At 40.2% G+C, this 113,802-nt stretch overlaps 11 protein-coding genes and 3 non-coding genes across 21 annotated transcripts in view; 2 read left to right on the plus strand and 12 right to left on the minus strand.

Annotated features, from left to right (window-relative positions):
* Positions 1-2,118: 2,118 nt before the first annotated feature.
* Positions 2,119-21,684, minus strand: tspan18b (tetraspanin 18b). The gene is made up of 8 exons (XM_061277307.1): positions 21,580-21,684; positions 13,179-13,251; positions 12,920-13,114; positions 12,273-12,347; positions 11,997-12,095; positions 11,676-11,852; positions 4,036-4,119; positions 2,119-3,394 (listed from the first exon to the last, which is right to left on the minus strand). The coding sequence occupies exons 2-8, from the start codon at positions 13,239-13,241 to the stop codon at positions 3,347-3,349; spliced, it is 741 nt and encodes a 246-aa protein (XP_061133291.1). The 5' UTR covers positions 13,242-13,251; positions 21,580-21,684; the 3' UTR covers positions 2,119-3,346.
* Positions 21,685-22,579: 895 nt separating this feature from the next.
* LOC133152880 (CD82 antigen-like) lies at positions 22,580-42,350 on the minus strand. Of its 2 annotated transcripts, none has more exons than XM_061276828.1 (9): positions 42,120-42,350; positions 32,510-32,582; positions 30,629-30,701; positions 26,103-26,224; positions 25,842-25,916; positions 24,490-24,588; positions 24,087-24,260; positions 23,933-24,016; positions 22,580-23,815 (listed from the first exon to the last, which is right to left on the minus strand). In XM_061276828.1, the coding sequence occupies exons 2-9, from the start codon at positions 32,570-32,572 to the stop codon at positions 23,738-23,740; spliced, it is 768 nt and encodes a 255-aa protein (XP_061132812.1). In that variant the 5' UTR covers positions 32,573-32,582; positions 42,120-42,350; the 3' UTR covers positions 22,580-23,737. The 2 variants fall into 2 exon arrangements, with proteins under 2 accessions (XP_061132812.1, XP_061132813.1); XM_061276829.1 differs by lacking the exon at positions 42,120-42,350 and adding an exon at positions 40,830-40,891.
* Positions 42,351-44,539: 2,189 nt separating this feature from the next.
* ccnb2 (cyclin B2) lies at positions 44,540-47,299 on the minus strand. Its single transcript, XM_061276419.1, has 8 exons — positions 47,132-47,299; positions 46,918-47,031; positions 45,922-46,182; positions 45,682-45,840; positions 45,381-45,617; positions 45,125-45,265; positions 44,904-45,014; positions 44,540-44,829 (listed from the first exon to the last, which is right to left on the minus strand). The coding sequence occupies exons 1-8, from the start codon at positions 47,156-47,158 to the stop codon at positions 44,722-44,724; spliced, it is 1,158 nt and encodes a 385-aa protein (XP_061132403.1). The 5' UTR covers positions 47,159-47,299; the 3' UTR covers positions 44,540-44,721.
* A 1,146-nt stretch (positions 47,300-48,445) lies between these two features.
* Positions 48,446-63,424, minus strand: kmt5b (lysine methyltransferase 5B). Of its 6 annotated transcripts, none has more exons than XM_061276062.1 (10): positions 63,301-63,424; positions 55,989-56,246; positions 55,763-55,910; positions 55,414-55,579; positions 55,219-55,328; positions 54,956-55,122; positions 54,378-54,397; positions 54,136-54,272; positions 53,646-53,845; positions 48,446-53,459 (listed from the first exon to the last, which is right to left on the minus strand). In XM_061276062.1, the coding sequence occupies exons 2-10, from the start codon at positions 56,155-56,157 to the stop codon at positions 52,006-52,008; spliced, it is 2,571 nt and encodes an 856-aa protein (XP_061132046.1). In that variant the 5' UTR covers positions 56,158-56,246; positions 63,301-63,424; the 3' UTR covers positions 48,446-52,005. The 6 variants fall into 6 exon arrangements, with proteins under 6 accessions (XP_061132046.1, XP_061132044.1, XP_061132043.1 ...); XM_061276060.1 differs by lacking the exon at positions 63,301-63,424 and adding an exon at positions 58,344-58,493; XM_061276059.1 differs by lacking the exon at positions 63,301-63,424 and adding an exon at positions 57,915-58,321.
* Positions 62,946-65,966, plus strand: pole3 (polymerase (DNA directed), epsilon 3 (p17 subunit)). The gene is made up of 4 exons (XM_061276063.1): positions 62,946-63,267; positions 64,235-64,320; positions 64,713-64,831; positions 64,972-65,966. The coding sequence occupies exons 1-4, from the start codon at positions 63,202-63,204 to the stop codon at positions 65,145-65,147; spliced, it is 447 nt and encodes a 148-aa protein (XP_061132047.1). The 5' UTR covers positions 62,946-63,201; the 3' UTR covers positions 65,148-65,966.
* A 1,085-nt stretch (positions 65,967-67,051) lies between these two features.
* LOC133153344 (small nucleolar RNA SNORA65) lies at positions 67,052-67,179 on the minus strand. The gene has a single exon (XR_009714316.1). It is a non-coding gene; the product is annotated as a small nucleolar RNA SNORA65 (small nucleolar RNA).
* A 2,892-nt stretch (positions 67,180-70,071) lies between these two features.
* On the minus strand, positions 70,072-74,704 carry LOC133152771 (galectin-9-like). Its single transcript, XM_061276668.1, has 8 exons — positions 74,544-74,704; positions 73,858-73,946; positions 73,541-73,748; positions 73,339-73,458; positions 73,119-73,265; positions 72,825-72,913; positions 71,195-71,351; positions 70,072-70,861 (listed from the first exon to the last, which is right to left on the minus strand). Exons 1-8 carry the CDS (start codon positions 74,574-74,576, stop codon positions 70,715-70,717), a joined length of 990 nt encoding a protein of 329 aa, XP_061132652.1. The 5' UTR covers positions 74,577-74,704; the 3' UTR covers positions 70,072-70,714.
* Positions 74,705-75,337: 633 nt separating this feature from the next.
* rpl12 (ribosomal protein L12) lies at positions 75,338-77,595 on the minus strand. 2 transcript variants are annotated; one of them, XM_061276669.1, is made up of 6 exons: positions 77,435-77,595; positions 76,756-76,829; positions 76,358-76,456; positions 76,163-76,244; positions 75,783-75,869; positions 75,338-75,475 (listed from the first exon to the last, which is right to left on the minus strand). In XM_061276669.1, exons 1-6 carry the CDS (start codon positions 77,469-77,471, stop codon positions 75,357-75,359), a joined length of 498 nt encoding a protein of 165 aa, XP_061132653.1. In that variant the 5' UTR covers positions 77,472-77,595; the 3' UTR covers positions 75,338-75,356. The 2 variants fall into 2 exon arrangements, with proteins under 2 accessions (XP_061132653.1, XP_061132654.1); XM_061276670.1 differs by having other exon boundaries at positions 77,337-77,478.
* LOC133153345 (small nucleolar RNA SNORA65) lies at positions 75,576-75,703 on the minus strand. The gene has a single exon (XR_009714317.1). It is a non-coding gene; the product is annotated as a small nucleolar RNA SNORA65 (small nucleolar RNA).
* Positions 76,588-76,715, minus strand: LOC133153343 (small nucleolar RNA SNORA65). The gene has a single exon (XR_009714315.1). It is a non-coding gene; the product is annotated as a small nucleolar RNA SNORA65 (small nucleolar RNA).
* An 11,933-nt stretch (positions 77,596-89,528) lies between the features above and the next one.
* Positions 89,529-92,431, plus strand: kcng4b (potassium voltage-gated channel, subfamily G, member 4b). Its single transcript, XM_061277024.1, has 3 exons — positions 89,529-89,796; positions 90,204-91,041; positions 91,170-92,431. The coding sequence occupies exons 2-3, from the start codon at positions 90,283-90,285 to the stop codon at positions 91,986-91,988; spliced, it is 1,578 nt and encodes a 525-aa protein (XP_061133008.1). The 5' UTR covers positions 89,529-89,796; positions 90,204-90,282; the 3' UTR covers positions 91,989-92,431.
* Positions 92,432-97,252: 4,821 nt separating this feature from the next.
* Positions 97,253-98,524, minus strand: LOC133153259 (C-C motif chemokine 7-like). The gene is made up of 3 exons (XM_061277429.1): positions 98,364-98,524; positions 98,161-98,287; positions 97,253-97,695 (listed from the first exon to the last, which is right to left on the minus strand). The coding sequence occupies exons 1-3, from the start codon at positions 98,413-98,415 to the stop codon at positions 97,539-97,541; spliced, it is 336 nt and encodes a 111-aa protein (XP_061133413.1). The 5' UTR covers positions 98,416-98,524; the 3' UTR covers positions 97,253-97,538.
* Positions 98,525-103,564: 5,040 nt separating this feature from the next.
* On the minus strand, positions 103,565-106,499 carry gabarapl2 (GABA(A) receptor-associated protein like 2). The gene is made up of 4 exons (XM_061277202.1): positions 106,287-106,499; positions 105,094-105,149; positions 104,833-105,005; positions 103,565-104,071 (listed from the first exon to the last, which is right to left on the minus strand). Exons 1-4 carry the CDS (start codon positions 106,318-106,320, stop codon positions 103,981-103,983), a joined length of 354 nt encoding a protein of 117 aa, XP_061133186.1. The 5' UTR covers positions 106,321-106,499; the 3' UTR covers positions 103,565-103,980.
* Positions 106,500-110,505: 4,006 nt separating this feature from the next.
* Positions 110,506-113,802, minus strand: part of nqo1 (NAD(P)H dehydrogenase, quinone 1) — a 4,385-nt gene continuing 1,088 nt past the window's right edge. Inside the window, exons 2-6 of the mRNA XM_061276961.1 lie at positions 113,239-113,406; positions 111,992-112,122; positions 111,583-111,696; positions 111,152-111,253; positions 110,506-110,994 (exon numbers count right to left, since the gene is read on the minus strand). Coding sequence (XP_061132945.1) covers positions 110,626-110,994; positions 111,152-111,253; positions 111,583-111,696; positions 111,992-112,122; positions 113,239-113,406 — 884 coding nt within the window. The 3' untranslated portion in view covers positions 110,506-110,625. The remainder of the gene's footprint in view (positions 110,995-111,151; positions 111,254-111,582; positions 111,697-111,991; positions 112,123-113,238; positions 113,407-113,802) is intronic.

Raw genomic sequence — 113,802 nt, forward strand, 5'->3', positions numbered from 1 at the left:
TCCATGACCAGACAAGTACAAACAAGGGTTGTTTTCTGTAAAAAGAGACCGACAAATATAAGCGAACCGATTTAACCACAAGAGGTTTGGAAATAAAAATGAGGACACATCATCCGACAGGCTAAAACCCTTTATTTGCAAATGTCACACAAGGACAGAGGCAGTGTGATTTATTTTGAAATTTGCTGCAAAATTGCACCACCTACAACTCTATAGGGCCACTTACCAATACCAATTATTTTGACATAAAATAATTATTTTATAATTTATATATACGAACCAATTTCTGTCAATTTATCCCAACCAGGTATAGTAGCAGACAAAATATTGAAATGCTCTTCGATTGGATGACTGAAGGTACATAATTACCCTGGATATCCACTTTTTTGTGAATTGTTTTCCTAACTGGTGTGCCATAATTTTTTTTTCCAATGTGGAATATGTGCCTTGTTGGCTCAATAGAGATTGAGAGATACTGAACTAGTAGATGACAACCAAACAAACGATGAGAAGAAGAATGAGGCTCCAGTTTGGACCTGAAATGAAATATGCACATTTAGTCTGAATGAAAGTAATATGCAGGATGAGCTTAGTTCTAAGATACAATTGTATTCCTTTATAAATGACGCATTCTACAACAGGGGTGCCCAAACTATGGCCCGGGGTGCAGCTTGAGGCCCACAAGCAGGTTTTTTTTTTCACAAAAACTAACATTTGACACGGCTCATGTTATTTTGCCGCATAATATGTTTTACTTTTTACATTGGGCAGGTAGCAAGGCAATAGAAGACAAGAAGTTTATTCTCATCTCTCACTTCCTTGTTTTCTACCAATCACACATCATTTGGTAAGACGTGTCGCCATACTGACCCCTACTGGTACTAGTGCCAATACTTAAAGGTGAAGAATGTGAACGTGGTCTTTATATCCAATGATGTTTTGTATGCAGCCTTTGGAAGCAAAGGCAAAGGTTTGGTCACCCCTGGTCGAAATGAAGTCTTCGGGTATCTGCTTACTTGAGCGGCTCAACCCTCTCTGAGGTGGAGAAGTGATGGGCTCTAATGAGAAACAGTGGTCCGTTAATCATAAATGTCACTCCTGCCTTGATGTAGAACACACTCCAGACCAACTCACTTGTCACCATGGTCAGCTCAATGATGTGGTCTGAGAACTCGTGAGGTTTACTGACAGAACACACGTGACTTCCAATATCCTTTGTTTTCACTCGCTGGATGGTGAGTACGATGCCACCGTCGGTGTCGGTGATGGAGTAGCCAACCATGCAGTTTTGAAAGGTCTTATGCTTGATGTAGTGACACAGCAGCTCATTGTGAGGACTCCTCCACTGTACAGACAGCTGAGAGGCGAGGGTGTTTTCATGGTAATGGCCACACAACAGTGTAATGGGCTGTCCTGGTTCACAAAACACTTTGGCAAAACTACCTGTAGACAGAAAATAACGTGGACCATGTTTCAAATTGCAATGTTTGGATGTAACTTACGGTGAGCTTTGTTGTTTTTATTAAATGGCAAGAAAATACAATTTGACCTTATCTCATCAACCAAATCTCAATAAATTAATTAGTGAAACTCACAATTTATATCACATTTATCGATTTGCTGTGTGTGATGACTTTTTCCAAATTCCATAGCCAATTGGAATCAGCTCAACAGCCAACGAAAGTATATTGAGAAAATATAAACACAAAACAAAGAGCAGTTAGTGCAATTTGTGTCCCAGAACTTACCTTCACCCATCAAGAGTAAGCGTGTGAAAACATAGAAGAGTGCACCCTTCCAAGTCAGTTGAAAAGACGTTTTCCACATTTGGTAAAGGCTAATAGAATCAAACAACTAGAGCACAAAGTTAATGGGACTAGCTACTGTATATCCATCTATCACTTTTGTTTTTACTGTGTAGGATCAGTTTACAAGCTTCATGCAAGCAAATCAAGCTTGAAAAACACTCACAGAAACATGACTGAAACTCAAAATCAATGTGGCTGTTGAACTCCCAGTTTCCCTCATCACTGTGCATGTATTTAAAACATTAAGTTGAATGCAGTCCATTTTGTGTTATAATTCCCCTTTGGACATGTAAGAAATGAACTAAAGAAACCGCTCTAACACATCACTTTAATGCTGCATTAATTTACAGTTTAAACATGCATAGAAAATGGACAAATGTGATTAGAGCTCCTTGGAAAGTACAATACTTAACTCAAGACACCCTGTAGAAAGATACACAGGCTTTACTGTACGAGCGCACACCAGCATCATCAGGATAATTAAAATCTTTATCAGAATTAAACCAAAAAACATTTAATACCTGAAGGTCCTGACACAAACTCCAACTCATTTACAAACCTCCATAAACAATTTATTTCTGTCCTATACCTGACCCGGATTCATCAAGTGAATTATTATCTTATTATGAAATAAAATATATAATAATAAAAGATATAATAATAAAATAATACATAAAATCAAAATATATAATAAAAAATATGATGATAAAAGTAATAAAAAAAATACAAATATTATTAAATTATTTCTCCATTGTTCGCAAAAACATGCTTTTGATCTGAGTAGGTGTGAAATATCAACAAAAATGAAAAGTTTTAATTAGATGCGGTTTCAATGTGCAGCAATAGAACGGCAGAGACAGTGAACCACCTACATTGCCTGTCATCCCTCAAAAACTTTATCACAGAACATTCTTGTAAGCCATATACTGTTAAGTGTGTTGTGCTAAAAACACCACCAGTGGTAAACTGAGGTCCATCAGCCAGTCTGTGTGGGTTTGTAGCCAGGCAAAACGTCCTCCTGGACCTTTGTCATTTCACTGATTTGAATCACATCTGCAATTTACATAACGTTCCAAAGTTGAGTTTGTACTTAAACTCAGAGGCATAAAATTTAAGCATTACTTTACAGTAAAATGTGCAGACAGTTACCCACTACTTCCTGTGCTCTAAGCCTCTACTTGTCAACTACAAAATGACGTCACAAAATTGCTCAGACACACGGAAAATCACTGGATAAACACATGTCAAATTTTACTGTATGTTGCTGAACACACGCCTGACTTGTGTGCAGGCAGCATGGGATCGATTCCCGTTCAGTGGCGGTGTGCATGTAGGTGTGAGTGTGTGGCCTCTGATTGGCCGGCGAACAGTTCAGTCTGCCTTTCGCTCGATGTCAGCTAGCATAGGCTCCGGCACTCCCCGTGACCCTGAACGGGGTACGCAGTTTTGAAAATGAATGAATGGATATTTTACAATTGTTTCTTCCTTCATCAGCCTGTGGCCTTGTCGTGTTTGCTGTGCATTTGGGTCTCTGTGCACTACCGGATGCCGCAATATAAACACAATGCAAACAGCATGGCGAAGAGCTGTAGGGAGAAGGACAAAAACAGAGAGCTCAGTCTTGCGAAAAGGACTGACATTTTGCCACAAACACATGTACCGTATTTTCCGGACTATAAGGCGCACATTCAATGAATGGCCTATTTTGAAACTTTTTCCTTATGTAAGGCGCACCAGACTATAAAGCGCACCATTAATGCATCATGTCAGATTTTTAATCCAAATTAAATCATTCTCCATTTCATCTTTTTTATTTCAACTTCAGACGCAACAAATTACTTTATAATCACAAAATAATGATCCATAGTCTTTTTGATTCATGATTCATAGTCTTCAGCGGGCCACTTATAATTGATTTCATGACACAATGCTTCGGGCTAGTTTAAATTTAGGAATTTGGTCCATATATAAGGCGCACTGTCGGCTTTTGAGAAAATGTTAGGTTTTTAGGTGCGCCTTATAGTCCGGAAAATACGGTAATCTCACTGAACCTGAATTTCCACAACAAACAGCTGACGAGATGACGCTGCTAAATGCATCAGATTTAGAATATGCTTTGTGGACTCACCTGTCATTGTCTGTGAACAACTGTACCTGTCTATTGTCTGTCTAAATTTTGAAAAGCGAGGAGTGACCCACCCCATATTGTTATGGAAAGAACACATACCTCGATCGTCAACACCACAATGGCGAATGCTCCTGCTGTGTAAAGGTATGTCTCAAAGGAATCCATCATTGCAGAGTAACAGCCCTGAAATAACAACAACAATAATAATAATGATGATGACAGTGAGTAAAAATGAAAAATGATGCTTAACTATAACAATATGATACTTATTCATAAATTGATTTTTATATTACTAATGATTATAATATCAATAATTTTATTAATGATCTAAATGTATAATGCATCATTTCCTTGCATCACTCCTTAAAGAATTATAGTGACACATTTGTGGCTCAGCATTTGCAAATTCACATTTTCTTTTGGTGGTGGTGGTGGTCATACACTGCAACTTTTGTCACATTTCTAGTTATATACAGTGGCTAACTAACCCTATCAATGAGACTCCTTTGGCTTGTTTGTAATAATTTAACAACTGAATATGGTCATGCTTGATGCATGGTGTTGATTTTGCTCTTTATATCTGTGATATTTCACAAAACATTAAATAATCCATTAATCCAAACAGAATATTTGTGTTCTATAACCTGAAAGAGTTTTCTGCCACCTGGTCGGATCTTTAGACATTTGTGTAAAGGAGGATTTGGCGCCCAATGTTGGGGAGGATAATACGCTAGATCTGGGGGTATATAGTGTACAAGATGGTGTATCGGTCAGAATACAGGAGGCAGCAAAGGACGTTTGGACACAGGGAATGGCCAAAAGGTAGATGGAGGGATGGACAGGTTTATTGAGTAGCAGGATTGAAGGTCATAATAGAATTGCGGATTGATAGAATTGCGGAATGATTGCGGAGTCTTTTGGTCATGAACTCGGCTTTTTTTTACTTGCTTCAACTATAACTAGAAAACTTCTACCCCACCATACCGCGAACTGCTCTCTTCCGGAGTGCCCTGCTCATGCGCAGAGAACGCCGCGTCACCCCATGGAATCACGTGACATGCGGAGCGGGAACACAAGGCAGAGCCGCTGCCAACACAGACATGCACATAGAACAACACAACATGCAAACGATGTTACAGCCTTCTGTACAGCCGCCCCCAAATGTGCAGGGCACATTTGTTTCAAACAAAGGCTCATCAGTCTTTAGGGGAGTCTTGAGTCACTTCCGCTGGGAGGGCTGGTAGCACCACCAGTCGAGCTACTGGTCGGGTGTACTGCCGCCCTTTAATGTCGACATCAGCTGACCTTATGTGGCCATCGTCACTGCGATGAATCTTCGTCACATGACCAATAGGCCACATGGCACGGGGTAACTGTGGCTCGGTGATCATGACCACTGACTTCTCCAGGAGGTCGGGGGGGGAGGCTTGCCATTTCTGTCTTGTTTGCAATCCCGGTAGGTAATCCCTGATGAATCTTGACCAAAACTGGTCGGCAAGGACTTGGGAGTGCCGCCAGCGCCTTCGGCTCAGGATTTCGCTCTTCGGGTAGACGATCTGGGGGAGTGATCCATCAGGCCGCCCCAGTAGGAGGCTATTGGGGGTCACGGGGTCGACGTCAGACAGGTCAGCAGACACATAGCCCAAAGGTTTTGAGTTGAGAATGGCCTCCACTTCCAACAGGACGGTGGAGAGGACGTCCTCATGGATAGGCTCAGTACCTAGACAGGTGCGGAGTGCAGACTTGACTGCTCGTACTTCTCTCTCCCATACTCCACCAAAGTGAGGGGCTGCTGGGGGGTTGAAGTTGAATTTGATTTTACGTGGAGCGAGTTGACTTTGTAGGGTTGGACACATACTTGTGAAGGCTTCCCGAAGCTCCTTCTCTCCTCCCTTGAAATTGGTCCCGTGGTCTGACCACAGTTCCGAGGGAGTTCCTCTTCTGGCAATGAATCGCCTCAAAGCCATCAGGAAAGCATCAGTGTCCATATTTCGTATGAGGTCCAGATGTACCGCTCTGGTGGTCAAGCACTTGAAGATGAGACCCCAGCGTTTCTCATGGCGTCGTCCAACCTTTACTAACATGGGACCGAAACAGTCCATGCCAGTGGCGTGGAAGGCAGGTTTATGCAACTGGAGGCGTGCGGTTGGGAGGTCAGCCATTTTAGGTATGGAAGGCGTGGCCCGCCAGCGCTGACAATCTACACAGGAACGTTGATAGCGACGAACTGCTTCACGGCCGTGAATGATCCAATAGGTCCTCCGCAACTCTGCAAAGACTCGCTCTGGCCCTGGGTGTTTAAGGTCCTGGTCATATTTCTTTATGAGCAGGCGGGTCACAGGGTGTGAGGCGTCGAGGACGATAGGGTGTGGGGTGACCTCGTTCTGGCCCTCTAGACGGCGTAACCGGCCTCCTACTCTGATTAGGTCGATGGAGGTGTCGATGACTGGCGCTAGAGTAAGAAGTCGGCTCGAAGTTTTAACAGGCTTCCCTGCAGACAGCTGAGCACAATCGTCTGGGAAGGATTGCTTCTGGGCTCGTTGAAGGATGAGTACTTCAGCTTGTCGGTATTCTTCAGCGGTAGGTGAGTAGATCGGAGGGGCCCGGCCATGAAGCTCCCTTGCAGTAGCGTCCATGAGTTCCTGCCAGGTGTTGCACGTCTTGTCTTGTAGAATGGCAATGTCAGGTGAGGTGACGGTGGACCCACAGAACGTACCTTTCCTTAGTTCAGCGGCATCATCAGGTGGAATACCGTGTGGCATTTCTGGCCAGGTGGTTGGACCCTGTAGAAGGAAGGCGGGTCCTTGTGACCATCGATTGGGCTCCAACAGGGATATCAATGTCTTCCCTCTTGTCAGGTCGTCGGCAGGGTTGTTGTCTGAGTCTACGTAGCGCCAAACAAAGCCTTCCGTAAGCTCCTGTATCTCAGCTACTCTTGACCCTACAAACACCTTGTATCGACAGGATTGCGAGTGTAGCCAGGTGAGTACAGTGGTAGAGTCAGACCACAATACTGTGCTATGTACTGGGAGAGCAAGCTCTTTCTTAAGGGTGGAAGCCAACTGCGCTGCTACAAGAGCCGCACACAGCTCAAGGCGGGGTACAGAATGCACACGCTTAGGGGCTATGCGGGAGCGAGCCAGAACAAAGGATAAATGTACCTTACCCTGGTTGTCTTCGGTTCGGAGAAAGGCTACAGCCCCGTAGGCCTTTTCTGAGGCGTCAGCAAAGATGTGCACTTGCCGAGTGGTCCCTTCGCGGGGGCTATCAGCAGGCGCATACGAACGTGGCATGGTAATGTCCGGCAGATGCTTGAGCTCCGCCTCCCAACAGGACCAAGCCTGTAGCAGGTCAGGAGGGAGGTTAGGATCGTCCCAACCTCGCTGCTTGTCCCACAGCTGTCTTAGGATGAGCTTGGCGCGAATGGAGAATGGCAGCAGGTATCCCAATGGATCGTACTGTGAGGCTAGGACTCTATAAATGTTCCTCAAGGTTGGTACCTCGTAAGGGACTAACCGCTGCTTGTAGCCTAGGGAGTCTGCCTGCCAGTTCCAGCTGAGGCCCAGGGTCGACTCAAACGGGTTGGACTTATCTTGGGCTAGCCACAGGTCTAGACTGGTGGATCTGAGCTCTGAAGGTAGGTGGCTGAGAACATTTGGGTCATTGCAAGCCCACTGTCGCAATTCGAAGCCGCCCGAGGCGAGGAGTTTCCTGAGCCGGTCCACCCGACCCTTTGCTTCGCTGGGTGTAGCCACACTCTGCAGGTAGTTGTCGACATAGAAACAGTGCTCCACGGAGAACCTCATGTCATCGTTTGACTTACTGGGATCCTTGACATGGCTTTGCAGGGCGTATGTCGCACAACATGGGCTACAGGTGGTCCCAAAGGGGAGGACCTGCCATTCAAAGATCTTGGGTGGTTGTTCTACCTCTAGGTCTCGCCATAAGAATCTCTGAAGGGGGCGATCCTCAGGGAGGAGACGGACCTGGTGGAACATCCCTTTAATGTCCCCACTAACTGCAATGGGACCTTCTCGGAACCTCAATAGGACCGCTAGCAGTGAGGCACCTAGAGTGGGGCCTGGTAGGAGGAACTGATTAAGGGACTGGCCCAAAAATTGATGAGAACAGTTAAAGACGAGGCGGTTCTTCCCGTTATGGCTCACGAGGTGATGGGGGATAAACCAGCTCTCCGTTGATGAGGTGTCCTCGCTAACTTCCTGCACTGCGCCTGACTCGATGAGTTTCCGCATCTCTGCTTGGTATGCTTGTCCCTGCTCCGGGTTCTTAAGGAGGCGTCTTTCAGTGCTGCGCAGCAGGGCCATAACTGATTCTTTAGGTGCTTGCAATAGGGGCATAGCCGCATGGCGTAACAGGGGAGTAGCGTATCTAAAGATGCCACTCACCTCGGTACGTCCTGTCTTCGTCTCCAGCAGGGCTATGGCTTGCTGATCCTGCTTGGATCGTGTCACTTCCCTCTCTGGCCTGTAGGGGACTGTATCCACTTGCCAGAGTCTCTCCACATGCCTGTAGAGATCATCCATGGGTGGTGGAACAGAGGTGAACAGGCATTGAGCTGGGTGAGCCGGCCGCCCCGTCGACTGACACGGGCCCTGCAAGGTCCACCCCAGTCTAGTGCGGACAGCTGCTGGGCTACCATGAGGACCAAGCCTGACAGGCTCGATGGGAGTTACGAGGTGGGGCTGGTCGGAACCTATGAGAAGCAAGGGCTTTACTTCTCGGAAGGTAGGAATAGGGATTCCGCGCAGGTGCTTGAACTTCCTCTGTAGGTGGCTAACTGGGTAGCTATGTGGGGCTAGATTAAGATGGCTGGCTGTAAAGGCATCAGTGATCTTAAACATAATATTAGGGTTGGTGGGAGAGGAGACCCGGAATGACACTGTATGGCCATGCAAGACTTGGATGTCCGAGCGCACTGTGCGCAGTGGGAGGTCTTCGGGAGCGCCGTTAAGGGCTAGGGACTTAGCAGCGGTGGGGAGCAGCATAGTCCTCTCAGACCCATCATCCAGTATAGCGTAGGTGTCTAACTTCTGACTACCATAGTGCACGTGTACTCGCACCACCTTCAACATGACTCGGTTCCCCACATGTGGTCGGTCAAGGTAGAAGGACTCGGAGGCACAGGTAGTCAGGCAGCTTTCAGCCTTTGGAGGTGAGTCATCCTTAACTTTCTCAGGTCTTATGTTAATCTCGTGGAGAGCGAGAAGGTGCTTGCCTTGACAAAGGTTACAGGGTTTCTTGAGATCGCACTGAGCGGCGAAGTGTCGGCGGGCACAGCGCCAACACCGCTTGTGCTCTTGGATCCACCTCTTCAGCTCGTCTTTGGTGAGCTGGGCTACACCACTACACTGGCTGAGGTAGTGGTCTGTACTCTCACAATAGGCACAGTATACCTTGGACTTGTCTTTCCCTTTGACAGGTTTCTCTTTAACTAGTTTCACTGAGGGCTCCTGGCTACTATGCAGGACTGCTGTTTGCTTAGCCACAGGACGAATGTTCCATTTAGTGCTCTGCTTCTCCTTGGAGCTCCGGCTACTGGTAGGATCGTCAAAGTCCTGACACCATGACTCGTGGCGAAGCCACTCTGACAGGTCCCGCAAGGTGGATGTGGCTCCAGATCGAGTGGGCTGGGAACGGCGGAAATCGGCTCGCTGTTCAGGCGGAAGCTTACTCAGTAGGCGAGCTACGTGAGAGCCACAACTTAGTTCAACTTCTCCTTCGTGGCCCAAGGTCTGGAGGAGACCCACCAGTGATTGTATTTGAAGGGCAAATTTCTGGAACGCCATTGGATCACCCCGCCTGACCTCTGGGCCGTCCAGGACGCTGGATATCTTCTTTAGGGCAAGCTGATGAGGTTGACCATATTTGTCATAGAGAGCTGTCATGGTGTCCGTGTAGGGTGTTGGGGAGTTTAGATAGGCGTCAGATATCAGTTTGGCCTCTTCTAACTTAAGATGGTCTACTAATACCTGATACTTGAAGAGTTCTGTAGCATTGGAGGGGAGGAGGTTCTCTAATGCTATACGTAGCCGGGCGAACTCACTAGGGTCCGGGAAAGTGAACTTGGGAATGGTCGGTTGGGGTCCTCTGTACACTGGCTCTGGGTATGGAGGTTGCATGTAAGGGGTGGTTCTGTGAGAGTGTGGCACTTGAAGATGTGGTTGACCAGTTGGGGATGCTCCTAGAGGTAAGGGTAAGTTACATGGCGGTACAGGAGGAACGTGGGAGGACTCACGGCTAGAAGGAATGAACTGTGGATGACGGAATTGGGCTGGTTGTGGCTGAGGCCTGTAGTGTAGAGGCTTGGTCTCCGGTGGAGTCGGGTAAGGAGGTAGCTGATGAGCTCCCAGATTCAAGGCACTGAGGTTGGCGTTTAGGGCTTCCTCGGGTTCAGGCCATGGCGGAGGATCAGGCCAATCCTCCTCTTCCTCTGACTCAGTGAATCTCGAGCTGTTGCTCGTGGTGACGGCCCCATCAGGTGGTTTGGGACTGGAACATGCTGGTAGAGGGATGTTCACTTGACTCATGCCTATTCTTAGAGAGTGGGCCACGTCAATCAGCTGCTGAAGGTCACTACGGGCTTTATTTAGCTCCTTCAGTCCGGCATGGATGGCTTCGTGAGTCTCACGCAGAACCGCATTCCCATCTTGTACGGTGTGGCGGTTCGGGTGGTACTGGTCCTGGTTTGGCTGTTGTTGGTATGACTGGACAGGTGCAGATAAGGTTCTATCATCCGCATTCCTCCTCCGGGTGAAGCTTGAGGCTAGCTGAGGGGCTCTATACTGAGCAGCATCCTCGAAGCTCTCCGGGTGAAATTGAGGTGCACGCAAGGAGATCGTCTGGACTAGTCCCTGCTGTGGGTATGACGGTCTGCCTGTTGGGGTCGGTGTAAACGAGTCCCAACGTGGTTGGCCGCTGTGCTCATATCCCACGTAGTCCACCTCGAAGTCCTGCATCCAAGCTGGGGGGTGCGTCCGACGTTTTGGCCTCACATCCAGGTGTCTTTCTTGATCTTGCTCCATCCTGAACACTATATCCGGCTCGAAGGACCACAATGTAAAGGAGGATTTGGCGCCCAATGTTGGGGAGGATAATACGCTAGATCTGGGGGTATATAGTGTACAAGATGGTGTATCGGTCAGAATACAGGAGGCAGCAAAGGACGTTTGGACACAGGGAATGGCCAAAAGGTAGATGGAGGGATGGACAGGTTTATTGAGTAGCAGGATTGAAGGTCATAATAGAATTGCGGATTGATAGAATTGCGGAATGATTGCGGAGTCTTTTGGTCATGAACTCGGCTTTTTTTTACTTGCTTCAACTATAACTAGAAAACTTCTACCCCACCATACCGCGAACTGCTCTCTTCCGGAGTGCCCTGCTCATGCGCAGAGAACGCCGCGTCACCCCATGGAATCACGTGACATGCGGAGCGGGAACACAAGGCAGAGCCGCTGCCAACACAGACATGCACATAGAACAACACAACATGCAAACGATGTTACAGCCTTCTGTACAATTTGCAAAGTCCGTGTCAATTACTCGCGGTACAAAATCAAGCTACACTTTTCGTGATTTTGCAACTTTGCTGTAATTATATAGTACTGTATAATTAGGAAATAATTGACTGCAGCAGAATGATACACCAAATAGTGGCTAAGCAAAGACATTCATTTATCTAGTATTTTACTGTTTATTTCATTGTTACATACGCTGACCTTGTTGTTCTGAAAGGCAGGGTTTCCACTAACACACTGCAACATGCTGATATACTCCATGTGTCCTTGGTAGCTGCTCTCCTGGCAACAGGCATCAGGCGTCATCTTATTGGGGTTGACGAACCTGAATAGACTCACTTCAAAGTCCTCAGGGCCGCTTACTCCACAACAGTCAAACTATACGTACATCAAGACATACAGGGGGAAGGATGAGCGTCAGAGTACAATACAAAACAATACAATGCATCTTTATTTATATAGCGCTGTCATACGTAATTAAGAATACAAAAAGGAGAGAGGCGATTTAAAAAAATGCTTTACTGTGGTCATGATGGCATTCCATGTAGAGGTGAAGACATCAGTGGTGTTATAACCTTGATAATGGTGCTTTAGCTCCCGAGTGAAATACTCTCTGGTTAACTGGACAAACAGACAAAGTAACAGGTATGGATTGTCAACCACCAAAACCAAAAAAAAAAAAAAAATCATGTTGGCCTTTTAACCTAAATACACTTCTAATATGTGCATTTAAACTGCGTATAATGTGGAGTTACAGTGTCTGCATAAAAGTGAATAGAAGTTATCACTACTACTTACATGCTCCCTGAAGAAGAAGGCCAGTATGGCAGCTGCCAGCTCAGCCAGGAAGATGATAAGGATGAACATGAAGAACTAGTCAGGGGGGGAAATGTCACTGAGTGTTATGCTGGTTTTGTTTGCTTCATTAGCAGATACATTTCAACAAATATTTCATGCAGACAGAAAATGCTGATAGTTTCATTCCCGGGAGACTGAAAAAAACCTTCAGAGGTCCTTGAGATGGCACTATTGTATCATCCCCAAATGGTCTTATGTAATTTTTATTTTTGAGTGAGTGAGAGGAGGGATACATTTTTGTTTCTGCAAATGGCCAACATTTTGGGACATTTTAAACTCGACTTTACATTGGTAGAATTAACTGGGAGAAATATCGAGACATGAAGATGAGAAGCAGACAGAAGAAACAGAAGTGCTTCAACAAGAGTTGCCATAAATAGCCGTGACACCGTGACATAACTGACGTCATAGGAGGCAACAATAAGGGGCAGGCTTTTGTGTTGAAGGAATGAGGAGAGAAGCAGTTTGTCAACCATTAGTTTAAAATATCAGTCATGTTTAGGCAACAACCCCTTTTAAAATACTATCCCCAAATGGAGTCTCACTCATGATTGCAGCTAAAGTGCATAAAACAAAGTATGACTCACAAAAAGTAAGAGACATTTGTTCTCGCGTATGGCTCCACAGCAGCCCAGGAAGCCCAGCAGGAACAACATTGCTCCGATGGTCAAGATGACGTAGGCGCCCGTGAACAGAAGGGGCTTGGCCGCCACAATTTCTCTGAAGCCCATCGGGTCCACCAGAACCCAAACACCAAGAGCCAGCATGAAGGAGCCTCCTAACTGGGAGGGGCAGACAGTATTAAAATGTATATCGCCTTTCTTTTAATAATCTCGGCGGACTTACAAAGATGAGGAAATTGAAGATGAACATCAGGTACTTCATGCAGCTGAGGCAGTCACCCTCCATTGCTGAGCAACTATGCACATACAAGCGCATTGATAGAAAATAGCCCAATTAGTTGAAAATGACATAATACCTGAAATTACTTAAGTCAAAGTCAACACACGAAAAATACAAAACAGAAAAAATATCAACTTAGAGCTATTTCAAGGACTGCAAAATATTTTCGTTTCTGTTATAAATGTGTTGTGATGAAATCATAACTATTTCTGTCATGAAACTGAAAATGCAAGATTTACTGGTCTTTAGTCAATTTGAATGATTCTAATACACAATGTACATTGAGCTATTATACAGTTTAACCTTGGACTATGAATTGAATTTATTCCGCAAACCGAAACCTTTGTGAACTGAGGTCATGGTTCCCATTAAAGTGATTGGAATCTGTTCCAGCCGCCGAATAACGTTTTATTTTATTTTTCAATTAATGTGTGGTTAAAAATAGATAATGTGCAATACACTAATAGGTGAAAACACAATTCATGATTTTCAAGTACAGTAATGTTTATGTTCACAGTGGTTATGGCTAGCTCTGAATGGCCACCACTTGCGACAATGCAGCGCTTTTGTGTTGCAAAAAAAAAAAAAAAATACCCCGGAAGATAGCCGAAGCACAAAGACGGATATTTACGACGCGCATGAAATATCGTAGCTGATTTAATCCGAACCTCAGATCATCAGTAGCTCTCTTTTAACCTGGCTAGATCACAATGTTGTTGTTTTTTTAAACAGCAGTGATCTAGCCAGGTTGAAAGAGAGCCACTGAAGGAATGGGCTTTGAGCATATCTGTTTTTGTAGCAAGGCAGGACTTTTTCTATTTCAACCCCATTCCTTCACCACCTTCATAACACTGGAAAGACTCATCACCCTCACGACACCATTAATCTCGTTTTGTAGTCCACCTCTCCTGGCAATACGTGTGGCTGAAGGGAGCTGACTGAGTAAGAGGGCTGACAAGAACACGTGGAGATAAAAACCTAATGAGCAGACAAGACATGAAACAAAACTAAATATATTCAACATACTATTAATGCCCACAAAGACCATAACACACTCATGCGATCTTCATTTCATGCATTTTATACTGCTAATCTCAGACAGAGCAAATGAAGAGCTCTCCGTTCTATTGGCACAAATTTAATCCTCAGCCTGACTTCATTGTAATGCACATTATTTAAATGGGTAGAATGAATGGGTTGCAATTATAAATAGGTCTCACGTATTTCTCTTAGTGAATTTTAGGACATACACTTGAGAAACAAACAAGACAAAACAGAGATGCTGAGGTGAGATTGTCAAATGTGTCTGCTGAGTCGGTAGAGCAAGCTCTGAGCAATAAAAATTTTCTCTGGGCTCCACTGTACAGTGTAACACATAAACAAGTCCACCCAAGCAGACCTGTTAGAAATTTTCTTTCAGAATCAATATTTCTTTATGGCTTACATTTCCACAATTGGTCAAAAGAATGCCCTCATATCTCGTTAAAGGACGACAAAGTCACTGAAGCTGTTCAGCCGCTTTTTTCCCCCAAGCAGTCAGACGATGCACATTCATTCAAGAGGTGCTATCAGGCAACAACTCCAGCAATTATTCAATACAAAACTCTAAGGTGCAAGGTGACATTTTTCATTTTGATAAACGAAACAAAGTCAAAAACATTTTTGCTTAAAGATGCTGAATTTGCTGATTTTAAAAAATCTAAAATGATTACGTTTTTGAAGTTATGAGCGTGGTGCAGATGGTTTCTTTTAGAATTTTCTGCATGGATGACAGACGACTTCCACTGCTCACTTGATGTGACGAGACAGGCAAATGCACGATGACACAGTGGCAGCAACAGTTGTTGTCACTTGTGAAGATGGTAGTGTGTCCCTGTGGGATCATATCACACATGGAGCGACATTGGCTGCACGTTGATGTGAGTTGGGGCACTCAGTGGGGGTGTGAAATGGACCAACTGTGCATGAAAGGTCCCTGATGGTGTTTACCAGTTGGAAATGACATAAAGCCAGCCACCTGGCTCATTGAAGTCAGTGACACAGTTTGAGTGGAATCAATTTATTTCTCGGGGCTCATGTGAGACAATGTGAAACTTCTTTTTAATGCGAAAGTCGACATTTGTTATCATAACAAACCGTGTAGTCAAAAGGTCTAAAACATTTTTAGCAAATCTCACAGTTACTGGCTATATGTTGTGTCTACAAGCTTAACATCCTCTTTGTTCATCTTGAACACGTATTGAGGCAAATTACATATGCATAGACCAAAGAAATGTAGTTCTCTTTCAAAATAAGAAATTAAAGGTGATAATTACGTTCAGATTTGTTCTCAAATTCCTACTTTTGTTTTAACCTTTAAACCTACACATGCACATGCAGCCAACGACACTATCTTCTTGATTGATTTCGCATTACAACTAAAGGCATTATTTAGTCCTCTAGGTCCCTTTGTTGTAGCAGGCACGATGTCTGGTATTCTGACTTTGTTACCTGTTAAAAAAGTAAAATAGAAACTGCAGAATTTGGGTTATGTGCTCCCTCTCTTACGAGCTCCAGTTAGGTGGCGATCTGCAACATTTATCTGGAGATGCTATTAATCACTTACCTAAAATACCACACACAGTTTTTCACTTTCACGGTTGCTTAGTGTTGAACTGTTAAGAATGTTCACATGAGGATGTTATAAGCCTCTTGCAAGAAAATACTGCCTATTCGTCAAACATTATATTAACTAGGTCAGACATTGTATTTTACTTTAAAAATAAAATCATTCTCATGTCAAATTCACTCACTCACTCACTCACTCACTCACTCACTCACTCACTCACTCACTCACTCACTCACTCACTCCATAGATCAATCAATCAATCATGCAATCAATCAATCAATCAATCAATCAAATTTGATTTACAAAGCACTTTCATACAACAAAGCCTCTTGAAGCGCTTTACATAAAACCAATACAATGTATAATAAGAAAATATTATACAACCAATCTCCCACACACACATGCAAATTTAAAAACACAGAGGAATTAAGAACCCGAGAGAAATTCTGACAAAACGCCATCAAACACTCACCACTTCAAAGCGAGGAATCACTATAGAGAGATAACAAAGGTGAAAAAATAAAATAAATTAAGTAATTCAGTTTAAAACAAACATCCATTTGTCCATTTTCTGAACTGAGCTATCTTGACGCGCTTCACGGGCGTGCTGGAGCCTAACCTTGGGAAATAGGCAAGGTACACCCTGAACTGGTCCCCAGCCAATCACAGGGCACACATAGACGAACAACTATTTACGCTCACAATCCCACCTATGGACAATTTGGAGTGGTCAATCAAGAAGGTAAAAATAATAGTAAAGTAATAAAACCTGGAAACAAAATTATATAATTCCTGTAAAAGACAAAACAGTAAAAATAACTATTAATAAAATAAACATGTAGGTGCTGCGTGACTCATGGGTCATGATTCATGTTTTTGTATTAGTTTTCTAAGCTGTGATTCAAATCTGTAGAGCAATTTGTCATCATGACAAAGAATCAAACAAACAGGCAAAGAGTGCAGTGGAAAAAAAAGAGTAATGACAGCAAAAAAAAAAAAGAGAGTGAGCGCTTGACAACCACTCACAATACAATTATTCTGCTCAGAGGTCGTCAAACATAAGGGCAATGCTATGACAACAGCAACAATAGGAGCTGCTTTGCTAGAATGGTGAAAAAGAAAAACCTCCATGTAAGTTTACACATAAAAAATGTAGACAGGATTAATTTGTCGACACTTTTGGCAAAATGTAAATAATTATCCTACTTTACATGCCATGTTTATCTCAGTTGTGCTTTTTATTCTCAGAAAACAATTACCGTATTTTTCGCACCAAAAGGCGCACTGGATTATAAAGCGCACCCTCAATGAATTTTTTATTTTAGAAATTATTTCATATATAGGGCGCACCGGATTAAAAGGCGCATAAAATTAGGGTAATAAATCGCGGGTTTTGTCACGATACGATATAATATCGATATAAAGAACTACGATATGATATTTGCCGATATCTTAAAGCCTGCTGCGATTCATTCACGATATATCGCGATATAGTGCTCTACGATCGATTTTTTTTTTTTTTAATAAAAAATATAGAACAATATCCTGATTTATAACAATTCATACGCAAAATCAACAAGGTACTGCAAACTCTTTATTTAGGAAATTACAAGAGTATTGTAGTATACAAATTGCTTACTTTAACACTGAACTTTGATGTCGTGTTTTTTCTTTAAATGTGCGGCGAGATTTGTGCTCCCTGAATATTTGATCACCGCATGGCAGGATTTACAAACTGAACGTGTCTTGTCCGTTGAGCCATCTTTTCTTTGGAATCCAAAGTGCTTCCAAACGAATGACTTGAAGCCTAAAGGGGAGCAAATTTCCTCGTCTTTTTGGACACTAGCCATAGCACCAGCCCAGGAGCCGCGTACTAGTTGTCGACTCCCCTTTCACGTGCAGCAACGCCGCGCACTGCTCCCTGCTCCCGGAAAGAGGAAGCAAGCAACAATGAACTGGATTTCAAAATAAAGTCGCGTCTAATGTCCGAGGTCAAACACGGCGATATAAATCGATGTTTACCTTTAGCATCGATGCCAATAAATCGTAGAGCATTATATCGATTAATCGATGTGTATCGATGTATCGTTACACCCCTATTCACGATATATCGCGATATAGTGCTCTACGATCGATTTTTTTTTTTTAATAAAAAATATAGAACAATATCCTGATTTATAACAATTCATACGCAAAATCAACAAGGTACTGCAAACTCTTTATTTAGGAAATTACAAGAGTATTGTAGTATACAAATTGCTTACTTTAACACTGAACTTTGATGTCGTGTTTTTTCTTTAAATGTGCGGCGAGATTTGTGCTCCCTGAATATTTGATCACCGCATGGCAGGATTTACAAACTGAACGTGTCTTGTCCGTTGAGCCATCTTTTCTTTGGAATCCAAAGTGCTTCCAAACGAATGACTTGAAGCCTAAAGGGGAGCAAATTTCCTCGTCTTTTTGGACACTAGCCATAGCACCAGCCTAGGAGCCGCGTACTAGTTGTCGACTCCCCTTTCACGTGCCTGCTCTGCTCACAACCCAACGCCGCCGCGCACTGCTTCCGGAAAGAGGAAGCAAGCAACAATGAACTGGATTTCAAAATAAAGTCGCGTCTAATGTCCGAGGTCAAACACGGCGATATAAATCGATGTTTATCTTTAGCATCGATGCCAATAAATCGTAGAGCATTATATCGATTAATCGATGTGTATCGATGTATCGTTACACCCCTACGTAAAATAGAAGCTATACTGCAACAAACTGAGGTTGACTAGGGTTTTTTGGTGGACTGTAGTAATACTACCAGTATTACACGAAGCAGAAGCAACTTATGGAAGCTTGAGCCTTGACTTCTCTCATTTGATCTTGTCATCTGCTTTTGCCACTACCAGACACACTAACCAGTTAAACAGCACATTGTCTTTGATAATTTACAGTAACACAATCAAAACATTTGAAGGAAGACCACCCACACGAGGAAAGACCGACAGTGTTAGAGCATAGCTTGGTGAATGGGTCACAGGGGAGTGTGCAGGGCTGAACATCTGCCTTGTATTTCTTTTTACTGGGTCTTTCATGTTGTTAAATGTAGAAACTTGAAAGACTGCCTGGGCATTGACGTTTGATTCCCTCCATGTGTCAGTGAAGACTATACATACGTACACCAAATTATTATAATTGAAGAAGTTCTACCTTTTTGCCAAATTACATTTCAGAAACTATTGTGCATCACATTGTTTCACTTGACATGTAGAAAATAATGTGACATCATGAGCTATTGTGTCCCTTCTGATGTACACAAGGTATGTTGCAAAATCATTTGCAAATGATACAACTTTTTGCTCAAGTTAAGAGAAAACCACCTGCAACGTAAACACACAGCAAAATGTCAACAGGCTAAACTAAACACGTGAGAAGCAGTTGAAAACGATTTTTGGTGTTCGGTGTAGTGAAAAAGGGTGGCTTGAAAAATAATGAATACCGTATTGGCACGAATATAAGATGGTGTTTTTTGCATTGAAATAAGACTGAAAAAGTGGGGGTCGTCTTACATTTGGGGTCTAGACATTATACCCATTCACGATGCTAGATCGCGCCAAATATCTTTAAAGCGAATGCTGAACTTAACTCCCCAGGCCAAACCGAACCCCTGTCACGAAGAAGGAAAATAAAAATAGATGGTTGTATAAAGAATTTGATGGTTAATGCAGTTATTGCCATTTTGTTGTTTTATCACAGTGGGTTGGCTTATTTACACTTCAAAAACCAGAAGCCATTCATTTACAAATGTGATTGCACTTTAGTTTACATATCTAAATATTTAGATCTTAAGATGTGATAGAGAGTTTTTGCATGATTTGAATGAGGCAAAATAACGTGCTTTTTCTCTCGAATATATTGTTATAATCATTTGTTTCAGATGTACTGTAATTATTTTCTGTATAAAATTAAATTAGGTGTTCAAAAAGTCATTTTTTCAAACATGAGTCTTGAAAGAGTCTTATAATCAGGGTCGTCTTATATTCGGGCCAATACGGTACATAATAAATATATATCCAACGATCCATCCATTTCAATACCACTTGTCCCTACGAGGATCGCGGGCGTGCTGGAGCCTATCCCAGCAGTCATCGGGCAGTAGACCGAGGACACCCTGAATCGGTTGCCAGCCAATCGCAGAGCACACAGAGACAAACAACCATCCGCACTCGCACTTAGGAGCAATCTGGAGTGTTCAATCAGCCTACCAAGCATGTTTTTGGGATGTGGGAGGACATGGAAGTTCCCCGAGAAAACCCACACGGGCACGGGGGGAACATGCAAACTCCACACAGGGAGGGCCGGAGGGCTATAAGTGGGTGGTAACAATCCCAGTAATAATACCTTGCAGCAACACACTGAAAAAAAACATGAACTGGTTCATTACTTAGTTCATGGTTTTAAATTGACAAACTGTTGTAGTTTATTGTCAAATTTGTGATGTGAATTGAACTTTCAGTTATGGTCCTTCAAGCAGAAAATTAACATTCCCAACAAGATTGACTGAAGACTCTATTATCCATAGAGGTAGATGCAAATAGGAATCAAGGGTTACCAACCTTTTTGAAACTGAGAGATACCTCTTTAATTAATAATTAATGCTAAGGGATACCAGCTTGGTCCACACTTCTGAAATAACAAATCTTATCAAATGACATTTAATTACTATGTTATTACTTTGATTATTAGTAATGGGTGAATAATGTGAACAAACTATTCATTAATTGATGTTTTTGTTTATTGAGTGGGAATTGATCCTGAATCAGCTGCATACAACTCACACTAAAACATTAATGATCACCATAGGTTAATTAATGAACAATATTACATTAAAATTAAGTCTATTTTATTTATATAGCCCTTAATTACAAACATGTCTCAAGGGGCTTCACATCGCCACAGTTGATAATTATTCTGACAAAACACTAAGATCTGTGAGGAAACACATTTACTGGACAGTATTTTGTATTCTTATCCAAACTGATATTTTGTTCAATATACGACATTAATAAAACAATTTATTGTTGTTAATTGGTTTTTAACTATTATTAAGCACATTTCAGTCTTTCCTTCTGTACATGAGTTTTATTTGTTAGTGGCCAATGTTTGTTTTCTTCAATAAATGAAATTGAGTAATCCATATCCGTCAACAAAATGAACCACAATAAAATCTAATTGGTAACATTTTTCATTTGACTGTATATTGTTTTGTGACGCGATCTTCAACCAGTAGTATAACAAAGTGGATCTCAAGACAATGCCAGACTACAATAGTGGTGAAAAGGGGGTGGAAAAGTCATCTTGCCAATGTACATGTATACAGTATACATATATAATGTTTGTACAGTAGTAGTCTATAGAACAATGTGTTTGCGTCAAGTAAAATTAAAAATAAGTTGGAGAAAAAAATTATAAGACAATGAAAAGTTGAAATAAAAAAAATATATATATTAAAAACATTTTCTAATTAACATTTCCGTGCTTCAGGAATATAATTGGACGTACCTAATTAACAACAATTAATTAAATTATGAATTGACACATTTGGTTATACTGAGTAGTTACGTTGATTGTTTTGTTGAAATGAACATCAATTAACAGTCGTTTATTAAAGAGAATTAATGGTAAAATTAGAGTAAAACTCACCATCAGTAAAGTCACATATTAAAGCAGATTTAAGACGTTGTTACTTACCTAGTTTCTGTTATCCTTTCAATCTACACCGGTACAGTAACCCTATAGAATTCCGTTGTTGCTATCGTTGCAGAAGTTCGATCACTGCGGCTTCTCCTCGTTGTGGTCAGTCAGTTTTATTTTGAAGCAGTTTCCATCAAGCCGAAATGCCAAACTTCCGTCGATGCTTTTCAGAATAAAAGGAAATGGTGGCGCGTCTCACCCAAACACCAAAATGTAAATAAATAAATAAATAAATAAATAAATAAATAAATAAATAAATAAATAAATAAATAAATAAATAAATAAATAAATAAATAAATAAATAAATAAATAAATAAATAAATAAATAAATAAATAAATAAATAAACTAACCTGTGCTGTTCAGTATGTTATTTTTATTCAACCGCAATATCACTGTGTTGTAAGCTGTATGCAACGGAATTTTGTTTTGTATGCACCCTGTGCAGACAAAATGACAATAAAGTTTGTCTAAGTCTAAAGTCCTTACAATATTTGTACAAAATTCTTGTTGAAAATAAGCTTATTAGGTGTAAAAGCTCATCGTTATATAAATATACTGTAATTTTGCAACAGAAATTCCTCTGAAATTCAACATTTTTACCAACCGTTCTTAAAGCAAGAGCTACTTCTTGGGGACTGGTTAATGCAAAGGGCTACAAGTTTCATACACATTTCTGAAAGAACAAATTAGCCTTAAGTCATGTGAAACATTTATTACATCTATGTTAAAGAATTAATCATATTCATGACTTCTTACATTAAACGCATCCAAACATTATCAATTGGCATTCTTCCAAAACCATTGAAATTAATACAAAAAGAAAGGTTGAGCTTAGAGAAAATTGACTTGATTCTAATCTTTCGTTAGTAATTTATGATGCCACTGTGAGGTTGAAGTTCATATTTCAAACTAAGTTGAAAGACCACTATTGGGGGGGAAATGGGAGTACATACAATTGTTTTTATCAGAGTTCCGCGTACAGAAAAATGACAACAGTTGATATCAGGAGAATTCTTTATTCAAACACTCAATAAGCACAGAACAAAACAATAAACTTAGAAAACAACACCCCAAGATGGCAGCATGTCAAGTCGCAGGAAAACTGTCTATGGGTTATGTTGGAGATGTTACAGAGTATCGGGCTGTTCGGCTTCATCCAATTGTAATGACTTTATTGGCAAGGGAAACAGAATAGAATTAATGTTGTGAGTTCGAAATTACTAAACCATCTTCTTTCCCAGTCTGTCTACGATACATTGTTACAAAAAAGTCATACCTTTAAGAACACCATTAAAGGGTTAATGTAGGGTGTTTTTTATACTCGCTGTACAGAATGGACAACAAATTTATACATAAGAAAAGTACCAAATTTTCTCAGGTAAAAGTTGAAATTGGATTACAAAAGAATTATAGAATACAAAAACTTAAAATGTGTTTTAAAAAAACAAATCAATTTAGCCCACATGGCACTTTGTTTCTCAACATTTTAAAGTAAACAACCTTTATGTTCCTGCTCCCCCACATTGGAAATCGATTCCAAAAGTTTTTCTTTAACATTAAATTGCTTCTGTTATAGCCAATAAGTTATACAATAAGAGTAGGAAAACAGTTTTGAAAGTAGAATGAGCAACCAGCTTGCATTGATAAACATGGAAGTACTTTAGGGTCAGGTTTGCAGAAATAATAAATGAAATTATATACAAAGTCATGAAATCATATATTATGCTAGAATAACTATCTTTAAAAAAAAAAAAAAACTCACCAGAATTGGGGATATTTGACAGCTGTGTAAATTGGTCACAGCATCTCAAGGAAAAACTAAAACCTTAAGAATGTAAAAACTAATACAGGACCACGTCTTTCTGAAATTTCACCCCTCCTTCTTCACCCCACACCCACCCTCCCCAACTCCTGCAGGTTCCTCTAAACCAGTCAAAACATTTGCAACATCACTTTTGGATCAAAAGTTTCAAACCTTTTTAAAGTGCTTCGAGCAAGACTGGTCTGAGAAAAAAAAAAAACTACCTCAAAAGAGGTTATCAACTAAATGTAAAGCTAACACATAGGTTTACATTTGGACAAAACATTTAACCGAAAATTAAGTGGAAAAATGCCTTATTAGCTTCGGTTCAGGCCAAACTCAGTGTGGTGAACTTAGTACTTTGGCACTTTGGTGTAGTCCTCCCTGTGAATGTTCTTGCACAACCAGATGGCCAGAACCATCCCCAGCAGCTGTCAGAAACACAAAAAAGCTATTATTTGAAGAAATTGCTTGGCAATGCATCTTGACCAGAACTTCACTTGGAACTCCCGCTGAGAACTTGAATTGAATTTATGAGAGTTGTGTACCTCAATCAAAGCGATTGCGATGCAGATTCCCAGAACAACCCCGATGTTGGTGAGGAGCCAGCTCTCCACGTTGAGAGCACAACCCTGAAGAGTAGGCCAGAAGATGAAATTTCACTGCTCTCATTTCAGGCGAGAATTCCCAAAATTATGTTACCGTGTCGTATACGGGCCATTCTGGTGTCTGAGCCTCGCAGAAGCCGCTCTCTGAGACGTTTCCAGTTGCGAGGGAGATGTTGTAGCACGAGCAGGGAAACAGAAGTTGAGAACTGTTGATGATCACCATGTTTCCGCTCCAATCGCTTTGACCGGTCCAGCCGCAGCATTCCATCTGCGAGAGCGAGAATAAAATACAACTTGAAAACGCATTTTCGAGATTCTCTTTGTGACGCTCACGTACGCCCATTTCCCAAATCAGATATTTCACAACTATTGTCAAAACACCTTTTTTGATGAGTAGGTGTTTTTCACCTTGTGCCCACCACGAGTCCAACCAAAGGAGAATCATTTGAAAAATTCATCTGTCAAATTTGAGTGAGATGTGACTTTTAATGGCTTACATTTCTCTGAATGAAGTCCCACGCTTGCGCTGTGGTCGAGTAGTTGCCTGGATAGTTGTCCAAGACCTTGGATACAATCTTAGACATCTCTTCATTCAACTATGGGAAAACAGGTCACAGATGTCAGAGACAATTTGTTCTACATGACGCAACATGTCAAAAAAAAATTCCATATCGTCACCCCCCTAAAATAATGTTTTATAACTTTTTTTTTTTCTGTCCAGAAAACAGAACTAAACTCCAGTTCGACTACATTTAATAACTTCGATGCAAACAATACAAATATAAGAACAAAGTCATTAAATAAATGGCCAGCATTTCCCATTGTAGTAGTGTGAGAGCGACCCAAATGAGTCTGTAAAAATGTGTGTGTTGAATACACAACTGAAAGTTATATTATTGTGTTACAACAATTTGCAGACGCATTTATGTAACTTTCAATTGGAACACTCCCTAGCGCTTTATTTGGAAATACTATGCACTAGGGGGCGCTGCAAACCAATTTCTTTCTATTTCAATTAGGGTGGGTTGACCACTGAGTTTGATGTCAGTAGAACCTCTGACTGCGACCATCATTCGTTCCAGAAAACTGGTCGGAGTCCAATTCAATTTTTCCCATAAGAAATAAGGGAAAACGGATTAATCCGTTCTGACGGAGCAACAATGGACACTTTTGCGTAATACTGAGTGACTTTTGTGATGTCTAATACACTCGTTATTAAAAAGGTTGTGGACCGCTTTGCTGGGCAGAGGGATATGACGAGTGGTGTGTTGACCGCATGTCCCGCCCCCAGGCAAATAGTGCCGCACAATTGACACTAACAAGAGCTCAGAACGAGATCATGACAGACATTACTAGAGAAAGGAAGCTTTTTTACACAAACCCTCATTATGGGGGATAAAAGAAATGCACGTGATGCCGCTTTTGAGTTAAAGGCAGTCGATTTGGCTTTTTACGAAGGACATAGAGCTGCTGCATCTACTGTAGAGGTTTCTTCCGGTCACTAGAGAGCACTGAGCTATTGTTGGTGACGTCTTGTTGCGTCACCCTTTTCAGTATTTTTGTTCCGACTCATGTCTTCTCCGAAGCTTTGCGCTCTCGAGACGCAGTACCGAACTGTTGCTTCGGAGACGTGGAGACGCTGTTGGCTAGCCTCGACTCAGAAAGCTGTTCGCAGTCCGGTGTTTCGTTTGGTTTTGAGGGTTCAAAAGCTTTGAATTTCTGGTTTGAAATCCGATTTGTTCTAACCTGGGGACGTTCGTCTGTACTCCTTTGTTGCTAGGTTTTGCTTTCTATTCAGGACAATTGTTGTTTGTAGGGTGTGAAGACCACATAATAATATGCCGCTTACCACGTCCTTCTGGAAGTAGATGAGGGCGCCAGCTACAATCTCAGCAATGAGGATCAACAAGAGGCAGGTGAAGTACTGAATAGAAGGGAGGACAATCAATGGAAAATAACATCAAGCTTTTTACCATGAATGTCTTTTTTTTTTGCAGACACATTTTATCATGAACGTTAAGAGCTTCAAAGGTGTAATATTTTGGGTGTATTTTCTGCTCTGACTTATCACAACACTATGGGATTGTTCTAATTTTTCAAATTCACTCACTAGACCAAGCAGACAGCGGATCTCATAAATAGCTCCCAAGCAGCCGAGGAAGCCCAAAAGCATGGCGAAAGTGCCAACTCCAATTAGGATGTAGCACGCGGCCTTGACAGCTATGGAGTCATCTGCAAGGAAAGAACAAGTGCAGAGGTCAGAAGTTACCAATACAAAAGGAAAGTGAATCTGAAATTTAAACTGTTCTCCAAATCGATGAAGTCCTTGTTGATCGAAAGATATTGCCAACTTAGAGGCAGTATCATTGTGACAACAAATTTTAGTAACAATGCTAAAAGAAAATCACCACACTTTTTATCATTCGGGCAATGCAAAACCAACACGTTTCAGTGTAACATCAAGGGGGGGGGGGGGGGGGGGGCTGATGAATATACACCATGCGATGCCTTTCTGCTCAGACATTTATTTGTACATCAAAATTATCCCTGTATAATCTTAATTCCAATTTCCCCGCAAGGTGAAGTAAATAAATAAATCTTATTTATGATAAAAACATTAAGAACATGATCACTTTGACAATATCATTAATTCATATTTACTACAGAAAATATCACTTCATCCAGTAGAAAAAAATACTCTTTCGTCTCACAACCTGTGCTGTGTAGCAATTTGACTTGAAGTCCCTTCCACGTAAAGTGTAATAATATGATTTTTTTTGTGCCCGATAAAGGATTAAATTAAAATGGTATTAATCCATGCTGCGTAAAACATCACAAACTGCAATTCTAAAGTGTAATTTTAACAACAACTAAAAACTACATTAGGAAGTATTTAATCTACGGTGCTGACAAAATATATATATATATATGCCGATGCTTTTAACTGGACACAGATACACTGACGTTATTACTGCCATTCATCATCATCTGTGATCATCTGACTCTCTCAAAGTGTGCCATTGAGCAGCTTCTCAATTACATCCCGATACAAAGCGAATCAGTCTACCGTACTTAACCCCTTTGCTGGCTGCGCTTTTTTCCAAGATATGGCTGCATTGATGACCGCCGCTGAGAAAAGGGCGGACGGACTCGCCCTCGCCAGACCGGTGACGAGTGTGTGTGACTAAGGCAGTGAGCACACTAGGCTGATGTGATGCATGTTAATGCTGGACAGAGGAGAAAGGGCCCAGTGTCTGAGCGGAGGACACCTGCAGCGATGCCACTGACAAGAGACAAACGTCCTCATCTCCTCCAAGACAACCACTCTCTCTCTCTCTCTTCCCCCCCCACTGCATAGTGACACGTTTTCAGTGTGTATGCATCATCATCTTCAGTTCTTCTGTTTTGTTGCAGTCACTCGCTTTTTCCCACTCTCAGTTTGCTCCATTAACACTTGAGGAATAAAAACTTATTTTACATCTTGTCTTTCTCCGCTTCTCCTTTCTGACTAACTCGGTGATGTGCATTCTGGACAGAGCCCTACCAAACATCGTTATTTTTCTACTAGATATGTCATTTACAGAGGTCGGCATTCCATCCCCGTGACAATTGTCGAACGGACAGAAGCGATGACAGATGCCCTTTCTAGGTATAACAAAAGGATATTTATGACACGAAGGTAACCAAGACAGCTATCAAACAAGTTTGGCTCACCTAGTTCTTGACGGGATTATAACGCATGAAGTATTACGAGAATAGCGGACAATATTCTGGTACAGCAGTTATCACACGAGACATTGAACAGCTAGTAATTGCAAAATTGTGCTTTTGGAAAACAGTAAACTCCCAGAATTTGAGTTATTTGCACTCTATTTGCCATCTATGTGTTAGATTGTCACATCATATGAACTCTGAAGAAAAAGAAAGGTCACTTTTCTCCTGGCTCCTTTTGTTGCTCTCCTATCATAGGATGACAAAACAGACACTATATCTTTGTAGACAGTTGAGGCAAACGGAAAAGGCAACTTTTCTTCTTTTCATGTTGGTGTATATGTGTGAACTTAAAGAAAACGGGGAGGAACTTCTTTGCAGCCGCCAGATTGGTTGTATTTGGAACTTTTGAACTATTTGCATGCAAACCTTTTAAATGTTCATTCTCTTGTCCATAAAGGGGTCATATTTCCCCCCTGCAGTGGATTCTAAAAGGATTTTAATTATAATAATTTCATCCATGTCTGCCGTAAAATTGGCTTCCTTCTTCCAGACAGTCATTTAACAGAAAATATACCACTTTCAGCTCAACATCAAGTGAACCAACCTGTCTTCATACAGTATGTTTATTTTACACACTCCATTAAAGGCACACTTCAGTAAGAATCTCTAACCAATGAAATGTAACCGATTTAGAATGAAGGATGTAGTAATACAATATCACCAAATTTCATTGTTCTTTTGTCATGAAGAGAATACTGGGACACATGCAATCTGGGTCTGATTCTGATCTGGTTGAAATACCGCCGCAAAAAGTCGCACATTGTAGCCAGATGGCGCACACAAGAGCAGAAATCTTAACATCAAATCACAACGGGTTCAGGAAAAATGGTTCATTGAAGCCAATTTGAAAATGGAGAGTCAAATAGAGGAGCACCGCTTATTTTTAAAGGGACAGCCCTCAAACAAGAATGGAAAGAGTCTTTGTGTTGGACAATGCATTTCTTGTTTAAAACAACTGACACAAAAATGAAAATCTGCTCCACACATGTGTTTAATGGTTCGACAAGACGCTACAAGCCATAACAAAATATTCACCGTCCTGTGAGATTACTTCAGTTTTCATCAACCTTTTTCAAGGTCGGTGTGTATGGAAAAAAAAAAAAGTTTGTATCCTCATGTACAAAAGCTGAACCCTTTTTTTTTTCATTTGTCTTACAGATATTCAATGATACTTAAACATTCCAAGAGCCTGCGGCCAGACCTTGGCCTGTTTTCATTCTGTTAATACTGGCTCCATTTGTATTGGCCTACATTCTTTTATTTCAAACAACTCACTGGACCAGTGAAAACTATACAACGGAAAAACATATCTTTTTGTCCTCTGTTATTTGATACATTTTAAATGTTGTGCCTTCTGAATTCTACATTGATTTTGTCTGGCATTTCCAGTAATGTTTCGCTGTTAAGTTCAATAATAAAAATGCTGACTTTGGAACCTAACCACAAACACAAGAGTCCATTTTTGCTCTAGATCACACCACATAATCTTATGTTGGGAGGGAGTGTAGTTGAGAAACAAACAGTCTCAGCAATGGGTAGGAATACAAACTTTAAATTACAGAAACTCATTTATAAACTTTTTTGGCTTGCCACATATGTTTTTTATAGTTGGCATGATTTTTATTAAGTTTAAATTAGATTAATTTTACAGTTCATTTTGTTCAGAGAGCTAATTAGAACTTGGGCTGCGGGGTAAAGATAGTTTCCCTTTATAGGTTCCGTGACCACCATCAGGGGTGGGAATCAAACTTTGTTAAAATATTAGGAAAACATATGACTTTACTAACGTGGCTTTTCACATGCTGGTAATGTGTACGTCATTTTACTTGGGCAGTAGTCAACCGTTATCTCAAGATTAATTAAATCGGCTAAAGTGCATTATGTGCGCTCTACCAGCACCTTCCACAACATTAATGGGCCTCGAAATAAACTTGACAATTGCATTCGTGATGTCATGTTTCCCACGGCCTTCTTATTTTGGTCACAGCTCATATCCTACCTCCAAACATAAGGTTGCTTAGTGATTGGTCGTATAAAGGCTTGGGAAAAGATAGAGTGTCATGTTTTTGTAGCAAGGTTGCAGGCAAGGTTAAGTGGTCTCTCCTGTCAGTTGCAGAGTTCACAATTGTGATGTAAAAAACGGCAAGCGAATTTAATTCCTATGACTTTCAGACTTATATTTATTAATAAAAATACATCTGATTCATTAAATTATAATATTTCATTTTCTAATCAATTTTACAGCCTTTTTATATTCTTCTCGCAACCATAATAATGATTTAACCCAAAGTCATTTTCTTTCCCTGGACTTGACATCAGCGATTGCTCTACCAATACGAATTTGGTCGGACAAAAATGTATGGACCAACTCACCGACTCGCAGACGTCAGCCCTATATTTCACAATATCGTGTTTCATTTTATAAAATAACTGTAAAGACTAGCCACTCAAAGATGCCGTTAAGACGGCAATATCTCTCTTGACCAATGAGAATCGCTGTACTATCTGCAAACGCAAAGCAAGCACATACACACACAAAACAAAATGAAACTAAAAGACACGCCAGATAGGCCATGCAGTAAAGGTATAAAACAAAACACATTATTGCAAAACAATGTGCATATTACCAGCATCTGTGAAGCGCTGATAGTTAGGTGACAGATTTTCCAATGTTTGACTCAAACCCCTCTACTGGGTTATCAAATGATATGAGAAAGTGCACTAATATTACATATTACATATCACACACATATATTTTGAATGAACTAAAGAGAATATGGTAAATAACTCACTTTAAATAAAGAACTCGTTTATTTTCACTATGACTGAAGTGAAAATATTTATTTTGAATTTGGGACTTACTGAGCACAACTATGAAGCTCTGATTGTCCAGGAGGAGCCACAATCCAAAGCCCATGATGACGCCACCCAGAAGCTGAGAAGAAAAAAAAAACGTTAGTCAGACATAGTTACATGCTATAACTGTGGACATTGTTTTAGTCATATGCAATAAGAGCAAAATGTAGTTGCTATTGTAGATATTGTTCCATGGAAGGAAATGAGAAAGAATGACGCCAAAATCCGAAAACACAATAAATCGGCTTGATGGTTATCAAACGTTTTGTTAGCCTAGATAAATTCAGGTGACAGGCAGGACACACAAAACAAACAACATTTACACTTACATATACATCTTTAGACAATTTGGTCTTCAATTGAACCAACATGCATATTTTTGGAAATGTGAAGTGAAGCGTTTGCACAGAAACGAGATTCGAACCAGGCTTTTCCCAACCCTTTGTGGAAGATGTGCTCACCACTATACACCTATGCTGGAAATATATTTTATCCGGTGCTAGGTCAAGCCTGGGTAATCAATGTTTTCCCCCAAGTTAGGTGCAACATTTTCGCAGAAAAATCACCATTGTTTACATTCTATTCTCCATGTATGATCTTGGGATGGATGAGCAGATGAATCTGTGTTTTAATTCTTGGGCTGCGTAGCATATTAGCTACATACATAACACATTGCAGTGAAAACTAGTGATATCCCGCTGCGGCTTAAGGCCAAAGCCATTGCATATATAGGCAGAAGTTCCACCTTCCAGTTCATGATCATCCATTCACAAATCGCCATCGCATAATGTCTGAAAACCAAAGCATTTATTTAAAGTGAATGTTATTTAGTAAATGTACTAGCAGCTCGTTGATTAAGAGAATAAACGGCTAATCTTTATGTATCACTATAGCTCCCGCTAAATGTTATCACAAGGCAAAGTTCCACCTACGTACAATTCATTCAACCAATCACAGATGCCGCTGCGTTGAATGAATGTGGAAGCCAGTCTCGTGTTGACAGACACATTGAACTTTTGCCAAACACGTAAATAAAGCACTAAACAGTCAGAATGTCTCCTATACACGAGCAGAAAGACCTGTGCTGTTTCACTCGCGTTTTCTAACCAGGCTCGTTGTGCTATGTTGTTGCTGCTTTGATTTTTGACAGACAAATGTGAACGCACTCACTGATGATAGCATAAGCGAGGTCATAAAAAAAGATACAAAAACGATCAAATTAAAATGGTAGAAAATTGTAAAGTGGGGTTTCCTTAATTGGTTTGCCAAAATTAATCTCTAAAAAAAGATAAACATGCATGATAGGACCCTAACCCTAACCCACTATTGACTTTTCAGTGGTGTAGTCCTCTTCTCCCTTTCCCCACTCCACTGACACTTTTATTACGTGTTTATCGTGTGTTTTGACTTATTTTGATATTGCAATATATTTTATCAAAACAATGGTAAGATAATGGGGAGTATAACTTAATTTCTATCAGAGCTCACATCGCCTTGTTAATATGAGGATTTAGACCAGTGGTTCTTAACCAGGGGTGCGAGAATGCTTCCTCGGGGGTGTGAGAATACCCTGGGGGAAATTTACAATGGTCAGGTAACCGAAAAAAGTGAAAAATTCTGGAAATCAAGAAGTCATTGTGTTAATTGGCATTAGGAATAATGCTAATTAGGCCTTATAGCTTTAATTGGTAAAGTAAACCAATTATTATTATTATAATCATTTAGGGTTAGGGGTGCGAGAACTGGTTGGTGAATTGAATGGGGTGCGAACAAGGAAAAAGGTTAAGAACCACTGATTTAGACACATCATTGTTGACATAATTTGGCAATTGTTCTACATCTAAATCAACACATATTGTTAAGTTTGAATAATGATACTGTACTCACAAAGAAGATGAGGTTAAAGATGAACAGGAAGTACTTGGTCGCCGTCACACATCCTTTCCCCATGATGTTTTATCTGTAAAGGTGAGAGGGCATGAATGTAATTCCACAGGAAATGTGGCTGACATTGTTCGAGTGATAAATACTGATAAATACACACATGCACAATCACGCACGACTCGTATCATGTTATCTGTACAAGTAGTGTGAGCATTCAAGGAGAGGAAAGCTATTTAGCATATAAAGATGTATAAAAGGTATACACATGAATCAAAATGCTATTCATGGAAAATAGTTGCAAATTTATTAGGGGTGGACCTGCTTCACTTGGTTTAGACTTGCTTTGTGTTTCAACACGTCTGTACCAGTCTGCGAGATAGAAGTATGCAAACAACCAACACAGGCCACTAGACATAACATTGATTCTAATTTAAGTAACCTCAAATGGACTGATGAGTTCATTTGATCGCTTAGAGTCAACTCAGAGTAGCTAGTAATCAAATATTTTTTGCAATACTGTGTAGGCATTTTAAAAGCAAAATACTGTGGTTGCTGCACTTGCAGTAGACTACTGCGAGTGCAGCAACCACCAAGGACATTGGTTTAGTCTTTGTTTTGAGAGCATTTCGACAGAGTTGTCTAAATGTAGCACATTTGCTTCTTCTTACTGCTACTGCGTTTACAGAATGTGAAAACATTTTGCAACAACAAGAAAAATTGCAGAGGGGGATAGCAAAAATGTAATGCCCACCAACTGTCATTTTAATCCCATTCTAATGGGGCTCCAACAAGCCTGTCTGATCAGGACTGGGTGGCTCAAATCTATAGGATTAAATTTGCAAAACCAGTTTAAACTCAATCTGTGAGCACGGAAGGAGGCGTGTCCATATTGCTTACAACCAGTTTATTCTTCACTCATGGTGGTTGTGGATTAAAATGAGTATCCTTGTAAAAAGAATGAAATGTCACAGTGTAAATACATTTTTCAGTGCAAGAAAATCTGCAGCCTTAAATCTCAAACTTCATTTAATATATGTATATATATTAGGGGTGTAACGATTCATCGATACACATCGATTAATCGATATAATGCTCTACGATTTATTGGCATCGATGCTAAACGTAAACATCGATTTATATCGCCGTGTTTGACGTCGGACATTAGACGCGACTTTATTTGGAAATCCAGTTCATTGTTGCTTGATTCCTCTTTCCGGGAGCAGTGAGCGGCGTGTTGTGTTGTGAGCAGAGCAGGCACGTGAAAGGGGAGTCGACAACTAGTACGCGGCTCCTGGGCAGGTGCTATGGCTAGTGTCCAAAAAGACGAGGAAATTGGCTCCCCTTTAGGCTTCAAGTCATTCTTTGGAAGCACTTTGGATTCCAAAGAAAAGAGGACTCAACGAGTCAACGGACAAAACACGTACAGTTTGTAAATCCTGCCATGCGGTGACAAGATATTTAGGGACCACAAATCTCGATGCACATTTAAAGAAAAAACACGACATCAAAGTTCAGTGTTAAAATAAGCACTTTGTATACTAGAATACTCTTGTAATTTCCTAAATAAAGAGTTTGCAGTACCCTGTTGATTTTGCGTATGAATTGTTATAAATCAGGATATTGTTCTTTATTTTTTATTTAAAAAAAAATATATATGTATCGATCGTAGAGCACTATATCGTGATGTATCGTGAATGAATCACAGCAGGCTTTAAGATACCGGCAAATATCGTATCGTGCTTCTTTGTATCGATATGATATCGTATCGTGACAAAACCCGCGATTTACACCCCTAATATATATATATATATACGTATATACATATATATATATATATACATATACATATACATATACATATACATATACATATACATATACATATACATATACATATACATATATATATATATATATATATATATATATATATATATATATATATATATATATATATATATATATATATATATATATATATATATATATATATATATATCATATATATATATGTGTGTATATATATATGTGTGTATATATATATATATATATATATATATATATATATATATATATATATATATATATATATAGACACATTTATTCATCACTCTTACTATTGATTGTTTGAATTTTTGCCTTCTTGTTTTTATATTGTGTCGCGTGTATGTACATGTATGTCTATCGTGTTATGTGTCTCGTCACCGTGGGATAGAGAAAAACGTAATTTCGGTCTCTTTGTGTGTTGTGACATGTGGAGAGGTTGACAATAAAGCTGACTTTGACTTTGACTTTGACACAGATATTGCAATTTAGATTCAATTTGTGATTTTCTTGAAATGTTTCATGTTACAGTCCGCTAGTCACAATGTGCAGTAACATTAGTTAGAAACGTGGCAGAAAATGACATCACACAATTAAAAATGTTAAAATCTGAGACTGGACTTAACCGCTTCAAACAAAGCAGTTTAGTGATAGCTTGAAATTCATATCATGTTATTAATTGAGTCTTTTGGTAGTCCTGAGTGCAATTGTGAGTGTAAAAATCATAACGGAAGTATTGCTGATTGAGTTATTTAAATGTGGAAAGGTAAACAGAAATTGATCCTTAATGAAATCTCCCAATAATTAGGTAATATATAACTATGAATGTGCAATACCTTTAAATAAAAAAATAAAGGTAACGACCCAATGATTGTCACACACACAACTGGGTGTGGTGAATTTTGTCTCTGCATTTAACCCATGCCCGAAGGGAGCAGTGAGCAGCAGCGGTGCCTCACCTGGGAACCATTTAGTGATCTACACCCCAATTCCAACCCTTAATGCCGAGTGCCAAGCAGGGAGGCAATGGGTCCCATTTTTATAGTCTTTGGTATAACCCGGCTGGGGTTTGAACCCACAATCTTCCAGACTCAGGACAGACACTCTACCACTAGGCCACTGAACTTTTCTTCTATACAGTAAATTTCTGCCAGTTTACATTTTCAAATGTCAACTTTAAAAATGCCCCATCACTTGTGAGCTATTTGTGGAACAGGCTCGCAGGCTACTCATACAATCTGAGGGCTACCTGTTGCCCTCGAGCAGTCACCACATTGCTGATATAAAGTTTAAGATTTCCAACGGGAAAGTATTGATTTGTTCTCTGACAGCAAAACATCAACACCCACAGTCTGTTTTCCAAAACGTGTCACCACCACCATCACCTCTTACACTCTCTGTATCGTAATGGCCACTCGTCAATAAATCTATGAAAATCTGGGTGAAATATGGAGCCTCATATTCAGTTATCCTCCAGCAGTCAATGTGAGGGTCACGGACATGACCCAAATTCTCATCAGTGGAAATGGGTTACTGTTACGCTGCACCACTGTGCTACTTCTATTTTGACTGATGGTTATTGAAAGTAAAATTCCATGGGATGTAAATACAATCAGGTCAGGTCCATTTTGAATAGGTGAGGCAGATTCCACCTATACTCAATGTGCTTGCCTGATCAACATAACTGAACACGTCTGATGTCTAACGTGTGTTTGTGAGTGTGTGTGCGTGACAGTGCTGATTCACTCGAATGAAGACACGCCTGTGGGATTTCAGTATTTATAGTGCTGCTCTCAATCTGCAATACAATGTTAAATTCCTGGACTCTCCTTCCATTTGCACTCAAACTGTTCACAAGTGTTGGCCATAGGTGGGCATTGGCCTCCGTACCCGACTTTCCATCCCTGACCCACGCGGGCCCAGCCAGTCCCTCGTCGGCGACAGGCAATCGACGTTGAGAACATACTCCACTAAGAAGGAATATACATAGATCAACTAACTGCATGACCAAGCAGGCAAACAAGACTCTCAAAAAAACCCTAACCCTAGTTTGAAACCCTAGTTTGAAATCCTAATCATAGCTTTAAACCCATGTTTGAAACCCTAACACTAGCTTTGAACCCTACTTTGAAACCCTAACTCTAGTATGAAACCTTACTTTGAAACCCTAACCCTACATTTAAAACAGTGGTGTCAAACTTTTTTTTTCGCAGGCCGCATTGTAGTCATAGCTTCTTTCGGAGGGTCATTATGACTGTCAACCCAAATAAATGTATGAGCACCTCATATTATATACAGTAAAAGCTACAAAACAAACGGACAAAAAACTCATTTTCAAATCAGACGAGTAAAAACTGGTAAAAAAAAAAGAAGAAAAAAAAAGAAATTATTAAACGTGAAAACAATTTGCAATTCTAGTAATGACACACAAATTTGATGCACAATTTGTCTTTGCGGGCCACATAAAAGGATGTGGCGGGCCAAATCTGGCCCCGGGTCTTGACTTTGACACTTTTGCCTTAGTGGGATACAACAAAAATATGTTGACAGATGGCTCACTAAAATTACTTAGCCAGAGATGGAGAATTCTTATCAGCCAACTGCAACTGATGAACTAACTTAATTTGTGGGTCATTTTGGGTCGAAATGTTCCTCCGATCAAGCAGAGTGCATAAATTATGAATTGAATCCATCTGGTTCCTAGCAGTTTTCCACTTACTTGCTACAGTGAATTTTTGGTGGCTTCTTTATACAGAAATCTAGCGATACAAAAAAAATACTTTGTAACAGCATTGCAACGATATTCGTTGTCAGTTTATAAACAATAACAATGCTAAAATGTGTTGCTCATTTAACTGATGCCAAAGATTCACACACACCAATTGACTACAACATTAGTGAGAGCTAGTTTGGACGTCACCTTATTTAGCTTTATGAGCAGGTCAAAGGGGTCAAAAGATTTTTGCACCCCTTGTACAGGATCTTGGATTGTGTAAGCAAGTCCTCTAAAGTTACGTATTAAAATACAAGTATTAAGATTCAGCCCTTTATCTTCAGGTCTTTATTTTTCAATAGTGAGATATGGATGGAGGGGTAAGTCAAGAAGTTAAATTTCATACATTGCACATCATATCTATCTATTGTCTTGTTTCTTCAATCAGGAAAATTGCAGTGACTGTATTTACAAAACAAATGACATCCTATTAACTTCGAGCATTACTGTTTACATCCACTACGTTATGACAGAACACTAACACACAAGCCAGTCATACGAGTTGAACTAACATTAGTTGCGATTTTGAATTGTTGATGTTTTGTTGTGTTTAGTGCACTAAGGAAACAGTGACTCACACACCATTACAAGGAGCGGCTAAATATGTAATATTAAAGTAATACTGGAAGACATCCGCCTTTCTAATACATACATTACCTCTAATGATGTAGAAGCTCCATTTATACAGATATAGGTAATTTTACACCCGGATAATAAATATTAGAATTTAGTATTTTTCCTTAAAATTGTATGAAATTGATGGCAAGTTTCTCTCATTTTCCCCCCATTCAGAAACTTTTTTTTTTTTTTAATGGAAAACAATACAATGAATAAATAAAAGATTCTATATAGCCAGTGGAGCAATCTAGGGATGCACCGACATCACTTTTTTTAACTGAGTTTATAAGTACAAGCATTGACAATGAGTACTTGTTGATACAGGACAAATATTTGATAATGGGATTATATTTTCCAAATGTGATGAAAATGTATTGAATTTTAATCAATTATTGTTTCAAAAACAAACCTTTCTACACTGTCAAAAGAAAAAAAATGCATGATGCACTGACAAAAAGAATCCGTAAAACAGCAAGGCCGCAAAAGGTGAACTGCTATATAGCAGGAGAACACTCTACCGCATACCAACTAAAGCATTCCATTATAAATGATAATTCCCCAAGTAATTGGTTTTATAATAAAGTACAGAAATAAATAAACCCATTCACTTTATTTTACAAAGACTAGATTCACACGAGAGGCAAATACCACCCAGATTTTTTTTATGTCGCTCTGAAGTTCATACTATTGTATACAAATCAAGATATGAACATTCAAGATTTTAACACTGAAAAATCAGGATATCAGTTATGTAATATCACACCTTTGTTGCCCACCCTGTCACATTCTATATACCAGTCAGATTCGGGTAAGTATGTCCAATGCCAAAATTGCGCCAGCAAGTTTAACTAACAGTAGATGGACATACAAACCCAAATGTCCAGCTAGTTTACAGCATACTACATACATACATACATACACATAATTCATTATGTAGAGTAAACCGATTAGATACACATTTTCCTTGTGTGTAGCTCAGTTTTTTTCCTTTCTAAAGTTAAAGATAAATAACACTAGGTTAACCCAAACTGGGTGTACAGTCACATGTACACATTGAATTACTGTTATTTTACAAAGCACAGCCACCTACTGTAATTAAACAATGACAAATATGCAGTGGGGTGATTATTGTGCATCTCAGGCAGGCGGCCCTCTTCATATTAACCTGTAATTTATTTTCATAATGATGACTAATTTGCATGCTAATCCAACTAAATCTCACAATGCGTGTTGAAGTCCATTTCTGTCATCTGGTGTGACTTTACGTACAATGACTGTTTGAAAGCAAATTTGTTTTGCAACTTTCCACCATAAAAAAAATAATCAAATCTTAAGTTCTTGAGCTAACTGGTACTCACAAATCAATTGAGCAAAACTATCATAGTAAGATCAATACATTTTAATATACATGCAGAATTTGCAACTCGTCCCAGACGAGAACAAGGAAGTACAACGACAATGCTAAACAACCAGTCATGTCTTTTCCCCACCTGATGGCAACCCCCCCCCCCCCCCCCCCCCCCCCCCCCCCCCCCACACACACACACACACACACATTCAATAGTACAGTAAGTCTCCCTCCCACCCTGACTGGTCACCAGAACAAAGGCAGCTTTCACACACTTTTCTGTCTCTCAAGGAACAAAAGGGAGAATTTGAGACGCAGAGGCCTGCTTCATCATTTCATCTTCTGCTCTCGAGAAAACAACAGCAGATGGTTGAAAGACACAACTTTCCACTGTGAGACCTGACACCGCCTGATGGTCCATTTAGTCTTTTGGAAATTAACAAAGTGATCTGGCATATGTTCAAGATTTAAAGGAAGCATTTGCAACCATTGAAATGGATAGTCAACCCCCAAATTTTCTTTACAATAATATGTTATATGTGCCCCCACTAGTCTAAACAGGGCATAGAGATTTATTGCATTTGTGGACTATGAGTGAAGCAGCTAAATCCACCCGTTTTTGTCAATCTCAGGGGGCAGTCATTTTGCTGCGTGCTGTTGATGGAAAATTACATCACAACTGCCATGTTTCAAGTCAAAACCAAGGCTCCGCTTCAGAAAACTGGCGAGCCGTGATTGGATGTGACCTGAGACCTAGCAACTGTGAGGTCATTTTCAGTCGACAGCAAGTACCAAAATGGCCACCCCATGAGAAGGATGAAAATAGATTTTGCCTGTTTGATTCATATTCCACAAATGAAACATTAATCAGAACACCGTGTTTTGACTAGTTGGGCTGCACAGAACAAATTATAACAATGAAAATTTGGGGTTGACTTTCCCTTTTTAAAGCAACAGTGTGTACTATGAACAGTAATTGGAAGGCTTTATTTCCTTTTAAGCAAATACTTTTGATTCCCTTAATTTGTGTTGTAGTTGCATATTGTGTCACAATGGCAACGTGAAGGATGTTGAAATCCAGGAATAGGCAAAATGCTCAGAATGATTGTGCGCTTAGTGAACTTGACCTTTAAAGCCTGCAGTAAACCTCATGGGGGCTACCATTACTCAATTCGGGGACACCGTATGGAGAGCAGTTTAGGAAAATCATTTCACAGCGTGAACAGAGGGTTACCGTTTGAGACACACTTTTGAAAATGATTAGGAAATTATATATAATATTTAGAATATTATAAAATTATTATTTGACAAAATATTTCTGTCGATGATTTTCATTGATGAGAAGACATGGATCATACTAATACCTTTTCACGATAATTAGGAAACAGACATATCAATAGGAAACCACTTACTTTTGTAAAAAGGAATCCCCATTCAAATTGTTTGTAAGTATAAATAGATATTTCAAAGAATTTTGTGATGGAAAACACATTTGTATTTAATGTTTATCAGTAAACTTGGAAGACTTGCTAGGGCTTGTTTTTTTTATTTTTTTACCTTATGTGTCACTACTAACGTCCATTCCCTAAGTATTCAAATAATGAGTTGCTGTACCATTCAAACTGTAATTATTTAACTTGATTTGTTGACAAAACACCAGTAGTTGATACTATTTGACTTCATAAAACCGTTCATTCTCTACTATACTATAAATACAAATGACAGTTGACACCGACAACTGAAAAAAAGTCTCCGCTTACGTTTGTCTTGTTTGTTGAGGAGAAAAACTATGAGGAGCAGCTTGAGCTGCCTTAAAGTCACTAACAGCTTCAGGGCAATTCCACCGAACAGGGGAAACAGGTTACGGACTTGTGCAATGCCACAGTCAAGGCTCTTTTTCTTAGTGGCTAAGCAGAACAGTAGTTTGCAGACTATTGGGGTGAAATTTTACACTAGGAATTAGATTGAAGTTAAACTCATCGTTCTTGAGTGCAGCGGGTGCTTGGATACATCCAAAATCTAACTGGTAACAGATGTGAACTCTTGCAAAGCATAATCCAAACAACATCTCTGTTCGCAGGATATGGGAAGGTAATTAAGGTCACATTGGGGGGAAGGAAACCAGCCTCAGATTTTGTGGGAGAAAGTTGCTGTGGCTGAGAGGGTGCCATAGGAGGCCCAGGGGCTTGAAGGGGAAAATGTAGTCTTAATTGTGATGCCATCATTCCTGATGCTGACCCATTTTTCTATCTGTAGCCAGCTGCTCCTTATAATCACTCAGCTATTAAAGGGAGCAACAAATTTAGGACAAAAGGTTCTGCTCGTGTGACCACAATATTATCGTTGTTTTAGCAAATGTGTTCACTCAGTCACGGTCAGCCACACACCATTTCTCTCGTCTGGATTTCTGTGGAGGAATTGGGTGTCTGAAATAAATAATGGTGAAACATGTTACCGTTGTTAGTTTCAACTAACAGTTACGGAATGCAACCTCTTTGTTGAAAATATTTTGTTAAGATGGGCATTTGTTTTGCTTGTAAATGTCTCACTAAATTGTGGACAAGGTGTCAGGGACAGGGAAAGAGGAGAGCAGAGTTTCTCGACTCAGTCGTTTGTACCTTAACTTAATTTCTGTTACCAATTAAAGTGTTTTGTTTCGTGTTTAACGTTCATGATCCACTTTATGCTTCTGTGGTCATTTATGCGTTAACAACTCCGGTTTTTGCCATTCAGTTTACAAAATTCAAGTTGAAATGGCGAAAGAGGTCTTCTCAACACCGATGAGATGATGCGATAGACAGCGCTGAATACTGGTGTTTATTAATTTAGTCTACACGCGCCACATCACCATTCGTAAAGAAGACGCCATTAAGCGAAACACAGATAGTTTGAAGAAACTTTCAGTTTTAGGCGCTGACTAGATCAAATAACCTGTACAAATCAAATCGCCGTGCTTGTGGTAATTATTCGTTCGTTTAAAAGAGGGAAAAAATGACACTTTTCGATGTTCAAGACCCACACAAAGTCAACGAAGAGGTTTGATTACTTACTGATTGGGAAGAAGTGCAGAGAAAAGTTGCAGTAGTTAAGTGCGTGTGTCGCTGAGCACAATGTTCGGCTGGCTCCTGCCTGTTCTGAGCGAGCTGCTGGCTGGACTGTTTGACCTCCTCCACCACTACGACGGACGCCGACTACAATCTAACCGCAATCAGTCAGGGAGGCTCAAGATGGGTAGACAGCAGGGGAATCTCCTCCAGTGCCCCCCACCCCCCCATGTGGCAGATATGGGTATTAGCAAGTCGAACACCCTCCCTTAACCCCTAAATCCCCGCAATATCACCTCAAAATACGAGGCGGATTAAAAACACGTCTGTTGGCACAAAAACGCACACAGTATCTCCACTTTGGGAGCATTTGTGCTACGCTTCCAAATGTACAATTCGCCGCACTCATTTGATCAAAAAAGCGAAAATGTAATTATTGATTTCGACGTGTGTGCGTGTGTGTGTTCGTGCGTGTTTGCGCGTGTGTGCGCGTACGCGTGCGTGTGTGTTTTGTACATACTTTTCTGTCTGTCCCATTATATCAGGGGTGTCAAAGTCATTTTTTTCGCGGGCCGCATTGTTAGTCATTGCTTCTTTCGGAGGGCCATTATGACTGTCAACCCAAATAAATGTATAAGCACCTCATGTTATATACAGTAAAAGCTACAAAACAAACTGACAAATAACTCGTTTTCAAATCAGACGACTAAAAACTGGTCAAATATTTAAAAAAAATATATTATCAAAAGTGAAGACAATTTGCAATACTAGTAATGACACACGAATTTGATGCACAATTTGTCTTCGCGGGCCACATAAAATGATATGGCCGGCCATATCTGGCCCCCGGGCCTTGACTTTGACACCTGTGCATTATATTGTATGATCACCGTCCTACTTCAGCTCACACCATTCAATATTGACTGACCTGTCTGCATCTGTATCGAGGCGTGTGGTGGTAATTGTTGTGGTGAAGTCAGAGTCAGAACAGAACAATGGGCTCCCTCATGCCACATAAGTCAGTGACAGAAAAAAACATGAACCACAGTCACATTCTAAATGGTGTAATTCTGTAGCTTCCAATGTCACAAAGTTGAGATCACAGAGCTACAGTAAATCATTGTTTAGATTGTAACAGCACAAGTTAGACAACAAACAAAGCGAATAACAGTTTCTGCGCTGTGGTCCGGGCTTCATACGAGTTGTATAACAGATAAGGGATGCTCTAGATTAATGACCGAATGACTTGAGCTGGTAAAATGAGGGCTGAACTTAATGACCTCAGCTCCACTTTTTACTCACACTGCTAGATTCAATGCCAGTGTCATGAATTCATAGTTCAGATCCACAGGATGAACTGAGCTGTCATCTATGAATCATCTTTCAGCACAGAGAGAGTTCCGGTAAACAATTGAAAAAATGAATAAAAAAAAAAGATAAATTGACAATAGCTCAGATGAAATTACAGAATTGGACACAATGAAAAGAAAACTGTGGCACCAATTAGATTATGCGAAATCACACAATTATTAAGAAGAACAAGTATGAGACGTTTCTCTGTCAACACCCACATCTCCCGTCTTTCTACATGCTCCCCAATCTGGAGGAAATTTTGGGAAAATCCACCTGGTAGACAAATTATTGGGAATAACTCGGAACCTACCTGTAAATTTCTGGATTACTCTCTCAAATGATTTGTTGAATATTTGCTGATCTCCATTTGAGACACGACTCAGGTTGTACTAAAAATTGAGCAATTGCGCTCATGCATAGGCTCCTGCATCATGGCCACAATGGACGTTTACTGGTTGTTCAATATTGGTAAGATCAATCCATTTGTGGATGTTCCATGCCACAATTTTCCAAAAATAATCTTTGATGTCCCTTTGTTGGATAGATGAGTCTTTGCAAAAGAATTTGGTTTGCAAATTCCCATGATTAGATTTTTCTAGCTATTTCCGCTGGTCTTCAATGCCTGAGTTGTATAACAGTGGAATTTGTCATTTATATTTGATATGTAAATAAGCTTTGTTCTGATTGGATTACTTAGTAATTTAGTAGTAGTGGATTACTATTTGTCTCCTTCATTTGATATGCCAAGAAGTTTTCCTCTGACTGGTAGTTACTGATATGTGGATATCTTGCGGCAGCCATGTCTCTTCATTTTGTTGGCTCCATTGAAAATCAGTGAGTGGGCACCACATTTGTGGCCGGCCATACAGAGCACTGAGTTGGCCACAGGAACTGATTACCCCTGGAAAGTTGTGGGACAAGTGGGAAAAAAAACAACAGTTTGAACAGATTTCAATTGCACATCTGGCACAAATTCAAATGCCAAATATGAAATGCAATTTCTTTTATTTTCAAGTATGACTAAAAGGGACATTCGGGTAGATTGTGGAACACAAACGGAAAAGAACACAAAGTGCATAGAGAACAGGTCACTTTAATGTCAAAAGGACAGGGCAATGTTACATAATCATGCATCATCATCAAGACAACTCCCAAACAATGACTCAATTATTTAAAAAATCTGAGATAAAAAGGATTTGGATTCTTAAAATTAAGATAAAGTGCATGGGAAAGAAAAAAAAAAAAAGTTTGAAGTTCAAGGGGCATTGAGAGCAGCTGCCATGTTGCTGATTAGTGACAACTTGAGCTGCGGAATGAGGCTGATCTTCATCAACTTGCTGCTTGAATACTTGTTCCTGACAGCCTTTAAAGAGAAAAGCACTTTGTAAACTGCATTTCTTCTGTTGAGGTCATTGTGCTCACCAGCCACTGACTCACCTGGAACTTAGTTTTGCCGCCATTTACCTTCACAACATTTTTGGCCATGTGCTGCATGATGGGCTTCAGGTGGGCCTCATCATACGTCGAGTAGTGTTCTTGTGTGGGTGACTGACAAGAAGACAAAACTACTTTTGACAAACAATTCCATTCAAATCAAGTGAGCCTGACTCAGGCACTCTATTCTTATGAGCAATATTGCAGAGTACCATGAGGCTCACCCAAGGCAGTCCATTCAGCAGCAGCTGAGAGAGACACAGAGCCGCAGCAGCAATCTCAGATGGGCGATAATGCACCATTTCGTAATCAATGAGGGTCAGCTCCATCAGATACTTGGCCAGCATGTGCCTTTCCGTGTCACACTGGGTGGAGACGAATGCCCAAGGACACATCAAAGCATGTGGACACTACTTAATTAGCTGTTCTTACTGCAGTTTGGACAAGACTATTAAGCAAAGCAGTAAATTCAAATCTCACATTAGCCACTTTTGAAGCTCTCCTGAGGAAGTGTAGCGGAAGAGGACGACCGAGTTGAAAGTTGAGGGTCTTCAGAACTAGCTGCTCCATCTCCAAAATCTGAGCATTGGTGAACGCGCTGTCCGTGATGTAGGCAAAGTCTCCCACGAGCGGAGGATACGACTCCTCATACTTTGAGCCAACCAGCATTGCAGTCACACCGACAAGTTGCAGCTTTCGACGAGAAACTGGCTGGATCTGCAGGTAAACCATTTTTTTTTTTTCCTCATAAAAACAAAACGAATAAATTGATGGTACTTACCTGGAGAAACCGGTCGAGGATGGCAACAGAGAGATACAAGGTCTCCTGCAGCAACTGGAACCTGGAATGAACCTTGACCATCCAGTCGATGAGAAGTGCTCGCATGGAGTCAGTGATTTCGTAACCTAGCATGTAGTTAGAACGTATAGGCTGCTCTGCCTATGCAACAGAGAAACAAGAGAGTATATCATGCGTTTCATCTAGCAACAAGCTAGGTAGGCTGGGTGAGAATAAGAGTACCTCCAGGTGGTGCAGATATTTGTAGATGTCCTTCACGTATTCAGAGCACAGCTGGGGCATGTCAGCATCATTCTCGTCCACATCATCCACAGGGAGCAGCACGTTGGAGAAAGCCTGGCACAGTTGCACCTCCTCTTCATCTTTCATGAACACATCTTCTGATGCTTCTGAAAGCGGAAGAAGGGCATCTGTTGCTTTAACTTGAACCAACTCCACCGCTTTAGCTTGGTGAGCTCCACGTGCTTTGCGTTGTCCCCTTTTCTGTAGACAAAAGGTTTGAAATAAAGCAGTAGTGAGATGCAAGGTAATTACAAGAATAACTCAAATAGAAGGGGAAAAATACCCTGCATCGGACAGTCAATTGACTCAATTTCATAAGGACATCTGTAGGACCACCATTACTGTATTAAATGCTGTTCATAAGTACGACCTATGGGCCATTTGTTGAGACAAATCAAGACGATCCTATCTTTATATTTCTTCATGACACTGTACGTGGTACATTTATGTTTCTAATCTAAATGTGCATTTTATCTTTGTCGGTTTTCAACTATAAAACTAGAGTCCAACTACCATGGACAAATTAATCCTGTTTTTACATCGTACTTGGATCAAATGAATGATCTGATTTCTTGCCCTCTAGTGGTCTGTGGCGGTATTGCACATGGTCCACGAAATTGTAACTAGTGACGTTTATAAGAAAATAATTTATTTTTTGCAGTTGATTTATTTCCCAGCTAATTTTGTCAATCATTTAACCATCCAGATTCTGTCAAATGTAGTCAAGATTCTCAAAATAGACATACAGGTGCAAATAATCAGCGTGTATAAATCTATCCTTGTTCGGTGCAAAATAAAATATTCTGCCAAAGCAGTGGCCCCCCACTAGCCTCTCGGTTATAATGGTGGTCCCTTGGACAAAACCAGTTGAAAGCCCCTCGACGAGACTTAAAAGTGCAGTGGCCATTTCTTTTCTTTATTGATGCTCGACCTTACCTTTGTGTTGACTCCTGACGCGGACGCGTTGGTCACCTCGGTAAGAGCAACCCGTCTCGTAACAACTGCTAATGGTTTACTCATCTTTAAGGGGTTATCAGTCTTTGGAAGGGGCTGAAATACATTTAAAGACCGTTCAATTTAAACTACAACTAAAGTGCTTGCACGACAATCAAAGCATTTGCTGATCTTTTAAATATTTTGTTTTTCTTACCAGATTTTGTGCTTCCATTGACGACATGGCTACAGACAAGTTGCAACGCAAACCCTCAATTTAATCCGGCAAGTCTAAAAAATAAAATAATAGAAACCATACAGGCGACTCTCGTTGAAAGCTAACGTTGACAGAGGTGCAGCAGGTTTTAAATGTAGCTCCATCACATTTGATTGGATAGACGACATGAGTGCAACTCTTCTTATTGGTCGATGATATGGAGTCAAAGGTTAACTGACTACGAAAAGAAATAAGGGACCTTTGACACGAAACGCGCTGTAGCAATAGTTGTAATTCCATTTTGTACCTGGTTCTAAAAACATTAAAGCTGAAAGTGTGTTACCATTTCAATGTTTTCAACGTTTCTTATTTTTTATTTCGGATCCCTGGTAGTTTTTAAAAAAACATTATTATTATTCATTTATTTTATTCATTCATGTTTATCTTTTTTTTTTCCTTTTCCTTTTTGTCTCATTATTTTCTATCTGTAAATGTATTGTTGTAAATTTTATTCGTTAAAAAAAGTTTTTTTTTTATTTAAAAAAAAACGCTGTAAGAAAAAAGAACAAGTCTTGCGTTGACAAATATATTATTGGTAAAAGATCTGTTTACCTCAAATGGGCAACTCATCACCTATGACTGGTAAAGCACAGGAATTTAATTTTGTTCGAGTAAACACGGTGGTAAAAGTTATAATGTGTTTCTAAATACAGCTAAAGATATTACATAGCGTAACATCATTTTTTTCTAAGTCCACTGCATATTTGAAACTCTTTTTGATTTGATATTGTTATATACTGTTATATATTTTTTACTTGGTCTGTCAGCAATATGTCTATACTATATTTACCTGAATGTTGTGTTAATTTGTATTTTTTGGTTTATGATGCAATTTAACTGGAATGCATAATATTTTGTTTAGATGATTTTGTTTTGATGGCCTGAAAATATAGGCCATCCATCCATATATCCATCTACCTACCTATCTATCTGTATCCATCCATCCATCCATCCATCCATCCATCCATCCATCCATCCATCCATCCATCCATCCATCCATCCATCCATCCATGTATCCATCCATGTATCATCCATGCATCCATCCATGTATCATTTATGCATACATGTATCCATGTATCATCCATGTATCATCCATGTGTCCATGTATCATCCATGCGTCCGTCAGTCCATTCATGCGTCCGTCCGTCCATCCATCCATCCATCCATCCATCCATCCAATAGAGTTAGTGCTTTTTGAAAACCAAACTGTGACTCTTGTTTTGCAGTACTTATGCTCAAGCAAGGATCAAGAAATGAGTCACAAAGCAATTTTATATAGTTTTCAAGTATTCAAAACTGTTAAATAAGTACAAGGCGTGTTCACGTGATTTACATATTGGACAATAGATGCACTGCCCAGTTTTAATTCTCTTTACAGGTTTTCCACTAACCACGCAACACGCTAGATGTTCGCAAACTATTTACATTTTTTGTTTCCTCTTTGAATCAATAGGAAAAGTTGACAGCTGTCTATTGGACAAAGAGCACACAAATGGTACATCTGGAACAGTGTAGTAGGATGCAGACAATCTGACAAAGGGGACGGACAAAGCCCATTGGAAAACGATGATTAGCTGCTGGTGATATGAACAGTACATAACACAAAAAGTAGGTAAACATTTTTTTTTTTATAGTTGATCCCTCAAGCTATTGGGCTATTTAACTTCCAGTGGAGAAAAATAATAGACAGAAAGACTGACTAGTAAATGCAACAATTTCAAGAGGGAAGCTGAGCATTTTGAATTATTTCATCTTTAAATTTGGTCAAATTGCTTAAGGCACCTATTGATACTGGACTGAATATACTTTCAGAAATTGTGAGAATGACACAAATATTTGGAGTGAGTTGAAGTCTGACCTTAGACAGCCAAGAAATCAAAAGCAAGGAAAGCATAGCACTACAGGTAAAATGACAAGTTTGTTTGAGATAATGTGCTTTCTCAAACTGTGCTGATGAACAGCATTTCAAAATGACTCCAAGAAAAATAAAATTAAGGGTCTGCTCTTAAAAATATCAACTGTGATTATCCAACATAAGCCAGTCTTTCTGTAAATTACTTATTTTTAATGAGAGGTTTTAAAGTCAAGGTCACCTTTATGCATATACAAAACAACTTTCTTTGATTTGCCATGTTTTTATTACAGAGTGGCTCTAAAACAAAAGAAACATTGGCTCATTTAAATAGTCATGAACAACAAAACCATGTGCTTAGATTTGTTTTGATGAACTCGTTTCGATTTTACAAAAAAAAATGCTGATAGTAATGAAAGAAAAGTCCCAGGTTTAGAGACTGCAGTAATTAAAACATGGCATATTAATCAAAATGAAGTGAGCAATATTATAATGCTTCTGGACCAACAGCACCACACTGAACAGTCAGCATGGTTTCTTACATAGAAAAAAAATACAAACTATGACGGGGAGAAAAAGAAAAAAAAAAGGCTTAATAAAAACCTGCCTATAAGACAGAGTGGATAGTCACTGTACACTTTCTACAATATCGATGTCCATTATGAATATAACAAGTGCACTCACTGAAAGGAATAGTTGAACATAAAACAATTCTCTCAAATTTCAATTCTGCAACTAAGACTATTAAGAACAAGATGATCTTTCTGCATTTCAAATTGCACGGGGCGAGTGCAACTTTTGCCATGAAAGTAACCAAGTCCAACATTTGCTGCCGGTAAATTAACTACTACTAAATACAGAAATAATTTGAGGGGGAGCGTAGGGAGATATTTTTTTTTCCCCCCTGTCACGTGGGGTGCCTTCCAAACAAAAGACATAAGGAATGAGGAATTTCTAAGATAACCATCCCACTGCGCAAAAGAAATGTACGTTACAAACATTGATCTCAACCTTTCGCATGAGTAGCCGGCAGCCTTGTTCTAAGAATAGCTAACCAGTGACGGGGCATTGTGATTACCTTGGAATGTTGTCAGTTATTTGAAAATAGGAATAAAATGTTGCATAGTTTCCTCCATTACTAAAGTGTAGTTTGTAATTGTGAAAAATCATGAACATGTTTTCACACACATGAATACAATCCATCCATTTTCTGTATCACGCTAAGGTTGCAACCATAAAGGCCTTTTAGCAAGTTTGTTATTTGTTGCTGATGACCCGTGATCTAAACAAAAATATGTATGGATGTAGCTTCCAATCAAAAGGGTAGGATGTAAGTAGGACAGAAAGCCATCTGATATAAAATGATAACAGTTAAAGTAGCTACAGTGTCTTGAGAAAGCATTAAACCATCCCCCCCCTCTTGAACTTCTGCAACATTTAAGGCTTAATAATAATAAACGTAGGATGTGCAAAATTATCCACCCCCTATTTCTTTTGCAGCCCCAGTGGCTGATTTCTGACAGATCCAATGTTGACCAAATTGACTGATGATTAGATTAGATGTGTTATCTGGTTTTAATATAAATGTGTATCACAAGTAGCTACAAGGCCTTGGCCTTCCCTGGCAAACAATACAAAGCAGCTGTCCCGCATCGGGGATGCTGGAACGTTTAAAGATTTGGTGTCATGGTCTAGGGCTTCTTTTCTTCAGTAGGGACTGGAAGATGGATGAAACAAAATACAGGGCCATTTAAGAATAAAATCTGTTGGGGTCTGTAAAAAAACTTGAGAAGATGCAGGGTTTATCTTCTGACAAAGCAAAATCGCCAATGGAATGGTTCAAAACGAAACATATCCAGATGTTTAAATGACCAAGTCAAAGTCCAGACGTGAATCCAATTGTAAACAACTTTTTACAAATGCTATCCAGCTACCCGACCTGACCTGGAGATGTTTAGCACGTTTGAATGGGCAGAAATTTCCATCTCTCAATGTGCAAAAGTGACACACATACTTGTGTATGGGTTGTGGGGGAGATAATTTCAAATCCTTTTCACACATAAAAAATCAAATTTTATGTTTTGACACCTAAAATGTTGCAAAAGGTCAAATAAATCATAGGGGGCTAATACTATCGCAAGGCACCATACCTGGCGTTCTATGTGGTTTGGCTGACTTGACTTTGATGCAGTTTTAATTGTCCAGTTGATAGGTTGTGGTTTGGAAGGCTCAACCAACACGGCCATTTCATTACAACAGGCAATCAACAAAATGCAACACATGAATGATGTCTCAGTTGGCCTCATTCTCAAAATCCCAAGTGAGAACCACGACAATTGATTATAAAATTGTCTGTGAATGGTAAAACGGATACGTGTTGATGTAAACCAGTGGTGGAAGAAAAAAATAAAATAAAATCACATTAGGTACTGAATGCAATTGAAATTGAGTAGAGATTTGTTTTACGTTACCAGCCCCTTCTAGTAATGATCTAGGCCAGTATTCATAATGAATCCTGCCCTCAGAGTAGGTGAAATTTGTTCAGTCTTCTAAATGGACGCAACAGGTCCAAATTACTGCATCTTCACAAGCTCATTGATGTTGAACAAGTTTGCTTTACAGCATGCCATGATATTGGATGGTGTCTTATTTGATTGTAATAAGTGGCCTAAGAAATTTGTTAAGCACTGTGAGGGATTTTATCGAAACATTCAAAGATGGCTTTGGGGCGAGAGGGTGTATTTTGAGGAGCATACCCAATTAGATGCCAAAATAAAAGTTAGTTTTTATTATAAATTGGGGATTCTCTGGTGACACTTCTGAATCTTCATGAATACTGGCCCAGATGTAAATTTTTGGGAGATTTTTTATTTTTAAATTACTGTACTTATTTTACATCAACACAAGAGTTGATTAGCTTGTTTTCTTTATTTACAAGGAGAGGAGTGATGAGCTCCACAAGCTATGCATTGAGTCTCAGAGACTGATCCTCTCTCCTCCTGGAGGAGATATCAATGTCGATGGAGTCTTTACCCACAATGAGTCGCAGACGTTTTGCGGGGGGAAGTGGAATGAAATCGTCTTCAAAATCATTGTCAAAGTAGTCATCATCGTCATCATCAGCATCTGCATCATTGTCATCAGACGACGGCTCTGCCAGAATCTTTTGGGTCCGATGTCCAGCACTTCTAGCCTCAAAACCCGGACACACGTCACCGTGAAATGACACCTGATCCGCCTTCATCGGGGTGATTCTCCGTGCGTCGTCCTCTCTCTTCAGCTGTATCTTTAGCTTTGTCGAGCTAGTGTGGACTGGAGCAAAGCCGTTATTAAGTTTGGCTATGTAAGAACTGCCTTTGTCCTTGTCGTGGTCCTTGCTGAACTTGATGCTAATCTTGCTGGAAGAAGCAGAGTTCACCGATGAGGCAGAAAGACTGGAAGAACCAATGAGATCGTTGGGATCGCTGGTCTTGCTGCTACTACTGTCCCTTCGTCGACGGAGCGTCAGTTTGGGGAGACCCGTTGTGTTCTCCAGGATCAACTGGGCATCGTAACGCGTGATCCTGCGCTTCTTCTTGCCCTTGTCCTGTGAGCGACAGCTACTCTTACCTTTGTCCCTGCGGAGGGATTTTCGGCCATTGGCGACCCCGTTGTAGTCCCTGTGCCGGTCAGAGAAGCTCAAGAGAACCTTCCCACAGTCCGAGTAGTTGGCGGGATGACCAGATGCCATTGGCATGAACGGCTCACCGTACGAGTCCTCACATTTAATTGTTCGCTCTGTCCCGAGCCGCGTCGGCCGTTTCAGTCTTGCACATGAGCCCCTTTGGCCATAGCTGGGATCTAATTGTGGCTGCTCCAAACCGATCCCGTGGTGGAGATACTCCTCCATGTCCGATGGCTCTGATTTAATGACCACGGCACCAGGGGCTGGGCTCAAGTTGTGCATAGCACCGGGATTCAGCGTGACACCACCTGCTGTTTCTTGGGCTTTGACTAGTGTCCTGGTGGACCTGCGAGTTCTGTATGTTGAAGAGAGGCAACCCTTACCGTGCTGCACAACCGTTAAATTCACGTTTTCCTTTGCAGCGTGACGTGTCAAGCAGCCCCGCTGGCTAAGCTCCTGTCCATCCTTCTCATTCTTTACGGAGACACCTTGACACAGTGACACCTTTGAGTCCCTGAGACCCAGCTGGCAAGTCTCACCTTTGGCCAATGCCTTGGGCTCTGCACCCCTTCTGCGACTCCGCAACTGGACTTTACTTAGTGAAGGCTTTGATTGGGATTTTAGTCTCTTTGGTACCCTATTATTGTTTACACGTCCTTGTTTTGAACATGAGGTAGTGAGGGCTCTTGACAAAGTCTGTCTTGTTTGAGTCCTGTTTTTATACTTGAGGCCAGAAGATCTTTTTCTGGCAGCTACATAAAGACAAAAGGACACATATAAGTAGATTGTCAAGCAAATTAAAAGGACTATTCTCCACCTTCTATACATGGATTACCCCATCCCAGTTGGAATGCATACTATGTATTCCACACATTACATTTCATTCATAACATTGCTTTGCAGTCTCAGTGGGGCCAATAAACGGCACAAACGCTTACATTGATGTGTTTTTGGCGATTCCTGAGAGTCTAGATCGGTGTGGGAGCCTACGGAGTGAGAGTCCAAACTTGGGTTTCCTTCTCCTAACTTCTTCAGACGGTTCAGACGTTTGTCGGTCTCCCGCAACCCGTATTTGCTGTTGATCACTGGAACTTCAACAGGCAGTCCGGCTTTGGATTTGAAAGCTCCCATGCCGCGTCTGCACGACAACAAATGAAAAAATTTGAATTTAAAACAATAGAACTAACTTCAAGTAACAATTGAAAAGTTCATCAAGTGTCTTAATTCTATTTCTGTGATATAAATTGAATTTCTGAACACAATCATAATGCTTTAAATCTAAATGTATTGTTTGCTGTATCATTCAAAAGGTGTGATGTTTCTGTTAAATATTACACGACACTAAATTATTGACACCAAAAATAGATAAACCAAGTTCAGACGTACTATGTGATGATACTGTGTATGAAAAGACATTTTTCCATTTACCGTTCACAGGTGTAGCATTCACAAAATTCATTATTTTCCCCAAAGAATCCATCTCCATAATAACAAGAGATTTCCTCGCCTGGTTCAATATCCCTCAGCACCTTTACACAGGCAGTGTCCCGCCCTGTCGATACAAACTTAAACAAAATAAAAAGATATGAATGGAGAGCGTTCTAACCTTATTCACAAATGATCCAAAAGTACTATTAAACCCTACAAGTAACTATTGGAGATTTACTCACCTTGCAGTTTGGACGACAATCTGAAAAAGCAGGAAAAATACAAAAATTAATCCTCTGAATAGACTTAAACAAATGGGAATAACGTTCACCAGATAACTTCACAATCGCCTCACATAGCAAAAAAAGGCAGGAGACAGTGGCAGGCATCTAGTAAGAGATTTTCTGTGGCATTTATTTACTTAAAAAAATATTGATAAAATCAAATTGGAACATTCAATGATTTCGACTGTTCTCAATTCTCATATTTAATTTTTCGTTTAATAGTACAGTATTTATTACTTGTTTTGTTATTGAACGTGAACTTTTAATGCAAAATATAATTGCGCAGGAAGGTCATGGCAGACTGGGCTGAAGTCTTCTAAAGGCAGAATAGTGACCGCCAGAAAACCTGTCAGTGTCAACCATGTCAATCTGTGAATAATATAGACTATCAAGCCAATACTGTTGTTTTCTTGATGGGCGGGGGGAAAAGAAGCTGCTTAGTCGTCAAATAAAATTAAATGGCAGCCTTTAGACAAACGACAGCAATGTTGCTAGACTACTAATAAAACTCAATAGGCAGTGATCAAGACTAATACCATGATTAATAAAAGCAGCTGGCCCCAGCCAGAGCTGTGCACAGTTCTTGCGTGTTGAATACATGACACTGAAGTCATTCTCTCCATGCCGCAGTAGCATGTTTTCTTCACTCTCTGACAGCTCAGCAATACATCCCACCAAGTACTCGATCTTATCGTTCCTCTTCCTGCAACCCACCAGGTGCAAAGATGTGTTATGAACATCACAATAAACGTTTAAATGTGCACTGAGGGAATTTACTACCAAAGTGGCGTGACCTTACCATTCTTTAGTTGCCACAATTTTGGCTCCGTTTTGCTCTGAAGAATAGCGATTACATGGGAGAATCTCAAACCCGCTGTCAGTAGCAAACACCCGCAAATAGACAAATACCTGTGGGGAAAGCTTACAGTTAATCATCTAGTGACAGGAGCAATTGAGAAAGAAAAAGTGGACTGTGATCACAAAGAAACACTACATGTTGTTTAAAGAGCTTTTCTTGAGATTTTGTCTTGTGAAGAAAAAGGTTTCGGGACCAGTCTCCTGATATCAACGCTCGGAAAGCTTTCTCCAAGTTATCATGTTTTTTGAAGCGTTCAATGATTTCCTTCAGCTCCTCCTGCCTTCCCTTTACTGGTCGAAATCTGTAGAGCCAAATGAACAACAAATACAAATCGTGTGGATAAGTGGTTCGGGAGATGAATCGATGAAGGAATGAATCAATGACTCACTGACTAAATTAAGAACACAGACAGATGCATATTGTATTCCTATGGCAAAAACTAAATAATATTCAACCTTCAGTTCCACCTTAGTAAATAGCTGACCTGGTGTTCATTTTGTGCGTCTGAAAGCCCAGGTAAGGATCTAATATGAGACTTGTGGTCAAGTCATCATTTTCACAGAGCTCCTTAGCAGTCATTCCTGAGGAGGGCACATATCGCCTCTCAGCCTCAAGACTGGTTGCATGAAACCCTGCAAAAACAAACAAGAATCAGAATGTGGAGCTGCTACTAAACTACACTCTTGGAATTAAAAGCGCATTCAACTCACTACGGCTACATCTTCGGTTTCTGGGGTGGGTTTTGTTGTGTCGCAGGGAGACTCGCTGTGAATGCTGAGACCGAGACTGGCTCTGGCTCACGGGCTGCTCGCTGGTCAACTTGTTTCCATGTCGTCTGCCATTTAATACCATGTTCTTGGATTCGCCCAGCCACTTCATGCCCACAAGCCCCCTGATCCAGTTGCATTTAGTCTCTGAGATGAAGAAACACTCTCAAGTAGGGAAGACTGGGGTCTTGAATAAGAATTCTGGAAACACAGCAGAAAATAATACAACTACAAATAAAGAAAGTGCGAAAGAGGTTTTTGACAAAAATCAACCGGAGACCTTTTAAAATGATGACATATTCATCTTATTTTATCATAATATGTTGAGAGCATTTCGCAGTTCACAAGAAATTCTCAGGAAAACTGTGATCGTCAATGAGCATACATGTTCATACGTTTAGAACTCATTCATGTATGTAGATTGTGCTGCAAAGAAATAACAATTGGTGAAATGTAAATGTTAATAATGACATCAGAGTCCCCAATAAATTCTGGACCCTCTAAACTTAACGGGGGTTTGCAGCATTAATTGAGTGCATATAACTAAGATAAGCTTTGCCAGTTTCCGTATTAAGCCAGGCTTGACCGAACAGACCGGTAGAAAAGCATTTCAAAACGGAACTGTAGCGCTGTTTAGTGGTAACCTAAAATAATGCACGGCTTTGCTGTCAGTGCAACAGTAACGTACTTGACCATATCAATGTTGAACAGCAACGCATGGACAATATAATCGCAACAGAATGGAATTCATAACGACAGTGGCATGAGAAGCAGTTTCCAAATCATGGCTCCAAATTAAACACCGTTGGACACATTACGCTCGATATTCGTGATGACGAGTAAACGTTCATTTGCAATGCAACACAACGGGCGCGCGCACGCACGCACGCAAACACAAAGTTGACCGAGGTGAAAACCCGGAAGGCCACCACGACATTTGGAGGCTAAAGATTGTCTGTAGACTATTAGCTTGCATTGTTTGCTAACAGGTGCCGCTCCACACATTGCCTTGGTTAGCATGGAGCTAGCCACCGAGACGACGCCTGATAGGCTCGGCCGAGGTGCTTAGCTTTGTAGCAACGGCAGACGCCGGCAGATTGTCATGACAAAACGAAATAAACAAGGCTGACTTGATGCCTTACAATTATTGAATGTTTGCCGGTAACGCGAACGTTACACCTTAACAAACCAAGAGACTCTGACACCGCGACGCTTAATTAGGGTTGAATTTTGACGGTGATTTGACAGAAATCTAGTGCAGCATCGCAAAATAAGTCCACATTTGCATGAAAATCAGTAAACACAAGAAACGACACGTACATTTCAGAGAACAATTGCCCTTTGATGACTCAACTTACACATTCCTATCGTTTTAGGCCAGCTATTTGTTAGGGAACACTTGAGACAGCTAACATTAAACTTCATCAGGGTGCGCACATAGCATGGTAAGCTAACATAGGCAATAGCGATCAGTCGGTAAAACACACTACCTTTACCATTATTGTATGACAGCGATGAAAGTGAATTGAATCCACGGAGGAACCCGACGACACTTAGCGACATACATCGCAAGAAACGAGAAAAATAGTCACTTACAAGCCCCACTAATCAGCAATAGCAGAGTGAACGGACGCTAATCCACGACCATTAGCCTTGCTTGTTTGATTTGGGAGCAAACAATCAGATCGTTTTCGGTTTTACATCATGCAACATATAATCTAAGGCAGAGACGGAATCAGTTAATTATTAGTTATTTATTATGTTAACGACCACTTTATATTACACTAAGAAAAATATTTTTCACGCGATAGTATCGTTAAATGCCCCGAGTGAAGAAATCGGAAACAGAATAAATTACCTTTTACTCACCGGGTGTCGCCCTCGAATACGCGTGCAATAAAACAACCCTTCATAAAATTCTTCGAAATCTAAAACAGCACCGTAAATTTTACAGGAAACACAGTTTTTAAAAAAGAAAAATTAACATTAAAATTCAAGATGGCGGACTAGCACAGGCGAGTGTGAGAGAAAGGCGCAGCACGGCTAACCGACACAAAGTAGTTCCCAAGGTATACTCAGTCCTCATCTGTCCGGACCCAAAACGATTAACGGGGCAAGAACGGACTGCAAAGACCTATCGAACTATTTGTTACGATAGGCATTCCTTCGATCCTTATCACGACCATATTTATCTTGTCTTTGAGGCCGCGATGGTCGGATGCACACACAAGTGCTGCTGCATAAACAAACCTATTTACGCGTCCCAAAGACTCAACACGGCAGTGGGTTCTGTTATACCTGCTTTCGGCGTAAACAGAACCACGCCACGATGGACAAACTTGCCAGTTTGTAGCTGTCAACTGTTAACTACACTTTACTCGTCTACTATCCAGCGTCCCCCGAATGACGAGTTGTACCAAAATAGTTTGTAGGATGTCTGTCATTTGTTTGTTTGTGCTTGCAAATTAACTTTTAATTAAAACACATAAAGATTGCTTGGAATAGATCAAACACAAAATTAAATGTTTTCAAAGGTAGACAAAATTGATTTGTGGGCGAAACATCTATGAAATGTATTTTACAGTTTACAATCTAAAGGGAGAATTCATTTTGTCTGCTACTATGGACTACTCAAAAAGTTAGGTAAAGTAAAATTTCCAGACACCTAATAAGATGCACTGTAACCATAACAGGTGAACTTTATTTTGCCTTCTCTAAACTTTATAATGCAAATGTCACAACGTTTCAGTACATTTTACGCTTGTTTTCTAACATGAAACTGAACAGAAAAATTACATGATGGATGACAATCTGGTGGCATGGTCTTTGAGTGGTTAGCATATTCACAGGTCATGGTTTCAAATCTGCCATGGTTTGACATTGCATTATTGGTGGTCCGTGGCCACATACCGACACTATGGCCCAAATGAACACCTTTGGGTGTCGAAAATGTCCAAAAAGTACATTTTCAGATTTGGACCAAAATACTCACAGAACTCACAGCTGCAGTAGGATGATGCATGAAATAAATACGACTGGTACATGCTTGACTGGGTTAAGAGGCATCAATTACGAGCTTTGGCTAGTCCAGTCTCAAGCAACCCGCCAATGACAGTACTTGACACCCTAAGATCAGTGGCCATTTATCTTTGAAGGTTTGCAGTAATGAAAATTACATCACAGTGCCTAAGGTCGCAAGTGGTGACCAATCATGGCGCACAAGTAGCGACCAATCATGGCTCACCTGTCTATTTGGGTTTGGTCATGTGACGTTTGTACTCGAGGAAGGTTGGAAATCAGAATTATCCATCCATCCAAGTTCCGAGACTTCCGACCTCAATGCATTCGAGCCAAATGTCAACAACAAAGATGGCTGATTCCAATAGTTTATCGTTTATCACGAAACATTTTGACCCCCAGCAAACCGTCTTCATAATTTCCTTAATTTATATAAATAACTATTGTATCTATCGCATTTGATTCACGTCACCAAATAACTTCATGCAGGCACGTCTTCAGTCAATACAAATCACGCTCTTTTATGTGAAGTTATAAGTAAATTAATGTAATAATAGATAACGCTTAATATGTTTATAATCTTGTAAATTACGTTTTGCCATTCACTGACTGCGGCTCCACGCGGTCGCCGTGGTTGACTGACATTGTAGTCAGTCGGTGAATTCGGGGTCCTTTTTTTCCTTCCGACCTCACAACTCGGACTTCCCAGTTCAAAGGGGTGTTCTCGTGCACATTTTTTTGTTTCCCACTTTTCCCAAATGCAGCATAAGACTTTAGGCACAGTGATGTAATTTTCAGTCAACAGTAAGTGGCAAAATGGCCACCGCCTGAGATGGATATAAGGAGGTGGATTTTTCTGCTTAATTAATATTCCACAAACATATTATTAATCAGAATACTGTGTTTGGACTAGTGGAGGCACATAGAACTAATTATTGCCAAAAAACATTTTGACTTGCTGCCCGTTTAAGATTACCACTGATATCTTCTGGTGTCAAAGTTAAACTTACAACACTGTTGACTTCTTTATAATAGAAGTGCTGAAATGTTATAGTTTACTACAAGAATATTGGCAGAGCAAGTGTTTCAGAAGTCTAAAATTACTGTTCTATCAAAGACCTTTCTTTTGCTATCAGTCCTTAGGGCAGTGCTTCTCAATTATTTTCTGTTACGCCCCCCCTTAGCAAGAAGAAAACTATTCGCGCCCCCCCTCCCCACCGTGACTATCCTAACTTGTCTTGTAAGTCGTAAAATGTTGCACTGTCGCAAACGTGACAGAAGTAACAATGAGAGCGCCACTGCCCCCTGCTGTAGTAAACGCGCAATTACACTTTATTCTAGTACTGCCAAAAAAAAAGCCTGTTCCCCAGGGTCACACGCGCCCCCCCAGGAATAGCACCGCGCCCCCCAAGGGGGGCGCGCCCCACTATTTGAGAAGCACTGCCTTAGGGTAACATGTATACATCGTTTTATTATTTATGAATAACAGGAGCCATACCATAGTAACCACAATGATTTGGACAAACAAATACACTACAATGGCATCATGCATTATAAAACTCTAATGTGTGATTTGCAGTTACATTTAAGAGTTTCATTAAACTATATTTCTGAGATGAAGACAAGAGTCCCCTCACAGTGAAAAATAACTGTATTTTAAATTTAACATCAAACCATGTGGCTTAGATGTGTACACTATTCGTCGGTATGAGTATTTAAACATTGAAATGCTAAAATTGGACCAGCTCTTATGTTTGTATTATATGTTCTTGTATTCTATCGATTGTTTCCTGATTCTGTAAATAAAAACAGTACAAGCAATGGCACTGAACAAAGGTGGCCTGACAGTTGTAAAGCTGGTCATATTTTAAACCTTCTATGTATAAAGTTATTTCATTTAGTTCTAAATCAGTAAATCCATGATAATTCTAAGAAATTGGGACTAGTTGGTGGAGGGATGCCCTTCAAGGAGTTTATACATCTTACTCCTTGTACTATGTCTAAAATACGAGCAATGACTGGGCTAACTACTGTTTTACTTAATTCTCTTGCTACTCTCATGTAATGATTGGTTTTGTATATTTTTTTTGACCTTGAGTTGAGTTTATTCACGCAATATCCAAGACATACAACATGGAACAACAAACAGTAATTCCGGATGCGTGAAAGGTCACCCCAAGCAAGCTAGGTCACCCCAAGCAAGCTATATTTGTTTTCTTGTACTTTCAAAAACCCTATTCTACAAGTAAAAAGTAACGTTTCCCATTATTTTATACGTTTGAAATAAAATAAAAAAATAAAAACGAAAAATAAAAAAGTGGGCATCCCATAACTCTTACATTTATTGTACTATGTATGTATATGTATGTATGTATGTATGTATGTATGTATGTATGTATGTATGTATGTATGTATGTATGTATGTGTGTATGTGTGTATGTGTGTATGTGTGTATGTGTGTATGTGTGTATGTATGTATGTATGTATGTATGTATGTATGTATGTATGTATGTATTAGGGGTGTAACGATTCATCGATACACATCGATTAATCGATATAAGGCTCTACGATTTATTGGCATCAATGCTAAACGTAAACATCGATTTATATCGCCGTGTTTGACCTCGGACATTAGACGCGACTTTATTTTGAAATCCAGTTCATTGTTGCTTGCTTCCTCTTTCCGGGAGCAGTGAGCAGCGTGTTGTGTTGTGAGCAGAGCAGGCAGGTGAAAGGGGAGTCGACAACTAGTACGCGGCTCCTGGGCTGGTGCTATGGCTAGTGTCCAAAAAGTCGAAGAAATTCCCTCCCCTTTAGGCTTCAAGTCATTCTTTGGAAGCACTTTGGATTCCAAAGAAAAGATGACTCAACGGACAAGACACTTGCAGTTTGTAAATCCTGCCATGCGGTGATCAAATATTCAGGGACCACAAATCTCGATGCACATTTAAAGAAAAAACACGACATCAAAGTTAAGCGTTAAAATAAGCACTTTGTATACTACAATACTCTTGTAATTTCCTAAATAAAGAGTTTGCAGTACCTTGTTGATTTTGCGTATGAATTGTTATAAATCAGGATATTGTTCTATATTTTTTAAAAAAGTGACATCTTAAAATACATTTAGTATATACCCTGTGATTGACAGAACATAATTTAATAAAATGTATCCTGTTCATATCCAACTACAGAGATTATTTGTGATTCAAATCAGCATTAGTGTCCTGGAGCACGGCCCAGAAAAAAAGATACAGCACCTTAAAACAAGTGGGTGTAGATACTCGTCCTATGGTCTCCAAAACTGAGTGGTTACACTGTGTAGGCTGCATCATGCTGCTCCATTAATAATGAAGCCAGCTGCCATGGAAACTAATGTTTTGAAGGACGATAGATCTCTGTGAGAGAAAGGTGTGAACTGAACTGAAAGTCTACCATCACTAATACGCGTAGGGAAATATTACTTCACAGCTCACATACTTGTTATTCAACAAATTGACAGAAACACACCAGAACAATTTGAAAACACTGAGTGAACTTTCTCACAGTACAATCAGCATCTATTAGTGTGTCCAATTCAATCCCAGTATTTAGTTTGATTTCACATTAAAATGGAAATGAACTTTTGTTTGTATTAATTGCAAGGAATACACATTTTACGTTACCCTGTACTTCAGTAATTACGACTTTCTTTGGCTCTATAATAAACATTCATTTCGTCCTCCTTCCCCAACTGCAGTTGGTATTGTATTCATGAATACATAAAGTTTCATATTATAGCAATGACGACTGTGACTCAGCAGATCGACGCTATTTGTACTACAAGACAAAAGAGGGAGTAGCAGCCATTGTGGTATTGCGTACTTATTGTAACGCATTGGACGTCACGCATGCGCCAGAGGTCAAAGTTGAAATGCACGGGGCGGTTCGCGGGAAACGTCTCAAAACAAATCGGTTCGGAAGACCACAAAGTTTTTCATCGTGAACAGAATTTCAACACTCTGTCGTCTGTAAGTGTTAAAAAAATATCGCGTTAAATGTATTCGTGCTAATAGCTTTTTAGCTAGTTGAGCAGTTTCTGATCGCGCGTTAGCGAAGCTCACAACGGAGTTTTGGGGACGGTGGTCCTGGAGTGAGCGAAATGGCAGAAAGGCCAGAAGATCTCAACCTTCCCAACGCGGTCATCACCCGAATCATCAAAGAGGCGGTGAGTGCCTAAGAAGTTCAGTTGTCCACTTACATTTCAAGCAAATTCATCACTGTCTCTCATGAGTGGGTCCACTGCTTTCCAAATGGATGATTTTTCTTTTAGTAAAAGTACTTCCTTTAATGTTAAGTCATTCAATGCGTTCAGTACGTCAGTGCATTCTCTAGTGATGAAACAAACAATTCACAAAATATCGTTTAAATGAATTCCAAACATACTACACAGAATTTTATATAAAAAAGTCATTTATGTATTAATATACTAGTAATATCCGGATTAGGGAAGCAGTATAACGTTAAAATAATAGTTGTTGAGCGCATAAGCATGCGTCAACATAAACTCGGAAGTCCTGCTCCAAACATGATCTGTTGCTCTGGACATAGTCATTTTTATCATTAAGTGTTTTCCGAGAACCGCATAGGGATTCCCCCCTAGTGTATTTTCAGGTTCCGTCAAATTCGAACCCTTATCAGGCGCGACTTTAATTACGTCATTGCAGTCGCATAATTATGACACGGCATCAACGCCAGTTTGTGCAAATCTCGTACAAAAAAAATATCGTTTTTAACTAGCAAATTTAATGTTGAAATTATAATAACACTAGGCTGTTTTAGGCTTCATGTATTTAACAAAAAATAATACTCAGCATAAAATGTCCATCAAGGTTTTAATTTACCTAGAAATTGGATTGATTTGTTGCTCACTGCATTTTAAAATGCATATGGGCTGCATTTAAAGCACTGTGTGCATTTAAGAATGTGAGGTACATAAATTACAAAGTTGAAGAATTCTATCCTCTTTTGGGTTTAACTCAAGAACACAAATGAACATTCTGACAAGTATCACTGTTCATTTTGCAGGAATATGGTGTGGTCCTTGTTTAAATAAATATTAAATGTCAGCTTGTGTAGTCCTGAACATGTTTGCAGCTTTGCGATAACTCCCCCGCACCGTTTGTTTTCAACAGCTCCCAGATGGGGTAAATGTGTCAAAAGAAGCACGGAGAGCAATATCCCAAGCTGCCAGTGTGTTTGTGTTGTATGCAACATCTTGGTAAGAAGAGAGACAAGTCTTTCACAAAGTTCTGTTAGATTCCAGTTAATGTCAAGTGTGCAAACAGCAACTTCCCCTTTTGCTTGAATGCATATTTGAAAGTATTTCCAATTCATTATGCAGTAATTTGACATTGTAAACAGCAGCTTCAAATCCATTTTGCTTTGTTATGAAAAGGAGAATAGCATTTCTGTCATTGCCATAACAACCCTGGATCACATCCATTGTCTTCAACATGACAGCTAATTTAAAACATGCTGTTAGATCAGGCTTGTTTGAGTAACACATTAAAATTTCATGTTCATCACCAAAAGGGGCCTACGACCCCAATTTTCCCACAGCCACCTAATGAAAATAAAGAACATTTTTGCTTGCAAAAATTTATCTTACAGTGCAAACAACTTTGCCATGAAAGCCAAGCGAAAAACTCTGAATGCAGGCGACGTCTTAGCTGCAATGGAGGAAATGGAGTTTGAACGGTTTATGGAGCCTCTTCGAGAAGCTTTGGAAGGTTTGCCTCAATCAACTAATATAGAACATAACAAAACCATGTCTGAAAGATTGCATCTTATGTCACAGCAGACTTTGACATGTTGCACTTAACCATGAATTTTCTTTTCCCCATTTGGTGCCGTTTGTTTTCTTTCACAGTTTATAAGAAGGGCCAAAAGGGAAAGAAGGAGGTGTCGGAGCAGAAGCGCAAAGATAAAGAAAAGAAGACAGACTCTGAAAATGATAAGAGTCGGGACGAGGAAGAGGAGGAGGAACACATGGATGAAGAGCCTGAAGCAGAGAATGAGGTGGAGGAAGAGGAGGTGGAAAACTGAGGACGATTCCCATTGTCTGGAGCGCTGTTAAGCGGATGAAATGCACTCAAGTCAGCTGCTGTGAGGTCATCACAGATCCCAGTCGTAGGGGTTGTTACTTTTTGTCTCCGTAATTCCTAAAATCCCAAATTGAAAACAAAGCACAGCATATTTTCAAGTGTCTGGCCAAATTGGAACACACCCTGACTAACTGGTGTTGACCTGGTTCCTTGCTCAAGTCCATCTTGGATCAACTGTCTCAGAGTAACAAGCGGTTTAGGTTAGTAAAATCGTTCTTTCCCAGCATAGTGATGTGCTATTACTTTTTAATGCTATGATTGCTTCTAAACTTGAGTCACAAATTATTCTTGTGGGATTGATAAAATTGACTACATGGGTCCAATATTCTCCATCCTCCAGATGAATTTTAAAAGCACATGGTTGTATAGTTTTATAAATCTACTGCACGATTGATGTGAGCTGCACAGGAACAGTAAGGAAAAAAAGATTAAATTGAGACTGATAATTATGAATGGGCAAACAGTGTTGTGCGTATATTGCCACGTTGGGTGAAGATGACACTTCAGAGATTGATCGTAAGGTGTTGAATTTTCTGCTGAACCTTTAATATGTCAATGTCAGATACTGTGCACCATGGGGGGTGTTAGTAAAAGAAAAAAAATCGTACACTTGTTTACAAATGGAGATGTTTTAGACTGCATTTTGCTGCACTACTGGTTTATTCCTTTAATAGTAAAATCAATTTATACTTTTGTAAGATTTTCATGAGTCGAATTTTTCAATGTTTTTACAGAATTCTCAATAAAAAGGCTCCAAATATGTAGTTGTATACAATAGTTTTCTGCTTCGACCCAAGCAAGCCCTGTTCAGGGTTTTTTATTTTTTATTAGCCAAAGCAAGAATGTCATGGTGTGCGGAAATAGGTCAGACTGTGTCACCAATAGGTGGCAGTAGTGTATGCAGTCATCAAAATGTAATCTCTCGTTTCATGGCCCTCTTTTGTGGAAGCCAGTAAACATTGTCAGTGGTAAATAATGAAAAAATAATATCGCCAGAAGGCCTTTTGCAATTTTTAAAGGCCACACTATTCTATTCACCTTCGAAAACGTAAAAGCAAAAGTTGACATCTCCTGCCACAAGTTATTTGAGCAACAAGCCTACTGGGGGAGCTTTATTCTAATTTGATTAAATGACATCACAGATCTCCCTGTGTGGAATTTGCATGCTCTCCCCGTGCCTGGGTGGGTTTTCTCCGGGTACTCCGGTTTCCTCCGCATCCCAAAACACATGCGTGGTAGGCCGATTGAGCAATCCAAATTGCACGGAGGTGTAGGTGAGTGCAGATGGTTGTTTGTCTCTGTGTGCACTGTGATTGGCTGCCCGATGACGACTGGGACAGGCTCCAGCATGCCCACTACCCCCGTGGGTGCAAGCGGTACAGAAAATGGATGGATGTCACAGATTGGCAGAAGTGATCAGAAAGTCACTTCTGTTGCAGACTCAAAAGCAAATTGCTGTCTGTTATACAATTTCTCCCCACTAAAATTTGAATTTTAATCTTTTATAACCGAGCTTCTCATACCAGGCTATTTTATGATTTGTGTGGCAAATAAGTTAAACAAATATTCACCTTTGTGAATGTGTGACAAAGAAAAAGGAGGCAAAGTGATTCAATTTCCAACTTTTTTTTTTTTATTCAGATGGGCACTCGATTTTGCCACTGTTGACGTCATCAATGACATCGTGAGGAGGACGACCATCGATGGTGCAGCCAACAGACTGAGCTGTACCCAAAATTTCCTTGATGGTTCCTGGCAAAACAAAAGTCATTTCAATCAAACAAATCTCTTTCAACCTAGATATTTGGACACCGATTGGGGCATTTATTTGTACGAATCCTATAATGGTGTTCCAGACTTTACGGCACAGAGTCGTCCATTACATTGGCCAAATCTGTTTCCTAAAAGCTGAGTCAATCTGATCCTCCACTGGATCATACTCAGTCACTGTAACAGACAGGCATAGTGGCGCGAGGCTAAGTCGCACAATAACCAATTGCAGTAATACACAAGTCCAGTCCTGCAAAATTCAACTTATCTGACTGACAGCTCCCTTGCAATGGAACGAGGCCGCATGACACGAGCAACACCCAAAATGTCATCAAAGGTCACACTTCCACTGTGCTTGACTGGGGGAAAACAATCAAGATTAAGAGGACATGTTGAGGGGGATGGAAATTCCATACAAGTTCATGAATTAGGACACTTCACAACCAAGTACAGCTCTAGTGTGTGACTTATTTCCAAAAATGTGTCAGTCATGTTGCAATTCCCGTCTGTGACCAAACAGTTTGGACATGCCTCAGTTGACAGACTGAAAAAACTACTGACCTGCTCAGGTAATACTAACGAGGAGTGCATCACAATCCTGCATGGAATTGTAAACAACTGTGAGACATGCATCAGGTATAGTAAACCAAAGCAAAAGTCTACCCATGGCCTCAGCCTACAATGAAACTGTAGCTATGGACTTAAATGAGCTAGAGCCAGGGGTGTAGTATTTGCATGCCATTGACCACTTCACAAGATTCCGTGCAGGGAGCATTATTACCACAAAGAAAGAAACCCCAAAAAATTGTGAAGCACTTTATTCACTGCTGGATAAGTAAGTCTTCATGGCCCTCCACGCAGACTGGTCACTGACAATGGGGGTGAATTTAATCATGAAGAAATGAGGAACTTGGCTGAAAACTTTAACATGGAAGTGAAAACAACTGCAGCGTATAGCCCCATGGATCAATGGCCTCTTAGAAAGACATAATCAAACCCTCACTGAAATCCTGTTGAAAGTCAAGAGGGACAACGGATGTAATTGGAAGACAACCCTTGACTGGGGCCTGATGGCAAAAAACTCTATGCATAATGTGCATGGCTACAGTCCTTGCCAACTTGTGTTCGGGCAGAACCCAAATCTGCCGTCAGTTCTCACTGATAAGCCGCCAGCTCTGAAAGGGAGGAGGATTTCTACATGCATAGCTCAGCATTGCATACCACAAGGAAAGCGTTCACAGAAGCAGAATGCTCTGAGCGGATCCGAAGAGCCCTTCGTAAACAACAGTGACCCACTGATGACCTATATTAAATGGGGGATAAAGTTGACTATAAACGGGTGGATTCAACAAAGTGGAAAGGTCCAGGTGCGGTCATCGGCCAAGAAGGTGTTGGTGATATTTGTTCGCCACGGGGGCACTTATGTCCGTGTGCATCCATCCAGACTTCGAAAGGTTGATGGGAAAGAGATGAGACGTTAATGAGAACTGAAAATGCCCCCTTACCAGAAACAGGACTTTTTGAAAATGACATTGTAGATGAAAGTGAAAAAGAGGCACCTTCAAACGATGAAGATGCTGATCAGCACGTTCAAATACTATTACCGTTTTTTTCCATGTATAATGCGCAAAATTTAGCTAATTTATTGTCCTAAAATCTGGGGTGCGCATTATACATGGGTACAAAAAAAAAAAAATCCGGATATCATACGGAGGCCGCCATTACAGATGTGCTTTCTTCTTTGCTGTTCACTTCAAACACACTCCATACGAACACAATGCTCTCGTATCAGACGCTTGCTAGATCACCTGCTCGTTTGCTGTCACAATGTACCCTACACAAATCCGAAACATTTCTTCGCTATTGAGTATGCTAGCGCATGCGCAGTGATACTGACCGGCGGCAGAATAACATCCGGTTGTTCCCAAAGATCTTTTTTCTGAAATAATTTTGCGTTCACGGACTTAAGTAGGAGTCAAAATCTGGGTGCGTATTATACATGGGTACAGGCTTTTTTCCAGCATCAACATGCCATTTTTAGGGTGCGTATTATACATGGGGGCGCATTATACACGGAAAAAAACGGTATTAAAGGACTAAAGCTGAAAACTGGACAGGTAGTCACATATACAGACAGTGTAAGTGGCCAAGCACAAACCGGAAAAATCCTCAGCCGGGCAAGAAAGTCCACTGGAACATACAAAAACTGGTACAACTTACAGTATACAGAACCTGAGGAAATCGCTGGCACAACTGGATCAGTGGACTTAGGACAAGTGGACAATCTTCAACTGGGTCCAACTGAGCATGCTGACTTATGTACAGACTGCCATGTAGAGGACATACTGATTGTGAATGATGCCTTCATTTCTGCCAAACACGCTGAACTCAGCAACTGGTAACAGAACAATGTGTTTGAAGATGTCAAAGATGAAGGTCAGAAATGCATCTCCACAAGGTGGGTGGGTGTGCACACTCAAGGAAACATCACAGGGGGTCGTACCTAAAGCCAGATTAGTTGCAAGAGGCTTTGAGGAAATGGACACAGACGAGCTCCCAAATGACTCACCCACACGTGCCTCAGAGTCTTTAGAAATGATTATGGCTGTTATATCTCCAAAGAAATGGCAGCTGAACTCTATGGACATAGAGTTTGGCCTTTTTGCAAGGTAAAGAGTTAACCATCCTCTGCTACCACATGTGTAGTTGAATAATGACAATAACGACAACTGTGCGTCTCACTAGACCAGGGGTCGGCAACCTGCGGCTCCGGAGCTGCATGCGGCTCCCTTTGGCCTTGACAAAAAAATAAATAAATAAACGAACATAAATAAAGAGTATTTCTTAATTCATTTGTATTCACATATTATTAGTTTATTTTGTTGGGCAGCTGTCTTGGAGTTTGAGTTGATACGATCCAATCTTTAAAAAGCTAGACCTATTTCTAATTCATAATTTGTCAACAAAATATAGGCTACGTCACATCAACGTCAACATCCCGCGGCTTTACCTGCTGGCAGCTTTTAGATTGTGTGAACCCGCGTGCGAAGTTGTGAACCCTGAATAGCCATGAAAAAAACAAACAAAAAGGAAAGTTTCGGAAGAAAATAGAGAGTTTAATTCAGCGTGGATTTATTTATTTGCATTCATCGCCAACGACGCTGGCTTATCTATATGGTCTTTCCCTGTCACACCCCTGGACATTGACCCATCCCTGCTGAACACAGTTGCATTCACCAGAGTAAGTAAGCCTTATCTAGAAATTGAACTGGCCGACATAGCGGATAAAGATTTATGAGTAAACAAGTTCAAATCACTGACAGCGGATATTGAAGAAGTCGCCCGTTAAAGAGCACAAATGGAGTGATATGGAGAAACTCCCCCAAACTTGTTTTTGAAACATGGAGTGCCATTCCTGACACGTCATTTGTCACAAATGAATGATTGTACAAATGAATTGGTAAACAATAGGAACAAGTCACCGTCCCTAATGGACTTAGCTTAACAGTGAAACTATTGAAAAATCAACTTATTTTACTTTTTTAGCTTCAAGTCACAACAGAGATCAATAAACTTGTACTTTTTGTTATTTAGCAAACATATTTGACTCAATGTTATGATATAGTACAGTGTATGATATGATCCGTGTTAATTGTGTATATTATAATAATAAATGAGAACAATAAATGATAGTTGAGGGTATCGCTGGGGATGTGGGACCGCTTTTCCTGAATCTCCCTACACCTTAACTGAGGTGATGCTGATGTCACCGTCGATCTCCAACTCTGAAATGAGCTGCAGGTGAGTGAAACGATGCCTGTAGGTGTGAGCTGGCATTCCGTTCGCCAAGATCCTGAAGGAATCCTTCTTACAACAGATGGTTAGCTAAACAAAAAAAACCACACACACTTTTGATGTTACATACACAGTCAAATTTCTATTTTCAAGATAAGAACAAAATAACTTTGAGTGGATTGCAAATCACCACTGAGATGGCAAATATAAATAAGGAGCATGAATAATAGTGATAGTATTCTATACATTTTTACAAATTCAACTTAAAGGTAATGATAATAATAATTCATGCAAGGCAGTCCAATTTAGCATATTTTAATGCTAGAAGTGACTGTGCTATCATGTGACTTTACATGACACATGACATACAGTATAATAGAGATGATGGAATAGCTATGGGCAGATAACAATGGAGTAACATACCGTGAAAGGCTGTCCCTTGTGAAAGGGCATTGGACCATCACGTTCCTCTGAGTCCCAGTTTTCCCCGTGTTTGGTGTTTCGAACCACAACGTTCTCATTGAAACGTGGATTATAATGTAGAGCAATGCCAAAGGGATGGTTCAGGTTAACACTGAATCTGAGATGAAAAATGGACATCATAGGTTATCATATATCTCTAAATCTGATTTTCAGGCACCTTGCTGAGTGATCACTTTGAGTTGTCATGGTCCAAAAGTCATACAAGATACATCTTACTGGATTTTTTCTCCACTTACATAGCAAATAATTGTTCTATTAAAATGCTATGACATTTACTAAAACATGACATGTTCTTTAGCAAAAGCGTTATTGCCACGCGCCTGCTCTCCGAGGACCCAGGTCAGCGCCCTGCTTCTGTTTAGATGGGACACAGCCACACCCTGTTGGCCTTCTTGGTTGTTTTCAGTTGCCAACCTTGTTGCCCGTTCAAACTGATTGACTACGCCCGACCACCGCCTGCCCCAACCAATTGCTCGTCTCAGACCACAAATTCGCCTCACGTCCTGCTCGCTTTTTGGTGCGACCTACTGCCCGTTCTCGACTACGTCAACGCCTCGCCCTTCTGCCACGCTGCGCTGCAACGGACCCGCTTTCCACTTCCGCTCTCCCAAATTCCAATAAACAAAGGGTGATACTCTTGGTCGTTCTTCCTGATTTGTTACAGTTATGTTAAGTTTGTTCCCGCCCTTTTAAATATCCAAACAAATTGAAAGCCAAACATTCTCCAGAGTGAGTTTAGTGCAGATTCAAAATGTCTGCGTAATTCTATACTGTATTAAACATATAGTCATAGTATGCACTCATTTTGGGGCCAATGAACAGTTTTGAACCGCAGTTCACTTTTGTTCAAGGATGCCAGGTTTTCTTTTTTGGTTGGGGAAACAAAAGAACTAGTATGAACTTTTCTTTCTTTTAACAATGAACTTAGTTCATAAATTCCAATTATGAACTATGAACTGATCAAATTCATTTTAAAATTTGTGAACTGAACTTTGAACTACCGTTTTTTCCCATGTATAATGCGCCCCCATGTATAATACGCACCCTAAAAATGGCATGTTGATGCTGGAAAAAAGCCTGTACCTATGTATAATCCGCACCCTAAAAATGGCATGTTGATGCTGGAAAAAAGCCTGTACCCATGTATAATACGCACCCAGATTTTGACTCCTACTTAAGTCCGTAAATGTAAAATTATTTCAGAAAAAAGATCATCTTTGGGAACAACTGGATGTTATTCTGCCGGTCAGTATCACTGCGCATGCGCTAGCAAACTCGATAACGAAGTAATGGCGGTCTTTGTATCATATACGGATTTAAAAAAAAAAGAATTTTTTATTTTTTTTTGTACCCATGTGTAATGCGCACCCCAGATTTTAGGACAATAACTTAGTTAAATTTTGCGCATTATACATGGGAAAAAACGGTAGTTCATGTAGAAAAACAACTTTCGCAACACTGATAGGCACAACAATTAATCTAAACCACTAATCCTTATCAACCTGTCGCAGTTGTCTTTGTGGTTTTAACATGTTAAAAAAATGAAGCTTTTTAACTGATAATGGCTAACCTTGTGGCGTTAGGGCAAACAGTTCCTAGGATAGTAATGAGTCGTCCCATCTTATATCTTCCACTGATGATGGCCTTGTATGGAACACGCTATAAACATATAACAGTAGTCAGCAAAACAGAATAAGAAGCTAAGTGAATTTTGCTTTCATTGTCATTATTTAACGGTAACACTTTCTACAGTACACAAGCCTTGGATGTCCCGCTGTCTCAAAAAATACTACTACAAATGTACTTTAATATTGTGTGTGCAACTCTGCTGTACATGACTGTAAAATAGTTTTAACAGACTCACAAATCTTGGTTGTGATGGAAATCCAGGTAGCGGGGGGAATCCTGGACAAGGTGGAAATCCTGCCTGGTTTGGATATGTTACATGTGAAGGAAAAGTGGGTTGAGGAGGAAATCTGGGCTGGGCAGGAAATGCTGGCTGTCCAGCGAACTAAAAGCAATACATAAGTGGTTAGACTCAAAATTGCTTTAGTAAATTTATGAATTTTTAATCATGTTGTTACCATTGGGTTACTGAAGGTTATGGAGGAAATGTCCACTTTTCCATCAATTGCGATGGTATTCACTTGGAAAAATGAAATACGATGTTTATACTCCATGAAGTGAGTGCCATTGATGTTCATCTAGAGGCGAAAAATATGAAATTATAAACTACTTTGTACTGCAGGGACAAATTTGCCGAAATTATGACGAAAAGGTTTTAACCTGGTAAGAATTGCTGGTGACTGTGATGAGCAGGTTGAAGACAGAGCCAGTGGGTAAAGGAAAGTTTTGCTTTCTTTCTTCTGTACCCCAACGACCATGCTGGAAGGTATTGGCAACAACATAGCCAGGAAGACTGTCATACCGTGGGTTGAAATGGAGCGCAATGTCCGCATTTGTATTAGAGCCGCACTGTAAATTCACATGGAACCTAAAAAGCAACAACAACATAGCAGTTGACAAAGCTTTTACGTAGCTGGTTGTCCAACTGTCTTTTTATCGCTGAAAATGCAAACACTGAAATAAGGAGAGGGTTTAACCTGTCAGCTCCAGGTTGGACCCATCCACTGATGGTGATGGATTTGCCCACCTGGAGACCACCATTAATGGTACCAGTGAAGGGAATTCCCTATAAGGAGAACGGTTTCTGGATTAAATCAATCAAAATGCAAAACCAAAAAATGATGCACAAGGCTGCGCATTAACATTTGCACAGGTAGTGAACAAACAAAAGTGGGCGTCAGTATGTGTACCTGTGTTCTAAAATGCCGTTAAATCGCTTTTTTTCAGCAACTGCAACCTACCAAACTGGAACCGTACGTCCAGCGGATAGATTCTGTTCTGTTCTATATAATTAGGTAGATTGAGAGGTATAATGAATGTCATGTATGAAATATGGAACAAAACATGACTTTTTTTCTCCCAACCTTTGTAACTTTGAAAACTCCGTAAATGTATGCCTGCTGTCTGTTTCTGCCGCAACCCGACACTTACTTCGTAAGCACTGTAGTAAGTCACGAACTGTTAAACTGCTGAAGGCGCGCAAAGACAACCGAGTGAGTACGTAACTGTTAAAATACTCAAACGAGGAGAAGCGACCGACACAGCCAGGTCCTTGAGTAACGGGACAAATTCCAACCCCCTCCCTCTCCTCTCAAATGCTTCACAAGAAAAGACTGATGTCAGAGCAAAACAAATTCAACAAACAAAAGCCTATTACTCTTACCGGATTATAAAACTGCTGAGGGACAGCCATCATACAAGGCGGTGGAGAGGTCGAGTTCGCTTTTTCTGTTGCTGTGAGGATTGCTGTTGAAGTATCAATTCTGCTTATAAGTTTCGATTTTGTGTAAATGGGCGGTACTCAACATCATGTTGATACATGACTACATGCATGCTGGCGTTTTAAGAGATTCTTTATTCAGGAAGGATGAATCTTTTAAAAGTTTACAAGTTCTGCTTTTTAGTGCGGCTCCTTACAATATTTTTTTGGCAGACAAGGGGTCAAAATGGGTCTTTTGATAATAAAGGTTGCAGACCCACCTCAACGTGATCCCATTACAACTGAATAATTTCCTCTACTCCATACACGTGTGCACATGCGCAGTAGGAAGAGCACGCCGCGTAGAAAGAAAAGCGTAACACAAGACACTATGGAGGTTAGATATTTTATTATAGATTAGCAACGATATTTGTTTCAATAGCAGTAACTTACTGTTCTTGACCTACCGGTCACGAGGGGGTTCATTCAGCGCTTTGATAATAAGAGCAGCAGCAAGTTATGGACTGCTTTAAATGTGTGGAGGACTTTGTAGACTATACGGTATTTGATGGGAAGCCAGTGCAGTTGGTCAAGAGCGGGGGTGATGTGACAGGTGGACTCAGAAGCAAATTGCTGTCCATTATACAATTTCTTCCCAATAAAACGAACATTTTCTAATAATTTCTTACTGAGCTTCTCACACCAGGCTATTTCATGATTTATTTGTGAATGTGTGAAAGAAAAAGGAGGCAAAATGATTCAATTTCCAACATTTTATTACTCAGATGGGCACTCGATTTTGCCACTGTTGATGTCATCAATGACATCGTGAGGAGGACGACCATCGATGGTGCAGCCAACAGACTGAGCTGTACCCAAAATTTCCTTGATGGTTCCTGGCAAAACAAAACAGCCATTTCAATCAAACAAATCAAATTTCTTTCAAACTAGATATTTGGAGACCGATTGGGGCATTTAGTTGTTTAAATCCTATAATAGTGTTCCACACTTTACGGCACAGAGTTGTCCATTGCATTGGGCAAATCTGTTTCCTAAAAGCTGAGTCAATCTGAGCCTCCACTGGATCATACTCAGTCACTGTTACAGACTGGCATAGTGGCGGGAGGCTAAGTCGCACAATAACCAATTGCAGTAATACACGGTCTTGGATACACGAGTCCAGTCGAGCAAAATTCAACTTACCAGACAGCTCCCTAGCAATGGAACGAGGCCGCATGGCGCGAGCAACACCCAAAATGTCATCGAAGGTCACACTTCCGCTGTGCTTGACTGGGGGGAAACAAAGATTAAGAAGACATGTTGAGGGGGTGGAAATTGCATACAAGTTCATGAATTCTGACACTTCACAACCAAGTACAGCTCTACTGCGAGACTTATTCCCAAATGTTGCCATTCCCGTGACCCCCCCCCAAATTTAGACAGAGTTCAGTACATGTCAAGTCTGCTGTAAGTCATTAACCTATGAATTTTGCCACGCGCTAGAGCTCTGCAAGACCGCATGTAGGTTATAGATATTTCATTATATATTAGCAACGATAATTGTTTCAATAGCAGTAACTTACTGTTCTTGACCTTCTTCCGGTCACGAGGGGGCTCCTTCAGCGCTTTGATGATAAGCGCAGAGGCAGACGGAACCACCTCAATCTAAAGACAAGCGCAAGACTTAGTCATCAATTATGCTTGAATCCTAACAAGTCAAAAAAAAGGAATGAGAGAGAAGCATGTCCTCAATTCAATGAAACCAAAAGCATCAATACCGCTGCCTGTCTGTTCTGGATAGTCAGCTTCACGGTGATCCTCAGGCCTTTCCAGTCACTGGTGGCCTTGGCAATGTCATCACCAACTTTCTTGGGAGACTGCAAGAGAACAAAAGGCAAATTCACACAAACTATCAAGTGTCTTTGAGATATTTGTGACAACTGGCCTCTTCGAAACAGGGTGGAAAATGAAAATGTTACAAAGGCTCAGAAATATTTGACAGTACAAGGAGTGTTCCAGACTTTTGGCACAGGGTTGACCACTTGTTTGGGGCAGCACTGTTTCCTAAAAGCTGGGTCACTCTAAGCCTCCACTGGATTACACCGAGAGTCACTGACAGACAGGCATAGTGGCGGGAGGCTGTTTGGCTTGTGTAACGCACTAGCAAAATACTTACAAGACCCAGGGGTCCAATTTTGGGGGCCAAGGCTGATGTGGCACCAACCTCTCCTCCTGTGCATCTCATGTACACTGCAAGACATATCAGTTTCCAAAATGTGATTTAGAAATTCATGTAGTGTAGACTCAAGCTGATTAGTGCAAACAAACTGTACAGGGAAACGTTTGCGTTGAGTGACTTGTCTATTAATATTTAGTACAAAAGAATATCTTTGTTCGCATTTACATAATATAGCTATTTACGTGTCTATCAAAGAACACCATGCGGGCATAATCTTACCTTAAACCAATGGCTCAACCTTTTTCCACGCACATTGTTGTACCCACGATAATATTTTATACAGTACTATCTGTCAGATTTGTTAAATGTTGGAACAGGTTAGATCACCATCGCGCCGCCATTATCGAAAGCAGCTACTAGTTAGCCGCTAGCAGTTAGCCCACGTGCAGCGCACGAATGGGTCGGTCGTGTAGTACGTCGTTCGCGTTGCTAATTTCAACACATCAACGGGATTAAGTTACATAACAAGTTGCGATCAATCACATGGACGTCAGTCACAGGTCGAATCCAAATATTACCATGGTGAATGTGCAGCGGTGAGGTCGACAGAGCGCGAGTCCATCTTGATTGTCAAACAAGCGTCTGCTTTAAATACCATTTGACCGGATAAACGTACCAACTTTTATCTCGCCGGGGTCGAATTTGGGAGGCATATTGGTATCGAGGTTGAGCTCAGTTCGGCTTGATTGGTGATGGTGTCGGATGAACCCGATTCGGGACGACCGATTATTGTTGCACCGTCACAGCTAAGGGAAGAAAGAAAGGAAATGAAGTAGGGCGATCGCACTATTTAAATGCACCAAATATCGCGAGATGTACGTCACTAGCGTGTGGGTGGAGCCATAATACGACTGGAATCGTTTCCTCATTTCGTTTTTTGATTAATAATTATTATATTATTATTAATTTATTATGAATTCTTTCAAAATTACATTCTTGTTTCCATGAAGTGGATGGAGAAGTACGATTGGAGTTTTTTTCCACAGTAAAAAGAAGACCTTACATTTCATATACGTACTTACTGTACATTTGTGGATAAATAATTGACATGTAGGTATTTCACGGTATTTTCAATAGGAATATTAAATGTAAATGTTATGGAGCATTGTTTTCAAAATTAGAATAAATAAATTTTTTAATGTTAAGAAACTAGATGCTTTCAATAATGCCAAGAATTTGAGGGATTTTGTTGACAGTGTTAAAGAATAAAATGGTAGCGTCATTGCGAGTTGGCAGATTGGTAGCTGCAGACCCACTATACATAGCTTACCAAACTCACTGTTTTGATTTTGAAATAGAAAGAATTGCCATTATGAACAAGAGAGTGCTTGTGGGACATCCTTGTATGATACCCTTATTTCTATTAAATCTTTGGGAAGTACAATAAGGCAGTGACATCGAGCTGTTAGTGTGTTTTAAACTTACATTCAAAATTTTCCAAGATTAGAAATACTAAAACCACGCTTGATCATATTAATTGCCTTGTAAAAATTAAGGAACAAAAACAATGCTTCACCTTCAATTAGAATAGAATAGAATAGAATAGAATAGAATAGAATAGAATAGAATAGAATGCCCTTTATTGTCATTTCACAATTTAGTTGTACAACGAAATTCGGATAGCTGCTCCCTTCCTAGTGCAAACATTACAAAATTTAAAAAGTATCAAAGGAAATCTGAGAATAAAAGTGAAAGGTCTTATTTACAGTATAGCTATTAGTCTAAGAATGAAGGTTAAAAAAATCTTATTTACAGTATGTTCAACGTATTAATTAATATGTATTAACATGAATGAGGTTTGTACAGAAAGTAGATAATAAATAGTTATTCTTTATTAAACGGTTCTAATCAATAAGATCTCAAATTAAATGAATCTTGTTCTGTAAGGATCGGCCTTTTATGAATCCAGACTGTGTGTAAAACAGTCACACCTTGGGGCTTTATCAAGAGATTCTTCTAAAGTGATTTTTGCCTCAGAAATATCACTGAAATACCAAAATATCGACTGGGTGCCCAGGACGCTGCTCACACGTTTGCCTGTTTTGTGATGTTTTCACTGATTCACGACCACGGTCCATTGGGCTCCGTTGAACTTGACTGCCCTTACACCTGTTTATGGACCCCGTGGAGACTATTTTGTGTGTTTTAGGGCGTTCTTTGGTATTGAGGGGGGCTGGTTATAGCCTTTCCCCCCCCCTTTTTTTTCCTTTGTCTTGTTGCTTTGCTTTGATGGCTTTTAACTTTCGCACTTACTGGCTTTCTTTGTGGCGCCGTTGTGTGGCAGCCTTATAAAAGTCTATTGAGTTGCGCTCATGCCATCTGTGTATCTTTTATACACCCGCTCTGTGGTATGAATACTGCTGGGGCCTGAATTTCCCCACCCCCGGGGATCAATAAATGTTCAATCAATTCAATTAATCATTTTTTTTTATTTGAGGAATCATGAAGGGAAGCACGGTGGGGCACTGGTTAGCACGTCGGCTTCACAGTGCAGAGGTTGTGGGTTCGATTCCAGCTCCGGTCTTGCTTTCCCTTCGTAGGTTTCCTCCAGGTTCTCCGGTTCCCTCCCACATACCCAAAACATGCATGGTAGGCCGATTGACCGCTCCAAATTGCCCGTAGGTGTAAGTGTGAGTGAGAATGGTTGTTCGTCTATGTGTGCCCCGTGGTTGGCTGGCAACCAGTTCAGGATGTCCCCCGCCTACTGCGTGAAGTCAGCTGTAATAAGCTCCAGCATGCCCGTGACCCTCGTGAGAGTAAGTGGTTCAGAAAATGGATGGATGAGAGATGCATCAATTTTAGAGGCATAGCAGAAATACTAGTATCCCCATTCCACTGAGCAGAAGCATTTGAAATTAACCAGAAATCAAGTCGTGATTTGTAGGAACCATTTGGTTTATTCCAAGAGAATATCTGCTTGTCTGGGTTTGCTTGCCTACAAGGATATAAAATGTTGAATTCCTGGCAGAAAAGATTCAAGATAGGCTTTGGAAGATGAGTATTAAATTTGGACAGGTGCTTACAGTATTAAGCAATTCATCTGAAACCATGTCGAAGTCACCTCCTAACCCTAAGATTATATTTTAGCTGCAGTATAGTTTGCTTAATATTTTTATATTGTGTTATATTTCAAGTAAGACATTTCTGTTTTGAGCTGGTATAATATAAACACCAATTATAAATATGAACATTCCCTATTATTAAGAAGCAGCTACAAATTTCTAAAACACATGACATCCAGCGTCCATTCCTATCCTTATATAAAATATTTACTTTTCCATCAAAAGTGTGAAATAAAATGGCTACCCGAACAGACTTGTTAGAGCCATGACATAGAAGAACTTTATCTCCCCACCAATTGGAGCAGAATTTTTCATCTTCATCAATAGTAGAGTATGTTTCTTGGAGAAGAATACAGTTTGCTTGAGTGCTTTCATGAAATAAAAAACAATTTTCTTTTAACATTGTTCCTGAGACCACCAGCATTAAGTGAGATAAGAGAATGATTATGAAGAAACAATAAAAGATAATGAGTAATATGTGCTTAAAATAAATTGTCTCCATTATGAAGATCCGTTTCTTAATTTTTCTTAATAACTTGATTATGATACATACTCAAGCACACGAATGAAGTCAAAACCTTTGACTTTCCCTCTCTGACAGTTGTTTAGATGTTTTACTGCTGTATCAGCTCAACCTACATAGTATATGATAAACATTTGTTTTGCAATAACAACAACCAGATAAGACTAATAAGTAATTGTTTGGAGTCTAATTTCATCACAGGAATTTACTATATCATGCACATTTGCGTGTGCGTGTGTGGTGGCCTGAGTGGTGCCCTGTGTGGGTGAACATCTTCTGTAGCAGTATAATGGTCCGCTTGCTGGTCAAGTATCCCTGTAGCACCGTAACATGGCATCGGATTACAGTGCTCAAAACTTCATGGAACTGCTTTTGGTTGACATACTTTTGTAGAATGACATGCAGAACAAAGATGTTAACATGTTTTCATTCTTTGACTCAGTGGCGTGCCACAGGAATAGCAACAGAGCACAAGAGGAAGTAAGTGGGTGAGAAGCAGAGATCATCACTGTGGAGCTGTTTAATATGCATCATGAAAATCAGTGATGGTCAGAAATTCACATCCAATATTATGAAACAACATTATATCTCTATTTTCAAAGACAATGATTGAAAATGTCCAATTTGCATGAGCCTGGTCTCGCATTATTCTATGCTCTGATTAATAATAGCGCTCTCTTTTCAAATCAGAACTGAATAGGAGACATGAACACACACATCGCACCACGCACAACCTCCAACACATACCACACACACCACACACACACACACACACGACACACCACACACACAACCTACACCACACACTCACACACAAATCAGGATCCTGATTGATACTTTTCAGGACAACCTTAAATGGATGTCCTTGAATGTGAACATTTTAACCAGATGTTACTGTAAGATGTACCATCTTACACAGATTATACTGTACCCTCTCTCCCACTTTAGTCTGGGATGTTTGTAGGCTTCATGCTCCTGCACGTCTGTTATATAACTTTGATTTACTAATGCTACTAAGGCGAAGTAGTAATCGTTGTCTATGGCACATTGTAATCAGCAAATGAGACATCATGCATACATACTGTACATCATATCCAATATTTCAGTCTTGCAGAGGAAAAGACACGCAGTGATGCAATTATATTTGCATTCCCTGCTTTTAATGTGTGCTCAGCCGGAAAACAACATGGATGGGAGGTGTGAGCCACTCTCTTTGCATAAATTGGAAGTGTGAAGCAGAGTCCATGAGTCAATGTTGATATTGCGCAGTTTGGTGGCTTAGCTATCTTCTTTCCCTTTGCAAGCATGGATGGTATATGCTTGGGAACCTCACATTTAAAAGAATGAGAAAAATGGTCTATAGTGGTGAAAAAAAAGCTAACAATCAATTCTTACAAATTGATCAAGTACGTCTGACTCGTTTGGCTGTGATTGAGCTCACAGGACATAAATCAATGTTCCAAACTTGATCTTCTCCTCATTTAGTTCAATCCATCTCTGGCCAGGAAACCTCAAAGGATTTCATGCACCATTTCCTTGGATATTTAATGTAATGCCAGTGAATTTAAATGTTTATTGATGTCAGTGACAGTAAGGACAGTCAGAATAGTTCTCATTTTCCCATGCGTTACAATCGCCACAAAGTGTTGTTAGACTAGTTTTCATATATGTAATGCACAATATTATTACGTTGCATGATATCACAAATATTATTAGTATACATTATTATTATCATCACCTGTGCTGTGTATTATAGACTTTTAATAATCCACGACTGCCAAATTAAGAAGTGTTGCTGTTAACTGTAACAGAAAGTATGGAGTGTTGATGGACTAATTTTTGTAAAATAAAAAATCACACAATGCTAAGGTAAACAAAGATCACGTCTCTTCACAACGTAATTTTTTTTTCATAGCAACATGGGCCTTCAGGGTCGGAAAAGAAAATATCCTCTTTCAATTCCAAATATTTGACAAACAAATAGAACTCCAGTCAGCCTTCCGTTACACCCCAAGCAAACATGCACCACCGATGCTATGTGGTATTTTGAGCCGCCTGTTTGTTTGCCATGCTGAGGGATGTTGACATTCGCTGTTGACTTGTTCTCGCTGTCGCTGCCAAATAGCCAGAAAGGCAATCTGTTTTGAATCAGACTAAAATTGCTTCAATGATTTTCATTTGCTGCAAAACCCTTTGTTGGATTTTGTCCACAATTTAGGGAGCGCGCTATCTGAGCCTCACGGCAAAAGCCATTGCCAATCACCTGTTCTCCAATTTACTCACTGCATGCTCGTTTGATTTCTTCAGATTTAGGAAAATGCCAAGACACTGAAGCAGAAATTAGACTTACACAGGTTGGTTGAGTTCAATCACAATTCTTGTTAAGAAAGCTCTATTTTCAGGAAAGTACAATACAGCGCTGGGGCTTTCAAGAGCAGAAAGTCTCCATTCAGAAAAGGCAACGTTCAAGGTTCTTTGATCAGCTTATATTCAGTTGCACATGCCGGTGTGGGCCGAGTTTGATGGGTGATGAGTCTTTGGGGTGGGGCGAGTTCGCAGTAGAGTTTGATTCAATGGGAGTGGGTGGTGGTTCGGTGACAGCTGGTTCCATGGGGTTGGGTGCTGATTATGGGCGATTTGATGTGTGTGGGGGCTGTTGTTTTCCTTTCCGTCTTTCAGCCTTGACGATCATCTTTGGCCGGGTTCTTGGCCGTCTCCCTCTGGCACCTGCTGGTTTTATCTCCAAGTGACCTTCCCGTAAACATTCTCCTCCATTCTTGCACATACACTGAAGCGCCTCATCCATTCATCATTCTTTCAATTTGGTCATTTTGTACGGAATTATGTGAGCTTTTGGCTGTGACATCATCAATCTATAATGTTCCCTGACTGTGCAAAGTTTGTTCTCACCACTTATCACGTTTTTGTTTGTTTGTTCTTTTGATACTCCATGTACTTGCTTACGTCATCATATTCTTAGTTTAATCATGCTTCCAACCATATCTTTCCTTTGTTAGGCAAAATATTTCCCTCTGTCCAGAACGTTCAGTAGTAATCGAAAACTGGCGTCTAGCATTACGCAAAACATAAGATACAATCGAGTACTGAACATTTCTAGACGACTTTGGCAGTGTCCGTGATTTAGAGAATCATCAGGCATGCATTAAAGAGTTCCTTAAGGGTTGTTAAGCTATTCAGGCAATATATCAAAAAACATTTGTTATTTCAAACTGCTCAGAAATATATATCAGATCATAAAGTTATAAAACCCTTTGACATTACCACCTATCAAAAATGTCTAGTTATGTCTTCTTTATTGATTTGGTGTGTAAGTATGATTATATGCTTAAAATATTTCTTTTATTGCTTTAAAATGTGAATATACTTTTCTGCTTATGTACTTTATTCAATGAGGTTTGAGCATATCTGTTTTTGTAGCTAGGCAGGACTTTTTGTATTTCGACCCCATTCCTTCACCTTCTATGTATTTTTGTCCTTCATTGCTGATGCTTGAGATGTTTTAATGTCCCTTCTGTCATGTCCTCAAAATGTAATTCTGGTAATTTCACTTTATTATTGCTTGATATGAATATGAAGACCACCCAGGGACTGAAATCTTTTTGCAGTAAAGTTGTCTCATAGTCTTGGTGACAAGACTGCCTAATTTTGTTGAGCACTTGAAGAGTTTGTAAGATGAGTCGGTGGCTCCAAGAGCATATTGTCAATAATTGTAATATGACCTCTGGCCTAAATAATCAGATTCTTTCTGAGGGTTTCTTCCTCCTGCAACCAGCATCTCCTAATTACATTATGAGAAAGACGAGACAGGAAAACAACACAAACAAAGCCTGAATCTTTAAGTACATATTAATGAAGTGTACTGTAGTTGCACAACATGTTAAAGTGTGGAACTGGACTTTCAGCCGCCTGGATGCGGCTGGGATGTGAAGCATGCAGTAGTTAATTAACCAATGTTTGAGAAGACTGATTGTGCTGAATCAAGGGTGAATTATCAGTTGCCTCGCTGCACAGCTCCCAGGTGATTCGGCACAAATTGAGAGACTGAAGCAATTCCCCGGGAGTTTAGTTTAATTTCTTCTGACAGACTGATTCCACTGAACCATGTTAACCTCCAGCTCCATCAGGAAATGAAGTTGCAAAAGAGGCTTAAGGTTTCCAAACAGAATCAAATGAAACAAGCTACACTGGGAGTAGTCGTCATCAGACTGCTTCACAGAGCAAAGAAATTGCTCCACTTTTAAAGGGCAAAACAAAAATAAGGAAGTGAAAAGTAAAAAACATAAATAAATAAATACTATATAACACTCCAAATTATCCATAGGTGTGAGTGTGAATGGTTGTTTGTCTATGTGTGTGATGCAACCTTTGTGAGAATAAGCGGTTCAGGATGGATGGATGGATGAATACTACTTTTATAATGTGCCGCTTCAATGTTATATTGGTGATTGAGCTCACAAAGTGTTGCAAATTTATTGATTGAATGTTTCCTTCAAAACCTGATTTGAGAGTTTTTGCGCTTCGCATTGTCCACAGATTGGTTTGCACATTTCCTTTACCTTCTTTACCTTCAGCCAGAAGTTGATTTGACACCGGATATTGATGACTGGAAGTGTGAATTATTCATGAATGTAATCGCTGAGTGAGGAGTGTCTTTATATTAATAGGGCTCTCTTTTCATAGACGGCGCTCGTGTGCTCAGCGCAAAAACTAAATTCAAATTCCAGTACTGAAAGTAAACTAGACTTTAGGCTAGTTCGGAGCAAGACTTAGCTTAATGTCTTAAAAATCAATACTATCAAACACATAAGTGTGCTCTGGAGGATACATTGCAGCACAAAGGAGAAAAATATGTAAAGTAACGTAAATATCTAAAGTAGAAATGGATGGAGCGATGTTCTGTGTACATGGAAGTCACCACGGCTTCTTCTTCCTCTACTATTTCGGTTATGTTTGGTCTGCGCATATCAAAGTATTTGTTCCATTCCAAAGTGTGAAGCATTAACACGCCAGTCCTAATTGGATCAATATTTCTAGTGTTCATGAAAACAGTGCAAACAATCATCATTTTAAAAGTCTTGTTGTTGGGCAGCTTCTTAGAAAAGTTCACATAATAACTGTCGTTGGGTTTCCTCTGAAAGCAACGCCTTTTAATAGATTTCACTTAGCTCCTACAAAGTTCACAAGTGTGCTGGAAATGGACTGCTGAATGGATTAAGCACAAAAACTATTTATGGTTTTCTTTGCGCTCAACTATGCAATCCCTGATGTATCTAGCCACTGATTATCTCTTTTCTAGCCACATTTAATGTATCTCCTTCACCTACACACCTTCCTATCTGCAATTACTAACTAGCTGTTTGATAAACAGGTTTAACTTATCTTAGTGGAATGGTTGGTTGATAAACATGTTTTAGTGGTAAAATTGTCACCCGCCTAAAATAATAACCCATCATTTTTTTGTCCTTTTTTCACTGATTGGAGTATTAATAATTTCATTTAGAAATGAATGATCTGTTTAAATAAAGATGCAACAAATTCAAGAAGAGGTGCCCAGCATCCTGAGGAGATCTTTTAGGCAAAAACCAACATTTTCTTGGTCAAAATTACCTCAGATAACTTCAAGATATTCTCACTCAGACAGTATATTTTATGCTGTACCACAATAATAAACAGTTCGCTGGTAGATCAGGGGTGTCAAACTCATTTTTGTCGCGAGCCGCATCGTAGTCATGGTTTCTTTCGGAGGGCCATTATGACTGTCAACCCAAATACTAAATGTAGGAACCTCTCATATTATATGGAATATAGGCTACACAACAAACTGATAACTAGTTTTGAAATCAGAGACGAGTAAGAACTGTTCAAATTATTAAAAAGATCAATGATAATAAAAATTGCTAGAAACATCTCTATTTTTTAAAAGTGAAGACAATTTGCAATTTTAGTACTGACATAAAGTCGATTCACAATTTGTCTTTGTGGGCGAAAGGTAATTACACTGCGGGCCAAATTTGACACACGGGCCAGAGCTTGACACCCCATTGGTGGATAGAAAAGCTCAAACAAAGAATAATATGATTCTTGACATAAAATGTCTGTCGCTGCATGTAATAATTCTTTGAAAATAACTGAAATCCTACAAATAAACATAAATTATCAATACTAGCCTGTTGGTGTCGATGTAAAACCGATACCCACATTAGTATCGATTTTATCAATACTTGGATCGATCTGCACAACCCCTGTCAAGAAATGAGTTGGACTATTATTTTAAGACAAATGTGCATGTTCATGTTGCAATTTACAATATATTAACATTTCACAGTGGTTGCAGACACGTTTAGACAAGAAAATCACATAACCAAGCCCAATACATTGAAAAAAAACAAAGAAAAACATACAATGAACTTGACTACAAAAATAATTTCATAAAAATCTCCATATTCCTTGTAGCTTTCACGATAATTCAAATACAACAATAATTACGAACTTTGTACACGTTATACTGATGCCTTGGCTGTGTGCCAGCATGATCTAATTTGCCTCTCCTTTACGTCCCTCCTCCGAGTGGATTATCATGTAATCCCCACTATTCATCAACCAAAAGATCAGAGGTTGTTTTATTACAATGTAACTCTTCTTTGGTGCGGATAATAATCTGGACTTGATTGTGGGGCAAAAGGGTAGCATCGGGATAATCACATTTGTTCCAACTAAACCTGGATGTCACATTTTGATATTAACATTCTGAGCACTACCACTAAAATTATAAAAGTGTACGGTGTAAAAAAATGGCACACTTATCTCGACAGTGTTTGTGCCCAACGCTTCCTCGGTTTGTCTTTTTAATTTAATATGGAACATCAACACGGCAAATTTTATTCTTATTTTTTTTCTTTCTGTAAATGTTGTTCACAAAAAACACATAAACCTGCAAATGTAGTAAAGTCATTGCTGTTTGCTATATTACGTAATCCAAACTATTCTGTAATTCGAATCGCTCTGGTCAAAAATATACTGTAATTTGAATCTTCCTGGTCAAATAAAACATGCCACTAAATTGAGTGTAATAAGGATGTATTTTACGTACTAATGTGATGGACAGGATTATGGAGGAATGTCATCTTCACTGAGCCTGATGGCCTGATTAGATATGGACCAAAACAACCTATGTTTTGTAATTCGGGTATGCAAATCATGCCCGTGTGTGTGCGTGTGTGTGTGTGCGTGCGTGCGTGTGTGCGTGCGTGCGTGCGTGTGAGTGAGAGCGAGAGAGAGAGAGAGAGAGAGAGAGAGAGAGAGAGAGAGAGAGAGAGAGAGCGAGAGAGAGAGAGAGAGAGAGAGAGAGAGAGAGAGAGAGAGAGAGAGAGAGAGAGAGTTAGACATATAGGAAGACCGGCTCTGCTTTATCTTCTTGATTAATCCTGTCGGTTTGGACATTCACTGCACAAATTTTGTCAGTCTGGCTTTGGCTACATCAAAACAAAACACAGTTGATACCTCAAGTATATAGGGCAGTGATGAGTATGTATATTGTGCCTACTTGTAGATTAATAGAAAGTCAAGTGCTTAAATTGATAATTTTAAAGGGTTGAAAATGGTTCCACTTGGATAGCACTTTTCTACTTTCAAGGTACTTTGAGCGCTTTCACAATATTTCTCTTGCCCCCACTGATAATCAGCAGCTGCTCAAGGACACTCGGATGTGCTCGCATAGGACTCAGGATCTTTCTCTTCTTTTAGACCACAGGTGTCAAACTCAAGGCCCGGGGGCCAGATACGGCCTGCCACATCATTTTATGTGGTCCGCAAAGACAAATTGTGCATCAAATTCATGTCAATGCTGAAATTACTAATTGTTTTTGCTTTTAAATAATAGCGATATTGCTAGCAATTTTTATTACCATTCATATTTTTTGAAATACTTAAACAGTCTTTATTAGTCTCTGTTTTGAAAACTAGTGATTCATCTAGTTACGCACTAGTTTGTTGTGCAGTCTACACTATATATAATATGAGACATCCACACATATTTGGATTTCAATGGCCCTCCGAAGGAAACTATGACTATGATGCGGCCCGTGAAAAAAACAAGTTTGACAACCCTGCTTTAGACAGTTTGAGTGAGTCTGATGAGACTGAAACATAACTTCAGCCTAATTTCTATTTCAAGCATCTCTATGACAAAACCAAAAGTATAAAACAATTTCAAGGAAGACATATCAACATATATGTTTAAAACATATTTAATTTGTGACTCATTGGTCCTCAAAAGGCTCCAGCAAGCCCGCGACCCCCGTGGGGATACAGCGGTACAGAAAATGGATGGATCAGAGGCGTAGCCAAGCCGGGGCGAACCGGGGCGAACCCCGGTTAGGACCCCCTGCGCCCCGGTTGAAAAAAATCGAGCTTTTTCGATTCTTCATTTTCATGCCGTTTTTTTCTTTCGGTCTTGCGCGAATGTGCTTGCGCTATTCTATGTGTGCGATGTTATCCATTCACCGTTTACCTCCCGGACCCGGATGTTGTTTTAGCGATCAGCGAACGGCGTGGGTGATGTTCGATTTTTTTTCCTGTGGGCGCGCGCCCCTACTGGAAAAATTCCTGGCTACGCCTCTGGGATGGATGGTCCTCAAAAGAGAGGACGAGAGAAAAGCTACTTTAGGGGTGCTCTGTTTGATCAAGAATCAATTAAACTAATGTCTCAAGACAACTTAGTTTACATATCAAGTGACTGCATTTTGTTATATTTTGACTAATTGAATTTGTTGGGGAAGCGGGGGGTGGGGCAAAAACTGTCCTCCAATGATGCAACATGTACGTACCATAGCAACATCTGCAATAAAACAAAGACGAGTAGTTTTCGAGAAACAAACTTCCATCTCCAGTCTTTTTTTTCCCCCTTGTACTCACTGTGCATGAAAAGTGAGCTGGTGCTGGCGGAGGTTGAGATAGAGGAGGGAGGAGGGAAAAATGAGGGAGGATGGTCCTGCTGTCAAGCACAGATGAAAATACAGCAGCAGGTTTGAGGAGGGCACATAATCGTATTTCGTCCCTCCTTGGAAGCACAGACGAACAGTGGATACGCGAGCACGAGCCGGGCAAAACAGCTTGGTGTTGGCTTTCCACCTAAACTGGCGTAGTGCAGTTTTTGGAGCGTCTACCATGGAAACTTCAGAGACCATTTAGAAACATTCGGGGATTATCAATATCGCGGTAGGATTTCTAACAAATTGTAAGCTAAATGGACACAAATACGCCCCCCAAAAAATCGGTCTTCGTGGGCGAGATGCGTGTTTGTTTGCGCAACAGCTTGGGAAATGTGCTGGACACTAAACAGAAATGTAACTGAGCTCCAACAGACCACATAAGGTGAGTAAATATAATTTACTCCTTTATCTACCGACACACATCATTTTTATTTTGTATTTGTATTACATGAATGTGTTTTCTCCTCGTATGGCAATGAAAATTTGCATTTCAGTGTACATTTACTGTGACTAGTGGAGACACATTGCTCCCATAGCTCAAATTATGAGCAGCAAGTATTGAAAATATGACAATGGTCATGAGCAGTAGGTGTGCATGGCTATGGTATTGTGTCACCATGCATGTTTCAGTATTAGTTTTTGCAGGCCAGAATGTGTCTGTTAAACTCGAAATATGTACATAAAAAAAAAAAAGTCTTGAAATGTGCCTAGACTAATCACAAGTCAATAGGTAAAAACGACCAAGAACTTTCACTATAAATTGTGTGTATTTTTATTTTATCATTTCAGCTTTTGGTTTCTTTGTGGTTGTTCACCAACGTATCCACTCAGCCACTCCTACAGTCCTTCCTCATACAGTGAAGACAGAATGCCTATTATCAGCAATGCCAACCACGACTTTAGCACCTACTCAATTAGCAGTGACGACAGTAGCCTTGACCGATTCTTCACAGAGATCCCTGAAACAGAGACGATCAAGGGGGTGTACTTCCAGCGGGCCCAGCTTCTACGTGAGCCGCAGGCCTCGCATGTGGTCGATCACACCCTTCAAGTCCTTGTCAATGTTGGAGGCAATCGCTATACCTTCCCCTGGAGCACACTGGAGCAATTCCCCCAGAGTCGCTTGGGACGCCTGCGCTTCTGCACCACCCCTGAGGAGATTGCGCACCTCTGCGATGATTATGATGAGACATGCAAGGAATACTTCTTTGACCGCAACCCCACAGCTTTCAGGGTCATCCTAAACTTCCTCGCAGCAGGCAAATTGCGTCTCCTCAGGGAATTGTGTGCCGTATCGCTGCATGATGAGCTCGACTACTGGGGCGTTGACCCAGGTCACATGGAGCGGTGCTGCCGTCGTCGCATGATCACCCGTGTGGAGGAGGTGGCCGAGCGAGAGCGCAAAGAAGAGGAATGGAGACAGAAGAGGATGATGCTGAAGAAAAACATAGCAGAGGTGGAGAGAGGCCACTGCAAGCTGATCTGGATGCTGCGGGAAGTGGTGGAAAACCCTCACTCAGGATTGGCAGGAAAGATTTTTGCTTGCCTCTCTGTCATGATGGTGCTGGTCACCGTGGTCAGCCTGTGTATCAGCACCATGCCAGACCTCAGAGATGAAGAGACCAGGGTGCGTATGTAACGTCACAACTGCAGTGACATTTTTACACTTTTATCTCCATGCATTTGGTGGAACCCCGTTTTGAGTGTGATTTCAAAACGGTGTTTTGAGTGTGATTTCAAAACTGTGTCTTGCAGGGCGAGTGTTCCCAAAAGTGTCACAGCATGTTTGTGGTGGAGTCCATCTGTGTAGCCTGGTTCACGTTTGAATTTGTGCTGCGATTTATCAACGCCCAGAGCAAGCTGGCCTTTGCTCGTGGGCCCCTCAACATCATCGACGCCATCGCCATCCTGCCGTACTACGTGTCGCTGGTGGTGGATGTCAGAGACGAGTCCGAGGAGGAAGTGGTCATGGGTGCTGGCAGGGGCTACCTGGACAAACTGAGTCTCATTCTGCGCTTGCTGCGCGCACTCCGCATCCTGTACGTTATGCGGCTAGCTCGTCACTCCCTGGGCTTGCAAACGCTGGGGCTGACCATGCAGCGCAGCATGAGGGAGTTTGGCCTATTGCTGCTATTTGTCTGCGTGGCCGTTACTCTCTTCTCACCTTTGGTCCACCTCGCAGAGAGCGAACTGGCACCGTACGCCGCCACCCATCCGCAGCACAGCTTCAGCAGCATCCCGGCCACTTACTGGTGGGCAATCATCTCCATGACAACTGTTGGTTATGGAGACATGGTCCCCCGCAGCATCCCTGGTCAGATGGTGGCATTGACTAGTATCCTGAGTGGAATCCTCATCATGGCCTTCCCTGCCACTTCCATCTTCCACACCTTCTCCCGCTCCTATCAGGAGCTAAAGCAGGAGTACGAGAGGCTCTGGAAGGAGGAGAGAGGCGAGGAAATAGCAGCAGAGTCAGAGGAGAGATGCACCAAGGTCGACTTGACGTTAGTTCACAATTTGGAGCTGATAACAGACAGAGATGATTATTCGACTCTTCCAAGTACAGCTTTCTAACGAAACAGTAATCTCGGAAATGCATCGAGAAAAAAACATTCTCTTAGCAAGACAGATATTTGGACAATTGTTTCTTCTTTCTGCCACATTTTGAACCAATCACAACAAGTACAAATGGAGAACATCACAGTTATAGATCAGCAAGTAACCAGTGTCACTTGTCAAGAGATGACTGAAATAAACTCTACGCCTTTTTCTGTTCAGTTCTGTTAGAACTGATTCTTTTGTCAACTTACCGTGTGTCTCTTGTGACAGCTTGTAACTGCCTATTGCTTTCGGGAACATTTACTATGTCCATATCTGGATCTCGTCATTTCGCTTTGATATTTGGCACTACGTATTTGCAAGGTTATAGACACGAACCAAAGTCTGGACATCATACATCTCTTTATCTATTAGTCACCCATTTAGGACTGTATTGAACCCGTTTGTAAAATATGGAACCATTCAGTAGACATTTTAATCCAACGTATGTGGATGTGTTTTGATGTGGAAGAACCTGAGAGTCACAAACACAATTGTGGTTATCTAAAGCATAAAAATGACAATCAATCAATCAATAAATAAGACTATTATTTTATATTGCCCCATACCTGGATAAAGTTAAATGCAGCCAATGACTGTATGAAGTCTAGAGCACAAAGAAAACAACAATTCTGAGTGTTTCCCCTTGAGCCGCTTTGCCAGACCTTCACTGCATCCCTCTTTACTTGTAGATTTTCTGTGTGGGTCGTTAAAGCTTTTTTGGGAAACTTGCATCTAAATATATATATATATATATATATAAATATTTTAAAATGCTCAAATTACCATACATTACCTTCCAGACATGTATGTGTACAGCAAACTACTGCTCTGTAACATTGGCCTAAGTGTGTAATGGGATTGCTCCACATACATTTTCATGTGTTCAACTTCCCCAAGGTACCCTTAAGGATCGACGCTGTGTATCACAGGAAACCCACTACATTGGTGGCACTTGGATAAGAAATAGAAAATGTGTAGGAATCCCACCCATCCATCCATCCATCCATCCATCCATCCATCCATCCATCCATCCATCCATCCATCCATCCATCCATCCATCCATCCATCCATCCATCCATCCATCCATCCGTCCATCCGTCCATCCGTCCATCCGTCCATCCGTCCATCCATCCATCCATCCATCCATTTTCTGTACCGCTTGTCCCCACATGGGTCACGGGTGTGCTGGAGCCTATCCCAGCAGTCATCGGGCACTAGGCGGGGGACACCCTGAACCGGTTGCGAGCCAATCGCAGGGCACGCACTGACAAACAACTATCCGCACTCGCACTCACACCTACAGGCAACTTGGGGTGCCCTGTCAGCCTACCATGTATGTTTTTGAGATGTGGGAGAAAACCCATGCAGGCAAGGGGGAGAACATGCAAACTCCAAACAGGGAGGGCCGGAGGTGGAATCAAACCCGCACCCTCTGAACTGTGAGTCAGACGGGCTAACCGGTACTCCACCTGGTAAATTGCAAAAATGCAGTAAAAAAAATAAAAAAAAATAAAATATTCCATCCAGCAAGAGTCCAAGTGAATTTTGATGACTTGACTGGAGGTCACCATGTCAACATGCATGTGACTTCACCCAGCCTGGGGTTCTGGATTTTAATGCCCTGCCTTGCTCATGTGTGATCATGATGAATTGACTGTATATTTGTCAACCTTGAGTTAATGATTGCACCTGATGACCTGAAGAAAAACATTATATAATGTTTTTTCTCATGAACATTAAAAAAGACTTTCACCCTTTATGTCTTTGTCTTCCCTCAGTGATTGTCATCAAAACAACATTTGTTGAGTGTTTCGAGGCAGATGGACTGTTTCAAAGATTTCATTCAAAGTCTGGCAGCCTTTCTTATTTAAACAACAATGAAAAAAAGTCATTTTGTTCCTTTTCTCTCCCACTTCTTTGGCACCAACCTGCTGCTCTGTTAAAAACAAGTATTATTATTATTAATACCCTACGAACAGACAGGTCCTTATTTTGTTCCAGATATTTTTCAATGTACAGTAATCCCTCGTTTATCGCAGATAATTGGTTCCAAAAACCACCCGCGATAATTGAAATCCGCAAATTACGGTCATCAACAAGAAGTACTGGGCAGGCTAACGAGTTAACAGAAAGATCCTAATTCGCGATCGTGCTAACACGCGAAAACTGACTTCTAAAGCAGGGGTCTCAAACTCCAGTCCTCGGGGGCCGCATTCCTAAATGTTTTCCAAGTTTCCCTTGTTAAACACACCTGATTCAATTATCAGGCTCCTGCAGAACGTGAGGATGAACTGATCATTTGAACTATTATTTTAACTGAGCCATCTTAACGTGTAATGTATGAAAACTATACCTAATATCCAAAAGCTTCAATTAATTAATCAATCAATCAATCAACCAATCAATCAATCAATCAATCAATCAATCAATCAATCAATCAATCAATCAATCAATCAATCAATCAATCAATCAATCAATCAACTCCGTTTTTTTTAACAGTGTTAAACACTGTTAAACACAAGTAAGTGCAATTTCCCCGACAAGTTGACCTGCATGCGAGACAGTTCAAGAGATTGCGGGCATTTGCGCCACCTTGTGGCTACTTGGACAGTCGTGTGAGCTAACGTTTAAAAAACGACTTCCTGGAGATTTGAATAATGCCCACGATTTTAAGGTACAACTCCAGCTGCAGCCTCAGTGAGCACTTAAACTAGACGGGTGCAAGCACAAAAAACAGGAATGATAAGGATCTAGAACAGGGGTGGGCAAACTACGGCCCGCGGGCCACATCCGGCCCACGGGACCGTTTAATCCGGCCCACCAACCCTGAACAAATTGTATTATTAAACTTTTTTTTTTGGTCATTTTGCCTGCAATGACTGCGTTTTCCCAGTAGATGGCGAAGCGCTCGCCTGCGCATTTACTACCGGAAGCCGTGTCAGAAAGCTCGGTGCACACTCACAAGTGCGTGTACGTACTCAGTAGTACGGACTTGGCGCACTCTCGCTCTATTCGTATCAGTCCCGAATTTAGAGCGTGGGCTTTGACGACAGCATTCTTATAATTCGCGCGCTGAGCTTTCAGATGCAGTTTTGCGCTAAAGCCACCCACAAACCTTCCCCTGGAATCCTTCCATTAAAATGAGTGGCCCGAAAAAAAGAAGTGAGTGCCGAATGTTAAAAAAGAGTGGCCAATTTGGCTCGACGTACGCGACGTGACGTTCAGCCACATGAACGTCAACATCAACCCGTCACAGATCAAGGTAAACGGACCAACACCTCGGATCTCGCCTAAGAATTGCCACAACAAATTTTACTCCAGACTATGACGCACTAGCAAAAAAGGGAGACCAACAACACTGTTCCCACTGAAAATGAACGGGAGGCTCTCAAGTTTATTGTAAAAAAATGCATTTTGAATATGATTTGTACACATAGCAGGGATTGAAACTAGCGACCATTCTCATTTTCAAACAATGCAGGATGCTCAAGGACATTGATGCACCACCTATTTGCGACTAATCTTAACCTGTAAAGTTCTTAAGGCTTACTTTAAGGAGGTGTTTCCCGTTTCCTCACCTCTGTTACCAGGTGTTTGCGAGTTAAAACTCTGCTCTGATTTTCAGATACCCCTCACCGTGTTGCTGTTTTGATTACTTTATTTGGATGTATGCTTTCACCGATTCTTCAAGATGATATATTTGGTCAGAATGTTTGCCGTTTGATGTGATCTCAAAAGATAAACATCTTTCATTAATCTGACCTGCAGGCACTGAAGTGATGGAGATTGTTATTCATAATAACAGTGTCGTATTTTATGAGAATCACTGATAGCAGTTTTTTTGTGAATTATTATTTTTTTAGTGCTGTTAATAAATGCATTTGTTTTCAAAAAAATTGTTTGGAATATCCATGCTTTACTACCTACTAAAGGCCAAGATCTTTTATGCAATGACCTTTACAGGTCGCTTATATGACTTCACACAACGCCTACGTCCATCTGCTCCTGGTCCGGCCCTCCGGTCCAAATTTAGAACCCAGTTCGGCCCGCGAGTCAAAAAGTTTGCCCACCCCTGATCTAGAAGGATTGCCCCATTATTTGCGATTTTATGGATTTGGCGTTTTCCTCTCCAATCTCCATATACAGGCATTCGCTACTACAGAAGCTTATGTCGTTTAGTGAGGAAAACGCTTTGCCAATAAAATAATATTATATTAATAATAATATTTGTATAGGTAGATGTGAAGCTTTTCCTACACTTTATTGAGTTTTACTGTAGTCTGTCTCATGTCAATCTACCGCAAGTGTCATCGACTTTCGTTATAGTTTCACATTTTACAGACGTGTCATGCCAAAATCTACAATGCCACACATAAAAACTTGCAGGTTCACTTTGAAAAATGTACGGCACTCCTGCACATCAACACGTATTGCTGAACAATATTTTCACTAAGGCTGTGCATTGTGTGTTGTACGGAGGAGAAGACAATATTAACCATTAACCAGACAATATTACACGATTTTGGAATGTGGAAGTGAAGCGGATTTATTGTCATGTCAAACATGTCATTTGCAACATAGGGACTTTAAAAGTGAAATGAATAAAAATACATTCAAGAAGAGAGCGGTTCATTAAATGGAAGCGGAAGAAGATGGATGGATGGATGGATGGATGGATGGATGGATGGATGGATGGATGGATGGATGGATGGATGGGTGGGTGGATGGATGGATAAATCTTTTTTCAATATCACTTACATTTGTGGTAGCACTATCGAACAAAAAAAGCTATCTAAAAAAATATTTATTGTCATGTCAAACATGTCATTTGCAACATAGGGACTTTAAAATTGAAATGAATAAAAATACATTCAAGAAGCGAGCGGTTCAGAAAATGGAAGCGGAAGAAGATGGATGGATGGATGGATGGATGGATGGATGGATGGATGGGTGGGTGGATGGATAAATCTTTTTTCAATATCACTTACATTTGTGGTATCACTATCGAACAAAAAAAGCTATCTAAAAAAAGATTTATTGTCATGTCAAACATTTCATTTGCAACATAGGGACTTTAAAATTGAAATGAATAAAAATACATTCAAGAAGCGAGCGGTTCAGAAAATGGAAGCGGAAGAAGATGGATGGATGGATGGATGGGTGGGTGGATGGATGGATAAATCTTTTTTCAATATCACTTACATTTGTGGTATCACTACCGAATAAAAAAAGCTATCTAATAAAAAATATTTATTGTCATGTCAAACATGTCATTTGCAACATAGGGACTTTAAAATTGAAATGAATAAAAATACATTCAAGAAGCGAGCAGTTCAGAAAATGGAAGTGGAAGAAGATGGATGGATGGATGGATGGATGGATGGATGGATGGATGGATGGATGAATCTTTTTTCAATATCACTTACATTTGTGGTATCACTATCGAACAAAAAAAGCTATCTAAAAAAAAGACAAATGTAAAAGGAACAGATCTATAGTAAAATAGATAAAGGAACTTTCTCCTCATGTCAGTTGAATATACTTTTCACAGCTGGTCTGATTGAAAGGGGCAGGTACAGATGTCTTGTTAGCAGAAACCGTCTCAAAGTGTCTCAGCAGTTCTTCTGCCCAATCCCATCTGCCTTCGAGGCAAAATCTTTTGTCACACACCGTTGTGACTCTGAAACACCAAATAGGCTCATTATTTCATGCAAGCATTCTTATATACTCCACATGCAATTGTGAAATCTAATCTTGTAATCTTGCTAGTTATGTATATCATCAAAGACAATGTTTTGAATAGTTTGCCAATCGTGAATCATGAATTATTGTACTTGGACAAGATTTTTGTTTATGCTCCCGATACCAAGAATTTTTAGGATCCATTCCTAGAACACACATTGAAATTTGAATTTATCGAAAAATTCAGTCAGGTAGTTGAACAAGTAAGCAAAATGACCCAATAAAATTGCCCAATGTGTGATCTAAAAATTGTATTTTTTCTTCTTTTCTCAAAATATCAAAATGCGGCCAATATGCTACGTGGCTGTCAATATGGTGTAACTATACTTTCCATTTTGTCAATATGTTCATATAGACAACGTGGAATTGAACAACCCACTTTCCAAAAATGTCTGATACTTACACAATAGCTTTACGGTGGCAATGATCTGACGTCGTCGCCACGTGTTTCACTCTTTCTTTAGGGATTAGCACGCGTACACTCTTTGAACAACACCCAGTCTTAAACATGATCCCCTGGGCGACCATGCCTGCAACCAAATGCACACTTAAAATAATTTCACTCACAGCTAAATTAGTTTTGTTGAGAACAGAAGTGCAACTAACCTGTGGCCATACAGAAAAGCGTGAGGAGTACGAAAAGGCCAAGTGTCTTCATAGTGACAGCTGTGCCTCTGATCTTCAGGATGTTCTGGTGTGGGTGACCTGTGCTGGCTTTTCTTTTTATGCAGCTGGTATTGCTGCTGATTTTTACAGTGTCATTTTAAGAAAGCAGCTGCGGTTTCTATCACCCCACACTACCCTTTTTCCTTCTGCTTTGAGCTACTGAGAAAAGAACACAATTCTACTCAGAGCATTTCAGAGAATAAAAAAAGTCGGTATTTGACAAACAAAAACATAACCAGAATTATTGTCAGTTGTGAATGGCCAATGACCATTGTGTGATCTAACACCCTTGTTCTCCACGTTTTGTATTTTACAATGTTCTTAACTGTCTTCCACTTTAATGCTTAAACAAGTTTTAAAAATCCATTTCAAATCAATTTCAATTTATTTGCAAAAAATAAATGTTCTACGACATCAACGTACTCTTTTATATATAATCATAGGTTTAGTAATCACTACTTATATAATATGGATCGCATAAATTGCAAGTCAAAAAATCAGGAGGAATTTCAAATAATTTTGACAAAAATGTCTCACAATTAAGGGAATCTCATTCATTAGGAAGAAGTCTCTTCAAAAACCAGCATTATAAAACTGTTTGACATCAACCTTGTGTTTAAAGTTTTTATTCAAATCATAAAAACTTATTTTGCTACCATGTTCCTCTTTTGTATCCAATCAGGTTATCAGCTCCTCTGAATAGTGCATAACACTAAATACTATAATTACAGATTTATGAGAGGCATTCCCTTACATTTCCTTAATGAACTCATTCTGGGGTATGAGAAACCTTTTATTATGATGATGATTATCATTCATTCATTCATTCATTCATTCATTCATTCATTCATTCATTCATTCATTCATTCATTCATTCATTCATTCATTCATTCATTCGTTCATTCAGAGGTTTTCTGAATTAACACATTCTGGGGTATGAGAAACCCTCTATTATGATGACGACGACGAGCATTCATTCATTCATTCATACAGAGGTTGCGGTGTTACATTTTTCTTAATGGACATATTCTTAATGAACACATTCTGGGGCATAAGTAAAAATTATGATGATGATCATCCATTGCTTCATCCGGCTCGGTGGTACACTGGGTAGCACGTCCGCCTCACAGTTAGGAGGGTGCGGGTTCGATTCCACCTCCGGCCCTCCCTGTGTGGAGTTTGCATGTTCTCCCCGGGCCCGCGTGGGTTTTCTCCGGGCACTCCGATTTCCTCACACATCCCAAAAACATGCTTGGTAGGCCCATTGAAGACTCCAAATTGTCGCTAGGTGTGAGTGCGAGTGCAAATGGTTGTTTGTCTCTGTGTGCCCTGCGATTGGCTGACAACCGGTTCAGGGTGCCTACTGCCCGATGACGGCTGGGATAGGCTCCAGCACTCCCGCGACCCCGGTGGGGACTAAGCGGTTCAGAAAATGGATGGATCATTCATTGCTTCATTCATTCGTTCATTCATTCATTCAGAGGTTTTCTGAATGAACACATTCTGGGGTATGAAAACCCCTCTATTCATTGCTTCATTGCTTCATTGCTTCATTGCTTCATTGCTTCATTGCTTCGGTCGCTCGCTCACTCACTCACTCACTCACTCACTCACTCACTCACTCACTCACTCACTCACTCATTCATTCAGAGGTTGCGGTGTTACATTTTCATAATGAACAAATTTTGGGGTATGAGAAACCCTCTTCATTGCTTCATTCATTCATTGCTTGATTGCTTCAGCCAGTCATTCATTCATTCATTCATTCATTCATTCATTCAGAGGTTGCAGTGTTACATTTTCATAATGAACAAATTTTGGGGTATGGAAAACCTTCTATTATGATGATGATGGACATTCATTCTTCATTGCTTCCTTCATTGCTTCCTTCATTGCTTCCTTCATTGCTTCCTTCATTGCTTCCTTCCTTCCTTCCTTCCTTCCTTCCTTCCTTCCTTCCTTCCTTCCTTCCTTCCTTCCTTCCTTCCTTCATTCATTCATTCATTCATTCATTCATTCATTCATTCATTTTTTGTACTACTTCTCCTCACGAGGCTCCTGCCGGAGCTTACCCCAGCAGTTTATGGGCAGTAGGTTCGGTACAACAAAAAAACATTCACACTCCCAATTGCACAGTTGTACAATTAGAAATCGTCTATTTTTTCGTTAAAAAACATGATTGATGTATGAGACTGTAATGTTACCCTTTGGAATGAAAAATTAAGAAACTGAAAATATTCAAATGTTGAATGTCCCTCATCTCTTTCTCAGAATTTGAAATTCAAGAAGTTGTATCGATGACCAAGTATAGAATGTTTAAGAGAAGTCTGCAGAGAAGGGAAATGAAATGGGGAAGAGAAAACGACTGTGACAGATTCACAAGTCGATTCTATTCAATTAGTCTAGTCATTCCCTTTGCCCCCCCCCCCCCCCACCCCTTAATAATTGCACTTTCATATCCGTCATGCTGCGATGATGCAATTTGAAAGATTGGTTTCATGACCTTTCGGACCTTGCATTTAGACATTTTCTCCCTGTCAACCGTCTTCACAGAATGTGGTCAACGGTCTTTACAGAATATGGAAGTTGAGTCGGGGGTGTCATCGGCCGTGCACAGCACCGCAGCCTAAATTGTACACTTCCCCCTCATTGAAAATGCAATGTGAAAGCCCATTCATTTACAACGGCGCGTTCGCCAGAGGACACGACATTTCCCGGCGGCAGTTGACAGCAAGTGGCAAAATGGCTGTCCCACCCCGAGATGGATGAAAATGGGTGCAATTTGCTGCTTAATTCATATCCTACAAGCACAATATTTAGTGAGCTAGCATAGGACATAAAGATAGCTTTTGAGTTGATGTCCCTTTTGACAAATACTTGTACCACAGTGCTTTAAATGAACGAGCCATCGATTGCAGTATGCAAAATGGTGTCAGCTGTCTGTGACAATTGATCTCTGAATGAATGTTAGCTAGCAAATCAGTGCACGGTAGAAGCAAATTATGAGATAATCCACAAAATGGCAAAGCAATGGCAAATAAAATGCCATGATCTAAAACAGGGGTCACCAACACGGTGCCCGCGGGCACCAGGTAGCCCGTGAGAACCGCATGAGTTGCCCGCAGGACTGTTCTAAAATTAGCTCAAATAGCGACACTTGTCAGTGAGCTGCAGCTACCGTTTTTTCCCATGTATAATGCGCAAAATTTAACTAATATATTGTCCTAAAATCTGGGGTGCGCATTATACATGGGTACAATTTTTTTTTTTCTTGAAGAAAATCATGGTACAACAATTTTTGATGAAAATCTTGTCACGGGTGGAGTGTGGAAAGGAGCGGGGCGACCAAGTGCAGCTTAGACCAGGGTTTATTGGAGGAACTCAAAACAGACTTGATAAACTAATTGTGATAAATAACTGGAACATCACTCAAATATTGGTGATCCCGTTGAGAGTCTCACATATTTCTTCACTATCGAGTTTGCTACTGCATGGGCAGTGATACTGACCGGCAGAATAACATCCGGTTGTTCCCAAACATGATCTTTTTTCTGAAATAATTTTACGTTTACGGACTTAAGTAACCCGGCCGGGTCATACCAAAGACTATAAAAATGGGACCCATTGCCTCCCTGCTTGGCACTCAGCATTGAGGGTTGGAATTGGGGGGTTAGATTACCAAATGATTCCTGAGCGCGGCGCCACTGCTGCTCACTGCTCCCCTCTCACCCAGGGGATGGATCAAAATCACACGGGGATGGGTCAAATGCAGAGGACAAATTTCACCACACCCAGATGTGTGTGTGACGATCATTGGGACTTAAAAAAAAAAAGAAAAAAGTCAAAATTTGGGTGTGTATTATACATGGGTACAGGCTTTTTTCCAGCATCGACATGCCATTTTTAGGGTGCGTATTATACATGGGGGCGCATTATACGTGGAAAAAACGGTATTTATTTTACAGTAAAACCTCGGTTTCCGAACGTCCCGGTTCTCGAACAAATCGGAATTTGAACAACAAATTCGAGATTTTTTTGCTTCGGTTGTTGAACAAAATTCGGAGGTCGAATCTCGCGAGATGAGCTGGGAGGACCTGAGAAAACCCGACCGCGCGGCCCGGATGCCGACTGACTCCGTGGTTTATTGTATTTTCGTTACTTTGAGGATTGTTTGAGGAATCATGCCTCCAAAGAAAGCAAGTGGGAGCAGTAAAGCCAACCTAAAACACAAAGACGCTCTTAAAGCAATGCGACAGTGAGCGCCCGGCGCGCTGCAGTTGCGCGATCGGACCAAATTAAGCTCCCTGCGCACTGAGGTCCACTTCAGTTTTGGGAAGTACATTTTGTCCGATCGCGCAACTGTAGCGGACCCCCGAACACGCAACCGTAGCGCGTCGCCGACCGCGCAACTGCACCGCGCTGGTTGCATTATTGTGACAGAGCCGTCGCTGAAATTTAGAAAATATTTTAAAGAGCCGGGCGCTCAGTGTCGCATTGCTTATGGAGCGTCTTTGTGTTTTAGAATGGCTTTACTGCTCCCACTTGCTTCCTTTGGAGGCATGATTAGAGTTGATGCGATCCTCAGAGTAACAAGAACGTAATAACAAGGTCCTCTCGGCTCATCTCGCGAGGTTCGACAACCGAATTTCGTCCGACATCCGAAGCAAAGAAATCTCGAATTTTTTTGTTCGAATATCGATTTGTTCGAGAACCGGGATGTTCGAAAACCGAGGCTCCACTGTATTTGTAATGGGAAAAATAGATTGGGAATTTGACTGATTTGGTTCTTGAACCGCCTTCTGGAACGGATTGTGGTCGAAAACTGAGGTTTGACTGTATTTTTGCTATTATTGTTAAAATCACACTTACATGTCAACTGGAAATGACAATAATAACACATAGTGAAAGCTAAATTGAGCAAATTGGCTATTTCAGAAATGTGTGTGAAACTGGTAGCCCTTTGCCTTAATCAGTACCCAGGAAGTAGCTCTCGGTTTAAGAAAGGTTGGTGACCCCTGATCTAAAAAGTAAAACCCATTAAAATGATACCCCACATATTACGCATTTGTTATTTAAAGACTTTAAACTTCTTTTGTGCTGCCGAGTCATGCATTTGGTTTCAAAAGGATGACGTGACAGTGTTTATTTAGCATTTTTATTGGTTAGGTCATCCAGCTACCTTACCTCCACATAATTAAATTAAAATATTCCAATTTCATAAATATTGTCTTCAAAGACAAAAGCAAAACTAAAGTCATTCTCACACACAAGGAGTTTGGAAAAACTTCAAATCACAAGAGATAAGAAAACAAACGCTACCACACAATAGACAACTGAATATTTGAATCATTATGGAAAGGTGCAACATGGGCCCAAAAAAATAAAATAAAATAAAAAGACACTGGCACACTTGTTTTGTCATCCAAGCTGGTGAGCAGGTAGTCCATCTTTCTGTGGTGTTTTCAAAGGGTTTTCCCGAGGCTTTCTCCAGGGACCAAATGAGGGCTATGATTAGATGTCAGCAGGTAAGGTCAGCTTACTATCATGGCTTCTTCTTTTACAAGCCAAATGTGTTTTCGCCGCTGTAAGCCACGTATAAAAAGCCATCTTCGTCTTTCTCCTTTTCATAGAGCTGTCCCATTGTGATGCTGAAACATGAAATAAACACCCATTCAATACTGTCAGCTCCTTTGCTACGCACGATGCCTATTTTTTAGGTTTAGCAATAGCAACTAAATGTCAGGGTTAGTGGATTTAACCAAAAAGAACGAAATATCTCAAACTAACAGAATGATACATATTGATGATTTGAATGATATCTAAAGGACATGAACCAGCGAGTATTAACGTCAATGCCCTAACAGATTCCAAGAGCAAATGTAATTTTGTCTGTTATCATTACCTAGTTTAGCATTTTATTTAATGTTAGTTCACATTCATAACATTAGAAAAGCTGTGGCATTCTTTTGATGGCGCGCTAAATGATAATACTAAAATAGATCTTCCTGAAACAGTGTGAAGTTAGTGACATCTAACGGTAAGCAAGGACATTGCAACAGCTCGAATTGGACAGCATTCAGTGATCTCTATACCAAGGATGGACTCTATGGCTCATGATAACAAGGTGATGTTCATTTTAATAAAATCTACACAAAAAGGCTAATTTGCTGTTTTTTTTCTTTTTTTCAATTAAAAACTATTAGCTTTGGGGATACAATAGGCCTTAACAGGTGACTTTCTTTTGTTTTCAAACCAGATCTATTTAGCATATCAAGCCCAGTTATATTTTGCTATCTGGGTAGCAGTAAATCCCATTCACATAACAATTTATATCTCGATAAGTTATCAGTTTTGGTCAAATATTTGTCGAGGACCAGCTAGTGTATCAGTCAAATATTGTCACTCTGACCTGGACTGGGGGACTGTCTTGTCCACAAACAGGAAGATGGCCTTCTCTGAGGGCAGCTGGATGCGTTTCCTGATGATCCACATGAACTGAGCCACTGTGATGTCAGAAGGGACCAGGTACTTCCTCTTGTCAATGTCCACTATCTGGGACCCAGACACTTTCTCCACAATTACCTACCACACACAGTGCACAGTTGGCCAACAGTCAGGGTTACATAAAAAGGCTCATTGAGAAAAATAATTGAGAACATTTTTCACTTACTGGGACCCTGTCAGGGTACTTGTTGCGGATTTTGGCAGATTCTATGCACCGATGTTCTGCAGGATATCAAGTAAAATATGTGTTATTCATTTGTAGAATTAAAGCTGACTCACAAAGTACTTATTTTTGTGTGTAGAGTAGTTGGAGAGATGCAAAGGTTCAACAGACTTGTACATTTATTAACACATCATGCTTTGTATTGAAACATTTGTAATAAAATGGGGGAAAACTCATAATTAAATATCTTTTGGAAACTTACAGCAGCAGATGTATACAAAAAAGTAGTATACTTAAATGTACTGTTTTTACGACAGCATTTTATCACGCAAGATGAGGGGAGGCTTCTGGGTAATGTAGTCTTCTTACGGCATACTTTAAAATAGCATATTTTTCTTTTATGAATTATTAACAACCAGACTATGCTCTGAATAAATCATTCTTGTTATGATCGACTTAATGCTGTAAATGGAAGTCTTTCCGTTATTATACAGTTGAGCTTCCTGATAAAATAATCGAGTGTCTTCCCCATTTTTGGCCCGCGATTAGAGGCAACAATCATTTCCTTTAACAGTGGCAGCGAAACTATTAACATCATTTTCATCAGAGAAGTTGTTATGCAAATGTCTAACCCCCCCACCACCACACCCCCTAGGCCTCTTGAAGAGCTGCCAAATCAACGGTCTCCTCCCTGCTAACAATGCTGCGCTCCAATTTCTTGCGGATGGACAAGGCTGTTTTAACGAACTCAAAGGCAAATCAAGCATTTGTTAATCGTGCAAAATCGAAGACTTGACAGTCTCGTGTCTCTTCGTTTCACCACCATTTTGCCAACAAGTCCAGTTGACTAAAATCGTCGTTTGCGTATTAACAAAAGGCACGACGCTTTCCTCGCAAATAGTAGATCACAACATTATTATCCTTTGGAGAAATGTATACACATATATTTTTGTGACAGCAGTATTTAGAGTATGTCCTGTTGAAGGGGTTAGCTTAAGCCTCCCAAGATTGTCGAGCCATTTGAGGGCAGGCCAAGCTCCCCGTCCTTTATAAAACAAGGTTATGAAAGAAGTGATCGGAAATAACATTTACTTGAACACATCATGGAATTTCGTTTTCAATGGTTCAGCTGAATCGACATTATAAAACAATTCCCGTGCCTTTGTCATATTAACGACACCTCCCTCCTCCCTTACCCAGAGAATGATCCTCTTTGAACATCCATTTCATGGTTGCCGTTTTCGGGCGCTCTCTGTTCTTTAGAGATGATTGTAAGAGCAACTCGAGGTTAGATGTGGGAGGAAAGTGTCGTTCCTGGTTAGTATTGTTTAAAATGGAAATAGAGGTAAAGCAGGTCCTCGGCCGTCTATTTAAAGTCAACACTTCAGCAAAACAACAAACAAGCACCACCCCCTCACTGTCAGCCAACCGGGAGCCACCTCTACGATGACGTAATTGCTGATGGTTGTCGTTCGGCTGTACTTTTTGGAGGAGGGTTGGGAATGGGCGACTTTAAATGCGCTTTTTTTTTTCTCAGTTGTAGTCAAATTTTATATTTATCTTCATATTTGTCGTAAAAATAAAGTTACGTTTGACATGAAATGCATCGTAAATCCCTCCTGCTTTGTCCCAAGCAAACCTCTTACGTCATCATTCTGTCATCGTCATATGCCCGTTTGATTATTTGTTGGTGTACTGTATAAAGAGGGGTGAAAAAATGAACCATTATCATCGCCACACTTACGTATAATCTATCTTCACTGTCTGAGTATATATTTAACCTCAAATAAACTGCCAAAAGGCCCCTACAGTGCCAAATTCCCAAAATAAGTTCAACTTATCTTTTACTTCTAATTACAAAAAAACACGACAAATTTTATCGGTGAGAAACAGTGGAAGAAAGCAGAAAGCAGAACAAGGTTAGGAGAAGGAAAGGTACATGTGTTTGGAAGTTTTATTAGGTGGAAGACGTGTTTAAAAGGACATCTCAAAATATGGTGCTACAAAAATGTTTAAATATAATATGAATATGCATGTTTCTGAGAATCTGCTATATAAGTGATGCAATTATAAGTACACAAGTACTTGCAATATTGCAATATACTGTGCAATATTTTTTATTTCCTGTGCAATAATCATGTTTCCCATGTAGTACATATATGCATATACTACTGCCTGTACATACTACTGCCTTTTCTACATATTTTATATGCTTTTTACATTTTATCTTGTGTGCTCTAATGCTCTTTTATTTTAATTTGCTTTTTGCACCAAAGGGAGCAGCGCTCAAATTTTCTTGTACCGTGTACAGTGAAAATAAAGGCGATTCTGATTCTGATCATCTCTATCTAGTCACTTCGCGCCTCGTGGCACTTAAGGCCTTCACAGAGCGCTTCCACCTGTCACGGTCAGCTGCTGCAGTCCTCGCTTCAGACCATGACTTCCATCCTGCTTCTTTCCTTTCTTTCTCGACAGTACGCCTCCAGGTGATCTTTAGTCTTCCTTTCCTTCTTTTTCCTTCTGCTGCCCAGGTCATGGCTGTGTTGCAGTCGTTGTTGTGGTCCTGCCGTAGTATGTGTCCAATCATTTTCCATCTACGCCAGGGACGTGCGGTGAGGGTTGGGGTTGGTGAGGCACTGACTCAGAGTCAGATATACAAACGTACTGTATGACGGTAAGGCACTGACTCACAAATCAGATTAAAAAGAAATTTAAAAAAATTACAAGCATACATGGTTGTTATCCCATTCTTGATTAAATTTAATAACATTTTAAACACACCACTGTACATTTAAACACACCACTGCAGTATTCTTACCTTTACTTGTAAAGGAAGTCCATTCTCCTGTCCTTCTGGACGAAGCTCTCGATGACTTTGTTGTAGAAGTCCTCCTTTTTGTCCTTTTCTTTGAGTTTTACAAGTCTCTCTTGTAAAAGGCCCGTAGTTTGAATTAATCCTCGCAAATCTGGCGTTGGTCTTCCCTTACTTATGATTTCTTGCTTTGACTGAAAGTCAAGTTTTGAAAAGTTTCTTATCTTCGAGATTATATCCTCTATTTTCAGGGAAAATAAAGCCAAATAGCAACGCGTTAGCACCAAATCTTGTTGGTTGTTTTTCTTTTCTTTTTTTTCTTCTTAATTTACTCTCGCATTCACTCGTGTCATGAACTATTAGCCGCAGGCTCACAATCGCCCCATCTTCGAGGCAAAGGTACTGGCTGCCTCAAGGCCTGACTGCAAGCACGTGCCGTTTGCACGCGCTCAGTACAGTGTGTGAGTGGTGCACACTTTCACACGCACGCCCTGAGAGGCACTACCTGTCACCGCCTCAGCCTCTATGAATCTCGTCTCCCGTTGTTATTTGAACAAGAAATACAGCTATTTTGACTATAAAAATGATCCAAATGTATAGGAAACACACAAAAATTGCATTAAAAGCATAGACCACAGGATAGATATTATATTATGTTTTATTATATGATTCATTTTTTAACAACTTATGGTGACAGCTGAGGAAACCATGTTGAGCCCTTTCCCGCCCCTGGTGGCAAGGTGAGGCACTGCCTCACCTGCCTCCTATGAGTGCATGTGCCTGATCTACGCATCCTAACTTCTTCACTCAATGGCTCCATTTCAGCTCTCTCTAGTAGGTCTTTAGTGCTTCTTCAGATCTTTCATACCGCATCCCTCTTTACATACTATTGGTCCTAAGTAAGTGCACTGGTCTACATCTTCAATATCCTGCTCATTGATCTTGATTCGTTCCTGTTTTTTTTTCATTTATCCTCATTGTTTTTGTCTTTTATGTATTGATCTACTCGCTTGGCTTCTGCATCCATTCGGGTTGTTTTAATCTGCATATGATGTTGTATAGAGGAGAGTAACACTATATCATCTGCAAAGTCCAAATATCAAGTTTTGATGTCAGCTTCCATCTAATTCCATTATCTCCCTCTTGAACTGTTCTTCTCATAATCCGGTCTATCACAATTAAATTCTGATCATGCTTTTGCTTTCCTTTATGTAGCATGTATAATTGAAATAATTTACAAGCTATGCTTATACTGATGATTAAGAGTGTGTTTTGTGACGCTTGTTATTTGTTTCTGTTTGTTTTTATTTTTGGATATTTTCTTTCCATAAATAACTAATAGCATAACAACTGACAATAATATATAGAAAACAAGGGGTAGGACTAGATAAGTTCCTGTACTCTCATTGAGCATGTAAACTGTTGTACTGAAACGTTTACTGATAATGTTTCTTTTCTTGCAAATATCTTTATTTTGTAATGTTTATATGGTCAATCAAAATCAATCAATCAATCAATCAATCAATCAATCAATCAATCAATCAATCAATCAATCAATCAATTCTCTCTGATGCCTTAAATTTATTTGATATTTTCAAATAACCTCACTGACAGGATCGCTCACGTCCGCTTCACCGATATATAAATAAAGCATAACTTTCAATGACGTTACAACACAGCTCTCCACTCGCTGTGATCACAACCTTGCAAGACTCATTCTTGACCACAAATTAGGGCGTTACATAATTATGGGGTAACTATGAAGTAAATGTTAATTGCTCCGCTGTGTAGCCACACGCCCAATTCGTAAACAAACACAGTGTAGCTCAGCTTCTGGCAAGCGGATGTCAAACTTAAATAGTTTAGTACAAGCGATTCCACCTCCGGTCCTTCCTGTGTAGAGTTTGCATGTTCTCCCTGAGCACACATGGGTTTTCTCTGGGCACTCCGGTTTCCTCCCACATCCCAAAAACATGCTTGGTTGGCCGATTGAGCACTCCAAATTGTCCCTAGGTGTGAGTGCAGATGGTTGTTTGTCTCTGCGTGCCCTGCGATCGGCTGACAACTGGTTCAGGGTATCCCTCACCTACTGCCCGATGATTTCTGAGATAGGCTCCAGTACACCCGCGATCCCCGTGGGGACAAGCAGTATAGAAAATGGATGAATAAATCAAGTCTAAATAATAAATCAATCCTATTTTGAAATGATTTTCCATTTCCAATTTCGCGGACCATCTGCAATACAGCCACGGACTACTACAGGGCCGTTGACCACCGGTTGACAATCCCTGCTACAAACTATTACTGTTGCACTTTCCTCAAAAGAAAAAAAAAGAGATGCTGTTCCCTTTAAAATTAAGTCATTAATACTAGATCTTTAGCGTACCGTTACTCCGCTCATAATTAATTGTACCTTTACATTTACGTTTGTGGTTTCATTCTTGAACGGCCTACCAAGTGCGCCATAGTTACCATGTGGCCAGTGATTAAAAAAAAGAGTAAAATATGCAATTTAAAAAAAACCTGAAACAACAACATTTTACATGAAACATTTCACAGCCATACAAAATGTTCATAGAGCTGATAAAAAAAAAAGTGTAACCTGGTGATAACTGCATTTATTATGTTTATTCAAATGAAATATATTAAAAAGAAGTAAGTAGTTTCACTACAGTGATGGTTCAGCAAGTTGATTAGGGTGATTCTGTTTCTTTCTTGCACATTCACATTTTTTTAGAAGTTACAGCCATTTGTGTGCAAAGGCAGGTACTGACAAGCTCTTCATCTGTAAGCTGTGCTTTGGTTTGGTTGTCAGGCGGGAGTAATTTGCCAAGATGGTGTCCTGTGGTGATTCCATAGGCATTGGACTTTTGCTGCTCCTTCACCTTTGACTGAAGTAAGAAGCCCTTTTCAAAGCTGAGATCAAACCATTCACATGGGGCAAAAGTCAGACACTTTTCAGCCAGCAGTCCTTTGAGACGCATACGCCACTCTTTTAGCATCGCCGTTCGATGCACAGCAAGGCAGTGAGCTGGACCCCAGAAAATCTGAGGAGCAAGGACCTGAAATCCACAAAAGTGCAGCGTGCCATTCTGGGGGGGAAATAAAACAAAAAGAGGTGAAGCAGAAACAGTAATCCCAGGGTGAGTGCATAGTTAATGATTCCCCTAAAAAAAACAAAAAAATATACAATTACTGTATTCTGTTTGACATGCTGTGTGACTAGCGCTAACTGCAATTCATCCTCACCTGTAGGGGCCACAGTGTGACGTTAATGTCTCCATTTATGCCATCGGGGCGAAACATTGATTCTGTAGCTCCAGTTGTAAAAGATAACATTGCTTTCTTGTTCTTGGGGGAAACATCAAATCATGTTTATTGGCAGACAGTTGTGCGGATAGCAAGGACCGGATCTCTAAGAAACTCACTTAAATCATAGGACTAAAAATATATCTTTATCTTAATTTATTGAGTTTATCACAATAGGCTACGAAATGTGATTGTCGTAACGGATTTAAAGTTGATCACAGATGCTGTTATGTAATTACATTAAAAAAGACATTTGAAAAATCTCTGTGTTTCCACACTCACATACACACATGCACGTACACACACACACACACACGATTCTAAATTCACAATTCTAAGTACAGTACTCTAGTAGCTCCTCTGAGACACACCTTGAAAATACCATTGTTATACATCTTTTCCAGGGAGAAAGCAAAGCCCTGAGTTAGCACTCGGTCCATCCATCCCTTCATGATGGCAGGTACACTGAACCAGTATAAAGGGAACTGAAAAAAGACATTACAATATCACTTTTAGTTGCATTGCTTTTCTTACCTTTTGCAAAATACTCAAAAAATAGTTTTTTTAAAACACTTCGCAGGTGGTTTTGTCTAAATATTACAAGATCAGTAGAATATTGCCCTCATATGCTGTATAACGAAACTGCATTTTTTCAATCTCGCCTGCATTAGCCTATTTAGGGTTTGGTCCTGTCTCTTGCCATTAAGAATGAAATAACCACAGATCCTCCGTGATAATAGTTGACCGAGTTGGTTAGAGTCATTTCAAGTGACCCCTGACCTGGAAGATGATGAGCTCAGCCGCTTCTACTTTGCGTTGTTCGGCCACGATGTCGTCACTTAGGCAACCTGCCCTGAAGGCGTGCATTGTCTCCTCTCCATATTGGAAAAGCTCTGAGTTCTTTAAATCACCTGCACAATAACATCATTGTCAATACTGAATTAAAGTGATAGGTTTTATTTGTTCTAGCTGCAATTACTTTGAATGTGTCGATAGTGTCAAGCAGCATTCATACTCCTTGAACTTGTTCCCAATTTTGATCTTACTATCAAAAACGTGAATACTTTATATGTGATATTCCAAAACAAAATAGTCAAGCTCAACAAAAATGATTTACAGTTTTCAAAGTTCAAAGGAGTATAAATTTGAAACGTGTGGTGTGCATTTGTACTCTAAAACCCCTAATTACAATTCACTGTGATCAATTGCCTTCCAAAGTCATATTAAAAGTAAATAGCGTCCACTTGTGTGCAATTTACTCTCTCTGTGAATACACTTGTTCTTTGAAGACATCACCGGTTTCTTAGATGACACTGGTGAACAACAGCAACACGCCGACCAAGGGACTCATGGCACAGGTCAGCGATAAAGTTGTGTAGAAGTTTAAAGCATGGTTTGATTCCCCAAAAATATCTCGAGTTTTTAACATCTCAAGGAAAATCTCCAAAACATAAAGTATAAAGGCAGAATGGAATGGTTTAGAATCAAAGAATATGCACGTTAGAATGGTCCAGTCAAACTCCAGGCCTAAATCCCATTGAACTCATTGAACTTGAAACTTTCTTTTTTTTGCAAATAACTGGCAAAAAAATCCCAGTATCAAGATGTACAAAACTGGGAGAGACATCACCCAAAAAAATTGCAACTGTAATGACAGCAAACGATGCCCTTGCAAAGCATAAACAAATGCACATCACATTTTTAAAATTTTGATATCCGTTCCACTAAACAATTACAGTGTGTATGCTGGCTTTGTGTTGGTTGATCACATAAAATTACAATAAGATGTTAAAAATTGTTGTTGTAAGGTGGCAAGAAGTGGAAAGGGGTATGGCAAAGATTATCAAGCCACTCCTTGTGCCATCTTTCGGGTGGAAATGAAACAGGGCAGAAGCAGTAGGCTATCTCAACCTGTAAAAAGAACTTTGACTTTGAGCGTCATAATTTACATCTTGCTGCAGAGTAAAATATCCTTACTTCTGCTCACTGGCAGTTGTCAGTCTGAAATTCTGTTGAAGAGAGCTCACCAATTATATCGCTCCTTGTGGCGGCAGCTTTAAAGTTCATAGCATAAAGGTCTGATACGATGACCCGGTAGCCTTGCTTTGATAGCTCCTTAGTAGTCTCATCCCGGACTGCTTCGTTGAATGAGCCCAAGCTCTGGTGGGCGTACACGATCAGGACCGTTTTCTGAGCTGTGACACACACAAACACACAAGCATCCATCTTGGGTAGCGCTTTTTCTTTTCAGGTTACGGTAAACTGGACTTCACCCTGGATGTGGGCTGAACAATTAATAGAATTCAAATTGACACTGAAATGTAGTGGAATGCACCCCCCCCCCCCCTCCAAAAAACAACAACCTTTCCATCATTTCTCTTGGTCCTTAGGTTTATATTTTATCTCTTTATATTGTGTGTATCCAGATCAGGGGTCAGCAACCTTTTTGAGGCTGAGACTTGGGGACAGATTATTGCAAAATTTGATTCACACTTCTGAGATAATATATTTGCTCGTTACCCTTTATTCTTGTGAGGTTTATTAATGATTAATGATTTTAATTCATATGACATTTTGTTTTAGAGATTTTT

The sequence above is a fragment of the Syngnathus typhle genome, linkage group LG4, assembly GCF_033458585.1.
Source record: "Syngnathus typhle isolate RoL2023-S1 ecotype Sweden linkage group LG4, RoL_Styp_1.0, whole genome shotgun sequence".
Lineage (NCBI taxonomy): Eukaryota > Metazoa > Chordata > Actinopteri > Syngnathiformes > Syngnathidae > Syngnathus > Syngnathus typhle.

Excerpts from the sequence above, each read along its gene's own strand:
- tspan18b (XM_061277307.1), bottom strand. The coding sequence starts at position 13,241 with ATGGAGGGTGACTGCCTCAGCTGCATGAAGTACCTGATGTTCATCTTC. Across the intron at positions 12,096-12,272 it reads CCTTCTTCTTCAGGGAGCAT|TTAACCAGAGAGTATTTCAC; the intron begins GTAAGTAGTAGT and ends CTGTTTGTCCAG. Across the intron at positions 11,853-11,996 it reads GGAATGCCATCATGACCACA|TTTGACTGTTGTGGAGTAAG; the intron begins GTAAAGCATTTT and ends ATGTACGTATAG.
- kmt5b (XM_061276062.1), bottom strand. The coding sequence starts at position 56,157 with ATGAAGTGGCTGGGCGAATCCAAGAACATGGTATTAAATGGCAGACGA. Across the intron at positions 55,911-55,988 it reads AAACCGAAGATGTAGCCGTA|GGTTTCATGCAACCAGTCTT; the intron begins GTGAGTTGAATG and ends TTGTTTTTGCAG. Across the intron at positions 53,846-54,135 it reads GAATGCTACACCTGTGAACG|ACGCGGCATGGGAGCTTTCA; the intron begins GTAAATGGAAAA and ends GTTGTCGTGCAG.
- LOC133153259 (XM_061277429.1), bottom strand. The coding sequence starts at position 98,415 with ATGAAGACACTTGGCCTTTTCGTACTCCTCACGCTTTTCTGTATGGCC. Across the intron at positions 98,288-98,363 it reads GCTTTTCTGTATGGCCACAG|GCATGGTCGCCCAGGGGATC; the intron begins GTTAGTTGCACT and ends ATTTGGTTGCAG. Across the intron at positions 97,696-98,160 it reads TGCCACCGTAAAGCTATTGT|AGTCACAACGGTGTGTGACA; the intron begins GTAAGTATCAGA and ends TTGGTGTTTCAG.
- gabarapl2 (XM_061277202.1), bottom strand. The coding sequence starts at position 106,320 with ATGAAATGGATGTTCAAAGAGGATCATTCTCTGG. Across the intron at positions 105,006-105,093 it reads AGTACCCTGACAGGGTCCCA|GTAATTGTGGAGAAAGTGTC; the intron begins GTAAGTGAAAAA and ends TGTGTGTGGTAG. Across the intron at positions 104,072-104,832 it reads AAGACAGTCCCCCAGTCCAG|CATCACAATGGGACAGCTCT; the intron begins GTCAGAGTGACA and ends TTCATGTTTCAG.
- LOC133152771 (XM_061276668.1), bottom strand. The coding sequence starts at position 74,576 with ATGATGGCTGTCCCTCAGCAGTTTTATAATCCG. Across the intron at positions 73,459-73,540 it reads TCACCAGCAATTCTTACCAG|ATGAACATCAATGGCACTCA; the intron begins GTTAAAACCTTT and ends TTTCGCCTCTAG. Across the intron at positions 71,352-72,824 it reads GTTTGCCCTAACGCCACAAG|ATTCAGTGTTAACCTGAACC; the intron begins GTTAGCCATTAT and ends TTTTCATCTCAG.
- ccnb2 (XM_061276419.1), bottom strand. The coding sequence starts at position 47,158 with ATGTCGTCAATGGAAGCACAAAATCTG. Across the intron at positions 45,841-45,921 it reads AATATCTGCACCACCTGGAG|GCAGAGCAGCCTATACGTTC; the intron begins GTACTCTTATTC and ends TCTGTTGCATAG. Across the intron at positions 45,618-45,681 it reads TCCTCGACCGGTTTCTCCAG|ATCCAGCCAGTTTCTCGTCG; the intron begins GTAAGTACCATC and ends GTTTACCTGCAG.
- rpl12 (XM_061276669.1), bottom strand. The coding sequence starts at position 77,471 with ATGCCTCCCAAATTCGACCCCGGCGAGATAAAAGTTG. Across the intron at positions 75,870-76,162 it reads CCGGAAGAAGGTCAAGAACA|TCAAGCACAGCGGAAGTGTG; the intron begins GTAAGTTACTGC and ends GTTTCCCCCCAG. Across the intron at positions 75,476-75,782 it reads CATTGCTAGGGAGCTGTCTG|GAACCATCAAGGAAATTTTG; the intron begins GTAAGTTGAATT and ends TTGTTTTGCCAG.
- pole3 (XM_061276063.1), top strand. The coding sequence starts at position 63,202 with ATGGCAGAAAGGCCAGAAGATCTCAACCTTCCCAACGCGGTCATCACC. Across the intron at positions 63,268-64,234 it reads CCCGAATCATCAAAGAGGCG|CTCCCAGATGGGGTAAATGT; the intron begins GTGAGTGCCTAA and ends TGTTTTCAACAG. Across the intron at positions 64,832-64,971 it reads TCTTCGAGAAGCTTTGGAAG|TTTATAAGAAGGGCCAAAAG; the intron begins GTTTGCCTCAAT and ends TTTCTTTCACAG.
- LOC133152880 (XM_061276828.1), bottom strand. The coding sequence starts at position 32,572 with ATGGGGAAAGGATGTGTGACGGCGACCAAGTACTTCCTGTTCATCTTT. Across the intron at positions 30,702-32,509 it reads TCTTTAACCTCATCTTCTTT|CTTCTGGGTGGCGTCATCAT; the intron begins GTGAGTACAGTA and ends TTTTCTTCTCAG. Across the intron at positions 26,225-30,628 it reads GAGCTTCATAGTTGTGCTCA|ATGACTCCATAGCTGTCAAG; the intron begins GTAAGTCCCAAA and ends CTTTCCTTGCAG.
- kcng4b (XM_061277024.1), top strand. The coding sequence starts at position 90,283 with ATGCCTATTATCAGCAATGCCAACCACGACTTTAGCACCTACTCAATT. Across the intron at positions 91,042-91,169 it reads TCAGAGATGAAGAGACCAGG|GGCGAGTGTTCCCAAAAGTG; the intron begins GTGCGTATGTAA and ends TGTGTCTTGCAG.